Source organism: Hyperolius riggenbachi, chromosome 4 (genome assembly GCF_040937935.1).
Source record: "Hyperolius riggenbachi isolate aHypRig1 chromosome 4, aHypRig1.pri, whole genome shotgun sequence".
Classification (NCBI taxonomy): domain Eukaryota; kingdom Metazoa; phylum Chordata; class Amphibia; order Anura; family Hyperoliidae; genus Hyperolius; species Hyperolius riggenbachi.
Window position 1 is genome coordinate 44,626,151 of NC_090649.1, and position 144,179 is coordinate 44,770,329.

General features: G+C 45.8%; 2 protein-coding genes across 4 annotated transcripts in view; both read right to left on the reverse strand.

Moving 5' to 3' along the window:
• Positions 1-9,278: 9,278 nt before the first annotated feature.
• On the reverse strand, positions 9,279-88,229 carry LOC137571191 (cytochrome P450 2C44-like). 3 transcript variants are annotated; one of them, XM_068280013.1, is made up of 10 exons: positions 88,067-88,229; positions 64,070-64,266; positions 52,950-53,112; positions 40,921-41,070; positions 30,244-30,404; positions 27,261-27,437; positions 25,171-25,312; positions 20,132-20,316; positions 12,151-12,292; positions 9,279-9,523 (listed from the first exon to the last, which is right to left on the reverse strand). In XM_068280013.1, exons 2-10 carry the CDS (start codon positions 64,250-64,252, stop codon positions 9,345-9,347), a joined length of 1,482 nt encoding a protein of 493 aa, XP_068136114.1. In that variant the 5' UTR covers positions 64,253-64,266; positions 88,067-88,229; the 3' UTR covers positions 9,279-9,344. The 3 variants fall into 3 exon arrangements, with proteins under 3 accessions (XP_068136114.1, XP_068136113.1, XP_068136115.1); XM_068280012.1 differs by lacking the exon at positions 88,067-88,229 and adding an exon at positions 75,209-75,429; XM_068280014.1 differs by lacking the exons at positions 64,070-64,266; positions 88,067-88,229 and adding an exon at positions 75,209-75,428.
• A 2,593-nt stretch (positions 88,230-90,822) lies between these two features.
• Positions 90,823-144,179, reverse strand: part of LOC137504635 (uncharacterized) — a 99,508-nt gene continuing 46,151 nt past the window's right edge. Inside the window, exons 11-21 of the mRNA XM_068233216.1 lie at positions 129,950-130,817; positions 127,214-128,561; positions 123,589-123,796; positions 122,462-122,624; positions 116,553-116,702; positions 113,456-113,616; positions 104,270-104,446; positions 101,322-101,463; positions 100,070-100,254; positions 97,681-97,822; positions 90,823-91,001 (exon numbers count right to left, since the gene is read on the reverse strand). Coding sequence (XP_068089317.1) covers positions 90,823-91,001; positions 97,681-97,822; positions 100,070-100,254; positions 101,322-101,463; positions 104,270-104,446; positions 113,456-113,616; positions 116,553-116,702; positions 122,462-122,624; positions 123,589-123,796; positions 127,214-128,561; positions 129,950-130,817 — 3,723 coding nt within the window. The remainder of the gene's footprint in view (positions 91,002-97,680; positions 97,823-100,069; positions 100,255-101,321; positions 101,464-104,269; positions 104,447-113,455; positions 113,617-116,552; positions 116,703-122,461; positions 122,625-123,588; positions 123,797-127,213; positions 128,562-129,949; positions 130,818-144,179) is intronic.

Below are 144,179 nucleotides of genomic sequence, written 5' to 3' on the forward strand. Positions count from 1 at the left end.
CCTCTGCCCCCCGTTCAAGTCTGGTGGTAACGAGCCGTTGGGGGAAGCCCTGGCGACTAGGCCGCGCAGTGCCACAGCATCACATTCCTTCTAACTTTAAGTGCTGAAAGAGGGCCACACTTGTGTAATAATTGTCCACAAAAAGATGGTACCCCTTCCGGAACAAGGGTGACACCAAGTCCCACACAACCTTTCCACTGCTCCCCAGGTAGTCAGGGCATCCGACCGGCTCCAATTTTGAGTCTTTTCCCTCATAGACCCTAAAACGACATGTATAGCCTGTGGCCCTTTCACAGAGCTTATACAGTTTCACCCCATACCGGGCGCGCTTGCTTGGGATGTACTGTTTGATGCCAAGGCGCCCGGTAAAGCGTAAGAGGGACTCGTCTACACAGATGTTCTGTTCAGGGATATAAGCATCTGCAAATGTTGATGACAGGTGGTCTATGAGGGGCCGAATTTTGTGGAGCCGGTCATAAGCAGGGTCTCCCCTTTCATGACAGGTTTTGTCGTCGTTGAAGTGCAGGAAGCGCCGGATGGACTCAAATCGTGTCCTGGACATGGCAGCAGGGTACAAGGGAACATGATTTACTGAGTTCGTAGACCAATACGACCGCAGTACATTCTGTTTCATTAGTCCCAAGTGAAGGATAAGGGCCAAAAAGATTTTAATGGCGGAAACTTGGACTGGTTTCCACCGGAAAGGCTGGGCATACATGCTCTCCGGGTGCTCGGTGATGAATTGTGTGGCTTTACAGTTGGTCTCAACCACAATTAAGTCCAAGAGAACCTGGGTGATGAACAGCTGCAAAAAGTCTAGGGCCGTTCCTAGATGAGCTGTCGCCACCTGGACTTCAGACTGGGCGGTGAAAGGGGGCACTACGGGTGCGGCGGAATCAGGGGATTGCCAATCTGGTTGTGCCAGCACCTCTGGGAGTCTATGGGTACTACGGGCCCGTCTTCTTCTTGGTGGCTGCGACGGGGGTACTACTGCACTTGCCACCGTACCAGTTTCAACTTCCATGCTGACGCTCACCACTTCGCCAGGGTCTACAGAAGTACTGGTACCAAGTCCAGGAGATGCTGCGCTGCTGGTGCCTGCCTCACCAAGAAAACTATCAACAGCGCTAGCACCACCCTGCTGTCCTTGAGGCGGATCCTGCGCCACCTGCGGTCTAACGACTTGGGGTCTGGTACGCCTGGCTCTAGCCGGGACCAAAGCCTCGTCATCACTTTCGGTCAGGGAACCACTGCTTTCTACAGGTTCAAATTCGGACCCGGAAGATTCGACGGATGATTCTTCCCAAAAGAACTCATCCGACTGGTCCATGTACCTGTATACCTCGTCATCGGAAAGCCCCCTTCTTGCCATTGTGGATTGCTAAATTTATGGGGTTTTCCTCCGAGACTACCCAGAAAAAAAGAGCACCTACCTAGCAAAAAGGGAGTATTTGAGAGGTATTGGGGTTGGTGGGAAGTGGGGTCTCAGAGGCAATCAAACAATCACGGGACAATCAAATACAATTACAGCACAATCGACTCCAATCACAGCACAAGCAAATCTGATGCACTCGGAAGGTGGTGGTTGGAAGTGGTGGGGGGGAGGGTGGGGTTGGGTGTGGTGGGGGGGAGGGTGGGGTTGGGTGTGGCGGGAAGTGGGGTCTCAGGCAATCAAACAATCACGGGGCAATCAAGCTGATCACGGGACAATCAAATACAATTACAGCACAATCGAATCCAATCACAACACAATCAAATCCGATGCACTCGGAAGGTGATGGGGGGAGGGTGGGGTTGGGTGTGGCAGGAAGTAGGGTCTCAGAGGCAATCAAACAATCACGGGACAATCGAAGCCGATCACGGGACAATCAAATACAATTACAGCACAATCGAATACAATCGCAGCACAAGCAAATCTGATGCACTCGGAAGGTGGTGGTTGGAGGTGGTGGGGGGGGAGGGTGGGGTTGGGTGTGGCGGGAAGTGGGGTCTCAGAGGCAATCAAACAATCACGGGACAATCGAAGCCGATCACGGGACAATCAAATACAATTACAGCACAATCTAATACAATCGCAGCACAAGCAAATCTGATGCACTCGGAAGGTGGTGGTTGGAGGTGGTGGTGGGGGGGGGGGGGGGGTTGGGTGTGGCAGGAAGTGGGGTCTCAGAGGCAATCAAACAATCACGGGGCAATCGAAGCCGATCACGGGACAATCAAATACAATTACAGCACAATCGAATACAATCACAGCACAAGCAAATCTGATGCACTCGGAAGGTGATGGGGGGAGGGTGGGGTTGGGTGTGGCGGGAAGTGGGGTCTCAGAGGCAATCAAACAATCACGGGACAATCCAAGCAGATCACGGGACAATCAAATACAATTGCAGCACAATCGAATACAATCGCAGCACAATCGAATACAAGCGCAGCACAAGCGATACAATCACAGCATAGTCAAATACAATGCACTTGGACGGTGTTTAGGGGGGGGGGGGGTCTGAGGGCGATTTGAGGGGGTGGGGGGTTGATCAGGAGCCCGCACGGGGCAGACTGAGTCCTGATCTGATGAGAGGCAGACACAGGGGGTTACTGATCGCAGATCAGTTAGTGATTGCTGGGGAGGACAGATGTAAACAAACAGCAGGGGATGTAATCAGGAGGGGGTATGAGGGCAATCGAGGGCCTGGGCAGGTGATCGGTTACCCCCGCGGGGCAGTTAGGGTCTGCTCTAATGGGTGGGGGTGCTGAGGGGTGATGGACAGGTGATAGACAGGTGATCAGAAGGGGATCAGAGGGGGATCAGGGGGTAAGGTAGCTGTATACAGATGTATACAGTATACAGGGGGGTAGTCTGGGAGGTGATCTAAAGGTAGGGGGGGGGATCAGGGGTGACTAGGAGGCAGTTAGGGACCTAAACTAAGGGGCAGCGTCGCTAGTTAGTGGCAGGTGGGGGGGGGTGGGGGTTTTGCAGGGGTGCAAGGGTGCTGGGCAGGGGTCTGCTGGGGTGATCAGGGGGGGTATGAGGCCTGGGGTGGGAGATCAGGGGGGCTGTGGGTAAAAAAAAGCAGTGTAGCTTGTAACTTACAAAGTGCTTCCTCCTCACTGGTGGTCTCTGCAACAATGAGACCACGAGGCGAGGAGGAAGCACGTATAAGGCACTTTGTTTACCTAACAAAGTGCCTTATACATTCTTATTGGCCCCATGCACGGATTCCTCCGCTCGCCGGCGCTCCTAAGTGGCCGGCGAGCGGAGACAAAATGCCGAGCTTCCGACTCACGGCGGAGGATCGCGTCACGGATGACGCGATCGCTCCGCCCATGCCCCTACAAGGACCGCCGCCTTTGGGCATGAGCTGGTCCTTGTGGGGTCCACTTCCCGGCCGCCTCTGTGCGTTAGGCGGTCGGGAAGTGGTTAAAACGTCCTGTTTTACCTTGTTAACGGCAACAGGACGTTTTAATAAGTCGCTTGCTCCCGCCGCCGATCCGCACGTGTGCGCGCCGCTCTCGCCGCAGTTTACCATCGGATCACCGAGCGGTGCTCTACCCAATCGCAATGCCTGGAATTAATGGACTTGACCGCGAACAGCGGCCGCGTCCATTCATAAAACAGAAACCCTTCACAGTGTAACCAAATGTAAAAAAAAAAAGTGAACCCTTCCTATTAAATGGGGACGCGTTCCCTAGCGCCATCTTTTGGCCAAACAGTAAAATTACACATACGGTCACATGCATACACATAAACTTATGCACAATATTAATAAAATAACGTATACCTCCAAAGCCCCCCCCCCCCCTCCAAAAAAAAAAAAACACTTGTAAAAAAAATAAGTTTAAAAAAAAATTACATAAATAGTAATTTAGGGGCTCAGCTTTTATATTTTATTAGGGAATATTACTATAACTTTACTACATAGGGGCTTGTAATTATAGACCGGACAAAACAGAAAAATAGCACCTATATTTCCACATTATATATTCGCCATACATTGTGATAGGGACATAATTTAAATGGTTTAATAATTGGGACAGCTGGGCAAGCAAAATGTGTCTGTTCTAAACACAGGAGAACGTTTAATTTTAAAACTATAATGGCCGAAAACTGAGAAATAATGAATTGTTTCCATTATTTTCTTATTTTTCCCGTTAAAACGCATTTAGAATAAATAAATTCTTAGCAAAATGTACTACCCACAGAAAGACTAATTGGTGGCGAAAAAACGAGGTATAGATCATTCTGATGTGATAAGTAGTAATAAAGTTATTAGGGAATAAAAGGGAGGAGCACTGACAGGTGAAATTTCCTCTGGTCCGTTAGGGTAAAAACCACTTGGTGGTGAACTGGTTAAAAAACACAATACATATTTACAAAAAATAAATAAATATCCACTGTTGGTGGGCAGAAAAAGGGGGGGGGGGGGGGGGGAATCACCTGTGTGCTGAGTTGGACGGTCCTGCAGCAAGTCTTGAAGCTGCAGTGGCCTAAATAGCAAAAAATAGCCTGGTCACTAGGGAGGTGTAAGCCTACGGTGCTCAAGTGGTTAAAGGACAAGTGCACTTTGCCAGGCTGAACTGTTGATCCTCTGCCTCTAATACTTTTAGCCATAGACCAGGGCTGGGTAAACTATGGACCGCCCAAGGCCTCTAGAAAAAAAACCCAGCGATAGAGGGTGGGATTCCACTCTTCTCCCCTTCTGCTTCCCGCCGTCCTTTCAAACATACAAGAGAAGCAACTTACCCAATTGTACTCTTCAGGGCTGATCTCCATGGCAACGGGAGTGACCTGCCTTAGCACGTACCAGCGTGTAACATGACACCGCCATCGCCATGGAGATCGCAGCTGGAAAGTGATTTTGGGTGAGTTACCACCCAATCTTTCCCTATGCACTCAGGGAGGGAGGGAGACTCTCAAGCTGCAGGTCCCATTCTAGAGAAATATGGCCTGACCAGAGGAAAGTTTGTCCACCCCTGCCATAGACCCCGAACAAGCATGCAAATCAGACATCAATCTGACTTAGGTTTGGCTGCATTTCCTGCATGCTTCTTTCAGGTGTGTGATTCAGATACTAATGATGCATGAAAGATCAGCAGGACTTCCAGACAACTGGTATTGTTTGAAAGTAAAAAAAAAAATATGGCAGCCTCCATATCACTCTGACTACAGGTGTCCTTTAAAGCAAACCTGAAGCAAAAATAAACTTATGAGATGATGAATTCTATGTGCAGTACAGATAAGAAATAAAACATTAGCAGCAATAAAATAAAAGTCACATATTGTTATCTAGTACAAGAAGAGTTAAAAAAACTTCACTTGTTATCTATAGAGATGGCCCGAATGGTTCCCGGGGAACTTCCGTGGTTCGCGATCACGGCGAACCAGGAACTTTGCCGGAAGTTCGGTTCGCCCCCATAGTGTACCATGAGGGTCAACTTTGACCCTCTATATCACAGTCAGCAGGCACATTGTAGCCAATTAGTCTACACTCCCTCCTGGAGCCCCACCCCCCTTAAAAAAAGGCAGGCAGCGTCAGGCATTGGACTCGTGTGCCTGCAGTAATTAGTGAAGGGATAGCTGCTGCAGACTCTCATAGGGAAAGCTTAGATAGGCTCTGGTAGGCTTCATAGCTTTCCCCTTGCTAATTCTTATTGCAAAAAAAAGCACCCCTCAACAGCTCTTTTGAGAGCTAATCTTGTTCTTGTGATCTATTTTTTTTTTTGTGGCCCACTTGCATTATATACAGCCCTGTCAGTCATTGCCACTGTGCCTGTCTGTGTGTGACAGGTGCACATGTAATATCCATCACTGCATATACCTACTACCTGTTGTTGATTTTAGTGCACCCACCTACCTACGTGAGCGCTGGCAGTGTGATATACCACTCCGTGCATACCTGTTAACTGCACCTGTGTGACTGACTGCACATTGTATTAGTCAAGTCAGTGCATACCTTTCACTTCATGCCCCCCAATATGGAAAAAACAAAAGGCAGAGGCAGGCCACCTGGCAGGTCTGTTCGAGATCACGCTGTCGTGATTTTGTGCGGCCCGCGACCAAAGTACAGTGTTCAGAAGAAGGCACGTGCCATCTACACCCAATATTGTCAGGACATAGTTGACTATTTAACACAGAACACCTCGTCTTTCTCAGCTTCCGCACGGAAGCGTGACATATCTTCCTCCTCCTGCTCTAATTCTGGCACCCCACTTAACACTCACCATCAAAGTGCCATCACCCCAGGGATCAGCGGTGTGGACATTTTTTTGTGTGTCTGCCTCAGATGAGAGCAATGCCACCTGTACTCTCTGCCACTGAAAATTGAGCCGTGGAAAGACCAAGACCCGCGAGGGACAACTATCTTATGAAGGAACATGATTAAAGCACAAACTGCAATGGGATGACCACCTGAGGGAAAGCAGCACACAAAAGCAAATCTACACACCGCAGTGGAAGATATGCAAATATTTCTCAAAAAAGGCGATACCCAAACTGTACCGTGATGTTGAAAGGCAAGTAGTGTCATCTCTGGCACACAGCGTGGGTCAAGGGTCCATCTGACCACAGATGCCTGGCCTGCAAAGCACAGTCAGGCCTGCCCGAAGACTAAGTAAGTCCCCACACACAGCATCTCTGCCTGCACACCGATTGACTGCCTGCCCCAAGACTAAGTCGGTCCCCAGTCCCCACACAACATCTCTGCCCACAGGCCGCTTGACTGCCTTCTCCGCCACCACCAACAGGGTCCAGGACTCCAGGCGGATTCCTGAATTTTTAAGGCCGCTGCTAGCAGCAGCCGCTATAATAATTTTCCTGGTGCGTGTACATGCCTGCCTTATTTTTCTGGCTGCACTGCGGGCGGCTGCAACAAAAAAACAAAAGGCATGTACATGTGACAATTCCCCTTCATGATCATTACCTTGCCGCGGTGAAGGGGCTTGAGTATCACAATGAAGCAATGACCGCCGGCTATATGAGTGTCTCGGGGGGAGGGGGGGGGGTGGCACACCCAATATAATAAAGTTGTTGCTTCATTGTGGATAGACCAAATTTGATCAGCTGGACAGTCACTGTTCTGTCATTCAGCTACCTCAGCCCGGCAACCATATGGGCTTGAAAACCGCCACGGCCTGCACTCTCGCCATGGTGCGCACCAGTCCAGCACGGCCATCACTACACAAACAGCTGTTTGCTGTGCGTTACACAGTGAGTTTGGTGTGTCAGTGTGAAGCAGTACGCTAATTACACTACCTGATTGATGTATACAAATGCAAGATGTTTTAAAGCACTTTAGGCCTGCAATTTAGCATTCAATGTGATTTCTGCCCTTACAACGCTGCTTTGCGTCCAATTCGGATTTTTCCCGGGGACTTTTGGCACGTATCCCACTCCGCCATGACCCCCTCCAGGTGTTAGAACGCTTGAAACATCTTTTCCATCACTTCTGTGGCCAGCATAAACTTTTCTAGTTTTCCAAGTCCGCCTCCCCATTGAAGTCTATTGCGGTTAGCAGAAGTTCGCGCAAACCAAACTTTTTTTGCGGAACCGAAAATCGGAGGTTCGGGCCATCTCTACTTATCTATGCAAAAGATCTTCTCTGAGCTCTTTGACCCACTGGGTGGAACACAGTCCTGTTTTCTGAAGCTTTTTAACAGACAAGAGACAATGAGAGACGGCTTGAGATAAGGTTTTACTGCAGTAAAGTTCAAAGGGACATTATTTCTGCTTCGTTTTATATCTTAAAAAAAAATTTAAGTTCAAAAATATAAACTTTATTTTCAAATGTGCCAAAGAAACTGTACAAACGTCAGTGAGGTTGGAACATAGTCAGACATCAAGGTAGTAATCCTTTATACTTTATGGTTTCTATTGAATAGCCACTGTTGAACACTGGCTGAGAGAAAACCTAGGAAGTCTGCATTGTGCACCACATCTATGAACCAGGAGGCAAAGTGGCCTGAGGGAGCTACGGTATGTAGAGCTTCTGAAGGGATGCCAGGCCCACAGCAATCCCGTAATCTGCTATATTCTCCAGGAAAGAAAACTTAACCTAAAGGAAACCTGAGATGAACGCTTTGGCACAAAATAAACATATCACCTGATAGAGTTTACAAAATAAATAGTATACTTGGTATTTTCGCCACTCTGGTGTGGCTTTTTGTGTGTGTGTGTGTGTGTGTGTGTGTGTGTGTGTGTGTGTGTGTTTTTATTTTTTTACTAAAACTCCATGCAAAACACAGTTCATTAGAAAAGCATATTATGTAGTGGGCTGTGTGCAAAATGAAATTACCATTTCTAAACACCTCTTATGACTAACAAATATAGATTAAAAAAAAAACGTTTTCAATAACCCTTACATTAGCAGCTCCTCCCATCTCATGACAGCTCTCTGTGATGCTTAAAATATACAGAACAGGAAAGCAGAGCCAGAAGGGGGCGGGCTTTGGCTTGAAAAGACATCAGAGGAGACAGATTTAGCTATAATGATTCCTGAGCAAAGCCAGACTGACTGCTCAGTCAGGGATTTTATCAGGGCTGATAACAAGCAGGCTGAGCAGTGAAGGATGACACAGAGAGCAGGGAAGGCGTTTTCTCTTACATTCCCCGATATATATGGTAAAATACATGAGGGTGCTTCGTCTCTGGTACACTTTAAGCCGGCACCCAAATTACTCACCGAGCGCCACTATAAACGGAATTCTCATGCCCAAAGTGGTGCGCCAAAATGAGCTCACTCGGGAAAAGGGAGAAGGGGCAGTGAATGAACAAAAAGTACCCCACAGTCTGTGGAATAAAGAATAACATGATGCTTATTCAACATTTAGCGATTCACCATGACAAATATCTAATAGGGTTGATGAATGAGATGCAATGACACCAATCAATTTAAAACTTGGTGGGTCCATTTTAAAGATGCATACAACATTTACATATTCCTGTATGATTGTGGAATTCTTTACATCTCATTTATCATTCCTAATCGCCAAACGATGTTGTGAGAAAGCTGAACACATGCTTGTTTCTTGGTGACTCACAACAATCATCATTAGTGGAGTTTTCTATAGTATGTGTACAAGGTTTCAGGAGTTACACTGGAAGAGCAATAGTGATCCAACGTGTCAACGTCATCAGCAGGGTTGGTGGACACCTGTAGACACTCTAGATCACACTCGCAGTATAATCTTTCCATGCTTGCTGGTGTATCAGTCAAGAGACACAAATCCACCGTGTGTGCTTTGCTTTAGACATAACGGAATTAGAAGTATTGCAATTGTGAAGAAAGTTATGGAATAGACGGTCTTTTTATTATATTTAGAGCTTTTTCAGTTCAAATGGCTGAATGAGCACATTAGGTGCGAGGGATAGCAAAAGTCATCTGAGGCTTTGGTCCAAGGAGGCTTGCCCAGGTAGGAGTGAGGTCTACCTCTTTTCCAGGAGGAGCTTGGAAGGTGAAGTTCTGCAGTAAGGAGGTGAAGAACAAGAACAGCTCCATTCTGGCCAAAGTTTCACCAGCACAACTTCTTTTACCTGGAGAAAAGGTAAAAGAGGAAAAAAAAAACATAAACACTTTACTGGGCACTTTACTAGCTATACTGGGGCACTTTACTAGCTATACTGGGCACTATACTGGGCACTATAATAGCTATACTGGGCACTATACTACCTATACTGAGCACTATATTAGCTATACTGGGCACTATACTAGCTATACTGGGCACTATACTAGCTATACTGGGGCACTACCTACCTACACTGGGCACTATACTAGCTAGACTGGGGCACTATACTAGCTATATTGGGGCACTGCCTACCTATACTAGGCACTATACTAGCTATACTGGGTACTTTACTAGCTATACTGGGCACTACACTAGCTATACTGGGCACTATACTAGCTATACTGGGGCACTACCTACCCATACTAGGCACTATACTAGCTATACTGGGGCACTACCTACCTATACTGGGCACTATACTAGCTATACTGGAGTACTTTACTAGCTATACTGGGCACTATACTAGCCATACAGGGACACTACCTACCCATACTGGGCACTACACTAGCTATACTGGGGCACTACCTACCCATACTGGGCACTTTACTAGCTATATTTGGGCACTAACTACCCATACTGGGCACTTTACTAGCTATACTGGGGCACTAACTACCCATACTGGGCACTTTACTACCTATACTGGACACTATACTAGCTATACTGGGAACTATACTACCTATACTGGGCACTTTACTAGCTATACTGGGACACACTAGGGCAATAAGGCGGCCAGCATTTCCTACCCCCGGTTTATATGGGGGTCAATTATTTTTCCAGTTTTTTTAGGTAAAAGTGGGGGGGGGGGGGGGAAGGGGAAGGCTTATATGCGGGTCGGCTTATATGCGAGTATATACGGTATTCTGATTGGATTTGATGGATGCATGTCTTTGATTCAACCTAACTAATTAGGTAACAATGTAGTTTATTAAATAATCTTATCACTCGTTTAAGGTTCACGTCTTCTGTGATAGATGCAATAAAATATTCATGCTATGATAAATATTCAGGGCAAGACCAAACCAAAAGATCATAGATATAGATTTACTATCATCTTCTCCTGGAAGTGTTATCAGGTACATAAAAAAAGTGCCTAAATATTGTCGCTAGTAGAATATTGGGAAAATGACTGTTATTCTACTATTAGGCTCTGTGTATTTTTACCAATATTTTACTTTTACCAATATTTTATGATCATTTAACCTAACGCCATTCACTGTAAAACTCTATCCCTCTATCAATGCCCAATCCTTACCCAACACCCCACCACCACCCAATACCTAACCCTAACTGATTAACCCAAACCGTTGCCTATTCCCCTGGGTCCCGTACTTTTGGTTAAAGTCCTTTTTCAGACAGGAAGAGGCGTGCTTGCCATGATGTTCCCTCCTACCAGCCTCCCTTTCCTTTCTCTTCCCTGCTTCATTAATTAACGTTAAGAGGAGGGAATATCACAGCAAGTCTGCCTCTTCCTATCTGAATATGTAACTTGAGGCTAGGTTTCCACTTGTGCGTTTTGCGTCAGATTTTTTTCTCTCAGAAAATTTGCACTGATTTGGCAACTAATGGTGGTGAATGGGGCTGTTTTCATCAAATGTGAATTTTCATACGCATTTGTACGCATACGATTCACATACACTGTTTTGCATAGGCAAGACTTAGTAATGCCTTGTTTGCGCAAACATTCCCATTAAATCTATGGTTAAAGGAAGTTGTCAGCAGTCATGGCTAAGCTTTTCCTAGGCAGATTTTGTTAAATTTGCATAAAAACGTGTACAAATTTACAAGCAAATTTTCACCAATCAGAAAAATCTAATAATATTTTTTTGACGTGAAAATTTCACGCTACGGTGGAAATGTACCCTTAGCCAATATTATGAGGAGCGGGGGGATAAAGGGTTGTACCGACAATGCACAGCAATATACAGCATTAACAAACATCTGTGCTTACCTTATATAGCTTTGCCTTGGGTCAGCTGTGCTTTAACCACTTGAGGACCACAGTGTTAAACCCCCATAAAGACCAGGCCTTTTTTTTTTAAATAGGCCACTGCAGCTTTAAGGCCAAGCTGCAGGGCCGCACAACACAGCACACAAGTGATCCCCCCCCCCCTTTTCTCCCCACCAACAGTGCTCTCTGTTGGTGGGGTCAGATTGCCCCCCGGGTGTTTATTTGTTTTTTTATGTTTATATGTTTTATTTTTTATTAAAATGGTGTGTTTTTTAAAGTATGTAAAGTGGACACTCCCTCCCTCCGCCCACCAGCCTATCTCTGTGATTGGCTGTCATAGGCTTCAGATCACTTCTGAGCCAATGGAGGGGACAGCCGTGCCACACGGCAGTCCCCAGTACAGTGCTGCTGTAGATTGCAGCGCTGTACAGGTAATTAGATGGCGGGATCACTGCTCGGAGACTGAAGGCAGAGCTCCACCCACCAAGCAGGAGATGCCCGCGCAGCCTGCGCAATCTCCTGCAAAACAGAGCCCCAATCGGCATTAAGCGGTCCTGGGGCTGCCGCCACGGCCACACCCACCATAGTGACGTGTTCAGCTAAAGGTTAAGTCACTGAAAAGGCTAGCCATAAACTCTATTCATAGTTACCTATAGAGAATGGGATGAAGGATTCATTCTTCCTAAAATGTCCTTGTGCATCAAGAAAGTGTTGTGGATAGAACTCATGAGGCTTTTCAAAGTAGGCTTCATCTGTCAGTGCAGAAGAAAGGAATGGGAAAACAGCTGTGCCCTGCAAGACAAAAGGGGGAGTTAAAAAGTAGAAGCACGTGTAATGGCTCGTACACCCGTCAAACAAATCCACGTCTGCAGAGCAGGAAAGGTTTGGGGATTAGACATCAAGAAGGGGGGGTTTATGGTTAGGTGTCAGGAAGGGGAGGTCTTAGGGTTAGGCGTCTGGAAGGAGGTCTAATGGTCCATACTCACGGGCTACAATTGTCGCCACAACCACGTGGCACGCGCGTGTTGCAGCGACACACCGCCCGTGAGTATGGTGCGTGCACCCCGAACCGTCGCTCGTCGCTGCTGTCGCCAGGCGATTGGTGCGGTCAATCGCCTTGCAACAGTTGCCACCGCAACTTCGCCGCAACTGTCGGTAGTCCGCATGTGTATGTGGACTAGTGACAGCAACCTGCAGTTGAGTGCACTGAGTTTCCGGCAGGGGGGAGGAACGTCGGCGACAGCTTCCGTCGCATCCCTAATCCCTCTTCCGCAGTGTGTATGCGGAGGGACCTGGCGAAGAGCTGTCGCCGAACTGTCGCGCACACGCTCCTGTGTGCTAGCGATAGGCTACAAAAGTAGCCTGTGAGTATGGACCATTAGGGTTAGGCGTCTGGAAGGAGGTCTTAGGGTTAGGCATCAGGAAGGAGGTCTTAGGGTTAGGCATCTGGAAGGGGGGTTTTAGGGTTAGGCATCAGGAAGGAGGTCTTAGGGTTAGGCGTCTGGAAGGAGGTCTTAGGGTTAGGCATCAGGAAGTGGGGTCTTAGGGTTAGGCATCAGGAAGGGGGGTACCTCGAAGGGAGGAGCCTGGAGGTACGTAGATGCTAGGGTGATCAATCGTGCAGGGGTGATGGGAAAGGAAGTGTGTTGGCTGTAGTTCATGGCTTAGCCACATTCAAAGCTCTTATACCTAATTTTGCCTTGAATGGAATAAACTGACTTTTTACCAATCGCAGTGCCATTCTGGAAGCATGATAGCTACCTGCACAGCTGGAGCTCCAGGTTGATTTGATGTGCCTGACGCTGGCAGCCACTCAGTGATTGTTATCATGACTCGAGATTATATCTGATCCTTCCTGGTGGTGGCCCATCCCGGTGGAGTGCTGTGTCCTGGGTGGAGTGTTTTGTATTTTTCTATCATTTTAGGGTGATCCTGGCACACTTGTGTATTGTGAGCACAGCCCTTTTTGGGATTGGATGTGTATAACATGAGTTGGGTGTCTCCTTAAAATCTCGAGCCCCTATACCCAAACTTTGTTCTTCCCAATTGAACACAGTTTTTGTTTGTTGGTATTAAAGGAAAATGCTTGCTGCACCAATTCATTGCTCTGTTTTTCTTCCATAGAAAATTACAGTAGCCGCGCCTACTATCTCTCTCTCCTCTCTTAACCTTCCTGGTGGTACGTTCGGGGTAAGCCGTGCAGGAGGATTTCTTAGGCCCTGCTGGGCCAGGCTGCAATTTTTTTTTTTTTTTGCAACACGCAGCTAACACTTTGCTAGCTGCGTGTGCACGCCGATCGCGGCCGCACCGCGCTGATTCGCCGATATCCGCCACTCCGCGCCGCCCCCCCCCCCCCCCCAGACCCTTTGCGCGGCCTGGCCTTTCAACGCCAGGCAGCGCTGAGGGGTGGATCGGGACTCCTGATGTCGTCACAACGTCGATGACATCGGTGACGTCATCCCGTCCATCGCCATGGTGACGGGGGAAGCCCTCCATGAAAAAAAAAAATTCCTTGAACGGGATTTCCTGATCGCAGATCGCCAGAGGCGATCGAAGTGGGTGGGGGGATGCCGCTGCACAGCGGCTATCATGTAGCGAGTCCTAGGCTCGCTACATGATTTAAACAAAAAACAAAATAAAAAAAAAAAAACGCTGTGCTGCCCCCTGGCGGTTTTTAATAGACCGCCAGGAGGGTTAAGCCTTGTATAAACACTAGATGTTTTTTGGCCAAGGTGGCTGGTTGGGGCCATCTCTGCTGTGAATGTAGCAGCTGTACTGCGGCCTGATAACTCTGGATGTGTTGGCCAGACATCAACATAGTGGATCATCTCAGTTAAGCACAGGCCCAGGGCTTTGTTCTCCTACTCAGTATTAGTGTTGGGCGAACAGTGTTCGCCACTGTTCGGGTTCTGCAGAACATCACCCTGTTCGGGTGATGTTCGAGTTCGGCCGAACACCTCATGGTGTTCGGCCTTTTAAGTTCGGGTTCGCCCCGAACTTCTGTATGCCCCCGAACAGGGCCGAACAGGGCCCCTGTTCGGGCGAACAGGGCCCTGTTCGGCCGAACAGGCCGCAATACGGCCCCCCTATGGGGTCGCAGGCATAAGGGGGGAGCATGCCCCGATCGCGGGGGGGGTCGGAAATTCCCCCCACCCCCTCCGCTAGCGCTCCCCCCTCTGCCCGCTTCCCCATTCAAAAGTTTCAAGAAGTACCTGTATAGCGGATGGCCTGGCAGTGGGCGGCACTGTGGAGTGAGGAGGAGGAGGAGTCCGGAGAGTGACGAGTTGAGGGAGGCCGGGCAGCGGGCGTGAGGTCAGAGAAAGGGCGGAAGTTCCGCCCTTTCGCTGACCTCACGCCCGCTGCCCGGCCTCCCTCAACTCGTCACTCTCCGGACTCCTCCTCCTCCTCACTCCACAGTGCCGCCCACTGCCAGGCCATCCGCTATACAGGTACTTCTTGAAACTTTTGAATGGGGAAGCGGGCAGAGGGGGGAGCGCTAGCGGAGGGGGTGGGGGGAATTTCCGACCCCCCCCGCGATCGGGGCATGCTCCCCCCTTATGCCTGCGACCCCATAGGGCCCCCAAAATAGGGATGTTCGGGAAGTTCGGGGTTCGGCCCGAACATGCCGAACATCTCGGCCATGTTCGGCGAACTTTCCCGAACCCGAACATCCAGGTGTTCGCCCATCACTACTCAGTATGCCTTCCCCCCGTTCCACCCCACTCTGCTGTGCACTGTGCTGCCATGCCCTTCTCCCCCTCCATAAAGTACAACCCATCTCTAGCCTGCAGTCTAGTGACCCATCTGTACAGAACTTGGCCCTGAACTATCACCCAATGGATCATTTCCCTATCCTGCTGCCAAGCGACAGTCCTCACATGTGTGTACAAGGCTTTAGGCAGTCTGAAGCTATGATAACTGGGGGTGGAGGTGCCCAAAAATTATAAAACAATTAAAGCACAACTGAAGCGAAAAAAAAACCGTATGAGATAATAAATTGTATGTGTAGTACAGCTAAGTAATGGAACATCAGAAGCAGAGAAACGAGTCTCATATTGTTTTCCAGTACAGGAAGAGTTAAAAAAACTTCAGTTATCTATGCAAAAAGAGTTTCTCTGAGCTGTTTTCTGAAGCACTTAAAAACAGCCAAGAGACAGCTTGGATAAGGTTTTACTGCAGGAAAGTTCAAAGGGTCATTATTTCTTTCTTATTTATTTGTTTTTTAGCTTAAAAGACAGATTGTGGTTTTAAAACTGCAGCTGTGAAAGTATGATGCAATGTTATAAAAAAAAAAAAAAAGCTATATAACTGAAAAAAAAAAAAAAAAACGTGAGACTTTTCTTTGCTGCTAATGTTCTATTCCTTATCCGTAGCATACATACAATTCATTATATCATACTTTTTATTATTTTTCACTTCAGATTTGCTTTAAGAACTGTGTAAAAAGAAGAGGTAATGGTTGGCTTACTGTTGCTTCAGAAAGTGGCGGCCAATATGACAGATAGGAACACGAACATGTATTGCACAAATACTAGGATAAGACAGACAATGGATTTCGTAGGCATGTTCCGCTTCCCCAGGACATTAAAGAGACTCTGTAACAAAATTTTCAGCCTTATTTCTTGTATCCTATAAGTTCCTATACCTGTTCTAAAGTGGTCTGGGTTACTGCAGCCTTTTCTAGTTGCACTGTCTCTGTAATATATCTAATCTTCTTTTCTTTGTCAAGCCTTGTCGAGCCAGGGAGGAATGTGCTGCCTCTGCTGTGATAGGGAGAAGTTATGCCTGCCTCCTCCACGCCCCCCGCAGGCTCTGTGTGCTTTGTTTACTACTCACAGACAGAGCTCTCTGAGGGGGAAGGAAGCTGCCTGTCTTATGCTGAGAACTGTGAGAATCCCAGACTGGAGTGCAGATAATTCTCTATGTAATAAAAACTTGTAGTATACTGTAACATGAGATATACACAAACATCACGTCCTGGTTAGCGGCCATGTTTTTTTTATCACTGCCTGAAACTGGCGATTAAAAGCCAGGATCGCGTCTGGGAGCTGCAGAAACGGCAAAGAGGTGCCCAGGAGAACATAATGAATAGAATGGTATGCTTTTTATTGTAAGAATTTGAGAGTACAGATTCTCTTTAAACCAGAAGAAAATTGCGCTGTACAACTGAGATGAACGGTCTCAACTCCTCCTTGAAAATGGTTTTTGGTGTATTGATCTGAGGAAGTGGGACACGCCCCTGAAACACGTTGGGGCCGGGCCGAGGCATAGGCTGGAGAGGCTCCAGCCTCAGGGCGCAGTGTAGGAGGGGGCGCACAATTCATTCAGCTGTCATTCCTAATTGTGTTTTAAGCAGAAAGAAATAAGAAAAGGGGATACATAGCAGTGACTGCAAGCCAGATAACTAGATATTAAGGTGTTGGGGAGGTTGTGGGCCATGTGGCCCTCTTAGTCTAATAGCAATCAGTGTGTGATGGCTGGGGTGGGAGGGATGGAGGGGTGCATTTTGGTGTGTCAGCCTTGGGTGCTGGAGGACCTTGTCCCAGCTCTGGTCTTACCCTAATATTTGTGTAATAAGCTTTTGAGTTTCTTATCACTTGTACTGGCTGTCACTTTCTGCAGATGAGACAAGCCAACCACATGTTCACCTTTTTAAAGTGTTTTTAATTGTTTTATTGTTTTTGAGTGCCTCTACCAGCCAGTTATTACGGTTACACCTGTGTTGGGAGGTTGTATTTATCATCTTCCCAGCACAAGAAATAAAAAATAAAATACTTTTACGGTATTTTTTTGCCCTAGAAAGGTGATATTTAATGCCACAATTATTTGTATTTCTTTTGCTGGTAGATGGGGTTTAACTACGGTGACCAGACGTCCCGCTTTAGCCGAGACGCTTCCTGGATTCAGGGTCCCCTGTCCCAGGCTGTGCTAGGTCCCGGGAAACATCCTGCTTTTAGCCGCGGGACGTCCCGGCCTCTGGCCACCGTCCGATTGCAACTGGTCTTACGACGCACCAGTTCATAGCCCGCAGCCAGCCTGCATAGTGTTCAGCAGGGGAGCAGGGCTACAGGAAGATAGCGTCCGAAACCCTGCACTGGAGACTATTTGTGTCTCCAGTACAGGGCTTGGGGTGCCATCTTCCCATAGCCCTGCTATTCCATTCAGCGTGGGAAATATGTAGGAGGATGATCGTCCGGGGACCTGCACACCAGAGCCCGGCCAGGTGAGGGGACTCCTGTCAGGTGAGTAAATTCTTTTTTTTTTGCAGGTGAAATGCTGCCCACATTGCGTTTTTTTTCCGCTGACATGTTGCACACATTGCGTTTATTTTCCGCTGAAATGTTCCCCACATTGCATTTATTTTCTGCTGACATGCTGCACGCATTGCGTTTATTTTCTGCTGACGTTGCCCACATTGTGTTTATTTCCTGCTGAAATGTTGCCCACATTGCGTTTATTTTCTGCTGACATGTTGCCCACATTACATTTATTTCCTGCTGACATGCTGCACACATTGTTTTTATTTTCTGCTGACATGCTGCACACATTGCGTTTATTTTCTGCTGACATGTTGCCCACATTGCGTTTATTTTCTGCTGACATGTTGCCCACATTACATTTATTTCCTGCTGACATGCTGCACACATTGTTTTTATTTTCTGCTGACATGCTGCACACATTGCGTTTATTTCCTGCTGACATGTTGCCCACATTGCGTTTATTTTCTGCTGACATGTTGCCCACATTACATTTATTTCCTGCTGACATGCTGCACACATTGTTTTTATTTTCTGCTGACATGCTGCACACATTGTGTTTATTTCCTGCTGAAATGTTGCCCACATTGCGTTTATTTTCTGCTGACATGTTGCCCACATTACATTTATTTCCTGCTGACATGCTGCACACATTGTTTTTATTTTCTGCTGACATGCTGCACACATTGCGTTTATTTCCTGCTGACATGCTGCACACATTGCGTTTATTTCCTGCTGACATGTTGCCCACATTGCGTTTATTTCCTGCTGAAATGTTGCCCACATTGCGTTTATTTCCTGCTGACATGTTGCCCACATTGCGTTTATTTCCTGCTGAAATGTTGCCCACATTGCGTTTATTTCCTGCTGAAATGTTGCCCACATTGCGTTTATTTCCTGCTGAAATGTTGCCCACATTGCGTTTATTTCCTGCTGAAATGTTGCCCACATTGCGTTTATTTTCTGCTGTCTGGGGTAACTGTTGCTGCATTTATTATTTAATGGTCATAGTTGGCTATATTTGCTGCTTTGGGGTTACGGATTACTACTAAATAGCATCACACAGCTTCTGTACACCCATGATCTGAATCCTCGTTTCACCACATCATGGCGTAAACACTGCTTTCTTATGCCTCGCTGTTACGCCATTACGTTAGCTCCGCCCATACAATGTCATGGCCACGCCTTTAAAAACCTCCCCTGGGGGGGTACTCACCTCGCGTGGGGGAAGCCTCCGGATCCTATTGAGGCTACCCCCGTCCTCCTTGGTCCCACGTCGGTGGCAATAAAGCTCCCCATACAGCATGGATGTAAATATTTACCTTCCCGGCTCCAGCGCAGGTTCTCTGCCTCGGAAATAGGCGGAAATAGCCGATCACTGTCGGGCCGCTCTACTGCGCAGGCGCAAGTCTGCTATTTCTGTCTCTCTCCGAGGTGGAGAGCCGATACTGCGCCTGCGCTGGAGCCGGGGAGGTAAATAAATGTAGCTTGTCATGCTTGTCGAGGGAGGATTGCGAGACACTTCAGGGGAGCCAGTGCTGGACTGCCTGCAGCTACAGGGGAGAGGGAAGCCTCATTGGGACCCTCAGGCTCCCCCCTCCCAAGGTGAGTACCCCCCAGGGGAACTTTTTTTTGTTACAGGTTCTCTTTAACATAAATACACTGCTTTTGACCTCAGTCGGCAGAACTCATTGTGCTGTACATTCTTGGAATGCTTTGCTCTCTCTCTACTAGTAGAAAATAAATAAACTGAAAGCAGAAGTCCTCTGGTATTGTCTCACACTGCCCCCTAGTGACAAGTATCCATAAATACAAATTACAGTAGAACTAATAAGAAGCAAGGAAATGTATCAAGTAAATGTGCTAAAAAATTGGCCTGGAACACTTTCAAGCCTTTAAATAAATTGGCTGCTAAAGGGTTCAATGCCCCAATTCTTTTGATCCTATAACAAGCATTGTATGTACTCTGCCTGAGTACACTTTTTGAACTCTGGTTTTACAATGTCTCTTCATCACCCGGAGTCTGTGGTACATGATCTTTTAGCAAACGTCTTATGCATTTGTCATAAATTAGCTAGCATCCAGTGAGACCCTCCTGATATTGTTATTAAGGCATATAATGACATTAATATATGTTTGCAAAAGAATGCCTCTAATGTCCAGTGTATATACGCTGTGTGTTCTAACGTCATATCAGTATACAGGAACAACGTCTGAATTGGGCATATTAGCTCAAACTCTAACTTAGCCAATAAATGAAATGGTATTATGCTAATTCAAAACTTCTTGCTTTTACTGATAGCTAACACGATACAATGCTCTACTGCGTCTACCATGCTGAAAACTACATTAAAAGAAGCAAAGCCACATATACCTTTGGAATGAAATGTCCCCTGAATGTGACATCTTGAATAGCTTCATGCGGAGATCCTCCGGGCGCAATGTCCCCAACCCGCTGTACCTCATGGATGACGGCGTCGGTATACGGCATCTCCTTCCTGTGCTCTGCTTGAGGCTGGGCTGTGCCAATAACACCATCAATCTCCTCCTGAACTTTCTCTGCCAGATGACAGTTTATGAAGTCAGACTATTACATAGATATCATGTACAGCCAATAAACAACTGACAGCAAAGATATAAAATGATTCTGTATACTCAGAAACCCTTGGTAATTCATGAAAAGGTAAAAAATAAAATAAAAATAACTGGTCAGATGAAAGGCTGATGTCAAATCTGTTTCATTGAGCTAAAAAACAAAATACCTTTTTGAATTAACAGCCCTTTCATATTATTATGAGCAGTGTTAGTACAACCAAATCAAAGTGTTCTGGCTTCTGTTTACTTTTCAGGAGCTGTGGCTGGATTTTACAGCTATCATCTGTGACATAGATAAAAGCACTTTTTTAACTCGTGCACTGCAATAAATAATTAAAGGGGAAAATTGATAAGTTATTAGCACTCTGTGAACCCATATTCATCTCATGATGCAGTAACTTTTGGTAAATTAAAGCATCTCACGTTACCTAGGTAGCGCATGACTTGCTACAGTAATGTGTGTGGAACACTGATTGTGTTAGTAGCGTACTGCACTATACCATAGCAAAGCGAACTTTACCCAGATAAAGCAAGATGCTCTAATTGCACAGAGTGTATAACTCCCCTGGCGTTGTTGGCAGCAATATTGCCATGTGCTGATTGTGCACAGCAAGGAGCACCCTAGCGAAAAAAGTAAGCAAATAAAATCTGACAGAACCGACAGGTTTTGGACTAATCCAATACTGATGGGGGATTCTCAGGGCGTTCTTTGATTTCAAAAGCATTTCCCGAATGGCAGTTGCTAAGTCTAACTGACAAAACAGTGTGCAAGTGAGTAGGGAGGCTGGCTGGTATCTTACTGCTTACTAGCCATAAGATACCAGCTTACTGCTTACTAGTGCCTGTGGCACTAACATCTGTTATCATGAAGACCTCCACCATGGCCCTTCTTGACCCTTTCCAGTTTGGGTACAGAGCAAACAGGTCCACTGATGATGCCATCAATATCTGCCTGGAGCTCATCAGCGTCCACCTGGATAGGCCAGACTCGTATGCTAGAATACTCCTCCTGGACTTCAGTTCGGCCTTCAACACCATCTGTCCACGCACACTTCAGGAGAGTCTAGCAGCACTCGGGATCCACTCCACCCTACGCCTTTGGATCACAGACTTCCTATCCAACAGTTCACAATCTGTCAAGCTGGGTGACATCTCCTCTCAACCACGGACCACCAAAATGGGGGCTCCACAAGGCTGCGTCCTGTCTCCGATGTTGTTCTCCCTCTACACGAACAACTGCAGATCCACAGCAGACTCGGTCAAGGTTATCAAATTTGCAGACGACACCACTATTGTTGGCCTTGTCACCAATAATGACGATAGTGCCTATCGTCAGCAGGTAGACAGAATCTGTCACTGGTGCAGGGAGAATAGAATGGTCCTGAATGCAGCAAAAACTGTGGAGATGATTATAGATTTCAGGAAGCATGCCCCTTCACCACTACCAATCCAGATTGACGGCACTGAAGTGGTGAGAGTAACCTGTGTCCGCCTCCCGGGCACAACCATCTCAAATGACCTGAGATGGAAGGCTAACACAAGCTCCACCCTGGCAAAGGCCCAGAAAAGACTCTTCTTCCTCCGCCAGCTCAAAAAGTTTGGCATGCCCCATCAGGTTCTCACAAGATTCTACTCTGCCACTACAGAATCTATCCTCTGCTCTTCCATCCTGGTCTGGTATGCTGGTTCCTCTGCCAGCGACAGGCACAAACTCCAGAGGGTCATTAGATCAGCAGAGAGAACCATCGGGAAACCCCTCCCTTCACTTGAACTACTCTACAACTCGAGACTGCACTAGAGTGCTGAAGATAGCAAACGACCCCTCCCACCCTGGCCAGTGCTACTTCAGTCACCTACATTCAGGGCGGAGATTCCGGGTCATCCCCACCAGGACTACGAGGCACAGGAACTCTTTGTTCCCCTCTGCCGTCAACCTCCTGAACTCCACCCATGTTCTGCCTCCACCCCCTCCATTTTAGATTCACAGACTGGCCCTGTCACAGAACATGCTTTCTCTTGGAACTGTAATTGAGGGCTCTGGCTGCCCTCATGTGCGCAGTCCTCATAGTCTGTCATCTGTCATTGTGATCTGTATTATCTTGTAAAATGCTTCCGTATTATCTTGTTAAATGCTTTATCATATATGTCTCCTGTATATTGCACTATTGTTGTGTCTCTGCAGTTGCTGAGCTCTGTATGTTCCAAACCCAATTCCAGGCATAACCCTGTCATGCTTGGCGAAATAAATGATTCTGATTCTAATTCTACTAGTAGGGAGGCTGGCTGGTATCTTACCGCTTACTACTGTCAATCAGGAAAAGCTTCTGAAAACGAAAGTAGCCCTGAAAATCCCCCATGAGGAGATGGACTAGTCCAAAACCTGTTAGATCTGTCAGATTTAAACTGCTTACTTTTTGGCTGGAGTAGTTCTTTAATTAAAGTTAATGCATCAGGCCATGTCACATGTCAGTTCAGCAACACTTGAAAGTGTACCCGAGGTGACATGTGACATGATGAGGAAGCAAAGTCAGCCCCACATCCCTTACACTGCCTTGTGCATGTACAGTAGTGATGATCGGAAAGAGCAAATTCCGTTCCGCCGCAATTCGCGGATTCCACCAGCGCTTAATTCCGTTGCTATGAAACTTCCGCCGGATTTTTGCGAAATTCCGCCGGATTTTTGCAAAATTCAGCGGAATTCCGGATTCCAGCGGAAAAATTAAAGTAATCGCAAATGGAACCTTATTTATGCTGAATGGTAGCCCATAGAACCTATTGACTGTTCCCTTAGTTCTTTTTCTCCTTCCTCCCTTTCTCTTTCCCTCCTCCCTTCTCCTCCAGAGGAGCAGGGTCTTGTCGGATTTAAAAAGCCAGCTTACATACATTGGCCGGGAATTGAACCCAGGTCTAGTGCTTGATAGGCAGCTCTCCTCACCACTATACCACCACCAACACTACATGCTGAAGCCAGCCTAGCATGTACCATTATGATATATCCAAGAGAAAAATGAGCTTGCTTAGGGATTTATAGGATGTCCAAAGCCAACTCACATACATTGGCCAGGAATCGAACCCAGGCCTACCACTTGGTAGGCTGCTATCTTAACCATTATACCATCAACACAGCACACTACAATGTTACATTGTACCCTTGGGAGGGGGACCCCACGCCATTTTTTTTTTCAGATTTCCCACACTCAGAAAATTCCCTAACATTAAAATGTATATTTTTAATTCTTAAATATTTTTTCCCACTATCTTTTTATCATATTCTGCAAATTTGGTAGTGCTAGGATGTAAGGGGCCTTTGCTAATAACTGCTGGGAAATATTTTCTACCCCCTTTGAACAGCGGCATTTAAATGTAACGTTTTTTTCTTTGAACCATTGAACTTTTAAAAAATGATTTTCTTAAAAAGTATAAGGTCTTTATGAAACATTTTTTTTTCTTCTTGTTCCCACTGTTCTTCTTAACATTCCCTACACATTTGGTGTTTCTGGCATTTAAGGGGGCTTTGCTATTAACCTCTAAAGTCGGCAGGCGTTTAATTTTCCCACGGTCAGAAGGAGAATTTTAAAATCGATTTTTTTAAAAACTATAAGGTGTTTTTGAAAAAAAATGTTTCCTCTTGTTCTCAATTTTCATCTTAACATAACCTGCACATTTGGTGTTTCTAGCTTTTAAGGGGGCTGTGCTATTAAACGTTAAAGTCGGCGGGCAGACATTTTCCAAACTACAGCAAAGCAGGGCTTAAAACGATAAATATCGTTCAGGCAGGACAAAAAAAAAAACAGGTTTTAAAACGATAAATAACGTTTTGATGGTCGGCGCCATTTTTTAACTTTATAAACCGATAAATTTCGTTTAATAATGATTTTCAATGAGGCGCCATTTTTTATAGCGCCCCGCCTCGCATTTTTCACTGCTCCCACCCTTGACAGCACTGTGCAATGAAAGAGGTTCTGCACATCAGCCAAATAAGTAGCTTTCTTAAAACAGAATGAAGGTGGTAGCTTTCATATGTCCCAGACAGTACAGATTTCTAGTAAACCAAGTTAGTCATCAAGGTTTACGGGCATAACAACCCTTGCCATCGCTGGGGCGAAGCAGGTTCTTTCGGCGGGATGCTTAAGGGTAATTTGGGGCTCCGGCGGTTGCAACAACTCGGAGGGGGAATAGTATTGATCGCCACAGGGGAGTTTTGCGGCAGCACGGAGAGCCGTTATAAGGCTCGCCCTGAGCCCAGCTCACCAGCGATGCATACTTCGCTGGGGAGGGGACCGGGAGCTGAGGGGTGGTCCTGCAGAGCGGCAGTGGAGTGTTGAACAGTACTTGCTCCCAGTGGAGATACAAGTCCTCTTCACTTCCTGTTCAATTTTACAAGTGTCATGCAGCCAGCCAATCACCATGTGTCTTCTGTCAATGTCACAAGCTGCATTGTGATTGGCTGCACTGCACTTGTAAACTGAACAGGGTCCTGTATCGCTGCCAGGACCGGGTAATATATAATGCTTAGCCCCTCTCTGCAGCTGCACTGCAATGTACAGGACTGGGACCCCCTAGCGCCCCCTCCCCCTGTTATGGAGGTGGGGCTACACCAGGTGACAAATCTCTGCAGAGGGACCTGACCCCGATATAGCTAAGCCCCTACATCAAGAGTGGAAGGAATTCTACAGTGATGAGCACAAGGAGGAGAGGCCCACATTCTATTTTACATGGTGGACTCAAGCTTGAAGTGCATCTTAAATGGGGCGCCTAACATTCTCATGGATTTTAAAGTTAGCAGACCATGCACCTGAAAGCGGGTACATTTCTTACTTTGTATTTCTGGATATTTAATCATCAGCACAATTGCCCATCTCAGAGTGGTGCTGGTTGTGTCCATCCCAGCCACAAAAAGGTCATATATGAGAGTCGTTAAGTTTTCATTGTTGAAGTACTTGCTGAGCTCTGACTTCCCCTGCAAAATAAAAACAAATTATAAAACAAATAAAACAGTTAGAAATGCTTGAAAAGTTAAAGGTACCCTCAACAGAAGAAAAAAAAGGCTAAGCTGAACTTACCCGGGGCTTCCTCCTGCCCTCCACAGTCCATGATGAGGTCCCTCTGAGTCCTCTGGGCTCCCTCCGTTCTTCTCTTGATGGCTCCATTAGCACGCGACGTGGCCGGGAGTCGTATGCAATTGTACATGCGTGGCCCATCCACGTGCCTATCTTGCTTGCACGCCCGGCGCAGTGAGTTCTGTGCACATGTGCACAATGCTCGAGGCACTAGGCACACGAGATGGGTGCGCAGATGGGAGCTGCCATTAGAAGAATGCAGGGAGCCCAGATGACACAGAGGGACCTCACAGACTACAGGGGGGCTGGAGGATGCCAAAGGTAAGGTAAGTATGGCATTTTTTCTTCTATGCAGGGTTCCTTTAAAGTGGATCAGAGATAAAATTTTACTCATTGCATAATTGTGTTCCTTTCCTATTGTTTATAGGGCATTCCTCAAGCCAAATACTGTTTTGTTTTGTTTTAATACTCTAATTCCCTATAAACCAAACAAGCCTCACCCACAGGTTTTCAGGGAGCCTTGGCAGTAGCAAGGGCTTATGGGAGCTCAGTCTGGGCAGGAGGAGGAGGAGGTACTAGCCATTGATTTCAGAAGCAGAGGGGAGGAGGGAGGAGGAGAGGGGACTGAATTTACACACCGGCAAGCTGATAGCATCTCCAGCCCTCTGCCTGTGATAATGTGACAAACAGAACATGGCTGCCCTCATTGTATCACAGGAATAAATAATCATAAGCTGTTGAAGCTGTTTGCAGCTAGATATGCTATCTAAACTTTAGATAAGGTATATAGACAAATTACTTTTTATAATTACTTTTTCATCTCGGATCCGCTTTAAGTTCTTGTGGGAAAGGGGGTATCAGCTACTGATTGGGATGTAGTTCAATCCTGGATGAAAGTTCCTCTTTTAAGCGCACCTGAAGTGAGAGGGATGTGGAAGCTGCCATATATATTTTCTTTTAACCACTTCCCGACCTCCCAGAGGCACCTGCGGGAGTATCACACTCATCTGCCAGGACGTTTTAAAACATCAGTTTTGCAGGAAGTAGTTAAACAGTGCAAGTTGCCTGGCTGTCCTGCTGATCCTCTGCCTCTGGCACTCTTAGCCATCGGCCCTGACCAAGCATGCAGATCAGATGTTGCTGACTTGAATCTGACTGAATTACCCACATGTTTGTTTCATGTGTGAGATTCAGGCACTACTGCAGCCAAAGAGTTCAGCAGGGCTGCCAGGCAACGAGTAATGTTTAATAGGAAATAAAAATGACAGCCTCAATATCTCTCAGTCTCTCCCTTCTGTTGTACTTAAAGAGAGTCTAAAGCCAAAATAATTTACTTTTTTTATTGCTCACTTACGTTAAGCAGAAAGATCAAATCTGATTCACCGCAACAGCGCGGCAGAATGAGGTCTTAATCCCCCCGACATCCCCGGGTGCAAAATTCTCCCTGCACTTCCTGTAGGAGGCGGAGCTTTGTGCTGTAGCTCTGCCTCTGCTCCAGTCAATCTTCCCCTCTCCCCACCCATCTCATTCTTCTTTCACTGACAGGGTCGGAGAGAGGCGGAGATCGGCAGAGATTGACTGCACTGGAGGCAGAGCTACTGCGCTCAGCTCTGCCTCCCCTGGGCAGCAAAAACCACGACCTGGTAAGTCATGGAATTTTGCCCCTGGATTTTGGGGGAATATATACCTCATTCTGCGGCGCTGTTGCTGCAAATCAGCTTTGATCTTACTGCTTAATATAAGTGAGCAATAAGAAGACCAAATTATTTTGGCTTCAGACTCTCTTTAAAGTCACACATGAGAGAAGGCTGAAAAGCCATCATAAATGTCCTCACCAGTAATCCTCACCTCTTGCTGCTTAACGAGAAACGAATCGATGAGACTCCTCTGATCATTCACATTCAGATCTTCCTTCTGCTTATTATATATTTCTGTTATAATGTTCAGCATGTTTTTCATGTTTTCAGAAATCTTGTGATGAGTTCCTGGCAGAAGGTCTATCAAGGATGGAAACAGGCCGTACAGCTTAAAAATAAATATGAAAGCACAATTAGGAGATCTTTTCTTTCTTACCCTAAATTAAGCACAATCCCCCCTTCCCCCAATCATTTCAATTATCAGGGCCCAAATACCCAGAGAATGTGGGCCTTGGATACATGGAAGTGCAGCACACCTCTCACAACCTCAGATCAGCAGAATCCATGAAGTTGGTCACTCCTAGAGCGCATCTCAAAGCCTTTGGATCCAGAGCTTTCAGTCATGCTGCCCATACCCTTTGGAATTCCCTACCACATCTGGTAAACACAGCCCCCTCCCTGGGGTTATTCAAATCCAGACTGAAAAGCCAAGAATTTAGCCTAGCATTTGTGGACTTGTAGAATTCTCCCTCTGTGCCAACATTTACCAATCAACCAATTACTGGTCTGAGCCATGCTTATGCACTTTAACCACTTAAGGACTGCAGTCTTAAAACCCCTTAAAGAGGAACTGCAGCCTAAACAAACATACTGTCATTAAGTTACATTAGTTATGTTAATTAAAATAGATAGGTCATATAATTAAAATAGATAGGTCATATAATCTCTTATCCACACTGTTTTAAAAGAACAGGTAAACATTTGGTTTCATGATGGCAGCCATCTTTTTGGTTGAAAGGAGGTGACAGGGAGCATGCGACACAGTTCCAACTGTCCTGAGCACCTCTCCCAGTTGCTAGGCAACGTGAATAACAACATAGGAAATCCCATCATGCTCTGCACAGCATCAGGGAAAAAAGCCCGGGCTTTTTTTTCTTTGATGGGTGGAGCTTAGCTAAAAATGCAGCTAAAAATTATGCTTTGGTAAGAAAAACAAAGTTCTGATGCTGTGAAACTGTTAAAGAAAACCAAGGCTTTGCAGTTCTGCTGAGTAGATTTTTAGTCCGGAGGTTCACTTTAAGGACAAGACACTTTTTTTCCATTCAGACCATTGCAGCTTTAACAATTTATTGCTCGGTCATACAACCTACCACCTAAATTAATTTTACCTCCTTTTCTTGTCACTAATACAGCTTTCTTTTGGTGCTATTTAATTGCTGCTGTGATGTTTAGTTTTATTATATTTATCAAAAAAGACATGCATTTTGTCAAAAAAATGATTTTTTTAACTTTCTGTGCTGACATTTTTCAAATAAAGTAAAATTTCTATATACATTTTTGTCCAAATGTATTATGCTACATGTCTGATAAAAAAAAAAATTCAATCTATATATATAAAATCGGATGTATGTGTGTATGTATGCATGTGCCGCGATCACTCGAAAACGGCATAACCGATTTGAACGAAACTTGGTATACAGATCCCTTACTACCTGGGATGATATGTTCTGGGGGTCTCGTGTCCCCCCTGCTCACCTGGGCGGAGCTACAAACAGCAAATCAGATTTCACCCATTCATGTCAATGGAAAAACGTAAAAGGCTGCCATTCTCACAGTAATCAAGCCAGAGTCCCCACACTTGGCACAGTTGGTCATTTGGTGACTGAGGTTACAAATCCAGGAAAAGTGGGTGGAGCATAAAACAGCCAATCAAATTTCAGCCATTCATTTTTAATGGAAAAAATGTAAACTGCAGCCATTCTTAGACTGTTAATGGCAGGGTTCTCAAACTTGGCACAGTTGGTCACTGGGTGACTGGGATTATTATTCAGGAAAGTGGGGGGAGCATACAACAGCCAATCAAAATTCACCTATTATTTTTTAAGGTGAATATTTAAACTGCTGCCATTCTTACACTGTTTATGGCAGAGGCTTTAAACTTGTTACAGTCGGTCATTGGGTGACTGGAGTCCAAATTCACTAAAGGGGGTGGGGCCACAAACAGGCAATCAGATTTCTTTGCTGGATAAACTGCTTCCATTCACACATTTTTGATGCGAGCAACCTGAAAGCTTACAGACTTGGTCATTGAGTGACTGTGTGTCCAGGTTACAAAAAGTGGGTGGAGCCAAAAACAAATTTCACTGGTCAAATATAAACTGCAACCATTCTTACACTGTTAATGGCAGGGTTCTCAAACTTTGCACAGTTGGTCACTGGGATAAATATTCAGGAAAATGGGTGGAGTCTACAGCAGCCAATCAAAATTCAACCATTGATTTTAGAGGGGATATTTAAATTGCTGCCATTTTTAAACTGTTAATAGCAGATGCCTCAAACCTGGTACAGTTTGTCACTGAGTGACTGCGGTTTAAATTCAGAAAAGGGGGCAGAGCCACAAACAGCCAATCAGATTTGTTAAATTTCACTAGGGAAATACAAATATGTGATGCCAAGGACCACGAAAGCTCACAAACTTGGCCATTGAATGACTATGTGTCCAGGTTACAAACAGTGGGCAGAGCCAAAAACAAATTTCACTGGGAAAATATAAACTGCAGCCCTTTTTACACTGTTAATGGCAGGGTTCTTAAACTTTGCTCAGCTGGTCACTGAGTGACTGAGATTAATATTCAGGGAAGTGGGTGGAGCCTATAATAGGTACTCAAAATTCACCTGTTGATTTTCAAGGGGAATATTTAAATTGCTGCCATTTTTACACTGTTAATAGCAGATGCCTCAAACCTGCTACAGTTGGGTTCAAATGCTGGAGGGGGCAAAGTCACAAACAGACAATCTGATTCGTTTAATTTCTATGTGAATATACAAATTATTGATGCCAAAACCCCCAAAGCTCACAAACTTGAAACATTGAGTGTTTGTGTGTTAGGGTTAGAGAAAGTGGGCGGAGTCAACACCAGCCAAATGCATAGCCGGGCAACGCCGGGTCATCAGCTAGTCATGTAATAACTTACTAGAGCTGAAACAGAAGAAAAGAGTTTTACGTTGTCTTTGATCAGACCCATCAGATTCCGTATAGTGGGATCGTCGTTGCTGAACTGTTGACCAACAACTACGGATATGATGACATTAGACACGGCAGCACTTAGGAGTTCCGTGTTATCGAAGGGTTGCCCTTGAAATAAAGGAAGTATAAAGTGACACACAAACAAGAAGTAATACACTGAGGAAATATGTATGAGTAACATACAAAAAGTTATTACAGAAAAATGTTACACTGCGTCTGATGTACTAACTTCTCTTGGGCTGAATGACACAATATTGCTTTTCGTTGGGCAGCAAAACCCATTTATCCTGGTAGCAGATCAAACTATTTTTCTCTACAACACGTAGCTACTAACGATAAAATAGAAAAAACCGAGAGCCCAATATGGTGTAGTATGTTAAGGACAATTGGTAAGTGGTTTAGTGAGAGAATTTATACTCACAAACGTGGGTTACCATTCAGGCAACCACTCAATAGGCAGGTGAGGAGATTAGGCCTGTCCTCACTCAGGATTAAGAAGTCGCTCTCTGTAGTAAAGGAACAAGAAGGGGGTAACACTCCCCTCCACCAGGAGTGGACACAGAGTATTTGTATGTAGAACAGAGGCGCCAGCAGGATAAAAGTCAATACAATTTTTAAAAATTGCTTGGAGGAAGTGGTGGGCTTGCCTCCCAAAAGCAGACACTAGATCCTGTCTTCATATAAATCAACACATTTATTATACGGTACCCCAAAAACAGTGCAACGCGTTCCGCAGGCCCAGCCCGTTTGATCAGGCAATAAAAGTGGGGGCAAAACAGAATTTCGTCAATAGCAAATGACCGAGGCGCTACACCTGCTATTGACGAAATTCTGTTTTGTCCCCACTTTTATTGCCTGATGAAGCGGGCTGGGCCTGCGAAACGCATTGCACTGTTTTTGGGGTACCGTATAAAGAATGTATTGATGTATATGAGGACAGGATCTCGTGTCTGCTTTTGGGAGGCAAGCCCACCACTTCCTCCAAGCAATTTTTAAAAATGTTATAGACTTTTATCCTGCTGGCGCCTCTGTTCTACATTTTGCAAAAAGGGAGTGTGCATCAATCACCAAGTGAACCCTTAAATACCTGGCTTAGCAGATGAGGCCTAATTAGCTTATTGTGAGAAAACGCGGAAAAGCTACCGCGAGTACTCAGAGTAAGGCGGCTGATTCCGCGTTCAACATGGCAGCTTGCGCGCATGGGCCTGCATCTACTAGCCTGATGGAGCACAGAGAAACCGCCGCATGCCCAGTGAACAAGGTGGCGGATTCCGCGTCCGACGCGGCGATTTGCACGCATAGGCCTACCACTAGCAGTATGGCTGAACGCGGGGAAACCGCCGCATGCTCTGACAGTGGTGCGGCTGGCCCCGCGTTCAAACCAGCAGATGCATTACAACACATGTCTGGTGTGGCTGGGACTCATAGTCCACACAGGTTCAGAAGGACGCGCGCGCGTTGAGAGGCAGAGCCTTTATGACAGTCAGAAGGGTGTCAGCTGACAATTCTATCAGGTTTCATTAGTCCAGCACTTAGGGGAGGCGCTGGAGAGCGCTTGTGTATATATACTGGGTGCTGGTCATTTCTCTGGTGTCTGGCGTTGCGATCACTACGTGGTAGCACTCAGACCTTGTCAGTATCTGTGATATTATCTGTGTTATTACTTAGACCAGTTCCAGGGTGTTGATGATCAAGGAGCTCACACCCAAGACTAGGCATTGTTGATTATTTGTTATGACCTTCTGCTTTCCTGACTACTCTTCTGATCTCTGATTAGGTACTTCACTATATCTGATACTCTGTTGCCAAACTCTGCTTGTCTTAGGATTCCGCATCTGTCTCCTGTCCAGTGGCGTAGCTAAGGAGCTGTGGGCCCCGATGCAAGTTTTACAATGGGGCCCCCCAAGAATTCTATACATAACAATTGATATGGCGTACCAAAACCTTCCAATGGCAACTACAGTGTCAGAGGTGCAAGAAGGGAATGGGAAACAGTTTGTTAATGATTACCACTATTCAAAGTATCTATAGAAGTGATTATTATGAGCACAGGACCAATAGAGAGCTAATACCGTCGTTGAGGGAGGGCCCTTCGGGGCCCCTCTGGCTCAAGGGCCCCGATGCGGTCGCTACCTCTGCACCCCCTATTGCTACGCCCCTGCTCCTGTCTCTGTCTCTGATCTGTCTGTCTGTTGCCGACCCGGTTTGCCCGACCTCGAGAGATATCTCCTCAGTCAAGAGATAGCTCACAGACCTGTGGGTGACATCCTTCCTTGGTGTCACTCACACTCTGTCCCTCCTACTCCTAGCCTGACCCCTCCCTCGGGAGAGTCTCAGGCTTGGGGAAGGAACGTGTTATTGTGCAGTACTCCTTACTGCTGTGCACCTGCTCCTCAGGTGCAGTCCTCAAAGTATTACTGTTACACCAAACACTCTTATTACCCAGGTGTTCAGAGGTTAGAGATATAGCTGATTATCGGTGATACTGCAGATCATCAATAATCTGGTATATATCTGTATTCTCGGTGATACTGCAGATCACCGGTAATCAGACCCTCTCTGCAAAAAATGCAAATGGACGCACACACCGACCGTCTGGGCGCACTTACCACTTCGGTGGATACCATCAACCAAGTGTTGGGTAATCACCGGGCGTTAATTGACGCTTTGTCCGGGTCTCTACCAACCCTCCAGACGGCTGTGGATGAAGTGCGATCTCCTCCTAGCACAGACATACGTATGCCTGTACCTGAAAAATGTTCTGGTCACAGATATGATTTCCGAAATTTTAGGAGTAGAGTGTTATCATACTTTGAGTTGAGACCTAAATCCTCAGGAACTATGGCCCAAAGGGTCACATTTATTAAGACTTTGTTATCAGGCGATTCTCAGACCTGGGCGTACAGTCTACCCACTGGAGACTTAGCCCTAACCTCTGTAGATGAATTTTTTAAAGCCATGGCAATAATTTACGACGATCCAGACATTGCCTCGACTTCTGAGCGGAAGCTCAAGTTGTTACGTCAAGGCAAGAGTCCGGTCGAGGAGTATGCTGCTGAATTCAGAAGGTGGTCAGTATCAGCCAGGTGGGGCACCTTTGCCCTGTTAGATTGTTTCTTATCAGGGTTGTCAGATGATGTCTCTGATCTTATGTTAAGTCAGCCTGAACCTAAGACTATTGATGAGGCCATTTCATCGGCCATCAGGATCGACCGTAGGCTACGCTATCAGAGACAGACCCAGGGTAGAAACCATGTAAGGATGGTGTCCTACGCTCCACCTCCTGTGACTCCTCCTCCTCCCGTTTTGCCTCCACCCGAGCCAATGCAGATTGGTCGGTCAAAATTGTCTCAAGTGGAGCGGAGACGCAGGATTTCAGAGCAGTTATGTCTTTATTGTGCAGAGGGGGGTCATAGAGTACAGAATTTCCCTAAGAAATCGGGAAACGCTACTGCCTAGGAGTAGTTGAGGGTAATACCCTAGGCGTACAACTTTTACCCCTAGATGATAAAAGGTTGCTTCTTCCTTGTACGATTACATGGGAAGATAAATCTGAAGTCACTGAGGCCTTCGTTGATTCGGGCTCAGCGGCTAATTTTATGGATTACGAATTTGCTAAGAAACTGGGTATTCCGCTCACCCTGGTAACACCACCTATCCAAGTTACGGCAGTGGATGATTTCCCCCTGCAACGTAACCGTCCTCTGTCTCAGACACCAGAGGTGGGAGTCACTATAGGGGTGCTGCTTAGGGAGAAGTTGCATTTTTTTTTTTTACACATGACAACCTCCACTATCATCCTTGGCATGCCTTGGTTACACCTTCACTCCCCTCAGATTAATTAGGCCACTGGTCAGCTAACAAGCTGGTCAGCCCATTGCTTTCATCATTGTTTAGTAAGGGTGACCTTGGGTCAGACCAGGATTCATGTGGAGGGAGTACCGGAACAATATTCTGAATATTCAGATGTGTTTTGTCCCAAAGCTGCAGATAAACTACCTCCACATCACCCCTTAGATTGCCCCATCGATCTCCGATCTGGTTGTATGCCCCCTAGAGGTCATCTCTACAATTTGTCTGGGCCGGAAAAAGTGGCCATGCGAGATTGCATCCGTAAAAACTTAGCTAAGGGTTTCATTCGCCCTTCCCGGTCGCCTGCCGAAGCAGGTTTCTTTTTTGTAAAGAAAAAAGACGGAGGCCTTCGGCCATGCATTGATTACCGGGGCCTGAATAAAATCAAAGTAAAAAAAATCGCTATCCATTGCCTTTGATAGACTATTTATTCACTCAGGTCACCAATGCTAAGATTTTCTCGAAATTGGATTTGCGGGGTTTATACAACCTGGTGCGGATCAGAGAGGGCGATGAGTGGAAGACGGCCTTTAACACACCCGATGAGCATTACGAGTACCTGGTGATGCCCTTCGGGTTGTGTAACGCTCCGGCCGTCTTTCAGGAACTCATTAATGAAGTATTCAGGGAGGTGTTGGGTAAATTTGTCCTGGTATATCTGGATGATATACTAATCTTCTCAGATAACCTCTCTGAGCACAGGGCACATGTCAAATTTGTGCTGCACAAGTTAAGACAGAACATGCTTTATGCTAAATTGGAGAAATGCAGTTTTGAGGTAACATCTGTCACTTTTCTGGGGTACATAATTTCCACCTCGGGCCTTTCTATGGATCCAGCCAAAGTCTCTGCTGTCCTGGAATGGCCTCAGCCAGTGGGACTAAAATTTTCTCCAGAGATTTTTAGGATTTGCTAATTACTATAGAAGGTTCATAAAGGGGTACTCCACAGTCATAGCACCCCTCACCAGTCTCACAAAGAAAGGGGCAGATACCAACCACTGGTCCCCCGAAGCTCTGGCTGCTTTCTCCACTTTGAAAGAATTGTTTTGCTCTGCACCCATTTTGAGACACGTCGACACCTCCTATCCCTTTATTGTGGAGGTGCACGCCTCGGAGGTCGGGGTAGGGGCTGTGCTGTCTCAGCGTTCTGGGTTGCAGGGAAGATTACACCCGTGTGCCTATTTCTCTCGTAGGTTTTCACCAGCAGAGAAAAACTACGATATAGGCAACAGGGAGCTCCTAGCCATTAAATTGGCCTTCGAAGAATGGCGTCATTGGCTAGAAGGAGCAGAACATACGATTACCGTTTACACTGATCACAAAACTTTGGAATACATTGAGGGGGCTAAGAGATTGAGTCCCCGTCAGGCTCGGTGGTCACTGTTTTTCTCGAGATTCAGATTTGTAATTACGTACACTCTGGGTAGTAAAAACATTAAAGCGGATGCTTTGTCCAGATGCTTTGAGCCAGAGACAGCACAGCCCTCAGACCCAGAGACTATTATCCCACAGAGAGTAGTGTTGGCAGCCACAGAGACCTGGAAAGACTGGATGGAGACTTTAAGTCCCTTCCAGCAGGATGTCCCTGAAGGAAAGCCTGAAGGGGTGATGTTTGTACCACTGCCATTTCGTCTCCAGATATTGCAGATGTTCCACTCACACAAAAATGCTGGACATCCTGGGGCCGCCAGAACACAGGACCTTGTTGCTAGGTGTGCTTGGTGGCCTTCATTGGCAACTGACTGCAAGGAGTATGTTAGAGAGTGTGCAGTATGTGCAAAAAGCAAACCCTCCCGTCTGGCACCTGTGGGAACGTTGCAGCCTTTGCCCACCCCGAGTGAACCATGGACCCATTTGTCCATGGATTTTGTGGGTGAGCTTCCGAGGTCTGAGGGCATGTCAGTCATTTGGGTGGTAGTCGACCGTTTTAGTAAAATGTCCCATTTTGTGCCCCTGAAAGGACTCCCCTCGGCCCAGGAGTTGGCCGACCTTTTCATCATCCACATTTTCCGGCTACATGGTATTCCGGAAAACACTGTGTCAGATCGGGGAGTCCAATTTGTTTCTAAATTTTGGAGGGCATTTTGTCATCAAATGGGCATGGAACTGTCATTTTCGTCGGGCTACCACCCACAGACCAATGGTCAGACTGAGAGAATTAATCAGTCATTGGAACAGTTTCTAAGGTGTTATGTTGCGGATGCGCAACATGATTGGGTCAAGTTCTTGCCATTTGCAGAATTTGCGCACAATAATTTGAAAAGCTTTTCCTCTGTATTTTCTCCGTTTCAGTTCAGGTGGTAACTGGAAAGTTGCCTAAGTTCTCCCCACTGCCAGTAGCTTACACTCCGTTTCCAGCTTTGGAGGCTTGGCAAAAGTCATTTAAGAACATTTGGGGGATAGTGAAAAATAATTTGGAGAAGGCTTTTCAAAGTCAGAAAGGTCAAGCTGACAAGAAACGCTCCTTAGAGTGGAAGTTCCGGCCAGGAGACTTGGTCTGGGTGTCCACGCGTCATTTGACCCTGAAACAGCCCTCGCCCAAGTTAGGACCCAGATTTGTGGGCCCTTTTCCAGTAACCAGGAAGAACAACAATGTTACTTATGCCATTGATCTCCCTGCCAGCATGCGTGGTGTAAGATCCTTTCATGTGTCCCTGCTTAAGCCAGCAGTTCATGTAGGTTCCACTCCTCCTCCTCCTGTGATGGTAGATGACCAAGCTGAGTACGAAGTAGAAAAGATTTTAGACTCACGTGTTGTACGGAACTCAGTGCAGTATCTAGTTCACTGGAAAGGGTATGGCATTGAGGAGAGAACATGGGTACCTGAGTGTCGCATGCATGCGGATAAATTAAGGAGGGAGTTCCACGCTTTATATCCTGAGAAACCGGGTAGGAGCTGTTCGGAGTCCACTCCTCAGGGGGGGGGGGGTACTGTGAGAAAACGCGGAAAAGCTGCCGCGGGTACTCAGAGTAAGGCGGCTGATTCCGCGTTCAACATGGCAGCTTGCGCGCATGGGCCTGCATCCACTAGCCTGACGGAGCGCGGAGAAAACCGCCGCATGCCCAGTGAACAAAGCGGCGGATTCCGCGTCCGACGCGGCGGTTTGCAAGCATAGGCCTACCACTAGCAGTATGGCTTCGCTATATCTGATACTCTGTTGCCAAACTCTGCTTGTCTTAGGATTCCGCATCTGTCTCCTGTCTCTGATCTGTCTGTCTGTTGCCGACCCGGCTTGCCCGACCTCGAGAGATATCTCCTCAGTCAAGAGATAGCTCACAGACCTGTGGGTGACATCCTTCCTTGGTGTCACTCACACTCTGTCCCTCCTACTCCTAGCCAGACCCCTCCCTCGGGAGAGTCTCAGGCTTGCGGAAGGAACGTGTTATTGTGCAGTACTCCTTACTGCTGTGCACCTGCTCCTCAGGTGCAGTCCTCAAAGTATTTCTGTTACACCAAACACTCTTATTACCCAGGTGTCCAGAGGTTAGAGATATATCTGATTATCGGTGATACTGCAGATCATCAATAATCGGTATATATCTGTATTCTCGGTGATACTGCAGATCACCGGTAATCAGACCCTCTCTGTGTTACACCGATCGTTACACTTATTAAATGAGGCATAGCTCCAGCAAATCTGCATTCACTTTCACATGCCAGGATTTGCAGGGTTTTGCCAACTAGTTCACCGCAAAATTTTTGCCCTGCGGGGGATTAGTTTGCGCAGCATTTAGCACTTATCCAGGATCGCCACGTGGGGGCCCCTCAGGATCCCAAGAAAAGGGGGTCAACAGGGCACTCCAAGCACCCTCACTGCTCAGAGACCCTGCCTCTGTTCTACATACAGCTACTAACGATGGACAATGAGATACATACAATTCAGGGTTCGTGCAAATTTCTATGCCAATTTACACAACTTGAAAATGGACCAATCAAATCCTGCTGCAGCTTCATTCTATTCATCCTTTTTCAATCTGCATAAATGTACACAGAGTTTGCTTCAACTTGGAATTATCACTGTGGATAAGCTCTTATAACAAATTGTGGGCTAAAATGTGGGTCAGCTTATCAGTGGGCAATACAATGTTTGTGGAGGCACCATTATTTTTTAATGTAAACTGTATATTAATTTCATAATGTAAATAGAAGCACAGCACTCTCTTAAGGTCAATCTAAAAAATGTAAAACTCATTCTAGAAACTTTTTGGGAAACGTTTCTATACCCAGGGCTGTGGAGTCGGAGTCGTGGAGTCGGAGTCGTGGAGTCGGGGCAATTTTGGGTGCCTGGAGTCGGAGTCGGGAAAAAATGCACCGACTCCGACTCCTAATGAATTTGTAACTGTAATTAAAATAGAAAATATGATAAAATGTTCTATTTCTCAGATAATAGTCATTAAAAATAATGTATATATGCGGTATATATACAGTAATAGCTGTGCTTAGTCCACAAAAATGAAATAAACCAATCAAAATTAGTTACTTGTGCTGCTTCAATAAAGCAGTCCCCGTATTTTTAAGGTCAGATATACATATCTGATTGTGACTGTATATATGATGTGTACACAGGAATCTCTTATATATACTAAATAACATCTATGCTGTAAGTATAAAGCCTGATGTGTAGCTGTGTCACTAATAGAGATGGTCAATGAGATGGAAATAATTCTGCACTGATGCTGATTTATGCAAATGTATGCACTCCCTTTGCTGATGAAATCAAATAATTTGATATGTTGTTAAAATTTGGTTTGGTGACTACAAATTAAAGGGTACCTGAGACGGATGAAAAGTAAAGTTTTATACATACCTGGGGCTTCCTCCAGCCCCCTTCAGGCCAATCAGTCCCTTGCTGTCCTCCTCCACCACCTGGATCTTCTGCTATGAGTCCTGGTAATTCAGCCAGTCAGCGCTGTCCAGCCGCATGCTGCTCCCACAGCCAGGAACATTCTGCACCTGCGCAATAGTGCTGCACAGGCGTAGTATGCTCCTGGCGGCGGAGTGTGTGCATGCGCACTACGCCCGACTGGCTCAAGTACCTGGACTCATAGCAGAAGATCCAGGTGGCGAAGGAGGACAGCGAGGGACTGATTAGCCTGAAGGGGGCTGGAGGAAGCCCCAGGTATGTATAAAACTTTAATTTCATCTGTCTCGGGTTTACTTTGTTACACAGTAGTACTATACTCTACATATGCACTCCCCACAGAGCTGCAGGAAATCCACTGAGAATGCTGTGCACATTGAACAGAGAGGTGTTGTCTGTCACCCATAAACCTTGTTCAGATTGTGCATGAAGAATGTGTAATAGAGGAAGAATCTCCTCATTCCCCTGCAGAGTACCTGCACATCATTCTTACATGTACCCACACTTACATTGCCTAGGGCCTGATAGATGTTCTTTGTTCCGGTTTGTACCTTTCACAAGTACTCTTACCAAAGACTAGTTTTAGTCTAAAGGGAATAAATATAGTAGTCTACATATCCTTCTCACTTCAGTTGTCTTGTAAAATTCCTAAGCGTTGGCAGTTAAGAGACGAATTTCACGTTACATACTTTTAATCAACAAAATTGTAATATGCAAATTAGAGGAGTCGGAGTCGAGGAGTCGGAGTCGGTGGAATCCTAAACTGAGGAGTCGGAGTCGGTGGATTTTTGGACCGACTCCACAGCCCTGTCTGTACCCACAGCCCCCAATAACTGTTCTTCAGCTTGAGACTTCTCTTTGTCTGCTAGAAAGTCAAGTCAAAATAAAATGAAAAGCTCATTTAGCTGCTTTCCTTGATGAAGGGTCCATACATCCTGCTGCATTCTACCATATTGCCAACTGAGCTTACTATTTTACATGTATAGCATAGCTGTCTTAACACTATTTACATTACATTTTTAATGGACCTTAGCCAAGACATTTTTGGAGAAGGGCTCCAAAAATGTCCTAGCTACAGATAATTACCTAATGAGAGGGAAGGCTCTAGGTCCTATACAGCCTTTCCATTCCTCTCCTGGTCTCCTCGTCCCAGCGCCATCACCCCCATTCACATATCCTGCCGCGGGAGGCTTCAGAAGCCTTTGGGAGCCCGAGTGCTCCTGAAGATGGGTGGCTCCGTACTGCGCAAGTGCGAGAGAGTGCACTTGCATAGGTGCACTAAGCAGCCACTCGTCTTCGGGAGCACTTTAGCTCTTGAAGACTTCCGAAGGCTCCCTGGGTGGGAGGGAGAGAGCAGTCTCCAACCCATCAGTCGTAGACTGCTAACGTGGGTGAAAGCGCTGGAATGAGGGGACGAGGAGAGAAACAGGAAGGCTCTATAGGACCCAGAGCCTTATCCGTCTTTAGGTATCAGTTTTATTTATTTTAAAAATGCTTCAGGTTTACTTTAAATTTTCTAATGCAAAGGGAAAGCATGAGTTATGTCACAGATATACTGGTTACACAGATTTCAACGTGTACAAACTGAGCCTAAAGCCCTCTAAGGGCTGGTTCAAATGGGCGTCTAAACCAGCCACCCAGTGTCTTGGTCAAATGGCTTTCTGCTAGTGAGCAGAAAAGCTTTTGAAAACCGTCACCAAAAGCATCACGTTTAGACCTCCATAGGGACACGGAAGTGCCGCAATTTGCATGGACAACAGAAAACAATTGTGTCGGCGGCACTCCATTCACTTGAATGGACAGTGCTTAAAAGACAAGCACCGCGGACGTCATTTAACGACGTCCAGGTGTCCATGTGAACCAATCCTAAGATACATACCGTACTGTTTGCAAAACATGTACTCTCACCTTCATAGGACTTCATTGCTTTTACCAGAATCTCAGCTTCCTCATTGATCTTGACTTCTATGGCTTTTCTCCCCATCCCGTAATCTCGCAATGTGGAAATAGTGAATCTTCTCATGGCCTTCCAGCTCTCGCCATTGGAGAAGAAAACACCTAAACACAAAATGTATTTTCCTGTTCAGTAGGGTAGAGATGTATACAGGGTAAACACACAGATGACCACACCCACCTACTCTCTGCTGGGAAAGATTAACTCTTTGTAGGCAGCGCTGCAACACTACAGCTCTGCAAATTCTCATTATTAATCATTGTCATCCTGGTTAATGTGCAATTAAGCATTTGCCTTTACCACAAATGGGCAATAGGCCCAATCCTGTACATTGTTTAAAATAACTTTTGAGCTTATTGGAATTAAAAAAGTACCAAAATAAATACGTGAAAAAGTACTGGCAAAATTATTATTATTATTTTTTCTTTTAACCCTCCTGGCGGTTTAATTCCCGCGGCTGCGTAGCCGCGGGAGGGTTTTTTTCACCTTTTTTTTTTTTTTTTTAGCATGTAGCTAGCCTAGCGTTAGCTACATGTTTCCCCCCTCCCTGCGGCGTCCCCCCCCCCCCGTATATTCCGCAAAAATCTATTAACCCTTCGCACACTCACATGCAAATGTTCAAACATTTGCATTCACAGATTCACTCATCCAGGCACAACTGTTATCCCTACAGCTAAATTAAAAGCCAGGGTTTTAGTTCACAGAAGAATGCATTCTTATGCTTTTTTTTTTAACCCAAGAACAAGTTTATTGAAAAATCGGATATATATACAGCATTGCCGGTGGAGGCAGAAAAGAAAGGCACAGTGTACAGAATATTAACATACTTAACAGTTTTGCATAGAAACATTGGTATGAAATTTTCCAAGGTAGTAGAGACATAGGTGTGGAGGTATGGAGACATTCACAGACCAAGGGAAATAGACAGAACTGACTGCATGTATTGCATAGGCAGTAATACTTGTATATATTAGAGGGGGTAGGGAAGGGATAGTATTTATTTCTCTATCCAGCGATCCCAAATCAGGTTAAACTTAGAGGGTACTTTCCTATGGAGATATACAAGTTTCTTATACGGAAGTGCACGATTCACCCTTGAGATCCAGCTTTGTTGGGTAGGGGTTTCAGAGGAGAGCCATTTAAGTGCAATTTCTTGACGAGCTTGAAAGAGGGTTTGTATAACAAAGAGCTTGGTATTTTTGTCAAGTTCCTCGTCAGTTATGAGGCCGAGCAGGCACATTGCCGGATCTAATATTACCGGGCATCCCATCTTATCATGCAGGAATTGGACAATCTGCTTCCAGAAAGCGTTTATGGGGGGACATTCCCATATTAAATGGTAGAATGTAGGAGAGGGAGAGGAGCATTTGGGACAGTCGAGTGATGTTGCATAGTTAAATTTGAGAATTCTGGCCGGAGTAAGGTATGCCTGGTGTAGGATATATAGCTGGGTTAGTCTTTCTCTAATTGAGGGGGAAACCAACCTAACTGCATGGAGTATGTCATCCCAGTCATCTTCCTCTATCGTAAGGCCACATTCAATCCATTTTTCCCTAGAGGGAGTGTTATATACATCTGTTTTATATTGTAGTATAATTGAATATAAGTTGCCTATCATGTGCTTTGATTGGCCATTTTGAATAGCATTGAGGATATCCGAGGTGTGTAGCTGAGGTGGAGATGACCGGAACTGTGTTTTGTAGGCATGTAAAAGCTGGAGATATCTAAAAAGGTATGTGGGAGGCAGGGAGAATTTGCTGGCTAATTGAGGGAAGGAAGCAAATTGCCCGTTTTCGTGTAGTTGGCCCAGAAAAACAATACCTTTTGAGATCCACAGGTGAGTGTCAGGAATGGTGGTAAATTGGGAAAGGTTAGGGTTATTCCAGATTGGGGTGTGAAATTCCAGCTTGGAGTATGAGAAGTACTTGAGGACCCAGCGCCATACTTTAGTTGCCTGATCGAGCAATGTATTAGGTTGTTTACCATGTGTGAGTGTACCTCTTAGGAGGTCAAGAGCAAGCGAAGTTCCCCGAGGATCTATACTGTACCCATACAGTTCAGGATTATATGTTGTATCAGAGGTAAACCAGATCGCCAGCTGATGGAGCTGCGCAGCTACATAATACTTCTCAAAAGAAGGGAGTGCTATCCCACCTTCCCCATTGGAGTTTTGCAGAAGAGTATATCTAAGTTTTGCTCGACCATTGGCCCAGACTAGGCTGAGTATTAACGAACGGAGTTTTTTAAAGAAATGCTGGGTAATGTATATTGGGGAATGATGGACAATATATAGGATTTTGGGTAAGAGGATCATCTTTACCAAGTTAGCTCTCCCAGCAACTGATAGGGGCAGCTTGGTCCAGACTCTACTTTTGTTTTGCACCAGCTGAAGAAGCGGATACACCTCATTTTGTATATATGCCTTGGGGTCAAGTTGTACAGTAACTCCGAGATATCTGAACGAAGAAACTATTTTTAAGGGGGAGGAGTTATTTAGGGGGGTTGTGGGTTCGTCTATCAAAAGGACTACGGATTTGTCTTTGTTAAGTTGTAGGCCAGAGTAATACCCAGATTCTTGGATTATTTCTAAGGCCAAGGGAAGGGAAGTATTTGTGTCAGCTAAGTAGAGGATCGTATCGTCCGCATACATAGATAATTTTTCATGGGTGTGCTCGGTTTTAAGTCCCACAATGTCTGGATGCATTCTAATGCGAGAGGCGAGGGGCTCTGCCGCTAGAGCGTATAAGAGGGGAGATAGGGGGCAACCCTGGCGGGTGCCTCTTTCTAATTTAAACTGTTCAGATATCCAGGAGTTTGTACACACACATGCTGATGGGGCAGTGTATAGAAGCTGAACCCATCTCACAAATTTATCGCCAAATCCAAATCTGGCTAATACTGCCTGCAGGTAAGGCCACTCAACAGTATCGAAGGCTTTGGCCATGTCAAGGGAGGCCACTGCCCTAGAGCCTTGATTCAGATGAGAGCATTGGAGATTGGCCATCAATCTACGGATGTTTATAGCTGTATTTTTCCCTGGCATAAAACCAGTCTGGTCTGGGTGTATTAGGTCCAGTATTACATTGTTCAGCCTAATGGCCAAGGCTTTGGCAAGAATTTTGATGTCGACAGGAAGAAGGGAAATGGGCCTATAAGACTCACATAGCAGCGGGTCCTTGCCTGGCTTTGGGATTACTACAATTAATGCATTGCGCATGGATGGTGGTAATTCACCTTTTTCGAAGGCAGCGTCATACGTTTCTAGAAGTACAGGAGCAAGCTCTTCAGAAAATCTTTTATACACTTCAACAGGCAAGCCATCTAGGCCTGGGGCCTTTTTATTAGGGAAGCTGGCTATAGACATTTCGATTTCAGCTACTGAGAATGGTTCATCTAGTTGGTCACGCTGCTCTGGGGTTAGTCTGGGAAGGGATAGTTCAGAGAGGTAAATCTCAGAATCTGCCTGGGTAGCTAGGGATTTGGATTTGTAGAGGTTCTCGTAGAATTCTCTAAAGATGTTATTGACCTCTTTGGGCCCTCTCACCTCGGTTCCCTGATTATTTAGGATCGATGAGATAACTGGAGGGGTTGAGTGGGTTTTAGAAATCTTGGCCAGGAGGGTGCCAGTACGTTCTCCCTGTTCGTAGTAGGTTTGTTTCTGGAAGAAAATTGAAGATTTTGCTTTTTCCTCAATAAGATTAGTTAAATTTCGGAGGGATTTTTGCCATTGGCTATATTTATCCGGCGCTGGGTCCTGCAAATACCTCTGCTCTAGATCTGTTGCTTGAGAGTGTAGATCTTGTTCTTGTTGCTGGGTAGATTTTTTATGTGAGGCAACTACTCTGATTAAAGTTCCCCTAAGAAACGCTTTGAGGGTATCCCAGACCAGGACCCTGTCCGTCTCATCTCTGTGTATATATAGAAATTCTGCCAGGTCCCTACTGATCACCGAGTCAGCGTTTATTAGTTCTAGCCAGAAGGGATTAAATTTCCATACTTTAGGAGGGGGGGGGCTTCCCCATTCAAGGTCTACTTGAAGAGGTGCGTGATCAGAGACCAAGCGGGGGAGAATCCTAGTCTGGGAGACCCTTGGTAGCAAAGCAGGTGTAGTAAGAACATAGTCTATACGAGACAGAGTCCTATAGGAGGCGGAGGAGCAGGTGTATCCTGGTGTATTTGGGTGCAGGTATCTCCAGGTATCTAGCATACCTATTTCCTCCAAAAACAAGGAGAATGATGTTTCCTTATCAGTCTGGGGTGGGAGTTTGTCATAGAATGGGTTTCTAACTGAGTTGAAATCACCCATCCAAACTGCCTGTATACCCGGGGAAGACATCATAAATTGAAGGCCCAGTTTTAACAAGGTAACTGAGTATGGGGGAGGGATGTAGTAGGCAAGTATTAAAAGAGGGTGATCTGCTATAGTGCAATTAATAAAAACATATCTTCCCAGGTCGTCTAGTTTAAGCGATACTAGTTGAAACTGTAATTGTCTGTTGACCAGTATCGAAACACCACGGGATGCTTGTGAAAAGGTTGAGTGGTATGCCCACCCTACCCACCCTCTACGTAGACTTAGAACTTTACTGCCTATTATGTGAGTTTCCTGCAATGCAATTATGTCAGGTTTTTGTTTATTCAAATACGTTAGTATTGTCTGCCTTTTAATTTTTTCGTTCATACCCCGGACATTCCAGGTGATCAATGATACTTTAGAAGACATTGTAGTTAGATTTACCTTGTATTAGCCATATAGTACCATATAAAGATGTGAAAGTACACTGAAGTACATAGTAGTGGGAGTCTTGCACACCGACGTTGCGTAATAGTAACGCATTAAACCCAAACCCACCCTGCCCTACCTGTCTAACTAGGAGGGCCTTGTACCCATAACCATTAATTTGAAACCCACCGGAGAGCGCTAATGTAGCGCACCCGATGGAGAGATTGAGGAAACAACTCAACAGAAGCATACAGAGAAGAAGTGCGCGTATTTGATGACGGGTGGAAACCATCTATCAGATCGAGCACCGTGCTACACATTGGATAGTGTATCCCTGGAGTCGCAGGGAGAAAATAATACCCAAAGGAGATATTTCTTTATCCCCTATAATTAGTCAGGAAGCTGTTTTACAGAGGCAGAGAGCTATAAACTTATATATAAACCATAGTAAACAATAACAGCATATCTGTGAATACCCAGGGGAATGTAGGGAGAGGAGAAGGGGGGGAGGGGGGGATTTGGATGGGAAAGATGAGGAGGAAGGGGGTCCTGTGGATTCACAGTCATTAAAGTGTCATTTTACAACATTTAACAGTTGGTTGTAATGTCAAATGAACATTAGATTTTTAAGGAGAACCTCTGTCAGCAATGAAGGCATAGAATCTAAACATATCCTTAAAGAGGAACTCCAGTGAAAATAATGTAGTAAAAAAAGTGCTTCATTTTTTACCATAATTATGTATAAATGATTTAGTCAGTGTTTGCTCATTGTAAAATCTTTCCTCTCCCAGATTCACATTCTGACATTTATTACATGGAGACATTGTTACTGTGGGCAGGTTATTTAGCTGTTTCTAGCTGCTCTGGCTGTTAGACAGCTAATAACAGCTGTTTCCTGTCTCTGAACATTGTTACATTGTGGCTGTTTGCCAGGAGTACCGCAGTCTTCAGAGGTTCTTGTGGGAGGGATTTCAGCACAAAATCAGTCACACAGCGCCCCCTGATGGTCTGTTTGTGAAAATCATTGTCTTTCTCATGTAAAATGGGGTATCAGCTACTGATTGGGAAAAAGTTCAATTCTTGGTTGGAGTTTCTCTTTAAGAGCACGCAGTTAGGGAAATATAGAAGTGTGGCAGTAAAGGAGCGCCTGTAGCATTGAGTGTCCAGTATTTATATTTAAGTGAAAAGGCACGCTAGAGCTTGTAGAAAGTGTCCAGCTTTTCCCATATCCAATAGGAGAAAAAGTAGGTGCCGGAGGTAGTTCCTTACAGAAGCATGCCGTGTTGCAGCCAATGAGTCCAATTACAGACACTGACCGTTAAATTGAGAGTGCCATTGGGGAGGAAAATTAAAATGGTGGAGTGAGGAGAGAGGTCGTAACCACGCTCAGGGGATTATAGTATAGTGCAGAAGAGAAGTCATTACCTGATCGGAGCCTATAGTCAGCGCTTGATCAGTCACGTTTTTCTGGAGATCTTGAAGCTGATTTGCGGCGATTTGTTTCCAGCCATCGGAATACCTCCTGTGGATCAGTGAAAAAATGAGTAGCGTCGTCTGCTGTGACCCGCAGCTTCGCAGGAAAAAGCATTGCGTATGGCATATTAAGTTCTCGGAGACGCTTCTTGGCCGCAATAAATTGAGAGCGCTGCTTTTGTATCTCGATGGAGAAATCCGGATAAAAGGAGATCCGAGCATTCTCATATCTGATTTCTTCCTTTTTCCTGGCTGCTCTGAGAATGGCATCTCTGTCCCGGAAGTTTAAGACTTTAAAGATGAATGTGCGTGGTGGTGCACCCGGGGGTGGTGTTCGCGGGGCGATACGATGCGCTCTTTCAATAATAAACACGGAGGAGAAAGTGCTTCTGCCGAATAGATCGATGAGGAGTGATTCTGTGAAGCCCTCAGGGTCTGAACCTTCCACTTTCTCTGGGAGCCCCACTATTCTGATGTTTGAGCGCCTGTTTCTGTTCTCCAGGTCATCTTGTCTGTTGTGAAGCGTAGTAAGTGACTTTTGTGTTTCTTTCATCGCTGGCTGCAAAGGTTTAGTAGAGTCCTCTAGCGCGCTTATGCGATCCTCCGCTTCAGTGACACGTGTGCGCAGCGACTGCATGTCCTGTCTTACCAGGGAGACATCTGACTGGACCTCATCAAGTTTGGTTGTGATGGCAGCCAGGCTAGTCTGACATGCCACCATGCCCTCGAGGAGTTGTGCTAGAGGGTCGGGAGATGCGTCTGGTTGCTCGGAACCTTCTTCAAGCGGAGATTCTTGTCCGAGTGAGGGACCGGCGCCATCTTGGGATTCGTGCTGGAAGCGGCGCAGCTTAGCTGCAGCTTCGGAGGCTCGCCTTGTCATGATGGGGGAGAATACTGGAGTGGTGCAGGCTTCTCCTGCGGGCATTTGCGGGTCTTTTTGCGACGCCAGGGCTGTATTTAGGATGTGTATAGCCGGTTGAAGCACGGAGCCTCTCTGGGACACGTCTTCACCGCATGGACTTCCGGTCACGCCCCCATTCTTATGCTTAATCACCTATACTGCGCAGAAGTACCCAGGTAAACATAGGTGTCCTAACTCTGGCCCTGTAACATGCATAGTGCAGACATGTAAACACATTCATTGCATCAAACCTATCAATGGATTAGGAGCACACATCCTAACTTCCTCTCCTGGGAAAGACAGTGCATCTTACCAATCGCACAAGGGAGCTAATGTTATGTGTCCATGTGCACCATGCGCATACACCAGCATAAGCTGTCTGCATGCTGACAAACATACAGGGGAAGGGGGGAGTGCACCGAATTGGACCCTAGCCACAGGGGTCAATGATAAGAATAAACATACATATATCCAGGCGTTAGCTACATGTTTCCCCCCTCCCTGCGGCATACCCCCCGTATATTCCGATCGCCGCCGGCGCCGCTTGCCCATAAGGAAATCCCGTTCTGAACGGGATTTCCTCGAGGGCTTCCCCCGTCGCCATGGCGACGAACGTCATGACGTCACCGACGTCATGACGTCACTGGGAGTTGCGATCCACCCCATAGCGCAGCCTGGCGGCAATTGGCCAGGCTGCGCAAGGGGTATGCGGGGGGGCCCTGTATCCATGGCGGGTAGCGGCGCATCGGCGGCGGGCGGCGGTGATCAGACCAAACACGCAGCTAGCAAAGTGCTAGCTGCGTGTTTGAAAAAAAATATTATGTCAATCGGCCCAGCAGGGCCTGAGTGGCACCCTCCGGCGGCTTACCCCGTGTCACACACGAGGTTACCGCTAAGGAGGTTAAAGAGTATTTTCTGCCAGTGATTTCAAGCAGTGGTGCTCATCCAATATTCGGGTATCCAAACTACTCAGATAATCCGAACTTTTTCCACTATCCGAACTTTGGATTGGATTCTGGATATCTTTGTAAATTGGAATAGCACTATCCGAGCAAACTCGGATTTGTATGTGAAAATCCAAAATCCGGACGGATAGTTATTTAGGATATCCGAGCTGAGGCCTTCAATGGCTAAAATCCCTTTTCGAGGCATTCAGTCCCAGAGAGTCCAAAACGTTTTGGAAGCATTTTAAAGGCCACTTCCTTTTTTCTATTCGGATATCTGAATCCGACCGGATATCCCCAATATTGGGTTCGGATATCTGATTCTACTCAGATACCCAAAAGTTTGGATTTGGATATTCGATTTGGATCCGGATATCTGGGTATCCAGATCCGAATTCAATTCGGATTTTGAAAAGAAGTATCCGAGCAGCACTAATTTCAAGGGCATTTTATAGACAAGGTGTTAAAATATCACCTAGGAGAAAACTTACTACAAAAAGTAAATTGGATCAGGCACAATCTCTCTTATGGTGCCCATAGATGGTACAATTTTTCACCTTGGTTAAGGGCTCTGCCTTTGACATGGGAGACCAGGGTTCAAATCCTGGCTAGGTCAAGTACCTATTCAGTAAGGAGTTCAAGGCAAGACTCCCTAACACTGCAGGGTGGCCTCCTGAGCGCGTCCCAGTGACTGCAGCTCTTGAGCGCTTTGAGTCCGACAGGAGAAAAGCGCTATACAAATGTTCGGATTATTATTATTATTTTTTTTTTTCGATTAGATCGTTTTGTTTGATTATTCCATGAGATCGAAAATGAAGATTTTTCCAACATGTCTGATCGGATGTTCTTTGTTTTTGATTGAAAAAAAGATTTTAAACTATCATTCGATTTGATAGTTTTGGTCAAATAAACAGGAACATTTAACATTTTAATTGTAACGTGTATGGGTACCATTAGAATAGAAGGAGATGGGCTGCACAGGGATGAATCGAGGTGATGCTATTGCATATCCCAAGTCTAGTAATTGTTTACCCATCCAGAGATATATATATATATTTTCAAAATGTTTTTATGCGCTTTGAGTCCCATGGGAGAAAAGCGCTTTACAAATGTTATTTGTTGTGGTTGTTGTTGTTGTTGTTCATATAAAGAACAACACCTTCATATTCTCTAACTGGTTACATGACAATAGAACTGAAACAGATGAAAAATTATTCATAACTCAAATTGCACAATGTCTCGTCACAATGACCTGTGACCACGTATTGTCAAATGGAAAATACCTCCCACCCTTTCCCCATTATCCCTCACTCTCCCCAGTTTAATTGCTCTCTCTCAAACCTACTAATACTTGAATCCAACAGAAGTGATCCAGTCTGTCCAGAAAACAGTAATGGTCAAAACAAAAGAATATTGTGTAGGCTGTAGAAGGATCCTTTGATCATACAATTTTCAATGGTCCCAAAGTACCTAGTAGTTTGTGGTAGGCGTATCACTCCGAGTATTTAAAAAGTTCCATGAAAGAGTTCATCTCCCCTGGTGGGATCATCAAGAGAATGTAGGGTTTCTATTTCTTAAAGAGTAACTGTCAGGCTACAAAAGCTAATTTAAACCTCTATTCTCCTGTGTTAAACAGTTTAGAAGGAAGCCAAAAAGGCATCACTGAAGATAAAAAATCTCTCTTACATTTGATGTGTGGTTATCAGCAAAGCTGTTATTCCCAAGCTCTTAAGAAGACGCAAGCCGCATACCATACTGCAAAGCATTCTGGGGCTCTCCCCTCAGCTGCTAATGAGAAGTTACAGGGTCAAGTAACAATAGCATGTAACTCAGTCCAGCGCACAGCACTGATAAAACTCCTGGCAGAGTACACTGCAGGAGTCCGCTATTGTTCCTAGCCACATGGCTCATTAATATTCACTGCACACTGTGTTATTCTGTATGAGCTTTTCTGTGATCAGGAAGCAGGGAGGACATGACGACACATTTGGCTTCATAGGAGACAGACAAACATGGAACCTGCCATGAGCTGTCAGGAGCATCATTCTCTGCATATACTATATAAAAATTCTGTGAAATCCAAACGTGGACAGTGACATGCATATGTAATGTAAGTACAGCCTATATTTAGCTACTGATATATGTGTTTATTTTCTCTGAGACCTTATACATAACAGCTCCTCTTTAAAGAAATGTTTAGTTCCTTTTTCAACTTGTAGGGTGGCATCCAATCTATCCAGTTTCATCAAATATGATATCTCATCATGCAAGTCTGATATGGAGGGGTGAGTGGAATAGATCAATCTAGTAAAAATTGATTTTCTGGCATCCAGGAGGATGCGATCCCAGGATATTTTATCTGCAATTCTATACCGGTGCTTAGCTTGATATAATGTCCATGTGGCCAGTCTTATGTTGGGGATTTCTTCAAGCAGACAGATTGCTGATGAATGGGAACGGCTAATGAAACATCAGAAACAGGCAAGAGCCAATCTAGTTTATAATCTAGAGCACAAGTGTCCAACTTCAGTCCTCAAGGGCCATATCCATGCCAATGTTTAGGATTCAGGGAGAAATGGAGAAATGTGTTCTACATGATGAACCACACTTTTCCTGATTCAGTCCCATCAATTAATTTATACTGTACCAAAAATGTGTGAGGGCCTCGGCTCTTGAGGAGTGGAGTTAGGCATCCTTAATCTAGAGACACCTAAGAAAGATTTGTGACATGGTGACCAAGTAACCACACAGAAGGTTCATAGGAATTTGAGCAACTTCCTGCTTGGGTCTGGAAGATCTTTGAGCGTCGGGTTGTGAGCAAAAATATGATTAGTAGAGCCACTAGTAACCCTATGCTAAGGCATTTAACAAACAAAGCTATCTATGAGCAGCTACAAAATACAAGGGGTCAACTGGTAAGAAGTCAAATATTTAATACAGTGGAAGAGGAGAGTAGGTAAAATATACCAACTACCTACATCTAAAAAACGGGCCTACAAATTTTGGGCACTGGATTATACCAACAGCAGAATGTTGGTAATGTTACCAATATTCTACTCTTCCCTGACCTTGCCTATCTCTGACACCTACCACTAATTCCAAAGGACTAGTCCACAGTGCTCAGTTGCACTGCAAAATAATTCTGCATATCAACTTACTGCCCATACAGTTCTATGGGGCTGTTCACAGCACTGTGTTGTAAAGTATTGCTGCATGCAGGCTTTGTATTAAAGTCTATGGCCATTCTCCATTGCAGTTCACTCTCATAACGTGTGCACTATGCAACGGACCATTGGGAATCCAGCCTAACACTAACAGCCAATTAAGGGGTTCTGCTACATAATCGTCAAACTCCAGGCACCACTTTCTGACTCCCTCCTCTGATATCAGGGGTTCAGCTACTTGATGGCTGAACCCGTCTCCACTTTAACCCCTTGCCACTATTTGGCATTTATCTACAAGGTAGCCATATTCTGAGTAATCTAAAAATGTAGTTCAACTTAAAGCGGACCCAAACCAAACAATTTTTTAAATTCAAAATATTTAGTTGCACCACCCCGACACATACAAAGATAAATAAACACTCCTTCAAGCCTATGAGCATTTCAGTGCATGCTTTTCACCCTTCTCTGTTCATGACTAGAGTTATACAGGGGGCAGCCATTAGCAGTTCCTCCATTGCTGGACACCACCTACTCCAGTAGTTTGCCGGATTCTGTCCCGGCAATATGAAAGGAAGGGAGAGGTTCCTCCAATAAATGTAAAATGTTTTATATTTGTCATCATGCAGCTAAAAAAAGGCTGCTATTTATTATTATAATTTAGAAAATAGATTTTATTTCTGAAATCTTGTATTTTTAATTTGGGTCCACTTTAAACCTAATAATACAATTACGGTATATAACCTGATTTTGTTTACGACTTTGCATTGAATATGGTTACCATTTTCCTTGGTTGTTTTAGCAAATATTGGCAGCTTTGGTCTGTTAGCAAATTCATCCCCATGGTTGACAAACGCCTCTTTGATGGTGTCATATCCACACAGGAAGACAACCTTCCAGGTCCCAAAGTGGAAAGTCATCACCGAGCCATACTTCTTAGACAGCTGTGAATCAGACACACAGAAAACACAACATGAACAATTCAACATGAACAGGTAACCTAAGGAGAGAACCTAAGGCTCTGGGTCCTATAGAGCCATCCCTCTCCTCTCCTTCGGTGCAGCTCAGGATCCACCGTTTGAATCTCCCGTTGGGAGGGATATCGGAGGTCTTTGGGAGCTGAGTCCTCCCGAAGACAGATGGCTCTACACTGCGCACATGCTAGTATGTGAGAGAGGGCGCTCGCACGTACGCAGTATGGATTGGCCTGTCTTCGGGAGCACTCAAGCTCCTGAAGACTCCTGAAGACTTCTGAAGCCTCCCTTCGGCGGCGGAAACAGCAGTATCTGACCAAATTGATTGAATACTGCTTCTGGGGGAGCCAGCACTGAAACGGGGACCGGGAGAGGAGAGGGAAGGTTCTATAGGACCCAGAGCCTTCCCTCTCCTTGGATAAGTATCTGGCTTTTTTTTTTAACACAATTCCCATTGACTTTAAAGAGAAACTCCAGTCTCTTACAGCTTTCCTAAGCAATATCTATTTTATTTTACTTTATTTTTATTTATTTTTTTACATTTTACTCAATACTTGGTAGGCAAAACAATTAAAGAGGAACTGTAGTGAAAATAACATAATTAATAAAATTGCTTATTTTTTTACAATATTAATGTATAGATTATTTCATCAGTGTTTGCACATTGTAAAATCTTTCCTCTCCCTGATTTACACACTGGTAGTGACATCTTTGGTTCTGCCATTGACCTGTATGGAATGTTCATGACTGAGGAGTTCTATGCACAGACATTATTTCCAATTCCCACAATGCAAGAAGGTTCATGGACTAGAAGCTGTCGGGACCATGGTCATGACATCACACCATTGGAGAGGTTTCACTACATTATCAGCAATACAGACCCCACCCTCCCCGATGATCTATTCAAGAAAAAATAAAGACTTCCTGTGGGAACGGAGGTATCAGCTATCGATCGAAAATGAATTTTGAAAACTGGGTTAAAGTTCCTCTTTTAAGTAAATCTGAGGTAAAAAATAAACTAATGAGATACACAAATGTTTTTATGCCCCTACTCCTATAGAATTACTTTTTTAGGCGATACCATGATTTTATTTTATATTTGAACATTTACAATTTAATAAGTGTCCCAGAGTTAGAAAAGGGTCAGTCGCCTCCAATACACTTTAAGAAATATCCATTTGATTGTTTTATTTTTATTTTTTACTTTTTATTAAAGAGAACCCGAGGTGTGTTTGAAGAATGTGATCTGCATACAGAGGCTGGATCTGCCTATACAGCCCAGCCTCTGTTGGTATCCCAAACCCCCCTAAGGTCCCCCTGCACTCTGCAATCCCTCATAAATCGCGTGTAGCAGAGGGCTGTGTTTTTCTCTAAAGTGTCAGTCTGCTGCTCTCCCCGCCCCTTGCAGAACTCCGGTCCCCGCCTGCCTCCCTTCCCTCCCCGCTGATTAGAGGGATGGGAGGGGGGCAGGGACTGGAGCTCTGCAGGAGGCGGGGGAGCAGCCGAGACTGACACTACAGATGTAAACACAGCCTCACAGCACGGCTGTGATTTATGTCTGATTGCAGAGTGCAGGGGGACCTTAGGGGGGATTGGGATAGCAACAGAGGCTGGGCTGTATAGGCAGACCCAGCCTCTGTATCCAGATCACATTCTTAAAACACACCTTGGGTTCTCTTTAAGCACTTGGTAGGCAAAACAATGTTAAAGAGGAACTGTAGAGAGAATAACAATCAATAAAATTGCTTATTTTTTACAATATAAATGTATAGATTATGTAGTCAGCGTTTGCCCATTGTAAATTCTTTCCTCTCCCTGATTTACATTCTGAAATGTATCATTGGTGGTGATATCTTTAGGCCTGCCAGGTGATCTGTATGGAATGTTCATTACTGAGAGTTCTATGCACAGAGGGAGATGCTGCTTTCTTGGCAGTTGGAAAAAGCCATTATTTCCCACAATGTAATGAGGTTCACAGACAGCAAACTGTCAGAACCATGGTCATGACATCACACTGTGGGAGGGGTTTCACCACAATATCCGCCATACAGACCCTTCTGATGATCTTATTGAGAAAAGGTAAATATTTCTTGTGGGTAAAGGGGGTATCAGCTACTGATTGAGAAGTTCTTGGTTGCAGTTCTTCTTCAGTAAACTATTATCCTCAACTTAATTCAAAGCTGCTGATAACAAAATAGGGATGGGGAACTAGAAGAAGAACTCCAAAAACAGCACTTTAAATATGCCATTTTGCCATCCACATGAAACCTCTTTCATGTGGATGGCAAAATGGCATATTTAAAGTGCTGTTTTTGGAGTTCTTCTTCTAGTTCCCCATCCCTCTTTTGTTATCAGCAGCTTTGAATTAAGTTGAGGATAATAGTTTACTGAAGAAGAACTGCAACCAAGAACTTCTCAATCAGTAGCTGATACCCCCCTTTACCCACAAGAAATATTTACCTTTACCTCACATAGCTCAAATTAACCTCACCTAGCTCAAATTAACGTCTCCATTGTTTCTATAAAAACCCTGTACTAATGTCCACACGGTAGGCAACCCCTGCTGAATGTGCTATACAATCTGAAGTGAGGGGAATATGGATCAAAATTTAACAAAAATGTCCAAGCATACTACATGAGAATCGCATGAACTCAATGCCCACCCCAACCTCCACAGACTTCTTCACAAATAGGTACCAAGTTGTCAAGCTGGGCAAAATCTCTCGACAAAGGGTCACCAACACTAAATATTCTCAGACCTAATTTAAGGTGTGGATCAACGCTCATATGTTCACTAGTGTTGTTGTCCCACCTCAGTAAAGCCCACTGATTTTTAGAAAACATACAATCTGTACTGAACTCCGCTGCTCGTCTCATTCATCTTTCTTCTCGCTCTTCCTCTGCGGCTCCTCTCTGTCAAGCTCTTCACTGGCTGCCAATTAAGCAGAGGATCCAGTTCAAACTCTAACCTACAAAGCTCTCCACAATCTCTCTCCCCGGTACATCTCCTCACTAATTTCCAGATACAAACCCAACTGCAATCTCAGATCTGCACATGAGCTGCTTTTGTCCTCCTCTAGAATTACCTCCTCGCATTCACGCATACAAGATTTCTCACATGCCTCACCCTTCCTCTGGAATGCCCTTCCACAACACATCTGTCACTCTCCAATCTTTCTTTCCTTGAAATGTTCTCTAACACTCTCTCAAAACTCACTTTTTCTGACAAGCATACAATCTACCTTAGACTATTCCCCCTTTGTCCTTCTCCTAAGGTCAAGTTGCATTCCTACTAGATATCCTAAAACACACTGCCTCTAGGTATGTTTATTGCATATACTACCCCACCTCTTGTTCCTCCTGATTCCTTGTGAGTGTAAGCTCTGAAGGGCAGGGCTCTCTCCCCCTTTTGTGTCTTGGAAGTCATTTATACATTTTATTCATCGTGTTACTTATATTTATTTATTTATTTATTTATTGTATTTATAAAGCGCCAACATATTACGCAGCTCTGGACATTAGTTTAGGTTACAGACAATATTTAGGGGTGACATACAGCAAAATGACAATACAGGAATACAAGAAAGACTAGATCACACAGCACAGTATGAGTACAAGGTAAAGCTTAGTCAGTCACTGGATGGGAGCATAAAGATTAGGCAAGTTAGGTTCACTCAGATCTGTAGGATAGGTGTACAGCAATGAAGGTGCATGATCAGGTAGGACACAAAAGGAGGAGGGCCCTGCCCAAAGGCTTACAATCTAGAGGGAGAGGTAGGGATACGAAAGGTAGGGGACCAGCTGTGGGTTTAGAGCACTTGTGAGTGGTAGTAGGCCAGAGTGAAAATGTAAGTTTTGAGGGCTTTCTTGAAGATGTTGAAGGAGGGGGCTGCCCTAATGGGTGGAGGTAGGGAGCGCCATAGTGTTGGAGTAGCTCTTGAGAAGTCCTGGAGGCGTGCATGGGACTGGGTAATGCGGGGGGCGGTTAGGCGAAGTTCATTGGAAGAGCGGAGTGAGCGGCTCGGTGTGTACCTCTGAGTAGTGTTGGGCGAACAGTGTTCGCCACTGTTCGGGTTCTGCAGAACATCACCCTGTTCGGGTGATGTTCGAGTTCGGCCGAACACCTGACGGTGCTCGGCCAAACCGTTCGGCCACATGGCCGAACTAAGAGCGCATGGCCGAACGTTCCCCGAACGTTCGGCTAGCGCTGTGATTGGCCGAACGGGTCACGTGGTTCGGGCCCGAACGCGCTCTGATTGGCCGAACGGTCACGTGGTTCGGGTAAATAAATACCCGAACCACGTCATATCTCCGCCATTTGTCTGTGGGTTTAGCTTTGGGTAGGCAGGCAGGGTAGTTCGCTCTCCAGCCACGCTAGCCAGGGTCCCCCCCAGTCATTGTGTGTCGCTGCTGGGAACAGTAGTACACCGCTCGCTCAGCCACACTATATATAGCATTGTTTACTGCCACTGTGTACCTCGCTCAGCCACGCTATATATATAGCATTGTGTTTTCTGACACTCTGTGTACACGGCTTAGCCTGACTAATATAGCATTGTGTGTACTGCCACTGTGCACCTCGCTCAGCCACGCTATATATAGCATTGTGTGTACTGCCACTGTGCACCTCGCTCAGCCACGCTATATATAGCATTGTGTGTACTGCCACTGTGCACCTCGCTCAGCCACGCTATATATAGCATTGTGTGTACTGCCACTGTGCACCTCGCTCAGCCACGCTATATATAGCATTGTGTGTACTGCCACTGTGCACCTCGCTCAGCCACGCTATATATAGCATTGTGTGTACTGCCACTGTGCACCTCGCTCAGCCACGCTATATATATAGCATTGTGTTTTCTGACACTCTGTGTACACGGCTTAGCCTGACTAATATAGCATTGTGTGTACTGCCACTGTGCACCTCGCTCAGCCATGCTATATATAGCATTGTGTGTACTGCCACTGTGCACCTCGCTCAGCCACGCTATATATAGCATTGTGTGTACTGCCACTGTGCACCTCGCTCAGCCACGCTATATATAGCATTGTGCTTTCTGACACTCTGTGTACACGGCTTAGCCTGACTAATATAGCATTGTGTGTACTGCCACTGTGCACCTCGCTCAGCCACGCTATATATAGCATTGTGTTTTCTGACACTCTGTGTACACGGCTTAGCCAGACTATATAGCATTGTGTGTACTGCCACTCTGTGTACACCGCTCAGCCAGACTATATAGCATTGTGTTTACTTCCACTCTGTGTCTGCTGGGCCTGGGAACAGTAGTACACCGCTCACCCGCCACTGTATAGCATTGTGCTCTGTGTCGCTGCTGGGAATAGTGGTACTGTATAGCATTTCTGTACTGCCACTGTACTGCTGCCAGTCAGCGTGTACTGTAAGGATAAGTGAAATGAGGAAGAAATCCGGTAAAAGAGGAAGGGGCAAGGTACAGGCCACAGGGGAGCACCCAAGAAAACCCACTCAATACCGCCCATGTTGTCCAGGACAACAACCCTCACAAATCCAAAAGAACAGGACCAGATAATTACTTGGATGACCTCTCAAGCGTCCAGCAGTGGGTTAAGCAGCACCAGCACATCACGCACGAGGTCCGAGTCCTCAGCCAGTTACAAGGAGCCAGTGGGCACAAAGCTGACACAACCGGCAGCGACACCACGCACACAACTGCCAGATAACCAGTCCTATGAATTACCTCAGGACACAATGGGGTATTCGCAGGAGCTATTCCCAGCCCAACAAACTTCCACCTATGAAAGGTCAATGGAGGAACAGCCAGAAATGTTGTGCCCGGATTCACAACCATTAACTGTGGGAAATGCACCGCGCACTGAAATACAAGGCGAGTCCGAGGAGGACTTTGCAACCCAAATCCCAGAGCAAGTTGGGCAGGAGGGGTTGCAATTGCAGGAGGTCGGCCGACAAGATCTGGAAGACGACGTTGGAGTGAGCTGCGCAGAGGTTGTTCTGGGGAGCTCTACTCCACGGCGGCGGCCCCCCACAATGACATATGACGAGTTTGAGGAGATGGAAGAGGAGGGTATGGACAATGTGGACAGAGACCCAGATTTTATTTGTGAACGAGAACATCGCCGTCGTAGCAGCAGCACAGATGAGTCTGTTGAAGAACCCACTGCTGCACGAGTTCGCCTTGTGCCACAAGGTAGGCGGCGCGCAATTTCAGGCACCACAAGCGTGGAAGTTAGAGTGAGAGGCAAAAGAGGAGGAAACAGAAATCGCCAGCAAGGAGGCAGGTGCTCCAAAGTCTGGGCTTTCTTTGAAGACTGCACTGAGGATGTTACCATGGCGATTTGCAAGGTGTGCAAGACTCGCCTGAGCAGGGGGAAAAGTATTAACAACCTCTCCACCACCAGCATGAGCCGCCACATGCTATCCAAACATCCCACTCTGTGGGCAAACGCGGCAGGACAGGGTACCAGCAACACTGCCTCCCTTGGGTTCACCAGACTCACCACCAGACCCGCCTCAGCAGCAGCAGTAGCCCAGCCATTGCGTGGTTCACAACATTCACAAACATCAGACGACGCTGACACTGTCACTTTCCGGAGTAGTGCTCTTGAGGTCTCCCAGTGTTCATCAAACACAACAACCAACAGCCCTTCCGTGTGCAGCGCTACGGTTCAGTTGTCTGTGTCGGAGATGTTTGAGCGCAAGAGGAAATTGCCAGCAAATGACCCCCGGGCCGTGGCAGTAACAGCCAGCATAGCCAAGCTTCTGGCCTGCGAAATGCTGCCATATCGAGTGGTGGAGACAAACAGCTTCAAGGGCATGATGTCAGTGGCCATCCCACGTTACGTGGTTCCCAGCCGCTACTACTTTGCGCGCTCTGCAGTGCCTGAGTTGCATGAGCACGTGGTCAGCAAAATAACCCGAAGCTTGAAGAATGCCGTTGCCTGCAAGGTTCACCTCACCACTGACACTTGGACGAGTGCGTTCGGCCAGGGTCGATACATCTCCCTTACCGCGCACTGGGTGAACCTTGTGGAGCCTGGCAGCGATTCCTCACCTGCTACGGCGCGGGTGTTGCCCACGCCGCAAACAGCTGCACCGCCGTCCCTCCCACTGGATAACAACAGCAGCACCTACCTCTCTGACTCCTTCTCCTCCAACGCATCTCAAAGCTGTACCTCATCCGGAAACGCTAACCCAGCAGCAGTAGGATCGTGGAAGCAGTGCAGCACAGCTGTTGGCATGCGTCAGTAAGCGTTGCTGAAGCTGATCTGCCTTGGGGATAAGCAGCACACAGGGGAGGAAATTTGGAAGGGAATAAAGGAACAGACGGATTTGTGGCTGGCACCGCTGGACTTGAAACCGGGCATGGTTGTGTGTGATAATGGGAGTAATCTCATTCGCGCTTTAAGGTTGGCTAAGCTGACACACATCCCTTGCCTGGCGCACGTGATGAACCTAGTAGTTCAGCGGTTCCTGAGGACATACCCAGGCGTGGCCGATCTTCTGTTGAAGGTGCGTCGAGTGGCCAAACATTGTAGAAATTCCAGTACTGCTTCGGGGGCACTCGCCAAGATGCAGGAGCGCTTCAATCTCCCCCACCATCGCTTGCTGTGTGATGTCCCTACGCGCTGGAATTCTACGCTGCACATGCTAGCACGCTTTTGTGAGCAGAAGAGTGCAGTGGTCCAGTACATGACGGCGCAGTACCGAGGCGCATCCGGCCAGCTGCCAAGCTTCTGTGGATCCGATTGGGCCAACATGTTGGACCTCTGCCAAGTCCTCCAAAATTTTGAGCAATCCACGTTGCTTGTGAGCAGTGACAACTCTTCAGTCAGCATTACCATACCACTGCTGTGTTTACTGAAGAGGTCAATGTTGAAAATCAAGGAAACAGCTGTCATGATGCAACTGGGGGAATCTGAAGGAGAAAACGATCAGCGTGATGGTACCAACATCAGGCCATCCGCCTCAGGGAACGCTGGCCCCAGCAGCTATGACGAAGAAGAGGAGGAGGAACAGCTGGAGTTGGAGCAGGAATTTCATGCCACCACTGACGAGGGCCAGAGCGGTGCACGTTGGACTTCCACAATTCAACGCGAATGGTCAGCAGAAGCAGACCAGGAGGAAGGTGACGACTATGATGCATCACAACAACTATCACAACGCTCACAAGAGGATGATGAGGATTCTGGTAGGACTCTGGCACACATGGCTCAATTCATGCTAGACTGCATTGAACGCGACCCACGCATTGTGCGCATTCTGGACAACACCAATTACTGGGTTTATACCCTTCTGGATCCACGGTACAAACACAATGTTCCAAAACTGCTTGAAGAAAGAGTCAGACAGGTCAAAATGGAAGAATACCAGCAGGCCCTTGTGGAGACTTTAGAGAGGAGATTGACATCCTCCCCCTCCTCTAGCCAGTTGTACGCAGACAGACTGACTTCCGCAAACCCAGGACGACCAGGAGGGCAGCAAACAACGCAAGCCGCAGCTAGTGCCCAAAAGGGAATGGTATCGGCAGTGTCCTTGGAGTGGGAACATTTTATGACACCCATGCAGCAGCAGCCCACTGAACAGCAAGCGTGCAGATCCACCTCCAACACCGATCGCCTGGAGAAGATGGTCAAGGACTACATGTCAGATGACGTAGCTGTGTCGAACAATCCATCTGCACCCTTCAACTATTGGGTATCGAAGCTAGACACCTGGCACGAACTGGCAATGTACGCAATAGAGGTGCTGGCTTGCCCGGCAGCCAGCGTTATGTCGGAACGCTGTTTCAGTGCTGCCGGAGGCATCGTCACAGATCGGCGTATCCGCCTCTCCACAGAAAATGCAGACCGTCTGACTCAAATTAAAATGAATCAATCCTGGATTGGAAACGACTACGCAACACTCCAGGACCCCAACCAAGTAACATGACCAATGAACATCTGGGATGGTGTAGCGTTTCCGGTCCCTGTTTATTGAACCTCTCATCTGTATTACATTTATGACTGCATGGCGGCAAAAAGCATTGCTGCTATATCCGCACGCTTTTTGTCCTCATGCAAGGCCTGGGTTGTTGTGTCTCAAAAAGCATAGCCTTCTCCTCCTGCGCCTGCTCCTGTTCCATCACGTGTGCTGCTGCTGCTGCTGGGTTAGCGTTGCCGGTCCCTGTTTATTGAACCACTTATCTTTATTACATTTATGACTGCATGGCGGTACAAAGCATGCTATCCGCACGCTTCTTGTCCTCATGCAAGGCCTGGGTTGTTGTGTCTCACAAAGCGTGGCCTTCTCCTCCTGCGCCTCCTCCTGTTCCATCACGTCTGCTGCTGCTGGGTTAGCGTTGCCGCGTGGTCCCTGTTTATTGAACCACTTATCTTTATTACATTTATGACTGCATGGCGGTACCTCATGCAAGGCCTGGGTTGTTGTGTCTCACAAAGCGTGGCCTTCTCCTCCTGCGCCTCCTCCTGTTCCATCACGTCTGCTGCTGCTGGGTTAGCGTTGCCGCGTGGTCCCTGTTTATTGAACCACTTATCTTTATTACATTTATGACTGCATGGCGGTACCTCATGCAAGGCCTGGGTTGTTGTGTCTCACAAAGCGTGGCCTTCTCCTCCTGCGCCTGCTCCTGTTCCATCATGTGTGCTGCTGCTGCTGGGTTAGCGTTGCCGGTCCCTGTTTATGGAACCTCTTATCTTTATTACATTTATGACTGCATGGCGGTACAAAGCATGCTATCTGCACGCTTCTTGTCCTCATGCAAGGCCTGGGTTGTTGTGTCTCACAAAGCGTGGCCTTCTCCTCCTGCGCCACCCTCCTCCTGTTCCATCACGTGTGCTGCTGCTGGGTTAGCGTTACCGGTCCCTTTTCCTGGAACCTCTTATATGTATTACATTTATGACTGCTTGCCGACAAAAAGCATGTTACCTGTGCAAAGAAAACAGACATTTCCCGCATTTAAAAGACAGTTTTCCCTTTGAAACTTTAAAATCGATTTTCTCAAAAACTATAACCTCTTTTTGCTAAATTTTTTTTTCCTCTTGTACCCACTCCCAAGGTGCACATACCCTGTAAATTTGGGGTATGTAGCATGTAAGGAGGCTTTACAAAGCACAAAAGTTCGGGTCCCCATTGACTTCCATTATGTTCGGAGTTCGGGTCGAACACCCGAACATCGCGGCCATGTTCGGCCTGTTCGGCCCGAACCCGAACATCTAGATGTTCGCCCAACACTACCTCTGAGTAAGATCGGAAATGTAGGTTGGAGGTTTTGTGGACAGATTTGTAGGTCAGACACAGTATCTTGAATCTGATTCTGGACTGGATAGGAAGCCAGGGGAGGGATTCAAGGAGGGGATCTGCCGTGGTGGAGCGATGGGAGCAGTGGATAATTCTGGCTGCCGCATTCATGATGGACTGCAGTGGGGCTGTTCGGGTCATAGGGAGACCAGACAGCAGGGCATTGCAATAGTCAAGGCGGGAAATGATGAGGGCATGGATGAGGAGTTTGGTGGTGGCAGAGGTCAGGAAAGGGTGAATCTTACAGATGTTACGAAGGTGGAAGTTGCAGGACTTTGTGAGGTTTTGGATGTGGGGAGTGAAGGAGAGTGGGGAGTCCAGGGTGACACCCAGACAGCTTTTGTCACTGTAATCACTTTTGTCACTGTCATTACCAATTCTGTATTTTGCATCGATTCTGTATTTTGTATATTGGTGTGTACTATTGTCTGTTTTATTATGTACTCCAAGTTTATTTCTTACTTTGTACAGCGCCACAGAATATGTTGGGGTTTTATAAATCAATAATAATTATAACATACATGGGTCTTTTCACAATAAACAAAAACAAAAAAACCTAGCCACATTGCACTAGGCAACACACCAGCTTTGAGTTTTTTGTCTTCTGTTTTTGCAGCACAGCATTGTTACCTCTATAACTGTCTTCCTAGGATCTTTTCTGAACAACAAATGCAAATTTCCAATGAGGGGGAGGGGTCTGGGACCAGGAGGGAAGTTCTTGTGCTTTTCTGTCTTCTGCTTGCTGTACAATATCGCCATAAAGAGGATGATCGCAATGGACAAGAGACTCGTCACAGGGTCAATGGTAATCATGATGCCAAGAAAACCTAATATAAAAAATATATGTATATAATAAACCCTTTTTTTAAAGTTTGCAGCTCTTGAGCATGAATACTGATTGTATCTGTGTGACATATCATTGTGACCAGCGAACTGTTTTTGCTGTTTACACTAAGTAAACAGTCTTAAAGTGAACCCGAGGTGAGAGTGATATGGAGGCTGCCATATTTAGAGTTGAGCTGAAATTTTCGTAATTTCGCATTACCATAATTACGCATGCGAAATTTGCGATTACGATGCGAAATTACGGTAGCGTAATTGCCATTAAAATCGTAATTGAAAATACCGTAAGCGTAATTTCGCGTTACGTTCATGCCGTAATTTCGCATTAAAACATACCGTAATTTCGCGTTAAACCGTAACGCTCCGTATAATATTAAAAAGCCGCCGACTTTAAGGGTTAATAGCAAAGCCCCCTTAAATGCTAAGAGCCTCAAATTTGGAGAATATATTAAGGAGATCAGAAGGAATAAGAGGAAAAAAATTTTTTGCAAAAAGACCTTATAGTTTTTGAGAAAATCGATGTTAAAGTTTCAAAGGAAAAATGTATACATTTAAAAACCCGCCGACTTTAACGGTTAATAGCAAAGCCTGCTTAAAGTTTAGGAACACCAAATTCCCAGGGTATATTAAGGGGATCAGTGGGAATAAGAGGAACAAATTTTTTTTCAAAAAGACCTTATAGTTTTTGAGAAAATCGATTTTTAAGTTTCAAGGGCAAAAATGTCTTTTAAATGCGTAAAATGTCAGGTTTTTTTGCACAGGTAACAATAGTGTATTATTTTCATAGATTCCCCCAAGTGGGAAGAGTTTTACTTACTTCGTTCTGAGTGTGGGAAATATAAAAAAAAAAAAAAGACGTGGGGTCCCCCCTCCCAGACCTCTTTAACCCCTTGTCCCCCATGCAGGCTGGGATAGCCAGAATGCGGAGCACCGGCCGCGTGGGGCTCCGCACCCTGACGATACCAGCCCGCATGGTCCATGGATTGGGGGGTCTCGGAAGGGGAGGGGCAGCCAAGCTTTCCCCTCCCCCTCCGAGCCCTTGTCCAACCCAAGGAAAAGGGGCTCTTCTCCACCTCCGATGGGCGGTGGAGGTGGAGGCCGCGATTTCCTGTGGGGGGGGGTTCATGGTGGAATCTGGGAGTCCCCTTTAAAAAGGGGTCCCCCAGATGCCCACCCCCCCTCCCAGGAGAAATGAGTATAGAGGTACTTGTACCCCTTACCCATTTCCTTTAAGAGTTAAAAGTAAATAAACACACAAACACTTAGAAAAAGTATTTTAATTGAACAAAAAACATAACCACGAAAAAAGTCCTTTAATATTCTTAATTAACCATTAATACTTACCTGTCCCTTTAAATAAATGATCCCTCGCAATATCCTCGGAAATGTTCTATCAGTTACAATGTAACAAAGTTATTTACAATGTAACAACTTTGTTACATTGTAACTACGCCGCACCCGACGTCACTCGACGCTCAGCCGCCGCATACGCGTCTTGCACGGACCCGACAGAGCTCTGAGCTATATAGCTCAGAGCTCTCTAAGCATCTTTGTATTTGGGCTCCAAGGAGCCCCATTGATCCTTAGCAGACCAATGGGGTTCCTTCTGATTTGAAGGAACCCCATTGGTCTGCTAAGGACCAATGGGGCTCCTCGGAGCCCAAATTCAAAGATGCTTAGGAGAGCTCTGAGCTATATAGCTCAGAGCTCTGTCGGGTCCGTGCAGGACGCTAAGTCCCCGCCGGCTCCCGCTTCCCTCCCCGCCTCTCCCACATGTCACCCACATGTGGGTGACATGTGGGTGACAGATGTGGGCGGGGTGGACGGCGGGAGCCGGCGGGGACTTAGCGTCCTGCACGGACGCGTAAGTGTATGCGGCGGCTGAGCGGCGAGTGACGTCGGGTGCGGCGTAGTTACAATGTAACAAAGTTGTTACATTGTAAATAACTTTGTTACATTGTAACTGATAGAACATTTCCGATGATATTGCGAGGGATCATTTATTTAAAGGGACAGGTAAGTATTAATGGTTAATTAAGAATATTAAAGGACTTTTTTCGTGGTTATGTTTTTTGTTCAATTAAAATACTTTTTCTATGTGTTTGTGTGTTTATTTACTTTTAACTCTTAAAGGAAATGGGTAAGGGGTACAAGTACCTCTATACTCATTTCTCCTGGGAGGGGGGGTGGGCATCTGGGGGACCCCTTTTTAAAGGGGACTCCCAGATTCCACCATGAACCCTCCCCCCAGAAAATCGCAGCCTCCACCTCCACCGCCCATCGGAGGTGGAGAAGAGCCCCTTGTCCTTGGATTGGACAAGGGCTCGGAGGGGGAGGGGAAAGCTTGGCTGCCCCTCCCCTTCCGAGACCCCCCAATCCATGGACCATGCGGGCTGGTATAGTCAGGGTGCGGAGCCCCATGCGGCCGGTGCTCCGCATTCTGGCTATCCCAGCCTGCATGGGGGACAAGGGGTTAAAGAGGTCTGGGAGGGGGGACCCCACGTCGTTTTTTTTTTTTTATTTCCCACACTCAGAACGAAGTAAGTAAAACTCTTCCCACTTGGGGGAATCTATGAAAATAATACACTATTGTTACCTGTGCAAAAAAACCTGACATTTTCCGCATTTAAAAGACATTTTTGCCCTTGAAACTTAACCATTTACCGCCATCCTAACGTATTAAAACGTCATGCTTACCGCTATTAACAGCAACATGACGTTTTAATACGTCGCGCATTCCCGCCGCTGCTACCGCCGTGTGTCCGCCGCTACCGCCGCCATTACCGTCGGGATCCCGTGCTGGGCGATTGGGGAAGAGGACTGAACAGTCCTCTACCCAATCGCAGTGCCTGGAGTGAATGGACGTGACCGCGAACAGCGGCTACGTCCATTCACATAAACAGGAAATGTAACAGTTTAATAAAGTGTGTAAAAAAAAAAAAAAAAAAAGTGAACACGTCCTATGAGTGTTCACCAGCGCCATCTTGTGGCCAAAAAGTATATTACACTTACAAAATACATACATTTTCAAGTATATACACATCACTAATAAAATTACACTTCCAACCCTCCCCCCCAAAAAAAACACTTGTAAAAAAAAAAAATCAGCTTAAAAAAAATAAATAAATAGTTACCTTAGGGACTCAGCTTTTTTTATTCTATATTTTATGGGGGAAAATTAATTTTAATTTATTACATAGGGGCTTGTAATTATGGCCAGAACAAACAGAAAAATAACCACTTATATTTCAAAATAATATACTGTCGCCATACATTGTGGTAGGGACATAATCTAAACGGTTTAATTATCGGGACCACTGGGCAAATAAAACGTGTTTGTTTTATCCACAGGAGAATGTTTAATTTTAAAACTATAAAGGCTGAACACTGAGAAATAATGATTTTTTTTCTTTTTTTTTCTGTTTTTCTCATTAAAATGCATTTAGAATAAAAAAATTCTTAGCAAAATGTACTATCCACAGAAAGCCTAATTGGTGGCGAAAAAAACGAGGTATAGATCATTTTCTTGTGATAAGTAGTAATAAAGTTATTAGGGAATAAAAGGGAGGAGCGCTGACAACTGAAAATTGCTCTGGTCCGTTAGGATAAAAACCCTTGGGGGTGAACTGGTTAAAAATCGATTTTCTCAAAAACTATAAGGTCTTTTTGAAAAAAAAATTGTTTCCTCTTATTCCCACTGATCCCCTTAATATACCCTGGGAATTTGGTGTTCCTAAACTTTAAGCAGGCTTTGCTATTAACCGTTAAAGTCGGCGGGTTTTTAAATGTATACATTTTTCCTTTGAAACTTTAACATCGATTTTCTCAAAAACTATAAGGTCTTTTTGCAAAAAAATTTTTTCCTCTTATTCCTTCTGATCTCCTTAATATATTCTCCAAATTTGAGGCTCTTAGCATTTAAGGGGGCTTTGCTATTAACCCGTAAAGTCGGCGGCTACCTAACATTGATCCATGCGTCAACTTTTCCGCTTGGGAGCATGGCCATACGCATTAATTTCGTAATACCCACAGTAATGCGAAAATTACGCGAAAAATTACGCTTACGCGAAATTTCGCGAAATCCTTCTTCATTACGATTATGTACTTACGGCCATAATCGTAATTACACTAATTACGCGAAATTTCGCAAAATCGTAATTACGTCATTACGCTCATCTCTAGCCATATTTATTGACTTTTAAAGAGACACTGAAGCGAGTAAAAACTCGCTTCGTCTCTTATATTCAGCAGGGGCATGTGTGCCCCTGCTAAACCGCCGCTATCGCGCCGCACAACGGGGGTCCCTTACCCCCCCAATTCCCCCCCTGGAAAATCAACGACCAAATTGGTCGTAGATTTTGCTGCTCCTAGAGGCAGGGCTAACGGCTGCAGCCCTGCCTCACAGCGCGTCTATATCAGCGGCGCATCACCGCCTCTCCCCCGCCCCTCTCAGTGAAGGAAGACTGAGAGGGGCGGGGGAGAGGCGGAGATACACGCTGACAGACGCGCGTGGGGCAGGGCTATAGCCGTTAGCCCTGCCTCAATGTGGAAGAGATCCCCGGCGAGGACGGAGGGGATTTGGGGGGTAAGGGACCCCCGTTGTGCGGCGCGCTAGCGGCGGTTTAGCAGGGGCACATATGCCCTTTGAGTCCGCCAGGAGAAAAGCGCGATATAAATGTTATTTGTCTTGTCTTGAATATAAGAGAAGAAGCGAGTTTTATACTCGCTTCAGATTCTCTTTAAGCAATACAGGTTGCCAGGCAGCCCTGCTGGTCTATTTGGCTGCAGAAGTGTCTGAATTACACCACAAACAAGCATGCAGCTAATCTTGTAAGTTCTGACAATATTGCCAGAAGCACTTGACCAGGGTCTATAGATAAAAGCATTAGAGGCAGAGAGTCAGCAGGGCTGCCAGGCAACTGATATTGCTTAAAATGTAATACATATGGCAGCCTCCATACCACTCCCACCTAAGGTTCACTTTAAAGCAGAAGTGAACTGAGAGGGATATGGAGGCTGCCATATTTGTTTCCTTTTAAACAATGCATAATGCCTGGCTGTCCTGCAGATTCTCAGCGTCTAATACGTTTAGCCGTAGACCATGAACAAGCATGCAGATCAAGTGCTCTGTCTGAAATGTAACTGAATTACCTGCATGCATGTTTCAGGTGTGTGATTCAGACACTACTGCAGCCAAATAGATCAGTGGGATGCCAGGCAACTGGTATCGTTTAAAAGGAAATAAATATGGCACCCTCCACATCCCTTTCAGTTTCAGCGTCCATTAAGTCTAGCTATCAGCAGCAAAGCATGCAAAAGACTGAAATGAGTATAAAATGTAATTTTTATAAATTAATTTAAAACAAATCAAGATTTCATTGAATCAGTTTTGAAGAGATGAAACTCATTAAAAAAAAAAAAAAAAAAAAAAAAAAAAAGTGAGCGGATGTGATTACTGCACCTTTTACGCATACAGTGAGTTTGCTTCAAGGAGCCTTGTAAAGTAGCAGTGGTGTAGCAATACGGGATGCAGAGGTTGCGACTGCATCGGGGCCCCTGGAGCAGAGGGGCCCACCTTCATCTATCTCATTAGCTTTCAGTGGTGCTATGCTGGGAATGAACACCTCTATTTGTGCATTGCACTGTAATACTCCTTAAAGGATACCCCAACTGAAATGTGACATAATGAGATAGACATGTGTATGTACAGTGCTTAGCACACAGATAACTATGCTGTGTTCCTTTTTTTCTTTCTCTGCCTGAAAGAGTTAAATATCAGGTATGTAAGTGGCTGACTCAGTCCTGACTCAGACAGGAAGTGACTACAGTGTGACCCTCACTGATAAGAAATTCCCCTTTTTTACCTCTTTCTTGCTCTCAGAAGCCATTTTCTGCTAGGAAAGTGTTTTATAGTTGGAATTTCTCATCAGTGTACACAGTAGTCACAGTGTCACACTGTAGTCACTTCCTGTCTGAGTCAGCCACTTACATACCTGATATTTAACTCTTTCAGGCAGAGAAAGAAAAAAAGGAACACAGCATAGTTATCTGTGTGCTAGGCACTGTACATACACATGTCTATCTCATTATGTCACATTTCAGTTCTGGTATCCTTTAACTAACTGTTTCCTTCCTCCTCTCTGGTAGATTTTGGGGCTCCATATCAATAGAGTGCTTGGGGCCCCATGTAAAATTTGCACAGGGTCCCCAAGCTCTCATGAGCCAAGGTGAAACACCTGCATCAGGTGCAGAGATTACAGGGGCAGCATGTTTGTACTGTGTTTACACTATCAGCAGCAGAGTAGCAGGAGAAGTGAGAGGAGAGCGAGGTGAAGAGGTCATCATTGGGGAAAAGCAGCTTGTTGTGCTGTGTGAGGAGTCTGACAGTGAGTGAGGAGGGGGAGGCAGGAGAGCAGCAGTGTTTCATGTGACTTGCACAGCAGAAGAGAGGAGGTGGCACTCAGGGGCGTCTGAGTCACTAGGCAGCTATAAATTTTTGCCTATGGCGCCGTGGGTCTAAGTGGGCGCCTTCTCGCCAAGTCGCCGCTCTGTCCGTTTGTTTAATTTTTTTTTTCTTCTTTCAGCCAGCCAGGTCGGCGCCGGCTGTGACAGGCAGCTCAGCCTGTGCCCGGCGCCGCCTACTGGTCCGCCCCCTTCCTCTCCTGAGTCTCTGAGCAAGCAGCACGCACATTAGTTCATATGTGCGGTGCCGCCGCCTACTGGTCCGCCCCCTCTCCCCGCCCCCTCTCCCTCTCTGTGCAGACTAGCGTGCGGCCTCCGCACGCTAGTTCGTTTACACGTCGGCGCCGCCCCTAACTCCGCCCCCCGCCTGTCACACGTGTTGTGACGCAGGGACCAGTCACCAGTGCTACCGCCGGCTGGCCGCTGGCTACACCTGACTGCGCAGTGTGCGCACAAACTATCAGAGGCAACACACCTCACAGTGAGTGCGAAGATCTGCAGATCTGCTGCTCATGATGATTTTTTTATATGCATCCGGATTCCTGGCTAGCCCTGATTCCGAGGGGCACCTGTCGCTATCTAACCTGGGGGGGTCCCTGTCACTATCTAACCTGGGGGGGTCCCTGTCACTATCTAACCTGGGGGGGTCCCTGTCACTATCTAACCTGGGGGTCGCTGTCTCTAACCTGGGGGGTCACTGTCTCTATCTAACCTGGGGGTCCCTGTCACTATCTAACCTGGGGGGTCCCTGTCACTATCTAACCTGGGGGTTGCTGTCTCTAACCTGGGGGTCGCTGTCACTATCTAACCTGGGGGTCGCTGTCTCTAACCTGGGGGTCGCTGTCACTATCTAACCTGGGGGTCGCTGTCACTATCTAACCTGGGGGTCGCTGTCTCTATCTAACCTGGGGGTCCCTGTCACTATCTAACCTGGGGGGGTCCCTGTCACTATCTAACCTGGGGGGGTCCCTGTCACTATCTAACCTGGGGGTCGCTGTCTCTATCTAACCTGGGGGTCCCTGTCACTATCTAACCTGGGGGGTCGCTGTCACTATCTAACCTGGGGGTTGCTGTCTCTAACTTGGGGGTCGCTGTCACTATCTAACCTGGGGGTCGCTGTCACTATCTAACCTGGGGGTCGCTGTCTCTAACCTGGGGGTCGCTGTCACTATCTAACCTGGGGGTCGCTGTCACTATCTAACCTGGGGGTCGCTGTCTCTATCTAACCTGGGGGTCCCTGTCACTATCTAACCTGGGGGGGGTCCCTGTCACTATCTAACCTGGGGGGGTCCCTGTCACTATCTAACCTGGGGGTCGCTGTCTCTATCTAACCTGGGGGTTGCTGTCTCTAACCTGGGGGTCGCTGTCACTATCTAACCTGGGGGTCGCTGTCACTATCTAACCTGGGGGTCGCTGTCACTATCTAACCTGGGGGTCGCTGTCTCTAACCTGGGGGTCGCTGTCACTATCTAACCTGGGGGTCGCTGTCACTATCTAACCTGGGGGTCGCTGTCTCTAACCTGGGGGTCGCTGTCACTATCTAACCTGGGGGTCGCTGTCACTATCTAACCTGGGGGTCGCTGTCTCTATCTAACCTGGGGGTCCCTGTCACTATCTAACCTGGGGGGGGTCCCTGTCACTATCTAACCTGGGGGGGTCCCTGTCACTATCTAACCTGGGGGGGTCCCTGTCACTATCTAACCTGGGGGTCGCTGTCTCTATCTAACCTGGGGGTCCCTGTCACTATCTAACCTGGGGGGTCCCTGTCACTATCTAACCTGGGGGTTGCTGTCTCTAACCTGGGGGTCACTGTCACTATCTAACCTGGGGGTCGCTGTCACTATCTAACCTGGGGGTCGCTGTCTCTAACCTGGGGGTCGCTGTCACTATCTAACCTGGGGGTCGCTGTCACTATCTAACCTGGGGGTCGCTGTCTCTATCTAACCTGGGGGTCCCTGTCACTATCTAACCTGGGGGGTTGCTGTCACTATCTAACCTGGGGGGGTCGCTGTCACTATCTAACCTGGGGGTCGCTGTCACTATCTAACCGGGGGGTCGCTGTCACTATCTAACCAGGCGGTCGCTGTCACTATCTAACCGGGGGGTCCCTGTCACTATCTAAACTGGGGGTCCCTGTCACTATCTAAACTGGGGGTTCATGTCACTACACACACTGGGGGTCGCCAGTCACTAACTGAACTGGGAGCTCCTGTCACTACCTGAACTGGGGGGCACCTGTCACTACCTAAACTGGGGGCTCCTGTCACTACCTAAACTGGGGGGCACCTGTCACTACATACACTGGGGGCTCCTGTCACTACTTAAACTGGTGGGTACCTGTCACTACCTAAACTGGGGGGCTCCTGGCACTACCTAAACTAGGGGGCACCTCTCACTACCTAAACTATCTAGGCCAACCAGCCCAGAATCACTGGCAAAAAGGCCACAGCATCACCACCAGTCAGGCCAGCATTTAATTCAACCAGCCAGCCCAGCCACAGCTTCGCCGCCAGCCAGCCCAGCCACAGCATCACCGCCAGTCAGGCCACAGCAGGCCTTCCAGCCCACACATCATCCCCAATCCAGACAAAAATAGTATTGCCAGCCAGGCACAGCAGCCAGTAGAGGAGAATTCAGAAGCCAGGTGAGAGGTGTCTACCATATTAAGGGGGCATTCTGCCCATTTATGTGAAATGCTGTCTATTTATGTGCCTCATGACTGCTGAATTTGTCTTGTTGGGGGCCTCATGGTTACTGGATTTGTCTTGTTGGTGGCCTCATGATTGCTGAATTTGTCTTGTTGGGGGCCTCATGATTTGTTGGGGGCCTTAAGATTGCTGAATTTGTCTTGCTCGGGGCCTCATGATTGCTGAATTTGTCTTGTTGGGGGACTCATGATTTATTGGGGGCCTCAAGATTGCTGAATTTGTCTTGTTGGTGGCCTCATGATTGCTGAATTTGTCTTGTTGGGGGCCTCATGATTTGTTGAGGGCCTCAAGATTGCTGAATTTGTCTTGTTGGGGGCCTCATGATTGCTAACTGCGAGACTATGGGAAAAGCAGAATCATCATCATATGAGACAATAGCATTAAACCTACTTTTTTTTAGCTTTTTAAAACAGAAAATAAAACTGGGGGGTTCTAAAAAAAATACATTTTTCAGGAGTAGGATGGATGAAATTGTTTATCTTCACAGTTTATTTTCAACTTGGATTTTCCATAATGTTCATGTATGAGTTAAAATGTTTGTATTTAGTTTAAATTGCTGTTGGCACTTTGCGATTGATAAGTGACTTTTCGCCACCACTGTCCTAATCTAATGTCCCACCATTGCTAAGTTCATGTAAACTTGTCTCCACCCGTGACCACACCCACATTTTGGTCTATGACCACACACATTTTTCGCGCAACGAAGCCCCAATTATTGGGGGGGGGGTGACTGTGGATAATCAGCACCGGGTGCCAAATACCCTAGGTATGCCACTGCCTCATAGTGAGTGGCGTGCCCCCTCTTGATATTATATGCCCCACTCTCCCCTGGCTGGCCCTGAGATTTGAGTGTGGAGGGGGGGGGGGGGCGCCACAGGTTTTCTTGCCTGGAGTGACAAAGTGGCTAGAAACACCCCTGGTGGCACTACTGTCCTGAGCAGAGCCGGGACAAGGTCCTCCAGCACCCAAGGCTGAGACACCAAAGTGCGCCCCTCCATCCCTCCCACCCCAGCCGTCACACACTGATTGCTATTAGACTAAGAGGCGCCACAGGGCCCACTACCTCCCCAACACCTTAATATCTAGTTATATGGCTTGCAGTCACTGCCATGTATCCCCTTTTCTTATTTCTTTCTGCTTCAAACACAATTAGGAATGACAGCTGAATGAATTCTGCGCCCCCTCCTACACTGCGCCCTGAGGCTGGAGCCTCTCCAGCCTATGCCTCGGCCCGGCCCTGGTCATGAGTGAGGAGGAATGGAGTGGCTGAGGGTGAGCAGAGTGTTAGTCACAGACTTACAGCCAGCCAGTGTGTTATTGTGTTGAGCTGCAGCATGTCATGTGAGAACATTAAATGAAGAAGAGTAAATTGTGGGATGCTGTGCGATCATTCTCAATTAATTTAGGCAGCAAAGCGTCTAGAACTGGCCCTGCAAGCTGCTTGGTTACGCCAATCCCAAGTAGCTGTAGTTTACTTACTATATCAGAAGATCACTACATCAGAATTAGTCATACATTGTAAGTTCATGCAGGCGCATGGCCGGGGCGGGACCTGGGGACTGTGTTTACAACAGCCAGAGGCTCACTATGTCAGAGTTTACTGTAATGATATTCTACTGTGTATTCTTCTTCTAAAGTATGGGTCGAACAAAGTGAACACAGCTTCAACTTCCCTGCACCCGGACCTAGATAAATCACCTTCATGTGTATAGAGCTAATCTAACCATCCCTTAGGGAGGCCCCTCAGTCTACTTACAGTTCTGCAGGGCAGAGAGAGTGCTGCAAGCTGATCTGAGCCTCCCTTGTGTGTGTTTCCGCTGCCACTTCCTGCATCTCCCTGAAGTCGTCTGCTGCTGCTGCTGGGATATGAGCCTCGCCTTATATGTACTGATTATTATTGTGTTACGCTGCTGGAGGAATCTATGTGCTTGCCCGGAAATCGGTCACTGTGATAGACGAGTTTAGTCCGAAGAGCAAATACCGAAGCGATAGCCTTCTGCTTAGTGTAGATCCTTCTGCTTCCTGTAATATGCTGTGTTGTGTTTTGTTATTTGACACTAGGACATTTTACTGCATGTAGTCTTCCAGCTCTGTAATATGTAAACTCTGCATGCAGGTTTGTTACTTAACCAGTTCACTACTGAGGGGGTTCTCCCCTTATGGACCAGAGCAATTTTCACCTTTCAGTGCTCCTCCCATTCATTCGCCAATAACTTATTTACCACTTATCATAACAAAATGATCTATAACTTATCTGATATTTATTTATTGTATTTGTAAAACGCCAACATGTTACGCAGGGCTGTTCTAATAAATTAAAATGATACATGATAATAAATATTCTATAAATTAAGCTTTCTTTGGGTGGTACATTTTGCTAAGAATCATTTCATTCTAAATGCATTTTAACGGGAATAATAAGAAACAAATAATCCATTATTTCTCAGTTTTTGGCCATTATAGTTTTAAAATAAAACGTTCTAATGTGGATAAAAGCCACACATTTGATTTGGCAATTTGTCCTGGTTATTGCAACGTTTAACAAGTTACTGCACCAAGTGCAATTAATCTACATCCTGCAGGACTTCATCTGAAGTCCCAGGGGTATAGATATTCATCTACCGCTGGTGTACCCTACTGCTTGCTCCTGCACTTGCTCCTGCACATGTTCTCGTTGCCACCCACTGTAAGGCCACATACACACATCAGACCATAGTCTTTTGAAAATGAAAGATCACAGACCAATTTTACCCCCTTCCATGTAGTATGAGAGCCATACCTACACAGTCTTTTCTATGGAGCTGAACTCCCCATCAGACAGAAATCTTTGCAAGATGCTGCACACACAGATGCTGTACAGACACAAAAGATCAGTATCTGCAAAAGATCTGTTCCTGCCAAAGATCCGTTCCTGCAAAATGCATTCATAGCCTATGAGATCTGCAGATCATCATACACACCTTGTTTAACTGACATTCATCTGCAGATCAGACAATCATCTGCAGATCTGAAAATCCATCCTGGTGGATGTGATCTGCAGATGAATGTCTGTTAAACAAGGTGTGTATGAGATCTGCAGATATCATAGACTATGAATGCATTTTGCAGGAACGGATCTTTTGCAGATACTGATCTGTTGCATGTGTACAGCATCTTTGTGTGCAGCATCTTGCAAAGATTTCTGTCTGATGGGGAGTTCAGCTCAATAGAATAGACTGTGTAGGTATGGCTCTAATACTACATGGAAGGGGGACAATTGGTCTGTGATCTTTCATTTTCCAAAGACTATGGTCTGATTTGTGTATGAGCCTTTAGTGCAAAAGGGGCCTAAAGGACAACTGAAGTGAGAGTGATATGGAGATTGTCATATTTATTTCCTAAACAATACCAGTTGCATGGCAGCTCTGCTGGTCTATTTGGCTGCAGTAGTGTCTGAATAACACCAGAAACAAGCATGCAGCTAATCTTGTCAGATCTGACAATAATGCCAGAAACACCTGATCTGCTGCATGCTTGTTCAGGGGCTATAGCTAATAGTATAATGCTACGTACACACATGCGACAACGATCGTTCGTTGAGGACGACGAACGAACTTTTAATTGACGAAAGAACGACCGAAGTAAAGTTAGTTGTAAAAAGTGTGTAACGATCACATCGTTAGAACGAACGTTACACCACGTAAAAGCACTTAATGCGCCTGCGCATAAAATTGTAAAGTTCCTTGGAGAAAAAGTGAAATACGCATGTCCAGCCTGGTACGAACGATCGTTTCCAACGATGTACCACTTTTGCTAACGATCGTCGGTGGTAAAAATCCGCCAAGACAGAACTTTGTTTTGTAGCGATTTGCCTCGTTCGTCGTTTGCCTTAATAGTCGTTGGTTCGTTTTTTGTAACGATCGTCGTTGGTAAAGATCGGGGAACGATCGTTACAAACGACTATAGTCGCATGTGTGTACGCACCTTTAGAGGCAGAGGATCAGCAGGATAGCCAGGAAACTGGTGTTGTTTGAAAGGAAATAAATATGGCAGCCTGCATATCAGAATCAGAATCCTTTATTGTGCCAAGTACAAACAGGAGGTTGTACCCGGAATTGGTTTGGGCTCATGCAGGTTCTTAAAGGATGGGGGGGGGGGGGGGGGGGGGGTAATAATGCCCGAAAGCCAAGAGCCGAGGCTGCCATACTACGGCGCCACCAGTTGCACTTGGCAGTCATCTGTCATCCCTAAGGCTACTTACACACCAAGACGTTGCGTTTTAGGGGAAGTTATGGTCGCATAACGTGCCCCTAACGCAACGTCTGGTGCTCTTAGATGTGGACGTCAGAGTGAGCCGCGTTGTGCAGCTCACTCTGGCGTCTGTGATGCCGTGATGTGTACTCTTGGACGCATGCGCCATCACGTGGTCCTGCCAGCCAATCGCCGCACAGAGCGGCGCTCCAGGAAGTAAACACTGCACGTCACACCGTGCAGTGAATATTAATTAGCCATGTGGCTGGCTGAGGAGGAGGAGGGAAGACCTCCTCCTCCAACACTACTGAGCATGTGCGCACAGTCTAACTCGGCTTAGCCGCGCATAACGCCGTAGCATGCAGCACATTCAACTGACGTCCTGCGTTACACTGTAACGCAACGTGGGCACTGTGAACAGCCCATTGATTTTTCATTACTGTGCGGTGGGCTGCGTTACAGGCTGCACTAACGTGCGCCTGTAACGTCTCACTGTGAAAGCAGCCTAAGGAGACATGGGGGGGGGGGCAGAGGGAGGCGAAGGTTCAGCAGTGATGAGACAGTTCTTCGTGGCTGACACTGCTAAGGATATTGATTGCTGACATTTGGCATCTGGCGGTGCTGGCCGAGGTGTTCCAGTTCAGGAGGTGCAGTACTGTTCTTTTCTGTGGCGGGTCCCGACTCCTGGACAGCATTCAGCAGGGCTGGTCAAGATAATCTGGCTGTCACAGAAGCATCCGGCGACAAGTTTTCCCGATCAGCATGGTGTCTTCCTACCACAGTGGAGCCCCGACCTCCTGGGTAGCAGCGGTGGACTCCACTCGGCCTATCCCTGTACAGACAGTGGACCCAGGCAGCAGCAAGGTGGAAAAACTCCAGATCCCGGACTCCCCACGACCCGCACCAGCGTCTCAGGCTACACCGGACCACATTGCACACCTTCAGGGGGAAAACAAGGTGAATTGGTAGGGAGAAGGGAAGCAAAACAAGAAAAAGCCAGAATCCTGTGGCCATGGCTGCCAATTAAGGCGCCATCTTTCTGAACGGCAGTTTCACTTCCCTCTCACTTCACTTGTCCATTACCACTCACCTCTCCAGCCGGTGCTTTCCTTCCTCTGTGCTGCAGTCATTTCCTGCTGGCTGTAATGACCCCATGAACTAGCACTTTACATAAGTGCGTACATGCTTCCGGGTCACTACATGCACCTTGAGATGACGGCAGGACAGAGGAAGAAGTGTGCCTGATGGAGAGGTGCGTGTCAGCTCAAAGGGCTTTTTTTCCATTAGGGAATGGTTCATGCAGGCGACTGTTGGGCATCCCGCAGTGTCTCGGACAAATGCTTTTCTGCCAGTGCGCGTTTGTTTTTTTCTGCACAGAAAAGCATTCGGCGGATTTCAATGGCTTTCTGCGACAATCTGCATTTGTCACCCCCATAGGGGACACGGAGATGTGGCGGTAAGCAACCCTGGAAGCTTCATATTGGTCCAGGGTCAGCTGAAACGACGGGAAAAATCTTAAGTCGGAATACAGCATTCGCGCAAACGAAGGTAAAAGTACAGAACAAGCACTGCCATTCACTTGTATGGGCAGAGCTTAACCGACGAGCCTCGCAATCGCCCCATGTGAACCAGCCCTAAGAGTAGCAAAGCGGTTCAGTGGCCTCTGGGAATATGTTTGTTTCAGCAGGGAGTTCACAGGTCGGAAAAAAGGGCTTGTCTCACCCCCACACACATCCAATCTCGAAAAAGCAGCTATATAGCAAACAAACAACACAACGTTTTGGTAACCCCTGAGAATATGTACCAATAAAATTGTAATTTCATTCATAAAGTTTGAATTTGTTTGGAGCTGCTTTTTAGAGTAGGAAACACAATTGCAATCCTGGTGTACATAGCAATTGCGCTGCATTTGGAATTTCCAACAGAAGAAGAAAATAAGGCCAGGAAAATATTTTGAATCAACGAAAAATCCCATATTTGCTATATGATTTTCAAAAGCTTCTATAAGAGGCAATCACACAAAAAGTCCTTCAGGCATGACGATTGTGATGGGGAAAAATTGCATCACACCTGCAGCACACCAATTATTACTTAGGCCCAGTGCACACCAAAACCGCTAGCAGTACCACAATGCGCTAGCGGTTTTGGGAGCTGATTTCAGAGCGATTCTAGGTATGTTTAGAGAGGTTTTCTAAACATGCCTAGTGGTTTCGGGTGCGTTTTTGTGTAGCAGATTACACATATTGTTACAGTAAAAGCTGTTACTGAACAGCTACTGTAACAAAAATGCCTGGCAAACCGCTCTGAACTAGCGTTTTTCAGAGCGGTTTGCGTTTTTCCTATACTTTACATTGAGGACGAAACGCTTCCGAAAACCGCAAACGCGCAGCTGGAGGCGCGTTTGCGGCTTGGCAAAAACCTCAAACCGCCGGTGTGCACCATCCCATTGCAATACATTAGCCAAGCGTTTTTACAGGCGGATGCGGCCGGCGGATCGCTCCAAAAACTGTTCGGTGTGCACTAGGCCTTAGTATGTATATAGCGCTAAAATCTTCCACAGCACTGTACAGAGTATATTGTCTTGTAAGTAACTGTCCCTCAGAGGGGCTCACAATCGAATCCCTCCCATAGTCCTATGTCTATGTATGTATCATAGTCTGGGGCCAATTAAGGGTGGAAGCCAATTAACGTATCACCAGCATGTTTTTGGTATGTGGGAGGAAACCCATAGAGACATGGGGAGAACATACAAACATCATGCAAATAGTGCTCTGGCTGAGATTTAAACCGGGGACCCAGCAAGAGTGCTATCCACTATGCCACCACTAATGGACAATAATGAAAACATCCCTGCATGGTTTCCAATATTTTAAGTGTACCTTTTATTTTGCAATACAATTGCTTCGCAAAACAACTTAATGCTCTGCATGCAGCCCTGGGGAGAGCAGCATTAGCAGGAAGAGGAGGCAGGGGGGTGCACCTGGGGAAGCAATAGGAATTGATTTTTAATAGATTTTATTAGGACAACTGGAGTGAGAGGGATGCTATATCTATTTGCTTTTAAACAATACCAGTTGCATGGCAGTCCTTCTGGTCTATTTGGCTGCAGTAGTGTCTGAATAACACCAGAAACAAGCATGCAGCTAATCTTGTCAGATCTGACAATGCAGAGAGTACAGAATTATTAGGCAAGTTGTATTTTTGAGGAATAATTTTATTATTGAACAACAACCATGTTCTCAATGAACCCCAAAAACTCATTAATATCAAAGCTGAATATTTTTGAAAGTAGTTTTTAGTTTGTTTTTAGTTTTAGCTATTTTAGGGGGATATCTGTGTGTGCATGTGACTATTAGGCCTGAAACCCACTGAAATCCGCAAACGCAAAACGCAACCGCTAGCGTTTTGTCTGAGCGGTTTGCAAGCGGATTCATGCGCGTTTTCGGTCGCGTTTTGCAACAGTGTATTTTTTTGCTCATTGGTTGTGTAGCGTTTTGCGTTTCGCGTTTTTATCCTGATTGGTCCTGTGAATTATTTTTAATTTTGTTACAGTGTGCTGAACCGCAAAACGCTAGCAAAACTGCTCAGTTTAGGTTTTGCTGAGCGTTTCTGCTAGCGTTTCAATACTTTACATTGAAGCGCTAACGCTCCCAAAATGCTGCAGGTCCTGCGTTTGCGTTTCTGGGAAACGCAAACGCTCCTGAGGAAGTTGCCCCATCCATCAACATCAGCTGAGCGTTTTGGCAAAACGCTAGCGTATCGCAGCGCTGCCAAAATGCTCAAAAAAACGCTCTTGTGGGTTCCAGCCCTTACTGTGCATAATTATTAGGCAACTTAAGAAAAAACAAGTATATACCCATTTCAATTATTTATTTTTACCAGTGAAACCAATATAACATCTCAACATTCACAAATATACATTTCTGACATTCAAAAACAAAACAAAAGCAAATCAGTGACCAATATTGCCACCTTTCTTTGCAAGGACACTCAAAAGCCTGCCATCCATGGATTCTGTCAGTGTTTTGATCTGTTCACCATCAGCATTGCGTGCAGCAGCAGCCACAGCCTCCCAGACACTGTTCAGAGAGGTGTACTGTTTTCCCTCCTTGTAAATCTCACATTTTATGATGGACCACAGGTTCTCAATGGGGTTCAGATCAGGTGAACAAGGAGGCCATGTCATTAGTTTTTCTTCTTCTATACCCTTTCTTGCCAGCCACGCTGTGGAGTACTTGGACGCGTGTGATGGAGCATTGTCCTGCATGAAAATCATGTTTTTCTTGAAGGATGCAGACTTCTTCCTGTACCACTGCTTGAAGAAGGTGTCTTCCAGAAACTGGCAGTAGGACTGGAAGTTGAGCTTGACTCCATCCTCAGCCCGAAAAGGCCCCACAAGCTCATCTTTGATGATACCAGCCCAAACCAGTACTCCACCTCCACCTTGCTGGTGTCTGAGTCGGACTGGAGCTCTCTGCCCTTTACCAATCCAGCCACGGGCCCATCCATCTGGCCCATCAAGACCCACTCTCATTTCATCAGTCCATAAAACCTTAGAAATATCAGTCTTGAGATATTTCTTGGCCCAGTCTTGACGTTTCAGCTTGTGTGTCTTGTTCAGTGGTGGTCGTCTTTCAGCCTTTCTTACCTTGGCCATGTCTCTGAGTATTACACACCTTGTGCTTTTGGGCACTCCAGTGATGTTGCAGCTCTGAAATATGGCCAAACTGGTGGCAAGTGGCATCCTGTTTGGCTGACGAGCACCTGCTGACCACTTAAATGTAGCTGGATGCATGTACTGCTGTGTTCTATTGCTTGTGTGTGTTGCAAGTGGCATCTTGGCAGCTGCACGCTTGACTTTTCTCAGTTCATGGGCAGTTATTTTGCGCCTTGGTTTTTCCACACGCTTCTTGCGACCCTGTTCGGCCGGCACAAGTCCAATGGTCCCAGCTGTCTTCTTCTCTGCTCCGGGCTCCAGACCGTTCCTGCAGCTACTGAACTTCCTGTCCAGGGGAAGCTTAAACAGTGGAGGGCACTCTACTGTTTAAACTTCATGTCGGGACAGGAAGTTCTGTGTAGCTGCAGCCGGTCCGGAACCCAGCGCGGAAAGTAGACAGCGGGGACCAGGGGACTCACGCCGGTCGGAACAGGTAATGTATACCCGCTGTATTGCGTCGGGCATTTAAACGCAGCTATCGATGCACTCCCGATCCCCGACGATCGAGAAAAATCTTCCGCACGGACGGATCGACGGGAATCGACGGGAATGATCGGTTTCGGATGGAAATCGATCGTTCTGTGAGTGGTGTGCGCGGCGATTTCACAGCCGATTCGATCACTGTGGAGACTTCATGGGAAAATCGTTAGGTGTATGGGCCCCTCTACATAGAGGTGGTAAAATTGGCCAATCAAAACTGGATGTGTGTGCTAGGCTTAAATTTTGAGATAAAAACATGACAAATAATATGCAAACAACCCTAAAGGTGCCCACTAATGACACAATCTAGATTGTACAAGTTTACAAAACCCATGTAGTAGAAGGGTAAACTGAGTGGGTATACTTTAGGAAGTCCCTCATATTACATAGAGGTGGTAAGATACAAAGCTTGCATTATTAAAGCGGATCCGAGATGAAAAACTAACTATAATAAGTAACTTGTCTATATATCTTATCTAAAGTTTAGATAGTTTACACAGCAAATCTGGCCGCAAACAACTTCAACATTTTATGATTATTTATGCCTGTGATACAATGAGGGCAGCCATGTTCTGTTTGTCATTATTACACACAGGCAAGCTGATAGCATCTCCAGCCCTCAGCCTGTTAAAACTTTACTCTCCTCCCTTCCTCCCCCCTGCCTCTGAAATCTCTGGGTAGTAACCTCCTCCTCCTCCTCCTCCTCCTCGTCTTGCCCAGACTGAGCTCCCATAAGCCCTTGCTACATGGAGCTGAGAGTGCCAAGGCACTGGAGAAGTTGTGGGTGAGGCTTGTTTAGTTTATAGGGAATTAGAGTATTAAAACAAAACAAAAAAAGTATTTGGCTTGAGGAATGCCCTATAAACAATAGGAAAGGAGCACAATTATGCAATGAGTAAAAGTGTATCTCGGAACCTCTTTAAACTAGTCTGTACATATTTATTTATGTGCAATCTAAGATAATAGAGTAGCAGTAGAGCCTACAGCATTAGAGTCTGAAGAAGACTTTTTAGCCAAAAACGTACTCTTTTTTTTTTTTTTTTTTTTTTTTAAGGACTGTAGTGAGAAGAATATGGAGGCTGCCAAATGTATTTCCTTTTTAAACAATACCAGTTGCCTGGCAGCCCTGCATGCAGCTAATCTTGTCAGATCTGACAATATATCAGACACACCTGATCTGTTGCATGCTTGTTCAGGGTCTAAGGCTAAAAGTATTAAAAGCAGAGGATAAGAGGGATAGCCAGGCAACTGGTATTGCTTAAAAGGAAATACGTATGGCAGCCTCCATATACATATATATTTGGGAACAATTTAGGTGCATTTGCAGAGGCATAACTGTAAATCATGAGACCCCCAGAAAAAACTTTGTTGGTACCCAACAATAATCAGACCTCTTCCCTTGAGTCCCTGTAGTGCCCTCACAGCCTGGGGTCCCCATCTTGGTAGGGTAATAAAACAATAGTGGCCACCATGACCTACATATCCATATCCATGTAGCCACAAAAATTGTACTGGAAAGAGGGGAGGGTAGTAGTTAAGGACTCCTTATACCACTGGGCCCCCCGCCATTAACAGTGTAAGAATGGCTGCTGTTTACATTTTCCAGTGAAATTTGTATTTGTCTCCGCCCCCTTTTTGGTTAAGGGGATAAAAAGTATCCTATACTTTATTCCAGGTAATGTACTAGGTGTGTGCCAAATTTCATTCAAATCCGTGCAGCCATTTTTGCGTGATCGAGTAACAAACATCCAAACATCCAAACTTTCACACTTATAATATTAGTGAACTGTTAATTGGTAAAAGCTTCCGAAGGGTAAACCACAGGAGTGCTGTAATTACAGCGCAGGAGATTTGGGCGCAGCCGGCGCCACCATAGGCCGTAATAGGAATTACGGCTATAGCAGCGCACAGGGAGTAACTTCGGTGCCGTCAGAAGATGGAGCTGAAGTTACATTTATCGGCCTCCAGCAATAGCTGGAAGCCAAATTACATAATTCCGCATTATCTACAGGGATGAGCAGAAACTACGCCAGTGCAAATTTATGCATCGTAGTTCGCATCTACGCATCGTAGTTTGTAGGTGCAGTTTCAAAACTATGCTTACGAATTTTTGCGTAGCGAAATACCACTATGCGTAGCTTACGCCCACTACGCGTAGTTAACATGTGTATTGCGTAGTCAACTACGAATGCGTTACTCGCGTCTAATTTTCCGTGTGCGATTGTATGCTTACAAATTTACGCATTGGAAAGGGGAATGTAGGCATAGAAGAGTTCACGATACAAGCATTTAAGAGGAATTAATGCGTATAATTTTCTGCATGTGGCCATAAGCATTTGCATACAATACGCTTCGCACTATGTGTAATTGCGTATTTTAAAGCGTATTCTACGAAATGCATGCAAAGCGAATATTTGATTTCAAAGCTGTAGTTTGGCGAAGCGTAATTGTGTAAAACTTCACGTAGTTCCAGCGTAGCGAAGTTGCCTGACTATGACCATCCCTAATTATCTAAGTGGACCTGGAGGGGGAATAGTATTTAACGCCGCCTTACCGGCTGTATCCTGCACTCAAGTCTCCCAACGCCGATTTTATATGTATCCAAACCACAGTCCCAAAACAATGGCAAGGTATGTTTGTGATAATCAAGGCCGGATTTTTTTTGCCACTAGGCCAAGTATATTGGGGCCCCACTTTCATTCTTTGTGCCGCCCCCACATCCATACATACCATCCCTGTACTGTATACCCTTTCTTTCTTGTTCAAGTGCCCCCTTGTGCTGTATACCCCCCCCCCCCCCCCAAGTCCCAGGCCTTGGTGGCCTTTCCAGAAATCCGGCCTTGGTGATAATTGTGCTTTCACACTTTGGCCCAGTGCACACCAAAACCGCTAGCAGATCGTCAAAACGCTAGCGGTTTTGGGAGCAGAGAGCAGATATTTGGCCGGGTGCACACCAAGCGGATTTTGTATGCGATCCACCAGCCGCATCAGCCAGTGAAAACGCTTGGCTATTGTATTTCAATGTGTGGTGCACACCGGCGGTTTGAGGTTTTTTAGCAAACCGCAAACGCGCAGCAGGAGGCGCGTTTGCGGCTTGGCAAAAACCTCAAACCGCCGGTGTGCACCATCCCATTGCAATACATTAGCCAAGCATTTTTCCAGGCGGATGCGGCCAGCGGATCACTCCAAAAACCGCTCGGTGTGCACTGGGCCTAACTCTGCCATGCCTATATACATTGGCTATCATTCGTAAAAAAAAAATCTGTGCGGGAAAATACCGCATTTGGTAGTTTAGACTTCTGTGTCTGTGTCTGTGTCATTCATAAAAATGTTTACAGTTGTGATACAAGTTTGGTGTTTTCCCGAACTAGGCAGGCGGTGGGCTAGCGGTATGTTTGTGTAACATCAGAAGCTGCCGAGTTGATACATTTTCTCCTCCAGAGACAGCGTTACTATAGAAGAGGCAGCCCCAGCATCCGTTTACATGTGCATTTTTTAAAAACTTTCTCTCCTTGCCCTGAATCTGTGCTGAATCTGTCTATTAGTCTTTCTAAACAATCTATTTAATTGCCCCAACTTAGAGGAACTTCAAAAAAATGTTACACATGCAGACTTTCTGATGTGAAATATATCTGAAAACAGGTACTGAAGGGGTTAAAAAACACAGCCTTGGTATTCCGGAATGCCTTTTTTTGCTCTGCTCTTGCTGCAGCTGCTGCTTGGGAGGTCTGTCTCATTAGCTTAGCTGTTCTCCGCATGGTTATCGATACTTCAAAGGGAGCGGTAATCTCCGTGCTGACACCGCTTGCTCAAATCTTTATGAATTGATTTATGGTGACATTTATTAACATAATCACCGCAGAAGACGGTAATTTATCGCTCTGCTCAGGAATGTCAGCTTTTCATGCGGAAACAGCTTTTATGAATGGGCACTTTGCTAAGTGCTCTGTAAATTCAGTTGTTTTCAGCATTTCTGCATGCGGAAATGCTTTATGAATGATAGGCACATTGTGTCACTAGTGCACAGTGTCATCCAACCTTAAACACTGCCATCAGAGGCATTACTACAAGGGAGCAGCCCCTGTGACTGCAGAGGGACCCAGAGCTGTAAGGGGGCCCCAACTACTACTCCGCTCCCTCTGATAAAGGTGTCCATTCTTCACATCAGGGGTTTTGGGGCTACACTTGTTATGGTTATGAACATTATGATAGCCACATTTGTTTCAGGAACCTTGAAAATGGGCCTCAAGGCTGTGAGGGTTAATAGGGGTAGGCAAAGAAAGAGGTGTGAATGTTGGGGGGCCCTTTCAAAGTCTTTCTGGGGGCCTCCATGATGAGTAGTTATTGCCATGTTGCTTTTCTAAAAATATTATCAGCATCTCACACTTTTTCCTACTAAATAGGTTTATTTTTGCTGAAGAGCTTCTCTTCTACTCTGCAGATCACAAAGGGCCGGGCCCTGGGCGGCTTCTGTCCCCGGGAGTGGCTGGACATTGAAGAGGGGCTGCTTCATATGGAAGGGGGGGCTGCGGATATATATAAAGATGGGTAGCAAATGGGGAGTAGTGTGGAAGAAGGGAGCTGTACACGAAAGAAAGGGGCTACTGTGCATGTATGTTACGCATGAAAGAGGGGGCTGCCCATTCAATGGTTGCTGCACATGAAAGGGTGGGGGAGCACAATTATCTGATTAATAGTGCATTTTACTCTGGGATAAATGTACATTTTATATGTATGTGTTTTAAACATTACAGATTTTTATGATAGTGGTCCTTTAAAGTGGACCTGAACGCAGAATGTCCTCTCTGCTCTAAAACATATACAACAGCCAACAACATGATAACCTTTAGGCCTCTTTCACAGTAGGACATTGCGTTTTGATGCGGTGTTAAAGTCGCAACGCAAATTACAACGCTACACCCCCAAAAAGTCGCAACGCAGCTTAATGCCCCATAATCATCGCATACAGTAGAGAATACAGGCAATGAAAAGTCATTACTGAGCATGTGCAAAAAGTCCAACGCAGCTAATAACGTGTATAATGCACTGCATGCAGCACTTTCACTTAAAGGGGCACTATGGTAAAAAAAAAATTAAATATGTGCAAACATAAACAAATAAGAAGTATGTTTTTTCCAGAGTAAAATGAGCCATGAACTATTTATCTCCTATGTTGCTGTGACTTACAGTAGATAGTAGAATTCTGACAGGAGTGACAGGTTTTGGACTACTCCATCTTTTCATAGGGGATTCTCAGCAAAGCTTTTATTCTTTATAAAGATATTCCCTTAAAAATGATGCTGGCCAGCTTCCCTGCTCGCTACACGGTGTTTTGACAGTTAGACGGAGCAACTGCCATTCACTAAGTGCTTTTGAAAATAAATAAATCCCTGAGTATCCCCTATGAAGAGATGGACTAGTCCAAAACCTGTCACTTCTGTCAGATTTCTACTACCTACTGTAAGTGACAGCAATATAGGAGAAAAGTAATTTATGGCTCATTTTACTCTGGAAAAAACGTACTTCTTATTTGTCTATGTTTGCACATATTTTAAATTTTACATTTTTTTTGCCATAGTGCCCCTTTAGCGTGCAGCGTTAGTCACCAATGCAACGTGTGCAATGTGAATAGGACATTGATTCTTCATTGCATTATTTGTTATTCTGTGTTAAATGTTGATTTAACGTGTGACTTTAACGTTGCAGTGTGGAAGAGGCCTAAAACATAAAACATTTCTTTGTTCCAGCTGATACAAATGCTAAAATAAATCTGCACAGTTTCTACTTCCTGATTCATAAAAGCAGACTTATTGTTAACATCCCGTGCTTTCAAATGGGCTTATCTGCCATCTCTGCCATAGGCAGTCATGTGACACAGGGGAGAGATCAAATTACAACTTGTGATTAGACACAAATGAGGGGGAATTAAACAGGTTACACTCTCTAAATACATACAGGGTGCATTCCTCTATGTATTTCTTCAGTCCTATGCAAGAGTTCATGTCCACTTTAAGTTTCTAATGAAAGCTTAATTGCAATTAGTTATCACTATGAGCTTGCAGTAAACAATGATTAGCAAAGTAATATAAGTGGTAAATTACACATCCATTTTAATAGTGTACTTTAATCTTTATCTGGATTGTCTTTTATGCATATGCACTGAATACTATAAAAATATATCTCGAAGCATTTATGCTTAAAGTGAACCAGAGACGAAGCACCCTCATGTATTTTACCATATATATCAGTGGGAACATTAGAGAAAACCCCTACCCTGCTCTCTGTTTCATTCTGCACTGCACAGCTTGTTTCTTATCAGACCTGATAAAATCCCCGACTGAGCATTCAGTCTGGCTTTGCTATAATGACTCAGCTATAATGATTCCTGAGCAGAGCCAGCAGGGGGCAAGCTTGGACTTAAAAAGACATGAGAAAACACAGACTCAGCTATAATGATTCCTGAGTAGAGCCAGCAGGGGGCAAGCTTGGACTTGAAAAGACACCAGCGAACACAGACTGAGCTATAAATATTACTGAGTAAAGCCAGACTTAATGCTCAGTCAGGGATTTTATCAGGGCTGATAACAAGCAGGCTGAGCAGTGAAGAATGAAACAGAGAGCAGGGTAGGTGTTTTCTCTAATGTTCCCACTGATATATATGGTAAAATACATGAGGGTGCTTCGTCTCTGGTTTACTTTAAAAATAAACTCTACAAGGGATGCCCTTACTGGGTTTGTTGACACCTCCTTTGGCTTTTATTTAAAAAGGACCATTATCGGAAAAAATGTTAAAATTTAAATTCATGAAAAAACACATAAATAAGAAGTATATTTCTTCCTGAGTAAAATGAGCCATAAATTACTTTTCTCCTACGATGCTGTCACTTACAATAGGTAGTAGAAATCTGACAGAGCCGACAGGTTTTGGACTAGCCCATCTCCTCATGAGGCATTGCCAGGGCTTTCTTTATTTTGAAAAGCACTTAGCAAACGGCAGTCTCTCTGTCCAACTGCCAGAATAGTGTGCACACAGGTAGGGGGGGGGCGTGGCTGCATCTTTATATAGATCCTTTCCAGGGAGTGCTCTTGTGAAGAATAAATGAAATACTGAGAATCGCCCATGAAGAAATGGACAAGACAAAAACCTGTCCGTTCTATTTCTGTTATCTACTGAAAGTGACAGCAACATAGCAGAAAAGTAATTTATAGCTCATTTTACTCTGGAAGAAAAATGTAGGCCCCGTTCATATCACGGAACGCAGGCGCGTTCCGTTCATAACACAACGCACAGGAACGCACGTCATGTGCGTCTCTGTGCGTTGCGTGGCTGATCCCATTCACTGAAAGTGAATGGGACAGCCGCGCGTTTTGCTAAGAAACGCGTGCAGCATGCGTTCCCGGACCGCACAGGTCTGGAACACATGCAGTGTGAACATCAGACAGTGCACTCTATGCACTGTCTGATGTCGTGCGTGTCGGCCTCCTGCACGCGTTCCCGAAACGCGGATGGGAACGCGTGCAATGTGAACGGGGCCTTATTTGTTTACAAAGTATTTAACATTTTTGCGACAGTGGTCCTTTAAGGTGCCCATCAATGATTTAATCTCTGGATCGATCGAGTGTCCAATCCGACTATTGTGATAGAATGTTCATTCATCGTTGATCGGAACCATTAATGGCACCCAATCCGATCTGAATTGATGGTACAGTTGATTTTTCATAAGATTGTATGGTTAATGGGCACCTGCAGATCTCTGTGTATTGTATATGTAGTGCCTATTTCCACTACACTACATGCAGATTGGATGCAGAAAAACTGACTGCAATGAATGCCTATGGGAAATCTGCATCAGAAGAATCGCGTTTAGTGGAAACAGGCCCATAGGCATTCATTGGAGTCAGTTTTTCTGCATAGTGGAAACAGGCCCTTAGTGTTTTCCAACTCAGGTACGAGGCACGGCACAAATCTCATGATGTATCGGAGGAGTGGTGAATCCAATGCCGGGGGTGAGGTGAAGTTCTGTCCCGGGAGGGGCCTGGAAGGTGAAGTTCTGCAGCAGTGTTGTTAAGAAGAGGAAAAGCTCCATTTTAGCCAAATTCTCCCCGGCACAACTTCTCTTGCCTACAAGGAAAAAAAAAACATCTTTATAGAAGTATTTGATCAAAAGATTCCAGGAAATGTATTACCCGCACTAAGAAGTATAATATCATTTGAGGTAGAGATACCCTTTAATCCTGCTGAAACCTACCCCTAACCTACAGTCTGTCAGGGGATGTGGCTTTAGTGGGAAAAAATCTGTTACAACGTCTACTTTTTCTCCATCTATGGTTTATTGGAGCAGATGACATGACTTTAGTTTTTTTGATGTTAAGCAGTAGACCAGCTTTGGCACTTTCTTGTTTAATATTCATGACTAAGCTCTTCAGTCTTTAACCAAGATAGTATCCATGATTTAGGGCCAAGAATCCATGGAAAAAAATGCAGTCAAAGCTTTAGCAGGTTTAAATTTTCTATAAAACCTGTTACACTCGCTAGTGTGGTGTTCATACTTCCGGCCTGTAGATGGCACTGTGATATACTGTGTTACACTGCATGATTGCATGGGATCTATCTTTGCTGTTCTAGACTAGTTCATTCCTGTTCCTGCCTGTCTGTGTGTGCTGGAGATGCAAAGCATGGCTTGATGTTTTACAGAACTGCCGCAATTTGTAAATAGACCTAGTTCCAGTTTATTCTGCATCAGTGACAACTGAACATAACAGCTAGTTGGTTTTCGGCAGAGGCAGTCAGAGTTTTGCGTGTGAACAGCAACCCTTGGTCCCCCTCAATGTGTCAACAAACATTCAGTCTGATGGATCATCTCGGCTGAAGGTAAGCCAAGTATCACGCTGGTGCGTGAGAGGCGCTAACGTAGTGATAACACAATACAATGCTAGTGAGCAAGCGTAGTCAGGATCAGGCCGCAGTCATACACGGAGTCAGAGGTATCGAAGTACAGAGTAGCTAGGCAATATTGTACTCAATAAACAGGCAGGGTTATACACATAAGTCAGATGTCAGTCGTATTGGAAGGATCAAGCCATAGAGAAGTCAGGGACAGGCCGAGTCAAAAAAATGTATCAGATGGCAGTGGTACAGTAGGACTAGACAAGAGCGAGGTTAAGAGACAGACAGGAAGACGGTACACAGATAAATATACAATAAGATGTTACTACAATATAATATTACAATATGGTAATATTACGAATATATTACAGATAAAACTACAAAATAACAAAACTGACTAACTAGAGTACATATATATTGTGCGTCTTCATAATATATTAATGTAGCTCAAAGGATCACTAGCTAGGCCAAGAACCAGCGAACTGATTAGTATTAAGGCCAGCGAGTAAGTGAAAACTCTGACCTTAAATATCCCTTCTGCAAAAAGGTGTCAGCTGATGACATCACTGCTGACACCCCATCAGACACACCTCCTCAGCCTATAAAGACAGCTCTGAGCTGCACGCGTTCTGCCAGAAACAACACGCCGACCCACATCTGTAGGGGAGCCGGGGATGCCATCATTCTAACATATGTCTACAGGGAAGCCGGGGATGTCTTTGATCAAAGAGGAAGAGGATGTTATTATCAGAGAGGCGGATAAGGGGGGCAATGTTGTGGTTTGGCCTCTTGAGCTCTACTTGGAGGAGACTCAAAAACAATTAGGTAATCAGTTGTTCTATCAAAGGCTATGGAATAATCCCACAGAGAACTTTCAGAAGAAGTTCAGCCATATTTTGGACACTGCCAAACAGAACGGAGTTATCACAGACAAGGAATTTAAATTCCTTTGGAAGGAAAAACCAGTGATGGCAACGTTCTACATGCTGCCCAAAATCCATAAAGATCCACAACGACCACCTGGCAGACCCATAATTTCAGGGATGGGCAGCATGACAGAACGTGCATGTCAATTTATTGACTACTATTTGCAACCATTCGTAGTCACACTGGAATCCTATATACGTGACACAGGTGATCTATTGAATCATATTGAATGTTTAAGCCTACCTGATGACTTCACTAGAGCTGCCCCTATCCTGTGGAACTCTCTCCCGCTGCCCATCAGGCTCGCTCCCACCTTCAACACCTTCAAAAAAGCACTCAAAACTCACTTCTTCAAGGAGGCCTACATCAACTCAACACTGCCCTAATCCTTTCTGCCAATAACTTCTTGATGCACCCCCTCCTTTTGTGTCACCAGCCCTTCCCTCTAGATTGTAAGCCTTTGGCAGGGCCCTCTTCCCTTGTGTATCATACTTGACTGTGTGCACTTTACCCAGAATTTGGAACTGGTAATTTTTTACCACTACCATTCCAGTTTATGATCTGGCATTGTACTATTATCTGCATTGTGTTGTGTATCTTATTGCTATTACCTGTATTGTTGTATCTATGGTCTGTTACCTGTATTGTTCTGTCAACCCTGTTATCATTGTCTGTAAGCCTATTTATTGTACAGCGCTGCGTAATATGTTGGCGCTATATAAATCTAATAAATAATAATAATAATAATAATGATGCATTATTGGTAACATGTGACATTGAGTCTCTTTACTCTAATATAGGACATACTGAGGGACACCGGGCTGTTGACTACTTTTTGAGTATGGGAAATCTCCCCGGTGCTCGTAAATTGTTCATCTTGGAATTGCTCGATTTTGTATTGAGGCATAATGTATTCATCTTTGACTCACGTTTCTACCTCCAGGTCAGGGGGGTGGCAATGGGCGCCAAGTGTGCCCCATCTGTCGCCAACCTGTTCCTTGGATGGTGGGAACGTGAGGTTGTTTGGGCAGACACGATGCGCAATTTTCATCCCCATATCCTGGGATGGTTTAGATTCATCAATGACTTGTTCATGATTTGGCAAGGACCCAGAGATTTATGTGTCGAGTTTCTTGGTATTCTCAACCAAAATAGACTGAATATATTTCTCACATACAACATCAGCAGTCATGAAGTCGAATTCTTAGATCTTAAGATTAGGAAGAACGCTATTGGTGAATTGTCCACTACTATTTATAGGAAGGATACTGCGGTTAACAGTGTTTTACAATATCAATCTCACCACATGAATTGTGTTAAGCGGAATATTCCAATCGGACAGTTTGTGCGTTTACGCAGGAACTGTTCTGAGGTGAATGATTTTGAACAAGAAGTGGACAATCTGAAAGATCGATTTCGTGATAGGGGGTACCCAAGAAAATATATTGAAAAGGCAGTGAGAAGGGCAAGAGCCACTCCACGGACAGATCTCCTACGACCTCGCAAAAAGATCATGGACAACAAACTTAGGATCACTACGCCTTTCAATACCCAGTGGCAAGAAGTATATAATGTAATTCAGAAGCATTGGGGAATCTTAAGACTAGATCCCGATATCAGACCCTTTCTTACAGAACGACCGAGCATGACAGCTAAGCGAGCACCTACTCTGAAAAATATTTTGTGTCATAGTCATTTTCAGAGAGCTACAGGAGGATCTACGACAAAGGGTAGTGTTGCGTGTGGCACTTGCAATATTTGCCCGAATATGAGACATACTAGAACTGTCCAAAATAAGCATACAGGGAAACAGTTTTTTATTAATGATTACATCAACTGTAAAAGCACTGCAGTGGTCTACATGCTGCAGTGCCCCTGTGGATGGCAGTATGTTGGGCAAACAAGGAATGCCCTTAAAGAGAACCAGAGATGAAGCACCCTCTTGTATTTTACCTTATAAATCAGTGGGAACATGACAGTAAACACCTAATCTGCCCTTTGTTTCATTGTTCTCTGTGTAATCTGACTGTTATCACCTCTGATAAGAATCCCCGACTGAGAAGTCAGGCTGCTCCGTCTAGCTTTGCTACAGAAAGATTATAGCTAAGTCTGTCTTCTGTGGTGTTATTTCAAGCCCAAGCCTGCCCCCTTGTGGCTATGCTATAATGACTCAGCAATAATCATTCCCAGCAAAGCCAGATTTAATTGCTCAGTCTGGGATTCTTGTGACTGCTGATAACAGACACTTTTAGCAGTGAGGCTGAAACAGACAGCATGGTAAGTGTTTTCTCTAATGTTCTTACTGATATACATGGTAAAATACACAAGGGTGCTTCGTCTCTGGTTCCCTTTAAAACGCGTCTGCAGAAGCATAAATCAGTGGTCAAACTTGCTGGAAGAGATAAGGAGGTGGGAAAGACTTTGACTATATTAGCGACACATGCCCTTAATACACATAGAGGCTCCTTGAAGGACTGGTTATTTTGTGGTTTGGAAGTGATTAAGATGAACAATAGAGGTGGAGATGTTACTAACAAATTACTAAGAGCAGAATTGAGATGGATTTACAGGTTACAGACTCGGAGTCCTATGGGACTTAATGAAGATGCAAGTTTTGGCTGTTTTTTGCCCCAATAGGTATTATTTTAATCGATGAATTAGATGAGGGGTGTGCTGATAAATGATGTGTGTTGTTAATTGTACATATCAAGTTCATACTTCCTCCTGTTCTGATATTTAATTCTCTTTATTCATTTTTTGTCTTTTTGAGTACAGGTCATGTGTTAACAGTCAATGATATACTTATGGACCAGGATGGGTTATTTATACTTATTCCAGAGTAAGTATGACGAGATTATTACGTAGTACCTTGTGCAAAACACTTCAGCGGATTCTTGATATGTGGGCGTTGGTTTCTTTTATCATGACCGTGGGTGAGTACGGTCATTTTCTATGAGGTGTGATATTCACTAATAGTTTTTGAGCACTTGGTTCACTGCCTGTGTTTTATGGCACATAGGTGATAAAAATCTTCATATACATGGTGATGTCACATATAGAGGTGGCTTACACTTCTGAGCATGGGTTTTGCCAGCAGTAAGTACTGGTGATCATAGGTGTTTGATATCGTTTGGACACTGATTTTACACTATATGCACTCATTTGTTCACGCCAGTGGGTAAGTACTGGCTTGGCGTGTTGATTATGCACTGGTTTAATATGGTTAAATAAGGATATTGGTATCCATCGTTATATTCGTGAATAATAAACAATTTTTTTGGTTGTCATCTTTTTCACTTGCAGTATTTGTCTCGCTTGAAGCACCTTATTAGCACTTCGTCACTTTTCGACTATATGATTGGATCTACAATCAGCCCCACTTGGGAATTCAAGCACCTTTGCACATATATATTCATTATACATTCTCTATTGGACAAGGATTTTTATTACTATTTTCACCAATATGTATCTGATACCTTATGTATATATATATATATATATATATAAAGAGCTTTTTTTGTACTCAGAGCCAATAATTGGCTTTTAAATTCTGCATATTTATTCACTAGCACTTTATTACTCACAGATTGTATTTATTCATTTAGAGTACTTTATGATTTTTGGAAATCGTATTTTCAGGTTGTATTTGCATTTTACCACCACTAGATGGTATTACTATTGTAACAGAGTGTAGATGGTTGGCTTCTAGGTTTGTTTACAGACTCCCGCCAGGAGATGGCGACACTCCGTCAGACTTGAAGTCTATGGTCAATTGCAGAGATTATATGGCCTTACTGGCTTCAATTATTTAATTTATAACTTTAGTGTATTACTATTTATATTTTGTGCACCAATTATGTGCCCTTATTTCTTATACTGGAGCCGCTGCCTTACACTGTTTACCAGGCGATCGGACACCGCCGCTCTAGACATGCGTCATCACGTACGCATGACTAGGTGATGCGGAAGGAGGTGTGGCCACGCCTCCCATCCTCGCGCTCACGGCGTCCCCCGGAACTACTTAAGGCGTTCATTGTTTTATCATTTTCTATCTCCGAAGAAGCACCGTGGAGGTGCGATACATGTGAGTCGACCCCCTGCCAGACGGGCTGAATAGTGACAGCGGTAAACAGTGGTAAGCAGCGCTCCTGCAGCTCAGCTCATTGATTCGCATGCCGTTTGTGGTAATAGATTTTTCAATTGACCGTAGACTATTTTATTGTGTGGAGATTGGTCTCTTGTCAGTACAAGCGGCTGCTACATGATATATGATTATGCTTTACCACTGTCCTCTGTAATTACTCCATATTTTGTCATTTTGCACTTTATTCATCAGACGTTACTGGCAGAGTGGATTGTTTTTAATTATTGGATACGTCCTTAATAAATTCTGATTTTTTTACTGGATCATTGGTGTACAGTGTTGTTTATAGTCATGGTTATCTTTTTTTGTGGAATTGAGTAGGAATTATTTCCATGACAATGATTTATTTATTGTTGCCCTATCTTCTAGTGTTTGGCAAAGAGGAAGAGGAAGCTGCCTCCAGCTGCTCCAAACTATCAGAGCAGCCTGCAGAGACCACACCAGGTACGTTTGTTACACCATAGCTTCTACTACTCTCCCCGCCCACTCCTTGCTGCTACACCATGTGCCGTGCTGTCAGCCCACCTCCCCCCAAAACACCACAACACTTTGCTAGCCTGTAGGCTAGTGATGTGTCTTAGAGAATTTGACCCTGAGCTGTCACCTCAGGGATTGAGTTCTGAGACAAAAAGCCTACATATGAGTTTAGGTCTCTTGAGGATTCAGTATCTGTATATTTATAACTGTGCTGCACAAATTTCTTTCAGAGGTCCATAATCTGTCCCCATAGCAAGGCCACTAGAACCTCTAGAGCCTGTCCAACCCGCATTTAGATAAGTATATAGTCTTTTAACTTTGTGGAATATGCTGTCACTAAATAAGACAGAAAATACAGCCAAATACCTGCTGAAAATGGTAAAAATGCTTCATTTTTCCAGAAACGCCCTTTGGAATCAAGAAAATGTTTTGGATGAAACTCATCTGGCTTTTCAAAGTAACCCTTATCTCGCAGTACAGATGTCAGTAGAGGCATCACGTAGGTCCCCTGTGTGAGAAAGCCAAGTGAATTCCAAGCAGATAGAATACCCAACACAGTCCCTTCATAAAATACATAAGTAATAATAAATAATATTACTGGTATTATTAGCAAAGTCCCTGGTATCCAGCACTAGGGGGATCGCCTGATACCGGATACATGTGCTTGCCTGTTACTTGAGCAACCAGCTGAAAAAGCATGAACTCCCCCCCCCCCCCACCCTGTGCAGCATAAAATACTTACCGAGCCTTTGGACAGCATCTTCTTCCCTTTTTGTAGCTCCTAAAGGCCTTCCGGCTTCCTCTGTGTACACGCCGGGAGCTGTGCAATGACGCCAAAAAGCCACGAGGAGGTACAGAAGATGGCGCTGGAGGCTCGGAAAGTATTTTAAGCCCTGCAAACCCCCCAAAGCACTGTCCCCGTTATCTCATCAAGCATCCCGGTTAGTTACCGGAGTTCCAGATAACAGGAACTGTGCTGTATTTATAATTATATAGAACAAATAAAAAATCACAACTATGACTAAATGTAAAAAAGCCCAGCCGGGAATCTCAGGGGTACTTGTGATGGCTTCCTAATAAACACATTTTTCTTGCTTTTCTTCAATTATAAATTCATTATAGCTAAGGGAGTGATTGGGGACATTTATCTTATTGGTACATTTGTCCTTTAAGGCAAACCTGTGCAAAAAAAAAAAAAAAAAAAAAAATGATACTTACCAAGGTAGAGGGAACCCTCTGGATAATCCGGAGGCTTCCTGTGTCCTACTTGACCTCACCGCTGCTCACTGGGACCCTCTTGTTCTTTGCGGCTGCACAAGGGTAGAGCACCTTTCAGGGGTGTAACTAGAAACCACTGGATGGGGCCCACTCCCGCCAAACTGCTCCTAAGCTCAGCTTATTACACTCACTCTGTCCATCTCTGATGGAGCAGAACTAGCTCTGTACCCTTCTCCAGCATCACTACAGTACACAGCACTTGGGGAGGGGTGGAGAGGTTGGGGGCTGGCCGCTGTGCACAAGAGCCTGCTGCACACTGAATAGGGATGGTCTACAAATCTCTGGTTACAAAACTATGTATGATTCACTACCAGTGACTGAGCAGATGCAGTCGTTAGAACAATTGTGCAGAGAATAGAAAGATTTTTCTCTCCGTGCCCAGATTCCTCAAGAATCACTACAGGACACAGCACTTGAGGAGGGGTATAAAGGCTGGTGGTAGAACAGTGTTGTACACAAGACCCTGCTGAACACTGAATAGGGACTGTCTACAAATCTTTGTCTGCAAACATTGTATGATTCCTTATCAGTCACTGAGCCGATGCAGTCGTTAGAACAGTGTAGAATTGTGCAGAGAGCAGAAAGTTTTTTTCTCTCATTGTCCTTAGTTGTCAGTCTCTCAGGACAAGCCCCCTGTGGCTTCTGGTCCCCCTGCAGCTGCATCCCTTGCAGGGTCTATTGTTACTCCCCTAGCACCTTTGTATATAAGCAGCTCTAGTGCTATTGTGCAGGACCAGTGCAGACGGTGCAGAGTGTGGCCAAGACAGCAAATCCAGCAAACCCTTGTCAATTTGCTTTGAAAGTCCCACGCTAGCATGAGCGTCCGCACATAGGGGCAAAATGGGGCAGCTGCCGCCCGCCGTGGCTATCCCCGCTACCTATCATGTAATAGGCAGAGTGCCAGGAGCCAGTGTCAGACCTACGATCAGCCGGTGACCAGTGAGGAGCGGGGGATAGGACCTCGCGGACACTGCACTGATATGCGGAGGTGACATCACTTCCGCATATGCAGCATGTGGTCACGGGGGTACCATGCACCCACTTCTCACTGGTCGCCGGCTGATCGGAGGTCTGACACTGGCTTCTGGCACTCTGCCTATTACATGATAGGTAGCGGGGATGGACGGACAGCGCTGATTTTCATTACGGTGAGTGGGGATCACTAGCTAAAACTGGGGGGTACCTGTCACTAAACATGGGGGTCCCTGGACTCCCCCCACCTTTTTGGTCTCCCCCCCCCCCCCCCCCCGGAAAATTTTCTGCAGATGCCCATGCATGCTAAAGCAGTGGGATTGAGTACAATTGGGGAAACCTCAAGACTATTAAGAAGCTTCTTTTCTTTCTTCTAAAGTATCTAAATTTTATTCAAAAAGTCACTTCAGGTTCACTTTAAAGGTGGGCTGTTATCAGAAGGTGAACTGGTGTCTTTGTAAGTCCTAGATCTGAGGAGGAAGGAAAACGGAACCACTCTTCTTACTTTTGGTATGAAATAACCCTTGAAGACGACATCCTGTGAGGTTGCGTGTGGAACGTTGGTTGGAATGATGTTAGAGAACCTCTGAATCTCGTGAATGACGGCCTCGGTATAGGGCATGTCTCTCCGGTGTTCAGTCTGGGGAACCGCAGATCCAATCACCTTCTCTATCTCATTCTGGACATTCTCTGCAAATGAAATATAAATGGGCAATAAAGGATAGCGGCATTCCGGTTGATTATGTTGGTTACATACATAAAGTCAGATTATGAGCATTTCCTCTATTTTATGAGCTGCAGAAGTATCCGCACACAACAGGTTACAGATTAAGCAGCTTCTAGCATTGTTGGGCATCGATGACCATAGATGAACAAATATCTCCAGTTGACATCTGCCAATCCTGACACACTGCAGATGTATTAAAAACAAGGAACGCCAAGAGCCCCAGTAGTGTAGTATGTACTGGTAAATGGTTACTAGATAGAGTAAATACTCACAAACCAGGGTTACCATTAGGCAACCACTGTAAAGACAGGTGGGGAGATTTTCCTGACCCCACTCAGGAATAAGAAGTCGCTCTCTGTAGATGAGAAAAAAAGGGGTTCAACCCTCCACCCAGGGTGGACTCAATATTATGCATGAGAACAAAGGCGCCACAAGGATAAAAGGAAGCTAAATTAGCTTAAAAAACCAAATTCTTGGTAAATAGAGGAGGTAGTGGTGGACTTACCTCCTCCAAGTAGACACACAACGACTGTAGTAAAGACAGTCAATATATTTTATTTATGAACGCCAAATATGCAACGCGTTTCACAGGTTTGATCCCGCTTCATCAGGCAATAACAACACCACATATGCTATTGCTCCGTTGTTATTGCCTGATGAAGCGGGATCAAACCTGCGAAACGCGTTGCATATTTGGCGTTCATAAATAAAATATATTGACTGTCTTTACTACAGTCATTGTGTGTCTACTTGGAAGAGGTAAGTCCACCACTACCTCCTCTATTTACCAAGAATTTGGTTTTTTAAGCTAATTTAGCTTCCTTTTACCCTTTTGGCGCCTCTGTTCTCCTGCATAACTGCAGATTTATTGCAAGATTTGTATCAGCTGTAACAAATAAATGTTTTTATTTAAAGGTTATTATGCAGTTGCTTATCTTTTACAGCAGATAAGAAGTTCTGAGTTCAGGTCTGCTTTATCTGGACTTACTAATAACCATGGCATGTGTGCTGCCATCATCAGCCCTCTTACTTTGGATCTCTGGATATTTGGCCATCAGCATCAGTCCCCATCTCAGTGTAGTTGAGGTTGTCTCCATCCCAGCAGTGAACAGGTTGGTGATCAGCACTGTCAAATTCTCATTATGGAAATATGCAGCAGATTCAGGTTTCTCCTGAAAAATTTAATGAATACATACATGTAAAGGTGATGTTTTTTCTTGCCTCCAAAGATTAGCAAAGGTGATAAAGCATTCAGAGCTGTTCATAGTAACATTATTAGTTAAACTGCAGTATAGTAAAGCAACCACAAGATGTCACTGTCTCACAGTCTGTAAAGTGAGGCAATGATCTCTATGGTATTGGCATCACTCAGTGTTCCTCTCTGTTCTATAGAGATGGGAAGTTAGGATCTTTTCAATGATCCGGATGATTGAAAAGATCCGGATCTTTGATCCGAATCTCGGATCATTTTACTACCGAAGCATTCAGGGGTTGAAATGACTAGCAGGACAGGAGAAGGGGAGGGGGGGTGGACACACAGAGAAGGGGAGAAGATGGACAGAGGGCAGGGAGTGGACAGAGAAGGGAGGAGGGACGAGCAGAGAGCAGAAATGTTTGTTTGCACACAATACCCACATGCTGCAATCATTATGCTTTACATATATTTCACCTACATGTTCATCTGTATACCTTGAATGGAAACGTCGCACAGTGAAAGAAAGCATTCCCCAAAGATAAGTGCAGCTGTTTAGTGCCGAGTGCAGGAGGATCATATTACGCTGCAATCACAGTGCCTGCAAAGTTACTGAGCTGTGCTGAGCTGAGCCAAAAGTTTCCAATGTGTTCACTGTGCACAACTACGGAACAGCCAGCCTGTAATGAGAAGCACGTTATAGCCAGTATGTGTGCTCTACACATATCTGGCAGTGGCACCCATGTCCCCTCTCTCATCTACCTGTCCCTGTGCAAGGCTGCCTCCCCTGAGTCCCCTCCAACAGAGCGATCCATCTCTGCTCTGCTTCCAGGACCCCGCTGGCCGCTGAGAGGGGGCGTGTCGCTCCTGGCCCCGCCCCTTTTGCGATCCGAATCACTCATTTTGATGATTCGGATGATTCGACTCACAAAATAGATTTGGATCAAAGATCCGAATCGTTCATGATCCGGACAACACTACTGTTCTAAGTAAGCTGCATTTCCTGATGGTGGTGTATGATTTATTTCTGCATGTTTTTCTTCAGTAGAGTTCTACTTGTTATACTGTGTGCCTATCTGCTTGTACAGAACACCACTTCATCAAGGGTGTCAGCTGAAAGTGCAAGCATGCCAAAAACTGCTTGACAAGAAAGACAAGATAAGATAAATATCATTTATATCACGCTTTTCTCCTGGCGGACTCAAAGCGCCAGAGCTGCAGCCACTAGGGCACGCTCTATAGGCAGTTGCAGGGTTCGGGAGCAGAGATGCTCAAATCCAATCCAGGAGACATCCGGATGGGTACTATCCGGATATCTCCCAGTAAAGCTGTGTGCGGGGAGAGGGGTGGGGAGGTGGGGGGGAAGTGTGTCAATCTTACCTGTATGACGTCTTCTTCAGTCCGTCCCTGGCGCCTCCCACGATGCGCTCCAAGCGCCGCATGCGCCGGCCTCGTGACTACAAACACTCTGTCCTTTAACCCGGACGGAGGAAGTGTTTGTAGTCACGAGGCCGGCGCATGCGGCGCTTGGAGCGCATCGTGGGAGGCGCCAGGGACGGACCGAAGAAGACGTCATACAGGTAAGATTGACCCCGCACAGCTTTCCTGGGAGATATCCGGATAGCAAGTATCCGGATGTCTCCCGGACCGGATTTGAGCATCTCTGTTATGGAGTCTTGCACAAGGTCTCCTTACTGAAAAGGTGCTGGCTTACAGAACAGGAAAAGCCAAGGTTTGAACCTGTGTCAAAGGCACAGCCCTTAACCATTACGCTATCCTCTTAGGCCCCATTTCCACTATAGGCTTGTTTTTTACGTGTGCAGGCAAATTTTCGCAAGTAATACAATTTCTCCCTGCCCCTTGCATGCGAAAATTTGCATTTGAACTTCCTCCTGCTTTGTTTGTAAAACATACGTGAATTTTTTTGCATTTCGCATTTTATCAAGAATCATTATGTACAATTTGGACACATACACGTGGGGCATGCATAAAAAAGCAACGCAAACAAGAAATCACATAGAAAGCGCCTATAGTCTTTTATTAACATGCACTATGTGAAAATGCACAAAATATGTCACGTCGGAAACAAAGCTTCAATGTGTAACTGAGGTGACATGCGTCATGATGAGAAAGACATATGTAAGTACAGTATCAACCATACATATAACTAGGCTGTGTTCCTCTCCCCCCCCCCCCCCCCTCTTCTGCCTGAAAGAGGTAAAGAGGAATTATAACCCAGGATTGAATGTCATCCCAATCTGTAGCTGATACCCCCTTTCCCTTGAGAAATATTTTCCTTTTCTCAAATAGATCATCAGGGGGCTCTGTATGGCTGATATTGTGGAGAAACCCCTCCCACAGTGTGAAGTCATTATCATGGTACGGACAGTTTGCTGTCTGTGAACCCTGTTGCATTGTGGGAAATAATGACGATTTCCAACTGCCAGTAAAGCAGTATCTCCCTCTGTGCATCAGAGTAACCAAGCAGCTCAGGGTGACCCAAACCCCTAAGTATAGGGAGATAAAAAAGACCGAAAAGCCCACCTACTAAAAAAAGCAATGCTTGGAGTGATTTGCCTTCTTAAAACTGAAGGAAAATTTGCAATAATTCAGCTATAAGTGAACATTCGTGATTACCCACAATGCACCACTACTGAATATGCAAATTATCTATTTTCTTCCCTGTAAGACGTCTGTGCATGGAACTGTTTGAGTGCTGAAGAGGGTTGTTGGTTTAGATACAAGCAGGAGTATTCCAATATTGAATGAACAGACGGAAAGGTTACCTCTTCTTGCTTGACCAGGAAGGTGTCAATGAGATTCCTCTGGTCATTTTTGTCCAGCTGGTCCTTGTGCTTCATAAAAGTCTCCACAACAAACTTCCTCATCTCTGCAGAGTTTTTCTTCATGGTGTTATGAGCTCCCGGCAGCCAGCGCACCACAGAGTGGTAGGTGTTGTACAGCTGCAGGAGACAAAGAAATACAAGGGAAATAATGGTATGCTCATGCTAAATGTAAAAGTTTTTGACACCACCAAAGAAGGCCATTAAAATACCGGCATTGAGGGGAAAATATATTGGGCACTGGGGCCAGCCGCCCTCTTAATGGTGGTATTTCAATGGGCATCTATTGCGGTGGATGTGGTGTGCAGCGATTGTAGCGACAGGGTGTGGGTGGTTACATTTTATGGGGTGAGTGATTAGGGTTAGCCATGAGGGGTTGGTTAAAGTGGATCCGAGGTAAACTTTTACACATTGCATAATTGTGTTCCTTTCCTATTGTTTATAGGGCATTCCTCAAGCCAAATACTTTTTTGTTTTTGTTTTAATACTCTAATTCCCTATAAACTAAATAAACCACGCCCACCAGTTTTCAGAGAGCCTTGGCAGTAGCAAGAGCTCATGGGCGCTCAGTCTGGGCAGGTGGAGGAGGAGGTGTTACTAGCCAGAGATTTCAGAGGCAGAGGGGAGGAGGGAGGATTAGGTTTTTTTCACAGGCGTAGAGATCAAGATACAGAAAAGCTTGCCTCTGTGTAATGTTTACAAACAACATGGCTGCTGTCATTGTACCACAGGAAGAAATAATAATTTTATATTAAAGCTGTTTGCAGCTGTGTAAACTAACTAAACTTTAGAGAAGATATATAGACAAGTTACTTGTTATAGTTAGTTTTTCATCTCGGATCCGCTTTAAGATTAGCCATGTGGGGGGGGGGGGGGGGGGGGGAGGGTGGGCTGGGGGGTAGGTGTGGTTAAGGTTAGGCGTGGGGGGGTCAAGGTTAGGCATGGGGGATGTGTGGTTAAGGTTAGCCATGGGGTGGTTAAGGTTAGCCATGGGAGGGTGGTTAAGGTTAGGCGTAGGAGGAGGGTGGCTAAGGTTAGGTGTAAGGGGTTGGTGGCTAAGGTTAGGCACGGGGGATTGGTAGGTTTAGGGTCACGGACAGTTACCTAGGCTGACACAAACGGGCGTCCTAGGGCATGTCATCAGTCCTTCAGTCATGACACATGAAGCCTACGTCATGACGCATGAAGCCAATCTCGAGCCAAACGGCCTATATAAGCCTGCTGAGTACATGGCTCCAGTGCTGTAGTATTGCAGCTAGATCCCGGACGGATCTCCTGTGACTTGATGCTTGTGTGCCTGTTCCTGTTCCTGCTTCTGATGCAGACTCTGGCCCGTCTGACTACCTGCTCTACTTTTGACCCTTGCTTCGTATGACTACCCACTCTGTTGCTGACCCATGCTTGTCTGAGAACCTGCTCTGTTGCTGACCTCTGCCTGTCCGAGAACCTGCTCTGTTGCCGACCCCTTGCTTGTACAAAGATCAGCTCCATCGTTCACTCTTGGCCTGTTCATAGAACTGCCTGGTTGTCAGGTAATTGCAGTACCAGACCCGTCCTGTGGGAGCTCTCCGGTACCTATTTGGTCACGCCATCTGTGGTCATGCCATTGGTTCTGTGAGCACTCCTTCCCCTTGTTCACTGGAGATCCCTGTCCCCATCGGTATCCATCATCCCAGGTACATCACAGTTAGGCATGGGGGTGGGGTTTAGGTTAGCCTTTGGAGGGTTAAAGGTTAAGGTTAGGCATTGGTAGTGGGAGGGTTCAGTGTGAGAATAGGGTTATGTTTAGCTGTAGTAAAATATTGCTATTTATTACCGATATTTTAACATCATAATTCTCACTAAATTTACATAGATTCTACTATCAGGTTTTCTGGGTGCCCAAATTTCCCTGGCGCCCTTTGTTATATGTGTGCTATGTACCCTCTTACTGCACCTAACACACACACACACACAGACACACACACAGACACACACACAGACACACACACACACAGTGTACACACTGGTACACACACACACATACTGGTACACACACACACACACACACACACACACACACACACACACACACACACACACACACACACACACACACACATACTGGCGCACACACACACACACTGGCGCGCGCACACACACACGCACACACACACACACATACATACTGACACACACACATACTGGTACACACACGCCTTCTTCCTCTGTCCCTTGCAGCACTAGCAGGCGCTGAACAGAATTGAATTTTTAGAGAGGCCACAAAGGCCCGGGCCTAGGAAGGCTGCTGCTCACCTGGGGGCCGGACTTGAAAACAGAGGCTGCAAATAAGCATCATACATTGTTAGAATCTAAGAGGTGGCGCTGACGATATATACATTCAAAGTTACAGATCAGGTTAAAGAGAATCTGTACTCTAAAATTCTTACAATAAAAAGCATACCATTCTATTCCTTATGTTCTCTTGTGCCCCGCTGTGCTGTTCCTGCCACTCCCTGCTGCGATCCTGGCTTGTAATTAAAGCGGAATATAACCCTGCATTTCAACTTTGCTCTAAAACATTATTTACAGTATATTATATGCAACCAGCATTTTTTTTTTTTTTTACTAGACCAGCATTGAAAGGGTTACACAGGGCTTTAAAGTCCCTGGAGATTTCTGCAGACGCATCCGAAGCTGAGTTAGATACTTTTTGTTTACACAAATGTATCTAAGTGTTTATTGTGACTCATCTCTCTCACTGAGAAGGAGTTGGAGGGCAGCCAAAGAGTGTGTAACATTTCTAAATATATACATATAACTAAATAGAATGTAACTATCTGAACGTCTGCACGGAACTTAAAACCTCTGTTTAACCCTTCCAATGCTGGTCTAGTAAAAAAAAAATGCTTTTTGCATACAATATGCTGTAAATAATGTTTTAGAGCAAAGTTGAAATGCAGGGTTATATTCCGCTTTAACAGTTTTAGGCAGTGTTTACAAACAAAAGACTGGCTTCTAACCAGAGTATGATAGGCTGAGAACTAGCTATCTGGTGTGACTCATGCAGAGCTTGGAGGTGGTGTATAAAGCTTCTGCCAATCACAAGCAGCCCTGCACATTCCACACATTCCAGCCTCAGCCCGACAGACACGACAGAGGAAAGGAGATAAGATTTATTACAGAGACAGTGCAAGTAGGAAAGGCTGCAGTAAGACAGGCCACATTAGAACAGTAATAGGAACTTATAGGATAGGAAAAATAAGGCTCAACATTTTGTTACAGAGTCTCTTTAAGATTCAACATATATGTGCCAACATGATATTTATATCCTATAATGTCCCTTAAAATGTCCACAAAAAGCTTCCCGGCTACTTCAAAATCCTTAAGGGCTTCAGCAGATGCAATGCTTCATAACACACAGGGCCGGATTTGTACTTTTTTCCACCCAAGGCCCACGGTGACCAACCGCCCCCCCCCCCCCCCCAAGATTATCGTTATCTTCCTCTGAAAGATCGCCAGTCGCCGGGTACTGCACATACACGGCTGCACACCTCCTTGATCATGCTCCCATAGCTGGCAGCATTCTACTCATGCGCAGAATGCTCCCGTTCACGGGAGCACAACTGAGGAGGTGCAGGGCCAGGGTCACTACGGACTAGGACACTAAGGGCCACCAAGGAAGTTTCAGCCTGGGGCCCGCCACCCTCTCCTCCTCCCCCCCCCCCCCGATCCCCTCTCCTCCTTCACCCCTTCCCCCCCCCATTTTGGGCTCACATACACATGTACTCTAGAAATTTTGCATGATTTTATGGTAGGGAATAGATTGTAAGCACTTCTGAGGACAGTCTCCAATAGGGATAAGTCCACATGCGGCGCGCGCAGCGCGCCGCAGCAAGAGTAGTTGAGTGTCACCACGCACTGGAACATGGGCGTGGTCATGAGTCGTGGGCAGACTTTAAATAAAAAATAAAAAAACACAAAGTAAGAAGCGGTGTTATTTACAGAGATTAGGTCTGACCAGAAACATTTTAGATAAAATAATCAAGTAGTTACATGCCTCATGCTAATTCATCAAGTAGTCAAATGGCAGCAGATTTCCCGACAAAATGCAATCAATTTGGTGGCAGATATCCCCACAAAATGCAATCAGATTGGCGGCAGATACCCCCACAAAATGCAATCAGATTGGCGGCAGATATCCACACTAAATGCAATCAGATTGGCGGCAGATATTCCCACTAAATGCAATCAGATTGGCAGCAGATACCCTCACAAAATGCAACCAGATTGGCAGCAGATATCCCCGCAAAATGCAATTAGATTGGCAGCAGATTTCACATCAAAATACAATCAGATTGGCGGCAGATATCCCCACAAAATGCAATTAGTTTGGCGGCAGATATCCCCAGAAAATGCAATTAGTTTGGCGGCAGATTTCCCTACAAACTGCAATTAGATTGGCGGCAGATATCCCCAGAAAATGCAATTAGATTGGCAGCAGATTTCCCCACAAAGGCAGGTCCCCAGTTAGTGGGGGCCCCAGAGCTGAGAAGGCGGGGGGCACAGCGCATGAAGGGGGGAAATTGTGCACACAACAGCGGGGGGGGGGGGGGTAAGCCTCCCCGCCTCCCTCACCTAGGGCCCCCCCCCCCTTCCGCGCTGCCTCATACTCCAAAATTGCAGCCATGCAGTCAGCGGCAGTAGCAGGGAATAGCTTAGCGGCATCAGAGCGATAGCACTGCGTGCCGCTCAGCTGGGCTGGTCTTCGTCTCCTGCACTGACCAATAACACTCTCGCAGTACTTCCTGAGAGAGCGTGATTGGTCAGTGCAGGAGGCGGAGACCAGCCCAGCCCAGCAGCACTATCGCTCTGGTGCCGCTAAGCTATTCCCTGCTACTGCCGCGGACTGGCTGGCTGCAATTTTGGAGGGTAGGGGAGCGCGGAAGGGGGGGCCCCTAGGTGAGGGAGGGGAGGCTTCTCCCCCCCCCCCCCCCCCGCTGCTCTGTGCACAATTTCCCCCCTTCCTGCGCTGTGCCCCCCTCCTCAGCTCTGGGGCCCCCAGGAGGCGGGCTGGCCGGGGCCCAACGATGGGACAATCGGTGCTTCGGCGGCTCAGTACGAGCCTGGCCAGGGCCACACATATGTAGTAGCGCAGAACTGGTCTAGTGGGCTAAGCTTTTGGATGGGGACAGCGGCACAACTTCTTAACAGATAAGTAGGAAACCAAGGGACCTGTAAGGCTACGAGGGGATGGAAGAAGCCCCAGGTAAGTAAAGTAGAACTTCTCTCCCGTCTCAGGTACACTTTAAAGGAAACCTGAAATAAAGTATAAGGTTTTATACTTACCTGAGGCTTCCTCCAGCCACCTTGAATCCATCTGCTTAATCACCGTCCTCCTGTTCCCCTCCATTCTCCGCAGTGGAGTCCGTGATCCAGCCCAGTCTTGTGCCACAGCACATGTGTGGTCCCAGGCTGGCCGTGTACACCTTCCAATCGCCCTACAGCCTACTGTGCAAGTAATGTTGCAGTCTTAGAGAATTGCGCTTGTACAGAACACTCCCACTTATGGAGTGCGATTGGCCGCAGTGAATCACGACAGGGCCGCTTGGGGAATTTATAGTGTCAAACTGCGAAAATACAGCTATGAAGCAGATGGATTAAAGGGGGCTGGAGAAAGCTCATAGGCCGTTGCTGCTGTACACATCTGAATAGGAGCTCACAGGGCACAGAGTAGACAGACGCAGAGCAAGAGCATTATGCTGGGTACACACGTTTTGATTTCCGGCGGGATCGATTCGATTATTTCCGCCATGTTCGATCGGGTTTCGATCATTACAGCTGTCGATTTTCCATACTTAACATGAGTAAATCGACGGCTGTATCGATCGAAACCCGATCGAACATGGCGGAAATAATCTATTGATCCCACGGATCGAGCGGGACATCACAACGTGTGTAGCCAGCATTGGTCACAGCGTGACAACAGAAGGGATCACAACAGAGGATGGGGACTGGTAAGAAGCCCCCTAGTATAGTTATCTAAAGGGGGGAGGGGACACACATTGAACATCAGTCAGACAGTACAGTAATTTCAGTGGTGTACACTTACAGCCTGCCGCCTTTATCTCCCTTGCTGTCAGACCCTCTGGCATCCATCACACACGCTGAAAGTGAGGCGATCGCTGTGTGTGCACAGCAGAGAAACTTTTTCAGGGAGGGGGAAGGAGTTCTCAAGCTGCGCGGTCTCTGCACACTGGGATTCTCATGCATAAATCAACCCCAGCAGCACGCGAGACCTCAGACCCTCACAATCTACTCCACACTCTTGGCTGGGCTCACTGCTCAGGGCTGGCTAACGTCACTTGTAGCATGCTTGATTGACTGCTTGTAAACAGCGATGCTGCAGTTACCTGCTGTATAGGAAGTCGCCCCTGACACTGGCTGCTCAGAGCGAGGATTGGGAGAGAGTCTGTATGCAGGAAGCTTCAGGCTCGTTGTCTCACAGTGCGCTGCTCGTAGCTGGTGACCGCCCCTGCCAGCTGCTCTGTTCACACAGGCTCGGGCAGACAGAGCGGGGCGGCTGCGGACTTGCAGAGTGGGCGAGCGGCTCTTATGGCAGGTGACAGGTGCAGTTAACCTGTCACCCGCCCTTTGGAATGTGGCAGATTCTGTCGCCCTAGTCCCAGGCCTTGGATGCCTGTTCCTAAATCCGGCCCTGATAACACAGGATAACCACCACCAGCACCCTTTGTGTGCCACTCACCGCATCCACTGTCCACATAGGCCAGTATAACCCTTGGGACAGTTCCCGGGTCGTCCCTCACCTCTCAGATCAAATCAGCAGTAAACCTCCTCCCAAGGAGAATTCTTCAATATTAGGCCACCTCAAAGAAAACTCCACATAGGCTATCATTCATAAAACTGTTGTCGGTAACTAAAATCCGTGCAGGAAAATACTGCCATCGGTATTTCAGCCTTCTGGGTGGTCATTCATAAAAATGTTGCCTGTTGCGGTAGGAGTGCGGAGATATCCCGCTGTAGGCTGTCGGTAGGCATGCGGAAACAGAAGAAGCTGGCCGAGTCCCTCCATGCGGTGTTCTCTCTGCTGCTGCTTGGGAGGTCTGTCCCATTCACTTACATGTACTCCGCATGCCTATCGCTACATCCAGGGGAGCGGTAATCCCCGTCCGCATACCGCCTGCGTAAGTTTTTATGAATTGACATTTTGTTACATTTCCGCATAGAATCACCGCAGAATGCGGTGATTTATCGCTCTGCTCGGAAAAGTCAGCTTCGCATGCGGAAACAGCCTTTATGAATACACATTTTGCTCAGGGTTCGGTAAAGTCGGCTGTTTTTAGCATTTCCGCATGCGGGAATGCTTTATGAATGATAGCCATAGTGTAATACCGTTTAAAACCATTTATTAAAACATCCATTGCATTTACATGTTCCAGCAGATTAAGAGTTTTTAAATGCCCCTGATGAGTCACTGAGTGACGAAATCGATAGGGCGGAGCCTGATGCGGAAGCGGGATTAGTGCAATACGGAGTGGCGTGGAGGCGGCGAGGCGGACCTCGGAAGGGAATCCTCAGCACACCGAGCGCGCGGCGGTGGTGGGAGTGAGCCTGACGGGACTGAAGCCTGCCAGCCTTGGCCACCTATATGGGGGAGAGCCCGTTTCAAAAACTCTGAGCTATCTTAATCTGCTGGAACATGTGAGTGCAATGGATGTTTTAATAAATGGTTTTAAACGGTATTACACTATGTGGAGTTTTCTTTGAGGTGGCATAATATTGAAGAATTCTCCTTGGGAGGAGGTTTACTGCTGATTTGATCTAAGAGGTAGGGGACGACCCGGGAACTGTCCCAAGGCTTATACTGGCCTATGTGGTCAGTGGATGCGGTGAGTGGCACACAAAGGGTGCTGCTGGTGGTTATCCTGTGTTATGAAGCATTGCATCTGCTGAAGCCCTTAATAAGGATTTTGAAGTAGCCCGGAAGCTTTTTGTGGACATTTTAAGGGACATTATAGGATATAAATATCATGTTGGCACATATATGTTGAATCTTAACCTGATCTGTAACTTTGAATGTATATACCGTGAGCGCCACCTCTTGGATTCAAACAATTCTGGTTATAAGAGGAGGCGAACAGGTTTTTAAAGGTTGTGCTAATACTGTGAGCGCTGCCTCGTGGATAAATCATACATTGTTAGCTAAATGGGGCTGCAACAGTGCTGGGCCGAAATTACGCATGAGCGTAATTACGCATCGTAATTCAATGCAAATTTACGCGTAAGCGATACGCGTAACTTACGGTCTTACGCATAATTATTTACGCGTTAGCAGTAAAGTGGTATTGTAATTACGTTGTCTACCGTAATTGCTAGGTATGCGTAATTTTACGAAGACTTACGCGTAATTACTAACGTAAAAACTCCCCTTTTCTAAGAGTAGCCAATCAGTCAACATCCTAAGCAACCAATAGCATCTTCTCCCGCCCTTCAGTATATAAGCGTACGTTTTGACGCATACGAAGGATGTGTACGCAATAACTGTCACATTGACGGCTATTGCGTACACATCGTCCGTATGCGTCAAAAAGTACGCATTGATGGGTTTTACGGCACTACGCGTAACATCGTAGCGCAAGCGCCTACATTACAGTATCCTTACGCGTAACTGCGTAAGTTAACGCGTAATTACAGTGATGAACCATAGATAATTTCCTACGCCGTAACCGTAATTGCGTAATGCATAATAGCGTAAAATTATGCGTAATGATCCGTAAGCGTAGATTTTTCCATTACGACCAGCACTGGGCTGCAATAATCAAAAAAGTGGGGGCCAGTGGGGCAGGATGGGGAAGGGGGAAAGGGGGGTTTAAAATTACACTTTACATTTTCTGTGTACTTAAAAGTAGCACTAAAGGTGGCCATACATGGTACAATTTTTCATTTTTTTTCGATTAGATAATTTAGTTTGACTTTTCTGTTAGATCGAATATAAAGATTTTTCCAGCATGTCCGATCTGATTTTTCTCAAAAAAACGGGATAATCGAACGTTTTTATTGTGCCATGTATGGCCACCATTAGCAGCATATTGTTATATGATTAAATATCAGGATTTGCAATAAACCTACCATGACCATTGGAGAGCTGGATAGTGTTATGTTTTCATTTATTAAGTGCAATAATTTCAGGAACATTGGATCTTCGTAATCACAGCGATGGCCGAGTATGATGGTGACAATGATATTAGCCACAGCAGAATTCACCGGGATCTTGCTTTCAAAGGGTTTTCCTGAAAATAAAGTATAATAAGAATTACTGTACACATGTCACAGCATGTCCTCTATCATTATGCAGTATCCATGTTACACCTCCCCCCCTAGAACCTATGTGGGGCGTATCTCACCCTGTCCCCTGTAGGATGTGACGATGGTGGAAACCAGGCTATGTTGACTATTTCACTAGTGGCAGGCGTAGGCCCAGCCAGGGCATGGAGTCTGAAGCCTTGTACACATGCTAGAATAAACTTAGCCATGGTGGGCAATGAGGACCGACTCTACTGAGGATATAACGCAAGTACAGCGGCCCCTAATGCCGCCCACCAAAATCATCAGCCTGGCTGATTGATTCGGCCGATCGCTGACAGAGCATTATTCTCCCCACAGGATGCCATTATTATTGATGATTATTTAAAAAACCTACTGTATAGACGTCTATGACACAGAAATACAGGGAAACAAAAAACACCCATAGATAGTGCCCAATTTTTATTGGGGGCCCTAATTAGCCCACAATGGTGCTATTTCAATGGGCGTCTATGGCAGCACCTGAAACATTACGTAGCGGGGCAGCGATTGGTGGTGATGGCGAGGTGCTTAACCCCTTGCTGACTGCTCCACGCCAATTGGCGCGAATGTGACGGCAGCCCCAGGACCGCTCAACGCCAATTGGCCTGAAGTCCTGGGGCGGGGTTTTGCAGGAGGCCGTGCGTGCCGATGCGTGTGCATCTCTGCTTGAGCTCAGGACTCCGCAGCGATCTCCACTAGGAGACTGTTAGACGCCAGCTATTTACACTGTACAGTGTCACTCGTCTGTCCCCTGGGGAGGCACAGGAGCGATTGGCTGCTGTCATAGGCTGGCGGGGGGAGGGAGGGTGAGGCGGAAATAAAATAAGTAAATGGAAATTTTATTTTAAACAAAATAAACAAACAGAAAAATGTTGAGTTGTATGGCCCTGCAGCGAGGCCTTAAAGCTGCAGTGTCCTGAATTGTAAAATATATCCTGGCCACTAGGGGGGTGTAAGACTATGGCCCCCAAGTGGTTAAAGAAGAACTGTCGCGAAAATCTCAAAGTTTTAAACACATACAAATACGAAGTACATTTCTCCCAGAGTAAAATGAGCCATAAATTACTTCTCTCCTATGTTGCTGTCACTCACAGTAGATAGTACAAATATGACATTACCAACAGGTTTTGGGTAAGTCCATCTCTCCATAGGGGATTCTCAGCATGGCCTTTATCCTTTATAAAGACATTCCCTGAAAATGATTTATACAAAGATGCCGGCCAGTCTCCCTGCTCGCTGCACACTATTTTGGCAGTTGGACGGAAGAACTGCCATTCTCTAAATGCTTTTAAAAATAAAGAAAACCCTGAGAACCCCCCTATGAGAAGATGGGCTAGTCCAAAATCTGTTGGTAATGACAGATTTCTACTTCTTATTGTAAGTGACAGGAACATAGGAGAAAAGTAATTTATGGCTCATTTTACTCTGGAAGAAATGTACTTCTTATCTGTATGTGTTTTAAATTTTACGTTTTTCGCGACAGTTCCTCTTTAAGGTTAGGCACGGGGGGGGGGGGGGAGGTTTAAGCATCAGGTAGGGTTTTTGTGTGTGTGTGTGTGTGGGCGGGAGGTGCGTTTAGGGGTAAGGCATCAGGAATGGTGTCTGTGTGTGGGGGTGTTAGAGTTAGGCATTGGAGGTTTCTGTGTGGAAGCAGGTTCAGGTTTAGCTATAGTAGAATATCGATATTTAACCATTTAGTGGCATCCTAACGTATTAAAACGTCATGCTTTACCCTATTAACGGCAACATGACGTATTAATAAGTCGCGCGTTCCCGCCGCTGCTACCGCCGTGTGCGCGCCGCTACGGCCGCCGTTTCTATCGGGATCCCGTGCTGAGGGATTGGTGAAGAGGACCAAACGGTCCTCTACCCAATCGCAGTGCCTGGAGTGAATGGACGTGACCGCGAACAGCGGCTACGTCCATTCACAAAAACAGGAAATGTAACAATTAAATAAAGTGTAAAAAAAAAAAAAAAAGTGAACACTTACTATAACGAGTGTTCACTAGCGCCATCTTGTGGCCAAAAAGTATATGACACGTACAAAATACATACATTTACAAGTACATACACATGAGTAAAAACATTAATAAAATTACACTTCCAACACTCCCCCTCTAAAAGAAAACACTTGTAAAAAAAAAATCAGCTTAAAATAAATAAATAAATACTTGCCTTAGGGACTCAGCTTTTTTTAATCTATATTTTATGGGGGAAAATTAATTTTAATTTATTACATAGGGGCTTGTAATTATGGCCAGAACGAAAAAAAAAACAGAACAGAAAAATAACACCTATATTTCAAAATAATATACTGTCGCCATACATTGTGATAGGGACATAATTTAAATGGTTTAATAATCGGAACAACTGGGCAAATACAATGTGTTTGTTTTATCCACAGGAGAATGTTTAATTTTAAAACTATAATGGCTGAAAACTGAGAAATAATGATTTTTTTTCTATTTTTTTGTTTTTTTCTCATTAAAATGCATTTAGAATAAAAAAATTCTTAGCAAAATGTACTACCCACAGAAAGCCTAATTGGTGGTGAAAAAAACGAGGTATAGATCATTTTCTTGTGATAAGTAGTAATAAAGGTATTAGGGAATAAAAGGGAGGAGCACTGACAAGTGAAAATTGCTCTGGTCCGTTAGAGTAAAAACCCTTGGGGGTGAACTGGTTAATACTGATATTTTGCGACCCCTGATATTCTACTATCAGCTTTTCTGGGCTCCCAAATTTCCAGGCGCCTTTTTACGACATATGCGGCAGAGGTAATCTTGTACTGAAATACGGATGTCGAAACTCAGAAACCGACACCCACAGACGTTCACGGCACAGTAATGTATCTTACATGGTGAATTAGGAAAGGACTGACCTCCGAAGGATTTCATCTTTTTCACCAAATATTCACACTCTTCAATGATCTTGTTTTCAATGATTTTCTTCCCCATCCCATAATCCCTCAGGGTGGAGATAGTGAAGCGCCTCATCGTTTTCCAGATTTCTCCATTAGAAAAGAGAATACCTGAAAAGAAACTAAAACCAAATAATTAAAGCGGACCTGAACCCATAACTTCCTCTCTGCTCTATAAGATAAGCAACATCATAATAACCTTTAAAGAAAAACATTTGTTACATCTGATACAAATCCTAAAATAAATCTGCAGTGTGTCTACTTCCTGCTTTCATGGAAGCAGACATAGGGTTGACATCCTGTGTTTACAAATTAGCTGCTCTGCTGAGGCAACCAGCTGGCACAGCTGAGAGATCACATTACACTTATGGTTAGTCACAGTCAGATGAGGGGGAATTAGGCTAAACTCTGTAAATACATACAGGGTGCATTTCTCTTTGTTTACCTTCTGTCTTGGGCAAGAGTAGATTTTCCTCCAACAACTGTGATGTTAATAAACGACCAGACGAGACGACGAAGGCTTGATGAGTAACTTGGATTTGGTTAAAGTGCAGTAATATGATGTCCGGAGTTTTGCAGAGAGGGAAGGAGAGGGGTTAACCAGCAAGCAGAGTCTGGCAGCACGGGGCGGGGGGGGGGGGGGGGAGTAGAAAGGGACACAATGTACTCATTCGTCGATTGATGTATAGTTATCTGTTGTGGGGTCGTAGGTCAGCTGTACTGTACACTAGATTTTCCAGTGAGCAGGTCCAAAATGGTCATTTCGACCAAAGATTAGTGTGTATTCAACAAGTATGTCAGAGTTCCATATGATCAATAGAAATTACATGTTTTTGTACCTGTTTATAACTTCCAGATAGCATTTATCACCGGACAGTGCAGGGCTAGGCTAAGACAGTCCGTCTTTGGGAGCCTCGTCCCTCTGTCCCTCTTTCCTCCTCATTTGTCCCTCTTCCAGGACTTTGTTCCTCGTTCTATGTGAATATATATATATTTATCTACTGAAAAATGTGTTTGATTGACTCTAAACTTTATTCCCATCCTAAAAATTGATATCTAATAAAATACATGGGTTTTAATTACGGTAGCATGTATTAAAACATGAGTTTTAATTACGGTAGCATGTATTTCAAACTATAATGGCCAAAAACTGAGAAATAATGATTTTTTTTTCCATTTCTTTCTTAATATTCCCGTGAAAATGGATTTAGAATATAATCATTTTTAACAAAATGTATCACCCAAAGAAAGCCTAATTGGTGGCAGAAAAAACAAGATATAGATCAATTCATTGTGATGAGTAGTGATAAAGTTTTTGGCAAATGAATGGGAGATGAAAGTTGCTCAGATGCAAAAAATGAACAACCCTGTTGGCTGAAGTGGTTAATGTCATCCCTGCACACAGCTTGCAGTGCATTAGCACAAAATGCTCACGTTTTATAGTGACAGTGAAGCATACTTTTCATTGACTGTATGCTTGACTGTATGCCACGCACTGCACCAATAATTGGTGCCATGACTTTACTGTTCCGATGCCCTGCATTCCTACTTTTACAGGGAACATAACACTCACTGTGAGCCTAGCCTTAAAGGATACCCAAAGTGACATGTGACATGATGAGCCATGATAGACATGGGTATGTACAGTAGAGATGTGGCGAACGGTTCCCGAACCGTTCGCCGGCGAACATCTCTAAATTCATGAGCCTCTTACTACTTCCGGGTCGCAATGACCCGGAGTAGTACGCCTGCGCTACCTGGCGGAGCGCGTCCTGGATCGCGCTCCCGTTGCCGGGCACTCTCTGCGCATGTGCGTTATCTGCCATCGCAGCCGGCAGGCTATTTACATTTGTACAGCGCTGCAATGTAACGCAGCGCTGTACAGGGGATTCCCTTGTCACTTAACTGTCCCCTGGAGTGGCTCACAATCTAATCCCTCTCATTGGTTGATGCCTATGAGAGGGTACTGTAGTGTATGGATCACAGTCAGGGCCAATTTAGGGGGGAGGGAGGGAAAGGTGTTTAAAAATAGGATATTTTATTAAAGAAATTTTTTTTTAATTATTAATAATAAAATTGCAGCAGCAATCAGAGACCACCAAAATGTTCTATTAGTGGCAAGAAAAGGAGGTAAAATTCAGTAAAAGTTGTATGGTCATGCAATAAATCGTTAAAGTGGCGAAGTGCTGAATTGTAAAAAAATTGCTTGGTCACTAGGGGGGTATAAACCTGTTGTCTTCAAGAGGTTAAATAGCTATCCTGCTTAGGGAGTTGTATTATATTTGGCCTAAGAGAAGAGTTTGTGCTGCCATTAAGACAAAGGGGGCAATTGCCCCAGTGCCCTTGACTGCTGCCATGCCCCTCACCCTGCCGAACCCCTAGGTGGTCTCTCCCAACTGCTCCGAGTCCCCGGGGGAGCTCCTGCACAATGTGTGGCTGCATTATAATAACTCACCTGTCCCGGTGCGCAGCAGCATCCGTGCACCTTCTTCCTCCCCGCTGTCTGCCTCTCCTCCGTGACCCGGCGCAGGTTATTTACTGATACCATGCACTGCAGGGAGAAGAGGCAGGCAGTGGGGCTGAACACAGAGCATGGATGTAGCAGCATGCAGGTCAGCTATAACAATGCAGTCAGGGGCCCCAGGGAGCAGTCGGGGGGGGGGGAGAGACCAAGGGAAGGAAGGGGGGAGTGGGTGGTCAGCTGACTTTACTGGAGGGGTGGGTTGTAGGCAGGGATGGATTAAGATGTCAATGGGCCCTAGGCAAGGTAGTAGATTTGTGGCCCACTTGTGGTTCTTTTAGTAAGCTTAAGTGTAGTTTAAAGAAGGAGACAGGAGGGCCCCTTGACACCCACTAGGCCCCAAGCACCTGCCAAGGTTGCTTGGTAAATTATCCTGGTCTGAGTGTAGGGGGCCCCCAGGTTACCTTTCCCCCCGACCCCCTGTGCCACTTGAACCGGCCCTGCCTATGAGGTCCTATTTGTACCTTATTTAAACAATGTATTACTTTGGGACTCATTGCTGTGGTGTTTTGAGTAGTGCTGTGAGGTTACTCATCATTACGGGTACTTTATGGAAGATTTTTATATCGTTTTACATTGACATGACACAAAAAAGGTTTATGATAAATAAAAAAGTTAAATACCTCATTTACGTGATGTAGAGGATGCAGGCAATTCTTCTGCAAGTCCTCAGGTAGCCAGATAAAGCAGACATAGTAAAAAAGAAGACAGAAAACACTGAGGTTTAGCACTCTAGTTTATTTTTGCATAAGCTTTTGTTCAAATTACACATGCGGTTTTCTGCATATTTTCACGGTTCATTCTTTGTTTTTGCCATTTTTTGGTATTTGGCTGTGGACTTTTGAGCATATTTTTTTAATCTGATTTAAAGAGACTCTGAAGTGATTAAAAATTGCTATTTTTACCTGGTACTTCACTTCAGGAGTCTCAGTAGATGTAGACCGCTGCATCCCTGCGGCAAAATGAAGGGTTTATACCCCCCAAATCCCCGGGGCAAACATCCGCGACTTTCTTGGTCGTGGATTTTGCTGCCCGGGGAGGCAGAGCTTAGTGCTGTAGCTCTGCCTCTACTGAAGTCAATCTGCGCGTGTATCTCCGCCTCTCCCCGCCCCTCTCTGTGAAGGAAGGCTGAGAGCGGCGGGGAGAGGCGGAGATCAGTGGTGATTGACTTCGGTAGAAGCAGAGCTACAGCAGCAAGCTCCGCCTCTTTCAGGAAGTGCTCCCCGGATTTTCCCCCAGGGATTTGGGGGGTCTAAAGCCCTCGTTTTGCCGTGGGGATGTGGCGGTTTACCTCAACTAATACTACTGAAGCGAACTACGAGGTAAAAATAACAATTTTTAGTCGCTTCAGACTCTCTTTAAAAACAAAAAAAAAAAAAGAAAACAAAAAAAGAAAGCAAAAACAAAAACGAAACATAAAATGCACAAAACAATAAGCAAAACACAAGTTGTATGCAATGTCATTGAAATACATTAGAAATGCAACAAACAACAAACGTTGAAATACATTAGAAATGCAACAAACGTGAAATCGCAATTCCACACAGCCCATGCAAGCTCCAATACGTCTGACTAAGGCCTAAAACAGTGAATGCTGCATTGGCTGCAGGAAACATAACACACACCGCCAGACACAATCGTGTGAATTGACAGATGGACGACCGCTCCATGATCAAGCACAGAGGATTTTAAGCGATGTGATGCGAACGACAGCAAAAGACTGCACATGAAATTCCAAATGATTGTTAACCAATAGGAACGTTAAACAATGTGGGATCTAGGGGAAGCGCCATAGACTTCCTGGATACAACGTTTGAATGGGTTTTTTAATTATTTTTTTTTAAGTTTTACTTACCTGGGGCTTCTACTGGCCCACTGCAGACATGCTGCCCTCAAGGTTGCTCCGGTCCCTCTGCCGTGGCACACTTATCGTTTTTCATCTAATGAGACAAACACCACAGCGCCTGCGCGTCCGTGCACGTCCTTGCTCCTGCTCTTGTTGCCGGGAGTGTCCTGCACAGACGCAATAGGAAGTTTTCTTGTACTGGCGATGGGAGCGAGGATGTGCGTGGCCACAGACGCGCAGGCGCAGTGGCATTCAAAAAAACGATAAGCGAGTGGTGGCACGGGGATCCTTGAGGGCTGGAGCAGCACAGGATGTCTGCAGGGGGGCGGTAGAAGCCCCAGATGAGTGAAACTTTAAAAAGAAAGTTAAAGAACCCCCTTTTACCACTTCAGGACCAAAGGCTTTACCCCCCTCCCCAAAAGACCAGGCCATTTTTTGTAAAATAGGCCACTGCAGCTATAAGGCCAAGCTGCAGGTCCGCACAACACGGCACACAAGTGATATCGCCCCCCAACCCCCCCCCCCCCCCCCCCCTCCCCTGCTCCCTTTTTTTTCTTCACCAACAGAGCTTTCTGCTGGTGGGGTGGTGGGGTCTGATTGCTCCACCAGTGTTTATTTTTTTTAAATATATATTTATGTGTTTATTTTTTAAATAATTGTGTCATTTTTTTCCTCACCAGCCCGCCAGCCAATCCCTGCTTCAGCCTATGACAGCCGATCACCCCTGTGCCTCTGGAGGGGACAGCCGTGTCACACGGATGTTCCCAGTACAGCGCTGATGTAGATCGCAGCGCTGCACATGCTAATTAGATGGCTAACAGTCTCTGAGTGGCTCCACTCCACCTACCAAGCAGGAGACGCGCGCGCAGTCTGCGGTAAATCTCCTGCAAAACGAAGCCCCAGGACTTTACGCCGATCGGCAGTCCTGGGGCTGCCACGGCGGCCACGCCCATAGGCGTGACGCAGCTGCCAAGCAGTTAACAATCGTTTGTAGCTCTGCACACACTGCTAATGATGAACTATTAACAATTTGTCATGTCTGTAACAATGTTTATCTGCTGCTATTGACGATTCTCAAATTAGTGGACGCCTTGTTGAAAAATATGCAACTTTAGGTGTACAAGCAATAAATGTAGTTTTGACGGGGCTTTACACAAATTATGTAATTTGTCCAGCAGGGACAGTCATACTATCCCAGAAAAAACACACACACGTATTGTACTGTTCCCGTTTTGATTTCAGTGAATTATATATAGTAAATAAAGAGAAAACTGTTCCAGGCATTTTCCATCTTTACTGCCTCTGACTGAAGCCAATCCTGATGTAATTTACTCTTTTTTTCCCCCCTAGAAACTGCACTGTCATATCTAGCTTGTTTTGTAAACGTATAAAATAAGCGTAACATTTCAGCTCAAATTTATTATCATGTAATTATGTTATTTCTACAGCAGCCATTTCGTATCAGTGTAACATATTAGATTATGAAATGCAAGGAAACCTTACCATAGCCTTTGGTGATATCCTGGAAGATGGGGATGGAAGGTCTCTCAGAAAAGATCTCAGCATGGTTGACAAGAGCATCCTTCACAGTGTCATAGCCACACAGCATAACCATCCTCTGTGTCCCAATGTGAATGCTGTACACTGGCCCATACTGCTTAGCAAGCTGCAGATGAGACAAATACATATAAACCTTTTTGAATGGAGGCCCACATCACAGACCTCATTACTGAACTATGCGACAGGGATTTTGGAAAATAAGAAATAGATCACTAAGGACTAGAGGGAGACTTCATGGAGGTGTGTATCTGTCACGGGTGGTTGGACCTTGCTGGCTATACATCTTTCCCCGTGAGTTCATGGTGGCCTGGAGGGGGAATAGTAATTAACGCTTCCGGGGCTCTTGCAGGCGTAGGGTGAGGTGTTTTTCAGCGTCACCCTAGAGCCATTTTTGATTGTATGCCCAGGGAACTGGTAGCAGTACAGACTAGGATTTCCAGACACAAGGATTCCAGTGAACTGGTGACAGTACAAGGACCAAAGTGGACTGATGCAACAGCTATGAATGCTGGAAAGTCTGGGACTTCATTACCTTACTTAAACTCCAAATATTAGGAAAAGACAGACAGTTAGGCCTCTTTTCCGCGGACTGTTGACAAGCAGTGAAATGCCTCTCAAACTTTCACAACCGCCTGCTGTTGCCTGGTAACTGCTCACTGCTGCCTGATAACTGCTCACTGCTGCCTGGTAACTGCTCACTGCTGCCTGGTAACTGCTTGCAGAGCACACAGTTCAACAGTCCATTGAAAAGAGGCCTTAGTGAGAAAGAAACAAGCCCACAGCACACAGGATATAAACAAAGGAAGAAACGGATGTAGCGTGTTAGGTAGGACGCATTGGCCAAATACCTGGATTGAATGTTGGGGTGGATTTAGGAATTGAGAAAGTATCACCTTTTTTCCCCATGGGTTTGTTATGGTTTCTGTCCAGGGATGTGGTTAAATATTGACATACGGTACGAAATATAAAATGTGAAGCAGGGGACCATGGGAGTATTGACCCTCAGCAGTCAAGGAACTCATGACCTGAATGAGTGAGAATTGGTTAGGGGGATTAGTGCCTGATTGTACCTCAAAGAAGGTCTTGTAGGGCATCTTCAGATCAAGCATATGGATGTTTCCGATGATGGGTAAAGGTTTTGGTCCTGGAGGAAAATCTTGATGGTGAAGCTTCTGCTTTGAGCCATAAAAATACATTTTCACTAGAAACAGGCAAAGCAGAACCAAGAGAATAATGGACACGGGGTCAGCTGGACCTGGTAACATGACTGCAGGATTCCTGCAAAGGGAAGAAGAAGGCTCGAGTTATTCTTGGCGTTTAGTAAATCATAAGAAGTTGTTATAAAACTGAACAGAGGAACATGGGGTTGACCACAGTTTGCAGGACTACTGATACAGAGACTAGAAATAAAAGGTAAAATTAAGTGTTTATTGCAAACAGGGCCAGCCCTAGACTTTTTGCCGCCTGAGACAAAATTAGAAAAAAATCGCCGCCCCAGCCATGGGGGGGGGGGGGGATGTTTTTCCCACATTTTTTCCTATTTTCCCATTAAAACACATTTAGAATAAAATTATTCTTGGCATAATGTCCCACCTAAAGAAAGCCTAATTGGTGGCGAAAAAAACAAGATATAGTTCATTTAATTGCGATAAGTAAAGATAAAATTATAGACGAATGAATGGAAGGAGCGCTAAAAGGTGAAAATTGCTCTGGTGGTCAGGGGGTAAAACCCCTCAGTTGTGAAGTGGTTAATGCTGGAGGAGGAGCGCAGATCGGGGGACCCAGGCGAGGGAGGGGGGGGTCCGACCCACCTTCCCCGCCGCTAGGCCCAATACCCCCTTTCTGACCGCTACCCCTCCAGCTCGGCGGGCGGCCCCCAGCGTATATGGACAGGCGGGTGCCATCCCCCCAGATCTGCCGCCTGAGGCAAATGTTTCACCCCGCCTCATGAGCGGGCCGGCCCTGATTGCAAACCAAATTGGCCAATTTGCCACAAATAACAATGCATGCAAATTAAATGCAACCATATGTACAGCACACTATATACAGAGAACCACCAACAAACCAGGACATGCAGTGAACACACTTACAACCAATACCCTGACTAACTATCTAACTATTTACAAGACAATATACAAGAGGTATACATACAAACAAATACAACATAAAGATATATACAGTCATGCTTAGAGTCAAAGAGTCTGGCAGTAGCAGAGTCAAGACAAGCTAAGATGTTCGGCAACAGGTTTATCAGATGCAGGTACAGAGCAAGGGAGCAAGCACAAAGCAGAGTCAAGGAAAGATAACAGGTTCGGCAACAAGTAAGGGTACAGGTACATGATCAGAATCAGGGAACAGGTAACAGGAATGTCAAGAATATTCTGGCCTATGAGCAACAACGTTCTGGCAACTAGCAGGAGAAAGAGGCCGTCCTTAAATATTCCATGTAATCAGCATCAGGAAGCAGCTGGTGGTGTGCTTCTGCAGAAAGTGGTCCTGAACTACCCGCAGGCCAGAACAGGAACTGCGGCTTACAATCAATGAAATACCACCTGCTGGAGGAAGGTGGAAATCCAGGGTTGCCAAAATCAGGATACAGCCACCTGCTGGTGGATAGTGGAAGTCCAGGTCAGTCCAACTCAATACTAAAACCAGCAGGCAGGAAATGACAACAGTACAGAATTCCTAACAGAAGTTCTGGGATTTTGTTCTCACAGCACAGTTTGCAGTGAATGGCAGCAGATGCCCGGTGAATGCTGCATAGGTTACACATTGCAGTGCGATGTTCAGAGTTAAAGAGCGTTATTACATCACATATCAACTCATCACTGTGACAGGGAGGCAGAAAAATAGGGCACCCATTAGTGGCAGTAATTTGGGCGCTACTTATTGGCCATTGAGGGCCCACAAATTTCACACTCTCACCGATACTTTCTATGGGCGCCTATGGTGCGCCCAATATTTTTGCTTATGTGCGGCTGAATTGCGGCAGGAGGTGGTTAAGGTTAGATTTACATGGGGAGAGTTTTATGGTTAGGCAATGGGGGAGGGGGGGTATGGTTAGGCAGGGCTGGATTTATGTCACAGGAGCCTATAGGCACAGATGTTCTCCTGGCACCATAGACTTCTCCCTCCATGATCCTACAAACCCCGACCGCACTTCACCGCAAGTGCGCAAGTGTGCTGGCTGTCCCAGCTGTCACCTCTCCCTTACTTCACTTGCCTGTCATAGGTATTTACAAGTGCCCCTTATTTTAGGCAGTCGGAAGTACCCTCAGTATTAGGTAGCTAGAGGTGCCCCAGTATCAGGTAGGTAGAGGAACCTCAGGTGCCATTGACTGAAGGGAGATCTTGTCAGTGGAATGCAGAGAGCTGAGTGAGCAACCCCTCATTTACACTCTCATCAGGACTCTGCCTTGGGAAGGAGGCAGAGAGGCACTTAGGAGGGGAGTGAGCAATCTTTCCATCATCAGGCACCTGTAGGCACATGCCTACAGTGCCTTTTGGTAAATCTGGCCCTGTGGTTAGGCATGGGGAGGACTCAGGGTTAGGCATCAGCAAGGGGGTGGTTAAGGTTAGACATAAGCAGAGGAAGGGTTCTGTGTGAAATTAGGGTTAGGTTTAATAGTAATAAAAGACAACTTTACTTACGGTAACGTCTTTTCCAGTAGTCAGAAGGACAGCACCCCTGGATGAGACTTGTCTCCCTCCCAATCGTGGACAGGAACTGCAAAAGAAAGATTTGCATAACAAATAGGCAGCCATATATAAGCTACTAGCTTACCCTCAGTACTTCAGTTAATACAAAAGATGACACGGACCGGTATAAATGCCTACTTACATAATTATTATTCCACCCAAAAATAGGGCGGGTTGCAGGGGTGCTGTCCTTCTGACTACTGGAAAAGACGTTACCGTAAGTAAAGTTGTCTTTCCCAGAACGTCATTGGACAGCACCCCTGGATGAGACGATGTACCAGATATGAGATCTAGGGCGGGACCACTGCCTGCAGTACTTTTCTTCCAAAAGACAAATCTGCTGCGGCTGAGATGTTTAGGCGATAATGCCTCACAAAGGTATTGTGACTTGACCAGGTAGCAGCTCTGCATATCTGTTCTATTGATGCCCCTGACCTCTCTGCCCAGGAAGTCGATATTCCTCTTGTAGAATGAGCTCTAATTGAAGACCCTAACTGCTTCCCTTGAGCTTGATATGCCAATGTAATAGCCTGTCTGATCCATCGTGCTAGAGTCGTTTTGGACGCCTTGTTGCCTCTTTGTTTCCCAGCAAATAGAACGAACATTGCGTCAGTTTTTCTCCATGGACCTGTTCTCTCCATATATTGTATAAGACATCTCCTTACATCCAGGCAATGAAGTCTCTTTTCCTTGTCATTGTTAGGATTCTCACAAAAGGAAGGAAGGAAGATTTCTTGATTCCTGTGAAATGAGGAAACAACCTTTGGTAGAAACGCTGCATCCGTGCGTAACGTAATTCTATCTTCAGAAATGATGCAGTAGGGCTCTTTAATAGACAATGCCTGCAATTCACCTATTCTTCTAGCTGAAGTAATGGCTAGCAGGAAAATGGTTTTTAGAGTAAGAAATTTATCCGAAATTTGTGATAATGGTTCAAAAGGGGCTTCACATAACCCCTGTAAGACAGTATTTAAATCCCATGAGGGTATTCTGGACCTGATTGCTGGTTTCAGTCTCTTTAAAGCTTGGAAGAATCTTAAAATTAGATTTTCTTCTGCCAGCCGTCTTTCTAGAAATACGCTTAGAGCAGATACCTGTACCTTCAGAGTGCTTATACTAAGCCCCTTCTTGTATCCACACTGAAGAAATTCTAATACGGATTTAAGTGATGTATTGTCACAAGATCTTTCCGAGCACCATTCGTTATACACTCTCCAGGCCTTTTGGTATATTACTCGAGTCACCTTCTTCCTACTCTGTATCAAAGTTTCTGATAGTTCGTCTGAAAAGCCCTTGGACTTCAGGATGCCCCATTCAGCTTCCAGGCTGAAAGGTGAAGGCTGTTTAAACTCGGATGCCACACTGGACCCTGGGACAGCAAGTGAGGTATGGGAGGAAAGACTATCGGATCTGTAACCGCTAGTGTTCTTAGTGACGTGAACCATGGTCTTTTTGGCCATAGTGGAGCTATCAGGATTACTCGAGCCTTGTCCTGAATAATCTTTTTTATTACTTGTGGTAGCAATGGAATTGGAGGAAATGCATACATCAGTAACTCTCCCCAATTGATCGAGAAGGCGTCTACTTTCCAAGGTAGGTCCTCTGGAAACAGGGCACAAAATTGCTGACATTTCGCATTCGCTCTCCTTGCAAACAGGTCTACTTCTGGGCAACCCCATTGTAACGTCACCTGCTGAAAAACTTCCAGATCTAGTGACCACTCGTTCGAGTCTAATTTCCTCCTGCTGAGGTAGTCCGCCAAGTGGTTTGAGGTTCCCTTTAAATGTATCGCAGTTAACGATAAAAGATTTCTCTCCGACCAGAATAGGATCTTTGCCGTCTTTTCCCATAAGGGTTGACTCCTCGTGCCCCCCTGCCTGTTCAGGAAAGCTACAACGCTCCTGTTGTCTGTTCTTATTCTGACATGAGAATTCTCTATTAGGGGGCCGAAATGTAGTAAGGCTTGCCATACTGCTTGCAACTCCCTGTTGTTCGATGACTGTGACCTTATTGTCATATTCCATGATCCTTGAGCCGGCAGAGAATTGAAGTGGGCTCCCCAACCCCACAAACTGGCATCGGTTGTGATTGTATTCTGTTGTGGATAATTCCACAGATGACCTGGAGATAGATGATCCAGACGTTGCCACCAGATAAGGGAAGTCTTTACACTTTGTGGAATGATGATCTTCTTGTCTAGAGTCACCAGAGACCTGTTCCAAGATTTCAAAATCCATATTTGTAGAAATCTCGCATGGAACTGTCCCCACTGGATCGCCGGAAAGGCAGAGGTTAGAAGTCCTAGAAGAGCCATGGCTTTTCTTAGCGATATGCTTCTTAATCTCTGAAATGAGAAAATACTATTAAAAATAGAAATGATCTTCCTATCAGGTAACAACAGTTTCTCTTCTCTGGTAGAAATATTGAAACCCAAAAATTCTAGACACTGGGAAGGAATCAGAGCAGACTTTTCCCAATTAATTAACCAACCTAACTCCTGGAGGACGCCCAGAGTTATAAAAAGCTGATCATTAACGGATTTTTCAGAAGAACCCCATAATAAAAAATCATCAAGGTAACCGACAATATTAACGTGTCTTAACCTGAGAAGAGCTAATACTTCAGACATAACCTTAGTAAATAGCCATGGGGCAGACGATAGTCCGAAAGGCAAGGCATTAAATTGAAAATGTCTTACCTCTCCTTCCATCCACACGGCAAACCTCAGGTATTGTTGGCAGGATAAATGGATTGGTAGATGTAGATACGCATCCTTCAGGTCTAGGGATGCCAAAAAATCGTCCTTCTGTAAAAGATGAACTACAGATCGAATATTGTCCATCCTGAATTTCCTGTATTTGATTTTCAGATTCAATTTCTTTAGGTTTAGAATCAATCGATAGGCTCCTTGAGGCTTTTTTACCAGAAAGATTGGGGAGTAGAATCCCTGTTCTCTTTGACATGCTGGAACCTGTCGAATTACTCCTTTCTGAAGAAGAGACTTTACTTCTGACTGGAGGGCTACTAATAAGGCTGGGTTTTTTGGACAGGGTGTTAAGACAAAGTTTTGAGGGGGGAGATGTTCGAACTCTATTCTGTAACCCTCTAATATTATGTTTAGTAACCATTGATTGGTGAATAGTTGTTGCCATATTTCGTAAAAGTTGGTGATTCTCCCCCCCACCGGAATGATGGCGTCATTGTTTGTTTGTCTTTTTAATATTAGTAGCGGTATTGCGGGGTCCTTGTTGCCTGTAAGGAGCCCATCTTCTACCCCTGGAGGATTTACTATCCGTTTCATTTTTAGCGGGGGCCCGAAATGGCCGTTTATTCTGAAAGGGGCGTTTCCTTGGGAAATTTTTCTTATTATCTGCTGTACGATCTAGTGTATCGTCCAGCTTAGACCCAAACAGAAGATCTCCTTCACAGGGGATACCACAAAGCTTAGATCTGGATGAGTTATCCCCATTCCATGTCTTAACCCATACTCCCCTTCTAGCTGAGTTCACTAGTGCGGTGGTACGGGCTGTTAATTTAACCGAATCGTCTGCTGCATCAACCATAAAATCTGAGGCATTAGTGATTTTAGGAAAGTCATTAAGGATTTCTTCCCTAGACACCCCATTTGCTATTTTTACTGTAATTCTGCCAACCAAGTCTTCAGAGATCGACTCACTGCTGTCGATGCTACTGCCGGCTTAAAAGTTAATGAAGCAGACTCCCAAGCCCTACGCAAAACATTATCCATTTTCTTGTCTATTGGGTCTTTAAGGTTTCCGAAATCCTCAAACATAAGGTCTGATTTTCTTGAAACCCTGGAAAAGGACGGATCTAGTTTTGGCGGAGGGCCCCAATAAGCCTGGTCATCAGGAGAAAAAGGATAACGCTTAGATAAAGATTTTGGCCAAAAGGCCCTTTTCTCAGGATTTTGCCACTCTTTCTTGATCAAAGTTTTAAGAGTAGAATGGACCGGGATGAACCTGGATTGGGGGTCCGCCAAACCCTCATACATTTGGTCAAGGGGTGACAAGGGTTTTCGCTCTGATTTAATACCCATTGTTTCATGCATGGATGTCAAAAGATCCTTCATTAATTCTGTAGAAAAAACAAACTTTTGTGGTTTTTCAGTCTTATCCATCTCCTCCCCCTCGGATATTTCATCTAATGCAGAAATTTCTCCCTCAGAAAATTGAGAACCTTCTACCTCACTATCTCTGCTTCTCCTAGCCTGTACAGGAGCACGAGATAAAGGAATTGGAGATAAACCACTGACATTAAGGTTAACAGGAACCTCATTGCTAGGACCAGGCATTTCAACAGGACTGGGAGCTACAGTCTGAGAAGAAATGGCAGAATCTTTAATTTCCTTGATGGCTGAAGACATTTCTGACCGCATCCATCCCATCAGATCCTTAAAGATTACTGGTGATTCATCCTTAACCAGTTTGTTTGTACAATCCTGGCACAGCTTTTTTGAGGTAGAGGATGACAAGCGAGAGGAGCAAATGGCACATTTCTTCACAGATTTACTAGATCCACTAGACTGTGTGGAAGATTTGTCAGATTTGTCCTGTTTTCCAGGCTTTTCATGTTTTTCTGGCTAAAAAACACAATAACAAGCCAACCATTAGTACCCTCTCTAGTATATATTAAAATACACATATATACACACTGTATAATTTGTACATAAGTACTTGCCAGAGAGGTATCTTGGGCTGGCCTGGCAGACTGCGCAGGAGCTGACCCAGTAGCGTCCTCCATGCTCACTTTAGACAACCAGAGTGAGTCAGGAAACAGATTTAAATAATCATCACATGATACAAAGAAATGCAAACAGCCACCTGAATACTCAGTTCATTAGCATGTTTCTCATTTGCATAAGCCTTTCAAAGGTTAGCCAGTCGCGGCACCTGCCGCTTAATTGCTTAAGCTTATTAGCATAATTATCCCCCTTCTGAGGCACCTGCCGCATGTAAACCGTTACCTTAGCGGATCAGCTGATGCTGATCCGCAATGACCGCCGCGGCCGCCTGCCGCCTGATCTGAGTCACACTGGACGCTGCGCGTGACGACTTCCGGGTAGACCCGGAAGTACCTTGTCTCCCAAGCGCGCCTGCGCTATATCTCCGCTGCCTTGTACGGAGAAGCCTCCTCCACGCTGCAGGGCTCCCACTGTCACCTGAATCAGCCTAACTGGAGCCCTGAAAAGACGTTGCCCCTGAACACCTGTCAAGGATAGCACTCTGGAGACCTCTCCTCTGCATTCCGTCCGGGACAGGAAACTGAACTGAAGTACTGAGGGTAAGCTAGTAGCTTATATATGGCTGCCTATTTGTTATGCAAATCTTTCTTTTGCAGTTCCTGTCCACGATTGGGAGGGAGACAAGTCTCATCCAGGGGTGCTGTCCAATGACGTTCTGGGAAATATCAGTATTATTTACCATTTTTTTTAGTATTGTAATTATTTACCAATTTAAAAAAGTAGAATATTGTTATATTCATCGTTAAATTCAATTTTCTATATGCCGAAATCTGGCAGCCCATTTCCTTGCTCCTCTTTTTCATGCACACCTGTGACGGGGCCTAAATTTGAGTGTAACATAAGACCAGAGACACAATATTAATCATTTAGGCTGCTTACACACCAAGACGTTACAGGCGCACGTTAGTGCGCCTGTAACGCTCCCCCAACGCACAGCAATGTAACACAAGTGGGCTGTTAACACAGCCCACGTTGCGTTACATGTAACGCTGCACGTTCTGTGCAAAGTGCAGCATGCTACGGCGTTGGAGCGGCTATAGCCGCGTTAGACTGTTTGCACATGCGCAGTGGGGGGCCGAGAGGAGGCAGGGAGAGCCAGCTACAGTAGCCGCGCACATGGCTACTTAATATTCACTGCACTGGCGGGCGCTGATTGGCCGGCGGGACCACGTGATGCGGAGTGTCTCGCTCCGCATCACGTGGTCCCGCTGGCCAATCAGCGCCACTCTGGGAGACATTATAGGACTCGAGCCGCCTAACGCGGCTCACTCTACCGTCGGCTCTTGCAGCACCATACGTTGTGTTAGGTGCACGTTATGCGACCTTAACGTGCCACCTAATGCAACGTCTTGGTGTGCAAGAAGCCTTAAGGACCACAGGCTTACACCCCCCTATTTATTACAATTCAGTGCCCTGCAGCTTTAACAGCTCGCTGCAGGGCCCCACAACTCAGCACGCAAATGAATGTTTCCTCCTTTTCTTGAGCCCAACAATGCTTTCAGTTAGGTGGGCTCTGATTGCTGCTGCAGGCTTTTTTTTTTTTTTTTACTTAATTTACTTTTTTTAAAAATAAATTTGACTATTTTTTATTTAATTTCCCTCCCCCCGAGAGCCAATCACGGCAATCCTCTCTCATAGGCATCAGAGCTCCAGGGGACAGACAAGTGACAGGGTCGTCCCCAGTACAGTGCTGCAGTAGGTCGCAGTGCTGTACAAAGTAAAGAAACAGCGGTTTGTTTTGTATACAGTCTGCCAGCGACGGTCCCCCCTAGAAGACTGTTAACGGAGCTCAGCTCTGTCACTCAAGCGGGGATGCGAGCGCATCAGTGCGTGCGATCCCTGCTAATCTCCTCCCCCAGGACTTGACACCTTTCTGCGTTAGGCGGTGCTGGGGGAGCCACTCCGCAGCCGCCAATCAGTGTTAGGCGGTCGTAGAGTGGTTCAATCATTTTATTTTTTGCCAGAGGTTTCGGCTGTGGGTGAGCGAGTGCAGTTCACGTCTGATGGCGCAGGCCTGCGGCCGCACGTGGGGTTTACGGGTGCTTGGTTCCTGTTTATGTAACGGCCTGGTGGCTAATATATATATATATATATATATATATATTATTAAAAACATGTCAATATCGCACAAAAGTCTATTTATTTCAGTCATTTAACTTAAAAGGTGAAACTAATATATAAGATTGACTCATTAAATGCAAAGCAAGGTATTTCAAGCCTTTATTTGATGATTATGGGTTACAGCTTATGAGAACCCCAAAATCAATATCTCAGACCATTAGACTATTGTGAGAATGTTCAATATTCTAGGCTCAAGGGGCTTGATTCACTAAAGCCTGATAACTCAGTTATCACGTGTAAAGGATTTGCACATGCTAAGTATCATTATCACGTGCTAAGTATCATTATCATGTGAAGTCACTGCAGAACACACGAACGGAATGTAGATCATGAATTATTACTGTATACAGTACATAAAGCGACACGTGTTAAACTTTGCCATTGAAAATGAAGGCGATTTGCACGATCAGAAGATAGAGTTTGGTAATGAATCAGCAATGGTGCTTACATTAACCTCCTTAGCGGTATGCCCGGCACTGTGTCAGGCATACCGCTCTGTGGCCCCAGGAGTCCCCCACAAATAAATAAATGTGCCAAATGGCTGTAAACCCTCTAGCTAGCAATCAGCTAGCTAGTCAAAGTATCCGGCACCCCTGGATCCCCGGTTTATACGTTACCGCCCCCCTGGATCCAGCCATCGCGCAGCCTCCCGGCGCAGCTCCGGTCTCTCTATGGGGAGGATCGGGTTTGCGCATGACGTCATACGCGATCCTCCCCATAGTAAAGACCGGAGCTGTCCGGAGAGGCTGCGCCGATTGCTGGATCCAGGCTGGGTAATGTATAAACGGGGGAGCGGCGGGGATCGGAGGGTGCCGGAGACTTCTTCTAGCTAGCCTAGTGCTAGCTAGAGGGTTTATAGCCATTTAGCACATTTATTTAAAAATCGGGCAAAAAGTAACAAAACGTCCTGAGCGGCGTAACGCTCAGGAGGTTAACATGTGAGTTAATGTAATACGGCGCACGCAAAGTTTAACGCACGACGCTTTACGTACTGTATACAGTAATAATCCATGATCTACATTCCGTTGGCGTGATCTGCAGTGACTTCACGTGATAATGATACTTAGCACGTGATAATGATACTGAGCACATGATAATGATACTTAGCACATGATATCACATGCAAAGTGGCTTATCACTGTCGTGCTAAGTGTTAGCACGTTTTAGTGACTCGAGCCCCAGGTGTCAGACTCTAATCATCTAATTCATCCAAAATCCCTGCAAAGGGTTCCAGTTTCATATATTACTTTCACCTTTTAAAAGATACCTTAGCGCACATCTAAATTTAAAAAACGCGTGGAGCAGACATGTGTAGTCGGCTCTCCTCATGCTCACCACTCCCCTCATTCTGCTTCGTCACCTCCGTTACTGTATACCGACCCCTCAAACGTACTTCCTGGTCAGGAGGGGGTGGTAGGCGGACACGAGTCCTTCATCACGTGCCTGCGGCCAGGAGAGCTCTGAGCATGTCCGCTACGTCACAAAGTTTGATACGTTGAGCCTAGAATATTGAAACTTTTCACAATATTCTAATGGGCTGAGATTTTGGGGTTCTCATAAGCTGTGAGCCATAACCATCCAAATGATAACAAATAAAGGCTCGAAATACCTCGCTTTACATGTGATGAGTCCATTTTTATATATTAGTTTCACCTTTTAAGTTGAATTACTGAGATAAATGGACTTTTGCACATAGCATGCTGTTTTCTAGTTCAGGAAAATAATTGTTAGCATATCAGCACTGCAGCTCATTCAAATACCAGTTTGCCTAGTATTCTGAGTTTGCTCAGATTTCACTCATTTTAAAGCCCCTAAATCTCCATTTGAGGATATTCTTAATCCTTTCTATTCAAGAAATAGGATATGGCAGTAATTTTTTTTGCAAAGCAACCAGTAGAGAACGACTGAAACACAATACAATTACTTATTTAAAACAAACTTAAAGCAACTGTGGCCAGATAAATGGGGCCTTAGGCAAGATAGCAGTTTTTGCTTATCGCTGATCAACATTTTTTTTAATATGATTTGGTGGGAGCTTGCATCCACTAGGCCCCTAGACTCTCTCCAGGCCCTAGGCAACTGCTTCTGGTGGGTGGGGTGAGTGGAAGACCAATGAGATTTCTCCCTGCTAAGATATCTCATTGGTCAGTGTATAGACCAACAGGAAAGCCCCAGTAACAACTACAAAGATGTTTATCCTAGGGTTCCTTGTGTAGCTGCAATAGAAGAGTATACAGAGCCCTGGTATAAAACATCTTTAAATCTGCCACCAAGGCTCCTGATTGGTCCACTCCTCTGATCTAACCAATGGGAATCCATTGAGAATCAATGTACGAATGGGATTCTCTAGCAAGAAACGTAAGCTTTCTTCTGCCCATTGGAGGTTGGTGCAGCAGTTTCCAGCAGTGTTGGAGGCGGTGTGGTGATGATCAGTGCTGTGGCGAGGAGTGACTGGTGGTGGGCGACTTGCCAACCAAGATTAAAAACAATTCTGAAGTAGAAAAAAAAAGTAGAAAAAAAAGATACTTACCTACGGAAAGGAGGAATCCCTCTGTGGTCATATAGAGCCACGGGCTGGAGGAAGCCCCAGATAAGTGGATATGGATTTTTATGTTTTTTTTTCCCCACTCACTGAACCTTCCCTTTAAACTTGAAGATTGTATACAAATGTAAGCAGACTGCAGAGTGGTGCAGCAGAAGTGAGTTGGGCCCGTAACCCAGAGATTGATGGATCAAAACCATCCTCTGCTAGGTGTACTTTATTTTTTACACCTTGCTTTACCACATAGGTCAATCAGCGGTCATAGCCCCTTAAGAGAAAGTGTCATTAGGGCCTTGCTGTAACATAGATTGTAGTGTAACTATTTCAACTAATGTTGTACCCTTCTTAATCTTGAAGATTGTATACAAACGTAAGCAGAGTGGCCCAGTGGAAGTGTGCTGGGCCCATAACCCAGAGGTTGATGGATTGAAACCATCCTCTGCTAGGCATGATTTCATTTTTGCACCTCGCTTTCTCGCATGGGCAAAACGGTTTCCATAGCCCTGTAAGAGAAAGCGTAATAAGGGCCCTGCTGTAACATAGATATTACGGTAGCTAAGACTACTCCTGGGCCTCTCTTGTAGTTAAAGAGATGAGTGAACTGTGACTCCACACTTAAAAAACAAAACAAAACAAAAAACAGCAAACAGAGAAGCTTCCCCATATTGGAGTATTGGATTTGGTAAAGTCTTAAAGGGATACTGTAGGGGGGTCGGGGGAAAATGAGTTGAACTTACCCGGGGCTTCTAACGGTCCCCCGCAGACATCCTGTGCCCACTCAGCCGCTCACTGATGCTCTGGCCCCGCCCCCGCGTTCACTTCTGGAATTTCAGACTTTAAAGTCTAAAAACCACTGCGCCTGTGTTGCCATGTTCTCAATCCCGCTGATGTCACCAGGAGCATACTGCGCAGACACAGACCATACTGGGCCTGCGCAGTATGCTCCTGGTGTCATCAGCGGGATCGAGGACACGGCAACACAGGCGCAGTGTTTTTCAGACTTTAAAGTCTGAAATTCCAGAAGTGAACCGGAGGTGGGGCCGGAGCATCGGTGAGTGGCTGCGCGGGCACAGGATGTCTGCGGGGGACCATTAGAAGCCCCGGGTAAGTTCAACTCAGTGTCCCTTTAAACCAGGTATGTCAAACCGGTCCTTCGAGGGCCGAGGTCCTCACACATTTTTGACACAGCTCAAATTAATTGATGGGTCTGAATCAGGGAAGGTGTGGTCCATCAGGTAGAACACATTCCTCTCTTTCTCAGTCCATCCTAAACACTGGTATGGAACTGGCCCTCCAGGCCTGGAGTTCGACACCTGAGCTCAGGGGAGGACTGGCCAGGGGGGGAAGGGGGGAGATTTCCCCCCAGGCTGCCTCTTATTTAATGATTTAGGGCTGGTGCATGGCCTGGTGCATTGATGTTTTTGTTTAAGGCAATGTGAACCACTAGGCTGGCTGAGGCAAATCAATGCCCAATTACAGAGCAATTAGAGGGTGGGCAAGATGTTAAATATACGTAGCATGATACAGAGCAGAGGCTTGCCTGCAGGGTCTGTGGGAACAAATCTGTCTGGTTTCTCACCATTGTTAAAATGACTGCATGTGCACAGTTACATAAGGTATTGTATAGGTTGAAAAGTATTCAACAATCCCTAGACTCCAGAAGGCCTGCTTGAAAACAGTCCCTAGACTCCAGAAGGGCTGCTGGCAGACAGTCCCTAGATTCCAGGACGTCTGCTGGAAGACAGCCCCTAGACTCCAAAGAGGCTGCTTTCAGGACTTGTGTGAGAGATTGGCAGGGACAGGATTGATATTATAGGCAAGTAGCCTCTGTGTGATTTGGCTGCAATACAGATACGCTCTCTGATCCATATCAGGCTATTCTCACCTCTCTCCCACTACTGGAATATAGCACATGGGGCATGTGTGTGATATCATTTGGGCCGGGGCTGCTGTAAAAATGGGCCTCTAATTTGTGTTTTCCCCCCAGGCCAAAAGGTCCCAGTCCTCCCCTGCCTGAGCTTTAAACCAATGTGTTGTAAGACACAAGTAAGCTTTAGGTTAGCATCCAGTGGTGTCACCCCAGTTTCAATCTGCCACTACAGCGGGCCTGGAGGGGTGGGGCCACATTGAGAGTCACCTACAGGCTCTGGAGCTCTGAGGCCCTGTGGCAATTGCCCCCCTTGCCTATGTGGCTGGATAGTGTAATGGTTAAGGGCTCTGCCTCTGACATAGGAGACCTGGATTCAAATCTTGGCTCTTCCACTCAGTAAGCCAGCACATATTCAGTAAGGAGTTCTTTGGGCAAGACTCCCTAACACTGCTACTGGCTGCTGAGTAGAGTTGGGCCGAACCTCCGATTTTAGGTTCGCGAACCGGGTTCGCGAACTTCCGCGGAAGGTTCGGTTTGCGTTAAAGTTCGCGAACCGCAATAGACTTCAATAGGGATGCAAACTTTGAATAAAAAAAATTTATGCTGGCCACAAAAGTGATGGAAAAGATGTTTCAAGGGGTCTAACACCTGGAGGGGGGCATGGCGGAGTGGGATACACGCCAAAAGTCCCCGGGAAAAATCTGGATTTGACGCAAAGCAGCGTTTTAAGGGCAGAAATCATATTGAATGCTAAATGATAGGCCTAAAGTGCTTTAAAACATCTTGCATGTGTATACATCAATCAGGTAGTGTAATTAAGGTACTGCTTCACACTGACACACCAAACTGTTCACTGAACAGAACAGGTATGCAGTGGCGGGTTCACTGAACAGAACAGGTATACAGTGGCGGGTTCACTGAACAGAACAGGTATGCAGTGGCGGGTTCACTGAACAGAACAGGTATGCAGTGGCGGGTTCACTGAACAGAACAGGTATGCAGTGGCGGGTTCACTGAACAGAACAGGTATGCAGTGGCGGGTTCACTGAACAGAACAGGTATGCAGTGGCGGGTTCACTGAACAGAACAGGTATGCAGTGGCGGGTTCACTGAACAGAACAGGTATGCAGTGGCGGGTTCACTGAACAGAACAGGTATACAGTGGCGGGTTCACTGAACAGAACAGGTATGCAGTGGCGGGTTCACTGAACAGAACAGGTATACAGTGGCAGGTTCACTGAACAGGTATGCAGTGGTGGGTTCACAGTACAGGTATGCAGTGGTGGGTTCACAGAACAGGTATGCAGTGGTGGGTTCACAGTACAGGTATGCAGTGGTGGGTTCACAGAACAGGTATGCAGTGGTGGGTTCACAGAACAGGTATGCAGTGGTGGGTTCACTGAACAGGTATGTAGTGGTGGGTTCACAGTACAGGTATGCAGTGGTGGGTTCACAGTACAAGTATGCAGTGGTGGGTTCACAGAACAGGTATGCAGTGGCGGGTTCACATGCAGTGGTGGGTTCACTGAACAGGTATGCAGTGGTGGGTTCACTGAACAGGTATGCAGTGGTGGGTTCACTGAACAGGTATGCAGTGGTGGGTTCACAGTACAGGTATGCAGTGGTGGATTCACAGTACAGGTATGCAGTGGTGGGTTCACTGAACAGGTATGCAGTGGTGGGTTCACTGAACAGGTATGCAGTGGTGGGTTCACAGAACAGGTATGCAGTGGTGGGTTCACAGAACAGGTATGCAGTGGTGGGTTCACAGAACAGGTATGCAGTGGTGGGTTCACAGAACAGGTATGCAGTGGCGGGTTCACAGAACAGGTATGCAGTGGCGGGTTCACTGAACAGGTATGCAGTGGCGGGTTCACTGAACAGGTATGCAGTGGTGGGTTCACTGAACAGGTATGCAGTGGTGGGTTCACTGAACAGGTATGCAGTGGTGGGTTCACTGAACAGGTATGCAGTGGTGGGTTCACAGTACAGGTATGCAGTGGTGGGTTCACAGAACAGGTATGCAGCCAGGAACAAGCTAAGCCTAACTAATCTTTCCCTATGAGAGAGAGTGTGCAGCAGCTCGCCCTACTCTCACTAATGCAGGCACACGAGTGACCGTAATGGTCGCCGCTGCCTGCCTTTTAGTAGGGGGGAGTGGCTCCAGGGGCTAGTGTAGCCTAATTGGCTACACTGTGCCTGCTGACTGTGATGTAGAGGGTCAAAGTTGACCCTCCATGGTGCATTATAGGGCGAACCGAACTTCCGCAAAGGTTCGCCTGCGGGACGCGAACGCGAACCACGGAAGTTCGCATGGAACCGTTCGCAGGCGAACCGTTCGGCCCAACTCTACTGCTGAGTGCGCTCTAGTGGCTGCCTCACAAGTGCTTTGAGTCTGACAGGAGAAAAGTGCTACATAAAAAAAAGGAGTTAAAAAAAGGAGTTATATGGTAGCGCCGGCCCTGTTTAAAATGTATTTACAAACAAAGAAGTGTACTGAAGAACAGTAAAGAGAACCTCACTCGTATATATATATTTGGATGGGACTGGATGTTTGTGAAACCAACAACATCACACAAATTCAGCTTTCCTGGTAAACTCACAAAGTTATCCAACAGTCACACTATAATTGACTCTATTTGAGAACAAAGTACAGGGCATGGAGGAAAAAAATTGGAAGCATTCTCAGTATTTTACAGACTTACCTTTTCTTTCCCCTCTGGTTCTAGGCAAGCTTCCTACTCTCTCTCCTGCTCCCCAGCATTCACAATGAACTAGCTTATAAATGTACATGAATGCTGAAACAACAGCTCCTCCCTCCCTCCTAATCCAAAGTTACTCAATTATCCTGGTGAACTTTATTGCCCGGAGCCAAAAAGGTTCTATTTAAGTTGCACAATGGCTTCCAAATACCAATCAAATCATTTAAAGCCCTAGTTCTTTGTTCAGCCTTCATTTTTTCAATGCACACTTGCTAAGCCTGTATTAAAGGGGGAATCTCAGTGTTGCTTGGATAATCCCGATCACGGATTCAAAAAAATCTGGCGACGGCAGTCCCAAAATCCGGATAAACCGTGATTGTGATTCGGATTTGAAACTGACTGACGAATCCCACTCGGATTTTATCCGTGATTGCCTGTAAAATCTGTGATCACGGTTTGTGATCCAGATTTACCTTTAATGTCAATAGCAAAGCTCCCATACATGTTACAATCACCAAAATTGCATGGATTATAAAGGTGATCAGTGGATACAACTTAAAAATAAAAGATTTTTCAAAAAGACCCAGGCCCGTTTCTAGGGGCTGTGCAGCCATGCGGCAGCCCTGAGTACAGAGGGAGGGGGCGCTGTAGTGGAGGGGGGAGCCGCAGCCGTGGGGAAAGCAGCCCGACCTCTCCCTCCCTCCCTCTCCTCTGGCCACCCTCCGTGCTCCCCCCTCGGACTGCAGAGTAATTAGCGCAGGAAAGCGATGTACACAATTACTCACCTCCCAGGTTCCAATCGCCGCTCACTCGCCGCTGGTCTTCTACTCTCTGCATAGACGCTGATACACACGCTAAACAGGAAGCAGCATGTGTATCACCGTCTATGCAGAGAGGAGAAGACCAGCGGCGATTGGAACCTGGGAGGTGAGTAATTGTGCACAGCGCTTTCCTGCGCTAATTACTCTGCAGTCTGGAGGGGAGAGCACGGAGGGTGGCCTGGGGAGAGGAAGGGAGGGAGAGGTTGGGCTGCCCTCCCCGCGACTGTGGATCCCCCCTCCATTATGAGGGGGGCAGCTACCTACCTAACCTATACTGGGGGAAACTACCTATATAACCTATACTGGGGAACCTACCTACCTAACCTATACTGGGGGAAGCTACCTATCTAAACTATACACTGGGGGCACCTACCTATACTAGGGGGAACCTACCTATCTAACGTATACTAGGGGAACCTACCTGTCCAACCCATACTGGAGGAACCTACCTATCTAATGTATACTGGGGAAAGCTACCTATCTAACCTATACTGCGGGCACCTACCTAGCTAACCTATACTGCTGGCACCTACCTAGCTAACCTATACTGGGGGTGCCTACCTTACTAGCCTATACTGGTGGCAACTATACTGGCTACCTATATTGGAGGTACCTACCTAACTAACCTATACTGGGGGCACCTACCTATCTAACCTATGCTGGGGGCAACTATTCTGGCTACGTATATTAGAGGCACCCACCTAGGTAACCTGTACTGGGGCACCTACCTACCTAACCTATACCAGGGGCAACTGCCTATCTAACCTATAATGGGGGAAACTATACTGGCTACCTGTACTGGAGGCACCTACCTGGCTAACCTATACTGGGGGCAATTATACTTGGGCACCTATGCCTGGCTACCTATACTGGGGGTACCTATAGCCCACTACCTATACTGGAGCACCTATGCCTGGCTACCTATACTGTGGACACCTATAGCTTGCTACCTATACTGAGTGCAACTAGACCTAGCTAACCTATACTGTGGACACCTATACCTGGCTCCATGGCGGGGGGGGGGGCAATTTTTACACTCTCGCCCTGGGTGCATTTTAGCCTAGAAACTGCCCTGAAAAGACCTTATAGTTTTTGAGAAAATTGAATTTAAAGTTTCCACTGAAAAAGCATTGGTGATTATATCCCGCCAAACCCCGCCGACTTTAGCGGTTAATAGCAAAGCCCCCTTACATGCTATAAACACATTAGCGTGCTTTGTCGCTGTTGCGCTTTTCGCGCGGCGACCGCGCTTAGCGAGTGCGTTTGTTATTTTCCTTGGCGTTCTGATTATTGTTATTTGCTGTGTCTTTCTTGCTACACTTGTGCTCTGTCTTACTCGGTCTTGTGTCACTATTGGCAATCGCCACTCTTGCGATTGCGTTCCCACTTGGTTTCCACTGTTGTATGTTCACCGTCGCCGGGTGACGACTGGATTGGTGGACACTAGTGTTGGGCGAACACCTAGATGTTCGGGTTCGCGAACGTTCGCCGAACATCGCCGCGATGTTCGGGTGTTCGCGCCGAACTCCGAACATAATGGAAGTCAATGGGGACCCGAACTTTCGTGCTTTGTAAAGCTTCCTTACATGCTACATACCCCAAATTTGCAGGGTATGTGCACCTTGGGAGTGGGTACAAGAGGAAAAAAAATATTTGAAAAAGAGCTTATAGTTTTTGAGAAAATTGATTGTAAATTTTCAAAGGAAAAACTGTCTTTTAAATGTGGAAAATGTCATGTTTCTTTGCAGAGGTAACATGCTTTTTGTCGCCATGCAGTCATAAATGTAATACAGAGAAAAGGTTCCAGGAAAAGGGACCGGTAACGCTAACCCAGCACCAGCAGCAGCACACGTGATGGAACAGGAGGAGGAGGCGCAGGAGGAGAAGGCCACGCTTTTTGAGACACAACAACCCAGGCCTTGCATGAGGACAAGAAGCGTGCGGATAGCATGCTTTTTACCGCCATGCAGTCATAAATGTAATAAAGATGAGAGGTTCCATAAACAGGGACCGGTAACGTTAACCCAGCACCAGCAGCAGCACACGTGATGGAACAGGAGGAGGCGCAGGAGGAGAAGGCCACGCTTTTTGAGACACAACAACCCAGGCCTTGCATGAGGACAAGAAGCGTGCGGATAGCATGCTTTTTACCGCCATGTAGTCATAAATGTAATAAAGATGAGAGGTTCCATAAACAGGGACCGGCAACGCTAACCCAGCAGCAGCAGCAGCACACGTGATGGAACAGGAGGAGGCGCAGGAGGAGAAGGCCACGCTTTGAGACACAACAACCCAGGCCTTGCATGAGGACAAGAAGCGTGCGGATAGCATGCTTTGTAACGCCATGCAGTCATAAATGTAATAAAGATGAGAGGTTCCATAAACAGGGACCGGCAACGCTAACCCAGCAGCAGCAGCAGCACACGTGATGGAACAGGAGGAGGCGCATTAGGAGAAGGCCACGCTTTGAAACACAACAACCCAGGCCTTGCATGAGGACAAGAAGCGTGCGGATAGCATGCTTTGTACCGCCATGCAGTCATAAATGTAATAAAGATAAGAGGTTCAATAAACAGGGACCGGGCGGCAACGCTAACCCAGCAGCAGCAGACGTGATGGAACAGGAGGAGGCACAGGAGGAGAAGGCCACGCTTTCAGGCGCAAAAACTCAGGCCTTGCATGAGGACAAAAAAAATGCGTGCGCAAAGCAATGCAATGAGTAGTTTTCAGGACACAATGGGCTATTCGGAGGAGCTATTCCCACCCCCACAATCTTCTACCTGTGAAAGGTCAATGGAACAGCCACAAATGTTGTGCCCGGATTCACAACCTTTTTCTGTGGAAAATGCACCTCGCACTGAAATGCAAGGCGAAGCCGAGGATGAACATGACGTCAACAACTCAACATAACGCAAAATGGGGGCGGAACAGAAAGCTGCTTTCAATGTTTTGAAGGCCTTAATTGCCTCCGGTGGCCAGTTAGATGCATCATTCATCACACCTAAATCCCAGAGCAATGTGTGCAGGAATTTGAATCGCAGGAGGTGTACCGAGATCATCTGGACAAGTGACCAAGTGACCAAGTGACCAAGTGACAAAGTGAAAAGTGACAAAGTGACCAGTGACAAAGTGACAAAGTGACAA

Coding starts and splice junctions, on each gene's coding strand:
- LOC137571191 (XM_068280013.1), bottom strand. CDS start 64,252: ATGATTACCATTGACCCTGTGACGAGTCTCTTGTCCATTGCGATCATC. Junction 53,113..64,069: donor CTAGGAAGACAGTTATAGAG/GTAACAATGCTG, acceptor TCTGATTCACAG/CTGTCTAAGAAGTATGGCTC. Junction 30,405..40,920: donor AGCAATGAAGTCCTATGAAG/GTGAGAGTACAT, acceptor CTTTATTTCAAG/GGCAACCCTTCGATAACACG.